A 144,179-nucleotide genomic window follows, 5' to 3' on the forward strand; every position below is an offset into this window, starting at 1 on the left:
GGCTCTGAATTGAATAAGAAATCTTAATTTAGAAAGGTTTGTTTAATTTTACCATGAGACTTAGTACATGTATAGCAATTCACTCACACAGCTACTGTTCCGCAAACCTTTTTTTTTTTTTGATAAAATTTTTCTGTTTGTTATTAATTTTGGTACTTTTAATCATGCATACCATCAACGCATGCGCATATTTTTATTTTTATTGCAACAATTTCTATTGTCCTGACTAAGATCTCTCACATCATACCAATAATCCTATTTGTTTTTGTTTCATTTTGGAGATAATTTCGATTATTGCTTCTACCGTGTGGGCTCTTTTCTCACGATTTTCACACCATTTTTATTGTAGTTAAGGCCTTTTTTGGTGAAGCTCAAAGACGGTCCCTTTCCTCATCTGTTGACGGATACATTTCTTCTTTCACAATTATCAATTGAATATACTCAGATTACCTCATACTAAAAATAAGGCTTGTTAAATGCTTTGGTCCTTACTTCTGCTTCATTTTATTACACGGTCCTCAACTACAATTCAAATTTCCCGCCGATGTTGACAATTGTCAATGTGCATACAGCTCAACTGATCATACTTTTCCTACATTCGACCTTTCATGATTTTTGAGTTGACACATTCATGAAAATAACTATAGATACTTGACAGACCATTAGTAGCCCAGTTCTGAACCTTTACATTGATCATTCATAACAATAGGTATCTGATGGATCAGTGAAGATAAGAAGGGATTATAATATATCCGTAACCTTGATATTATAGTATATCTCGAGGAAAAAGTGCAATGGACATGTTTTCATTTTATGTTTCAAATATCCCGCGCATGAAAATTGAGTATTTAACCCAAAATGGAAAATGGAACAATTTATTGAAAATATAGGTCATCCAAAAAATTGTGATTTTTACACATTTTGGGGCAAAAAAGGAAAAATAAGCAAAAATATCAAAATCTGTTTAACAGCTTCATTCATCAAGTCATAACAAACGGCCTACATGCTTAATTTCTAATAAAATATTGAAATTGTGAAAAATATAGGTATTTATTGACTTTCATGTTTTTTCTTGCAAATATGCTGATAATATGCAAATTATGAAATTGCAAAATAAAGTTTCTACATAGCATACATCTTTCAAGTGTGATGTTCAAAATGACAGACATCAAAAAGAGATTCGATGAAATGTAAAGGTGTAGTAACAATTTTGGCATGGACTGTCTGGTCAGGAAAAGTACGGTAAGTTGAGCTGTATAGCGATGACTTTATGCAAATGAGATTACGTAATTAAAGGTACTCTAATACTAGTTGTTATGTGTTTTGAAAGACAAAGGTACAAACTTTATTGATGGTAAGTAACAGTCATCTAAGTCATGCATGAGCGGAGATAAATAACAGTTGCGGGATATTATTGACCAGCCCTCGTAATAGTACACCTGTCATATTTTCCATGATTGTGACCTAGGGTCTTATCTACCTACAGAAAAATATTTGCTTTAATACCGTTTTCAATTTGTTATAGGCGAAGTAAATATTAAATCAGGATGCAGCATGGAGAGAATACAAAGAATACATAAGTAGACCAAATTGAAGTGACCATAAAAACCACTTCAGTTAACCAAAACTGAAACTGACATAAAGACAAATATTTAAAATTTTGTAAATGACAAAAAAACTGGCTTCCTCCAACAAAATCCGTTGCTTTTTAGCAAAGAAAAGATAAGAGCAGATAAGAGCTGTAATCACATACCACACATACTTACATTCATGCAATACATACAAGAGCTTATGATTCGAAAAGACCGCCACTTGAGATTTATTTATTCCTAGCTACAGGTCTAATGAAAGAGACTACATGCATGGTGCTTTCTTTCTTTCTTTCTTTCTTTGAGTTTAATGGCGCCTTCAGCTACTATGGCTATTTGCGCCAGGACATGCATGGTGCTGATGGTGTATATTCTTTTGCTATGTCAATGTAATGTGTGATTATATGTCTCAAATCATTGAATATATCACATTATTATTGATCTATGTAAAAACCTATTGTTGGACTTGCAGTTGAATATGTGTTGAAAGAATATGGTTTGAACTCCCATTCTGTGTATTGAAAACAAAAACTGGCAAAAAAAAATCGAGTTTTCTTGAGTTATACAGAGGGTTATGAGCATGCGCAGATCGCAAAAATGAATCATTTCAGCTGATGAATGGCAACGATACATTCGTAGTGGGAAAGACAGCTTAATAAATTGGCGGGAAATAATGAGTCAAGAATGGTCGAATGTGAAATATTGTGATTACGCGCGAGATTCGCGTCGAGTGACGCGGCGCAACTCTGCGCTTATGTCCAACGCAGGTAAGGTGCATCATAATACTAATCATGGCGTGTCCGTCTCTCTGTCCGCGCGCTATCGCGTGCACGCGGCTCGCTAACGCGTAGTGCGCGGAGTACCGACCGGCGTAGTGCGAGCATCGGAAATCATTACAGTGTGGCTAATCGTGCAGGTGCATCTCATCGGATTATAGGCCTATTTTCAACACATATTTCAATAGGGCACACGTACAGAGGCCTATTGCAGCAGAACATGACTATTTCCGGGGTGCAACATTTGAATAGGAGAAACTTAGAAACTACCCCTATAGATAGTTCTATCACTAGAACCACCCAACCCGAGAACCGCGAAATCTAGTTTGGTATGTTATTAACACCAACAAATGTGTGTAAACAAAACAAAAAAAATGCAATCAAAATGCCACTTGGATTTTTTAATTATTTTGAATTTTGGCGCACTAAAAGCAGACATTGTAGATTCATTGATGCAAAAAGATGCACAGTTAGATCATGCACCAGATACAACTTTTACCACAGTGAAAGTCTTACCGTTTTAAAATATCAGGACGATTTGTGCATAATCTTGACATTTTTTAAAACTAAAACGACGATTAGACAGAGTTCACTTTCGACAACATTGCACGATTTTTGTGACAAGATGACTAAAAAAATATGCAAGCAAAGGTAAACTTTTTTCACTGTCGTTTAAAGCACATCAAAGTCCAGGGAATTCTCATTAAAAAAAACTATTTGTTTCAAACAAAAATAATACACCACTATGTGCAATTTTTAGCTTAATAGAGGTTATCCGTGTTCTATAAGCTGCATATCCTATCAGCGACTGCTATACCTTATTTAAGACTTTCAGGAGAATTACCTGCATGTGCAACAATAACTGTTTCAAAATAACCCGCCATGCTGGTAACTCCGAGGTCGTGCATTGAATTGGTTTGAATGAGGAATACTACGGGAACCAGCGCCTTTTATTAGAAGTCACACATGAGTAAAGTGGATAACCTCTATAGAGTGACAACATTGCTTTTTAAATATTTTTTCTTCAATATTTTGAAAAAAGAGACGAAATAAAGAAACCTTTCCTTGGTTCATGTCTCTTTTTCATGAAAAGCTAAATGAATTTTTTTTACTTTTTTTTTATGTTGTCACAAACAAATGGGTCAATATTTGTGATTTTTTCCCAAAAATCGAGAGATTTTTGAAAAAATCTGACGTCTCCATGGGATTCCTTAACTCATTTTCTTTCCTAAAATGTATAGTTTTATATACTTTGGACATACAATTCAGAAATAATGATCCTTGAAAAGGTCCATGTTCTCTCCCATTATTCTGGCCTTAAAATTGACACTACATCACAATGTATTACCCGATTTAAATTCTATTGTTTGGTGTTTGTAGCTTTTATAAGGATACTTCATGTAGAAGCATTAAATAACGTGTTTCTGCTGCACTTATGTTTAAGGTGATATACCCACTATTACTACTACTCCTACTACCAATAAGAACAATATACAGAAAAAATTGAAGAATGAGGCCGTGAAGAGTAAAGAACGAGAATAAGATTAAAGATAATTTGTTCAAGGGCATATCTATTGGTTCCCGTAGTATTCCTCATGCAAACCAATTCAATGCACGACCTTGGAGTTACCTGCATGACTTTGGCGGGCTATTTTGAAACAGACATGGTTGCACATGCAGGTACTTCTTTTGAAAGAACAGTCGCTGATAGGATATGCAGCTATAGAACACGGATAACCTCTATTGGTAGTACTGTAATAGACTTTGTGTTGCGATCATTTCGATCGTGATGCAGAGCTCAATTTTAAGCGTAATCCAGTTGACATAGTGATAATCAGATAACACTTTGCTGGCGAATTCACGCATGTCAACATTTTCTGACCAACAAGGTCCTATTATGGCCTACAATTGCATGTTGTCTTTTCAGCGGTAAAGTTCACAATTCACTGATTGGTTTTCCATTTCTTATGACCTTTTTTTTTGTTACAGAAAACATTGAACTTCTAATGTTTTAATATGTAATTAAGTAATCAATGACCACTGATGTGAATAATAGCATTTTTTACATGCTCCAAATTCACGAACCAAGAATAATAATCCAATGAGCGCGAAAAACATTTTCTTCCGTAAATACTAAATACAAGGCGATAGGACTTTGCTGCAAGAAATAATGACCATTATTTAAAGGGCAGTTACTTTTTGGTAGGTGTTTAAGGACGAACATATACAACAACGAAAGTTTTGAATGTTTCTTGGACATGGGCAAACACCGCTAGGTTATTTCCCTCCGATTCGCCTTAGGTGAATCAAAGTCGAAAAGCGTACCAAATATTCTCGCAAATTAACGCTCTAAAGTGAAAAACAAACAGAGCACTTCCGAGGAGCAAGAACCCGATGTTAGCACTGACCGGAACATATTTTCTGCTTCTTGGAGTATTTAGAGTATTTTATAGTGGATGTTGATCTAATAATTAGCACTTTTAGAATCTGATATTATATTAGATTTCAGTTGACGGCAAAAATGATGCTTCGACTCATGTCAAGATAGAAAAACTGTTTGTTTTTTTTGTGGTTTTTTTTGTTTTAAATTTTTCCAAAATGGCGTAGTATTCAAAACATTACATAAAAAAATATTTAGTGCTCATTCAAATGTGGGAACTTCCGGCTATGTACAAAAGTATAGGCGGTGATTAGTTGTTTGGTTATCAAAAACATCCTTCATCCAATGAAATTTGGGGAGCTGCACTGATAAATGGGATATGTTACAATCTAAGTGCGGATAGGTTTGCACTATTCCGACTGCACAATGCCTAGTTGATGCGATCTGATTGTGATGATTCACCATGGCAGCGAAATTATAGCGCTTTGAACACTGCGTGATCTGTGGTAAGGCGCTATTATAAATACCGGAATTTTTTATTTATTTAGGCAAAAATGATTTTGCCTAAAAAATTGTCTCCTCAATATCAAAGTAAATGACTAGGGAGCACGTGTGGCCCAAGTGGATAAGGCGCCCGACTCATAATCCATAGGTTGCGAGTTCGAACCCCGTTCGTGCCAACGTGTTGTGTCCTTGGGCAAGGCACTTTATCCTCATTGCCTACTGGGGAATGGGGTTGGGTTGGATGTTTGTATAGTTGTTTGTTTCAATTTTGCAATATTGGCGCTGATTAAGCTGATGCCTGCAAATTGCATTGTGTGTGTTTAGGTGTGTTTAATGTACAATTTTAGCAATTTGACCTGCGGGTCACCATTAGAGTTTGCTGTAGCTCTTGGAATAATGTTATTATAGTGAAATGAAAATCATGGATTTTACTCACCAACACCCCCACTATGGTCTTCTTTGACGGCCAGTCCTACCCCGGGTAAGGTGCTGGGGTACACATTTTATCACTAATATGAGCGCAAAGGGTGGATCGACGATTAGCTTAGGTCGTTTGGGCGTGCGGTTTTTTGTGACGGATAAGAAATCTTAAGGGGGAGGTACAAGCATATATATGATCAATTCTTAAATACTTGAGAACGTTCCTGCAATCGAAAAGTTCTTACGCGTGTGACATGACACGATTATGAATGGCCAAGTGGACCAAAAAACGTGTAAGATTATACGTGTAACCTTACACGTGTAACATGGCCTCTTACACGTGTAAGATTGCATCTTATACGTGTAAGATCGCATCTTATACGTCTTAGAATCTAGCGGGTTGCTTAAATTGACGAATCATAATAAAGAACCCATATTTAAACCCCAAACAACCAATCATCTTACGCGTATTCATCTTTGACCAATGAAATCTCGACATAGCTTTTCTTACACGCGTAATAATTGCCTATTAGGGATGGACGGTATTCAAGAGTGACTAAAACATACGACGAGCGTCAAATAATCTCAGCCACGATATCGATATGTACCACGGTAGAACGTGATCATTTTACTTTGACCTCTTGAAATTAATTGATATTGAGTACAAATTGACTCCAGATATCTGAGAAAAAGTAACCTGAAAGTGAGATAAATTGGGCTGTGACCGTGACGGTCCAACAATCGGAACAATTCCTGACAGAGTTTCGGCATACAATACAGGACATTGTAGCACTCATACAAATTTAGAAAATGCCTAAATTCAAAATCTTACACGTATAAGAAGTCGTGGGTGTTACAAATCTAAAAACGTCTTTACATAATTATTATTGGTCGATGTTTGCAACGCGTAAGATGATTGGTTGTTTGTGATCTCTTTCTCTGTGATTCGTCAACTTAAAAATCCCGCTTCATTCTTACACGTATAAGATGCAATCTTGCACGTATAAGACGCATTCTTACGCGTATAAGATGCAATCTTACACGTGTAACCTTACACGTTTGTCTTACACGTTTTTTGGACCACTTGGCCATTCATACACGATACATACTTAAGCGTGTGCGTGTACCGTGTCAACGCGATACTCGTACACGCTATTTGAACCAACCGGAGGTGCATAGCAACAACGGGACTGATCGATTTATTAAGCCGTATAAAATTTAGATGTAAAATGTATTTGATTAAAACTGGTAATACTTTTTATTTGAATTGAAGTGTTTAACATGAGAATAAAGGTATTGTATTTAGCCGCTGTTGTCATGGTCGTGCATCTATCGTCTCCTATAACAAGGGCAACATCATTTTTTTGTTTTTGGAGTAAAACAACTCGGCTCGTTGTTTTACTTAAAATAATGATGTCGCCCGTGTTACATAAGACAGACGATAAATCTCCAGCGGCTAAAAACAATACCTTTTTTCTAACTGTCACTCAGCTTCAGCTTTAGCCAGGTATTTTCTCTAGTTTTTACATGATTATGTTAAGTGGTATAAAAGTTCATTTTACGCGGTGCTAACTTGATATATAATGGCAAAATGTGGCCCAACTCTGACGATTAAAACCGGGCAAAGCGTTTGAATTTGAACTAGGAAAACCCCAAGTCAAGTTTTTTTGTTAGCCAAGATACAGTGTGAGTCAAAAAAAGTGCAATAGAGAAAAGAATCCATTTTTATTTAAGAACAAAGTTGAATTTTTTAGATTTTGAAACATTTAGTTTAAGGAGAAGAAACATTATTTATTGTTATTTTCATTTTACCTTTACTTTAAAGATGTTAATCTCTAACAAAAACATACAAATTTGTAGGCGGATGTTTCAAATGTCAAAATGAAATGCGCGCAAATTGAAGTGGAGTGAATTACAAAATATCCAGTAAGTTGGACATATTGGGATTTAAAAAAAAAACTTGAGTTGGAGTCGAGTGAGGTATGAAGGACTTGAAGTAATGGTAGAAAGTTTGTTTGAACAGAAATAAGAAATTAAAATAATGCAAAAATCAACCTTATCTAAGTTAAAGTCAGTTTCAGAGCTGGTGCCTTTACCGTGCACTGTGTGCTCTCTTTCAAAATTCATAGTACCTTGTGGACAAATAACGAAATTGGGTATCGCAGCAAAAGGACTCGTAAAATTAAACGGTTGTCGTGATTCACTTAATATTTTCACAGAAGGTGACTATTGAGTGTGGTATTTATAGAATTTTTCAATAATGGGAAAGTTCGACTTGACTTTTGCATAAATATCGATTCTTTGTTCTATTGCACTTTTTTTGACTCCGCCTTTATTAATGATTCTACTGCATCCATATTTATGCAATCGACCTTTTTTAGTTTTTCTGAAATGCCGAACTGCAATTGCTAATCATGAAAGTCAATTTTACGCGACGCAATCTTGATATGCGCGATTAAGTTAATTGAGCATAGCGTTTGAGCCTAAACTAGTAAATATATCCAAGTAAAATTTTAGCCAAGATGTTACTGATTCCTCTTTTATTTTTTCGAAAAGCGAAATTGCAATTGTATAATTTTTATTGTTACAGTTTGTTGAGCAAAACAAAATATATACATTATTTATATACAAGATATTGCATTAAAGCCATAATGTGTGATTTGCATAAACAAAAGATTCCCATAAAATGTTAGTTTTCACTGATCATCACTCGTTTAATTTCGAGATCGAACCCACTTTCTTCGGTATTGATTATGTAAATACGACTGCATGGCTGTAATAGCCCTAGTCCGACTAATACCCAGCAAACACAAATATTTTACAGAAAATGTTAAATGTCGGGTTAATGTGTATATGAAGGGTGTAAACGTTATAATAATAGAGAGATTGCGAAATTTACGTGAAACGTGACACGGGAACGCCAACGGCAAGCTACATTAGTCGAAAATCGGTTATTATGACCTCTAGAGGGTGAAATCTATTGTGAATTGGTCAATCGTGGAATTACCGTAAGGCGATTACGTTGCGGATGGTAGCAAAAAATGACGTTCCAAAATGACAAAAAAAAGCATTATAAAATGCTGAAAAATGTTATGTTTATCTTGTTATGAAGCGAATCAAAGTATCCTAATAGAACAAGTAAAGTCCGACATGTAATACAATCCATTTTGGGGGTTAAAATTTGATCTCGTATAGACAAGAAGAAGTGAACAAATATCGATTTTTTTTCGACGCGAATTCGAACGGGCAGATTGCCTATTCATTTGTGTGTAGAAAATGCCGTCCAAAAATCAGCTTGCGAAGAGGAGTTTTAGGCAAGATTGTGTCGTGTTACGGCATAAATGCGGTATAATTGTCTGTTTGGGACGGGGAACAGAAGTTCGTGCAACGCTATTTTTCGCCTTGCCTTTTCGTTGTGCATTAAACAACTGTCAAAGTGTTTTGCTTATTGATACTATTCGGCAAACTCAAAAATGTTTTTAAAACATGATAATGCATGTGTTTTTGGTTTTAGTTAAACATTTTGATAACATATCGATATTTTATATAAAAATCATGAAAATTCGTGTTATACTGAAAACATAATACAACAACATTTTAAGCCAAGATTCGAAATGCTATAGTAAAATATCATTTGGCAAACATATTTGTGATGCGATCAAGCAAAATCAGTCGGAACTCGGAAATATTGATTTTGAGATATAGCCAAACAAAGGCAATATTTCCTTATGTTTCCTTTTGTTTTGGAAACTCTTTAATTGCTAATATCTTTGGATCAGGTTGTTCAGTTTCAATGGGGTTTTCTGCAAATTGCAGCTTTGCAAATGCTTATTACTATCTTATAAGAAACTGAACATTTAATATTTCCGAGTTCCGACTGATTTTGCTTGATCGCATCACATTTTTAAGTGTCTATTGTGTTAGAACGTTTATCAGCAAGTTTTGAACAAAAGGTTTTTTGAATGTTATTAAAACGTTTAATGCCCTTGACCCTCACATAACCTTTAACCCGACATTTAACGTTTTCTGTAATATATTTGTGTTTGCTGGGTAGTAATCGAACTAGGCATATTAGATTATCTATTTTCATTTTGCTTTAGAAAGTAAACAGGATATTATTTATAATGGAGTTTGTTTCTTGTTATTCGAATAATATACACCAAGACTTCCTAGACATCCAACACCAAACTCTGTTTAGATTATTTAGACAAGCATACACGTGTGAACATAGGCCTATACTCATTTTCCAATAGCCCTCAAAACTCAAATATCGCTAATCTGGACTGAATGCTTAGAACATTATAGATACAGCCATTCGTATTTGCATATCAATACCGAGGAAAGTAGTTCGATGAAAGAAGATAATCTTCTCTGGTTCGATGCACCCAAGGTGAATCAATGGGTGCTTCCTATTACCTTTAGATTATTTGTCTCAGCATAGCGCCATCATGATTGCAATTGCGTTTACACGTAGTCTTGGTTCAGACTCTATGCGGCTATCACGAACATACTAGGAACGACGAGCGTTAGAACCGACACAAGCTGGCTGTGTAGGAGGCTAGTTTGGATGTGAACGGGACTATGACGTTCTACCGCAAAATGCAGAAATCCGTAACCCGTATGGCGTTTCCAGTAATCGCCTCTCCGCAATCTCTCTAATATGTAAAAAACCACATTTTGTTCAAAACTTTTAAAAACAAAATAGAGGTTTCGATATCAGGAGAAAACTAATTTTTTTGACCAAAAAGAGATCCTCATTCACAAAAGTGGTATACCACACATTCTATGGGCCATTGTGAAACACGTTTCTAGTATCAACACGGCTGGTGCAATTTACCTCAAAACTTAAGAGTTTGATTATTTTGGTACAGGTCTCGATGTGATGTGCAAAACACAATACGAAAAAATCTGACCACTTACCTTTAAGTACAAGTGTTGACAAAATATTTTGCAAAAATGTTTGCCAAATAATAATTTGTTATTTTTTTTTTCATTATAAAATGTTTTAACAAAGCGTTTTCATGACTTTTTTTTTATAAAATGTTAAAATAATAAATGTTGGTATTTATACAGCGCCTTTCACATGTGAACATGTACCAAAGCGCTTTACATTTATTCCGCTGTCATTAGAATATGTCAGCTGCCATACAATGCCCAAGGCATGCTCATACCTTTGGGCGGCGCTCAATGGACAGTATTCATAACAGCTCCCTATTTCACACCTGGGTGGAGAGGAGTAATCGAGATAAAGTGCCTTACTCAAGGGCACAACACGATGGCGTCGCCGGGGCTCGAACCCGCAACCTTCCGATTATGAGTCCTAGCCCGTTCCGCTCGGCCACCGTGCTCCCACGACATTCAAAAGTTATCAAAATGTTTTTAACACATGTTGTTGTTTGCTAGGTATCCATAAGCAAAACAGTTTGACAACTTGATTAAAGAGTTTTTAAAACTTCAACACTACCCTATTTTTCGCTCACCTGGAACGTTTTCACTAGTTCGACTAGCGTCTTCAGCAGATGGTGATGCTGTAGTGTTGAAGTTAAACTCTTTAATCATTTTATCTACCACTACGTATGAATATCCACTCGTATAGTTTGACAACTGTTTAGAGCAACGGAATAGAAATGCTGATAAAACACATTACACTACTACTGTCCAAAACAGACAATTCACTACTGCATTATGCGGAAAGATGACCTGACTCTCCTTGTTCTATTTGTTACTTTGAATCGCTTCTTAACATGACAAAGGGGTGATTTCTGCGTTGTCTAATGTTTTTGTTGTTGTTATTTTAGAACGTCATATTTTGCTACCAACCGCAACGTAATCGCCCAATTTACAATGGATTTCACAATGTAGAGGGCATACCTATTTTGGACTAGTGTAACATGCAGTTGCCGTTCCGGTATCACATTTCCCTTAAAAATCGTAATCTCTCTACTGTTAAAGAATACCGTATGGTGGTGCTACTTTGTGATTTGCTGCTCTGATTTTTATTTTGCAATGGAAAAATATCTGTGAAAAACAGGTCTGTAACTCATTAAGTAGGAAACAATATATCCTAACCAGGGATATTATTTTCTGACTTGCTTGAGGGGTTTTTGAAAGCGAACGCAAACGGTGGAACCAGGTGAACAAGCGTGTATGAGCTTCTTCTTTGACTTTGTTCGAATTAAACGTTTGTTATTATTTAAAAGCTGTGGCGCAGCGCATATATTCTTATCTTTACCATGTTTATGAATATCGTATTTTTTCAAACCTACTTCACTCTTTATATTGTGACAATCAATTCAAAAGCATGAAGTTATATAAAGGTATGCTTAGATAGTACATATGGGTGCAATTTTTTTTCAAAATATGAAAACCAAATTTCACCCATTTATACAATATGTAAACAATATTTAAGGTATGTGAAATTATTTTAAAGGAAAAAAAACCTGTTTATGGGAAAGGTGTTGATATCTCCTCTTTGCCATCTCAACATAGCAATTTTAAATATTAATTTTAGACAAACCACTTATAAATAGCTTTAAAATTAAAACATCTTATAAATATAAAAAAGTAGGTATACAAATGTTTGAAATTATTTTTAGTTAATAAAAAACTCTTTATGGAAAAGGCGTTTGTGTGTCCTGTTTTGCCATCTGATATAAAATAATAATCTTTAAAATGTTAATTGTATGACAAACATCTTGTAAATATCCCGAAGATGCAAAAAGTTATTGCTCTGTTGCTCGGTATCTCAGGCGACATACATTAAAAACAGATTAGTTTTCACACGCACTTGGTCGAGTCAGCCTCCTCTTTAAAATTTGTTCTTATTCATGTGCTTGATGTTACTCTAATTAATTTATTATTGTTATTATTATTATTATTATTATTATTATTATTATTATTATTATTATTATTATTATTATTATTATTATTATTATTATTATTATTATATATTATTATTATTATTATATTAATATAAAACTAATTTCAGAGAAAATGTAAGGAATTTGGTACCAAACTAGCTAATCAAGCCAGATGTAGGCGGCCGGGATTTACATAATGTGGTTCAATGGTGAAATGGGGTCTACATTACACAAAGTGAGTACCTTTCTGGTCAAAGATGTATAATGTGCAATAATATTGATCTTTTGTTAATTAAACCCTACTATTTTTACGTTTTGTGGTTAATGGCCTCAAAATTAGAGTCACGCAGTAGCTGTGACCAACACGTTTAAAGGGGCATTTCGTGATCCACAGCCTCATCCCCCCACTTTTCTATAAAAAGAATTGAGATTTTTATATCACTGGAAACCTCTGGCTACATAATGTTCATGTACAATATATTTCTTGCAGATTAATTCGTTTAGCAAAGATATCGTGAAATTTGAATTTCGTTCTGGTGCACCAGAACGAAATTACAACGCATTGTCTATAGAGCAGTGTAATACACATAATCATGCATAACTCGCAAACGCAAAATCGGAATCAACTGAAATTTTGGGAATAGGCTTTTTCGTGGATATATACTGAAAATGTCATAAAAAGAGGATGCTAGGATCACGAAACACTCCTTTAAAATATAAATAAGTGACTGGTAAAGAGGACCAAGATGTTACAGCCTCCGCAAAACTCTTTTTACACGTAACATCAAAACATCTAAATTCTTTTCTTCCATGATATTTTACGCTACGTTCAAAAGATTTAATACCATGATGAATAGTATTTAGTGTCCCAATATAATATTATAAAGACACTTTTATCACTTAAAGGAGGATTTCGTGATCCTAGCATCCTCTTTTTATGACATTTTCAGTAGATATCCACGAAAAAGCTTATTTCCAAAATTTCAGTTGATTCCGATTTTGCGTTTGCGAGTTATGCATGATTATGTGTATTTTTTTTTTCCATAGACAATGTGTTGTAATTTCGATATTTTGCTAAACGAATTAATCTGCAAGAAATATTTGGTACATAAACATTATGTAGCCAGAGGTATCCAGTGGTGTAAAAATCTCAACTTTTTTGGGAAAAGTGGGGGATGAGGCTGTGGATCACGAAATGCCCCTTTAAATGACACCAATGCTACAGACGATCATTGTTTGACAATAAACAAACAAACTGGTATTTCATAAACAAAATTAGTGACATTTAAATTGTCTGATTGGACCTTTTAGCATGGTAAGTTAGTCCTCACTTTCACATTTGTTTTTCTTCTACAGGACAGATCATATTGAGTATAAAGGTCGAGTGATTGATTTTCCAAATTGTTTGCATTGTACTATAAACCGATCAAAGAAATAATGTCGCCATTTATCAGAACCAAATTCAGTACCGATTAATGGAAGCCTGTTTTGGGGGAACATTTTGGCGAAACTTGCATGACAAAAATATTTTGTTATATTATCGATATCTTGATTGGGGAACATTATTTTGGACATCTAACTACCTACATTTTTGTTGTTCAATTCGTCATCGATACGCCTTCAATGCCAGACCGACAGATTTGTTTATTATAATATTACAATTGAGGACGTGGCTGATGTCACTTTATTACACAAACTATCATCGCTTTGAAACCATGTCATTTCGTAAGATATTCCGTGGCCTAATCGATAGAACGCTGGGCTGTGAATTTTTGCGATTCAAACCTGGTGGGTTCGACTCCCTGTGTGGTTCGTTCGTTCGTTCCTTTTTTATTTCTTACTTTCCCAAATTGGATTTATAAATGTTTGTTGTTATTGTTGTTAGTGTTGGTGTATTTATTACGCTAATATACCTGTTCAAACTGACTCATTCCGATAAAACCCGAAGCATGATAATTTCCCCGATTGCGCGCTCATTAAAACGTACCTCTTGAGCATCATGTACAGTGCGAAGTTCCATTGTGTAACAGGCATTATAACTACGATAAACTTGCGACGGTCCATTATGGACGAGAGAAGTACTTTTGCCAAGGATACTCAATGTGCATGTGGTGATATGTCTTGTGTAAGATACTGACTTGTGGAAGAGGTGATGCATATTATTGTCGTTCTGTAAAACAAATTTAATAGACGAAAAATAACGAACATTGAATCATTTCTTTCCATTAGTATATATGTTATTGTGAAAAACCAAGTAGCTGAGATGTTAGTTCAATATGCCAGGAAAATATATAAACCGATGACCCCATGTTCACATTGGCTTAATAAGCTGTATTTTCGCGCAAAAGGCTACCGTGATTCATCACATTTATTGTCCGCCAATTTGGGTACAATTTGACTCCATATCTTACCGAATCAAATAATAGCGCGGTTTTCTGAACTTTTCCGATCTTAATTAAAAATTGTTTATAGCAGCATTGATTTATTGATTAAAATAAACACATTTTCAAGATCATAGGTTCGTGGTGTGGTGTTTCGATATACGCTTCGAATTCATTCTTTTCTGCATGTTGTTTCTGTTATAAACAATGCCCATCTGGAATCAAACACCCGTAAAAACCCATTCACTAACCTTTAATTAACCATTCTGAAGGGATGCAAGGTGGAATATATCGTAATGATATGTGACCGTACACCACGAATGAGCCGTAAATGTCCTCAATTGTATTCTGAGTTACAGTGTATGGGCATGAAGGTCATATTCATTAATTGAGGTACACGTAGCACCAAATTGAGGTACACATGAATACGACCTTCATGCCCATTTTACACTGTAACTCAGAATATAATTGAGGACATTTACGGCTCATTCGTGGTGTACGGTCACATATGTGAACCTTTGGAGTGTTGACCTACACTATAAGATAATAAATGTAATCGGGTCAAATGCTACGGTTTATTCAAAGGAAATGTTTAAAAAAAGACAAATGGCCAGCTTACCTGCCATATGGGGTAAGTTGTATAAAATGTATAATAGCCTTTCTGATGGTTCCAAGCATACAAATTACAGCCAAATATCGTGAGACAGTAAATTACAACAAATCAAAGAGGTAACGGTAATATTAAAACGAGTGGCAAACAACCCAATAAGATTAAGCTTTTGTCCACAAACTTATCCTCCTCCTCCATTACTACAAACATTATAGAGGTCATGTATTAAAAGAGGAGATATTATTAAGCTATAACATTCCTGGAAATTGTGATTGAATTTCATTAAACATCTGAATGAAAAGGTTTGAAAAGGAGGTGTTTTATTAAAAAAACCAAAAAAAAACCCCAATTTTTCTCTTTCTTTCCGTTGTTTGCAACGTTACCATTTCGGACACATAATTCATCATAAAAAGCATACCGAGAACCCTCTGTACGCGTATGTAAGATTCAAGGACCTGATGTATAGAGATTCATACATGGTACTGAGAAAGGAATGTTCAAACGTTTTAAAGATACCATTACATTCCTATACTTTTAGAATGAGAATAGTTTCCATAAGTTCAATAATTTTAAAGGTTTTACACACACATGAACTTTGTTAATCAAATGCCAAACCTTTTAAAAAGACAATAGCTTCCCGAATTGGCAAATGTTACGCACTATAAATGCGAAATGTCTTTAGTATGTTCAGCGTCTTCAAGTGTCACTGTTCTTTCTTCGAAGAACTGAGAACACGTATTGAACAGCTCAAATTATTTAGCAAAAATGCCACTTAGACCTATCTAGTTTGCAGTGATAAATAGATACGTTGATCGACACGTTGAAATTTATTTGAAATTAACCATGAACAGGAGATTGAATTTTCAAATAAGAACGATGTTCTTTGAACAGAGTTGAATGCCATTATAATCCTTCCTCATTCCCCATATACCTTTACTTTTTTGAATGAATAGTACCCTTTTCATTTAGTAATGTAAAGTATCGTACTACAGGTACTACTTGAAAAACGACAGTCGTGATTCTCCGCTGCTTTTGGGTGTTATAATTTAGATGTAAAGAATTTTATATTTTTGTATCCGTATTTGAGAGAAAGTAGCCAACACATATGTCCAGTTGCTAAATATCATTGATATATTTCTTTATTTTTAAAGCGTCTTTCTGTACTTCAACAATCCTTCAAAAAAGGTATCCATATTTCCAAATTCGCTGAAAATATCATTCTTTCTACTAGGATTGGGAAATTGGGCGAACTGTTGTATTCTGAGGCAACCCAGCAACCATTTGCTTAACCGGATCAATACTGGGCCCCGTGATTGGGCCAATAAATGTTTGCATACCGGCGTCGGACTGGGCCAGTAAAGATCACCGTTCTAAGCTTTGTTTCTTACTCTTTCCCACTCTCTTATCCAACATACTGAGAGAAGAGAAGCGAAGAGGAGAGGGGAGGGGAGGGGAGGAGAGGAGAGGAGAGGAGAGGAGGGGAGAGGAGAGGAGAGGGGAGGGGAGAGGAGAGGAGGGGAGAGGAGAGGGAGGAGGGAGGGGGGGAGGGGAGGGGAGGAGAGGAGAGGAGAGGAGAGGAGAGGAGAGAGGAGAGAGAGAGAGAGGAGAGGAGAGGAGAGGAGAGGAGAGAGGAGGAGAGAGGAGAGGAGAGGAGAGGAGAGGAGGAGAGAGAGGAGAGGAGAGAGAGAGAGGAGAGGAGAGGGAGAGGAGAGAGGGAGGAGGGAGAGAGAGGAGGAGGAGGAGGAGAGGAGGAGGAGGAGGAGAGGAGGGAGGAGGAGAGAGGAGGAGAGGAGAGGAGAGAGAGAGGAGGAGAGAGGAGAGGAGAGGAGGAGAGAGGAAGGAGAAAATTAAATAATATGAAAAGAACACTGCAAAAAAACGTTTTAGCCAATGTTGAACCACTTCTTTGCTTAGTACAGGTTTGCTACAAAAGTTTACTAATGTTGTTCAAAGTGTAGGGTAATATGGTATTACATTATACTTTGCGTAACGTTAATTAAACGTTAATCTGTTGTAGAAACTGTGTATTCTTATTACGTAGATCGTACCAAAGTGGATTAATTAGCATAGAATCAGAATATGATTTTTTTCTTTTAACAACAGCGCCCAACTAATTACTAATAACAGCAAATTACAATATTAGCAACAAAACGCCCCCCACAAAAACAATCAAAATGTTATAAGAACAATGCTTTTAAAATGTATTGCCCCAATTTTACGCACTTTGATATAGTGAAATAAAACAAACGCTGACTTCCTTCATACGTATTTAGTTTATATTCAGAATGAGTACTAGTTGAAAATCACAGGATTTGTTAAGTCAGTTTCTTCAGAGAGAATTGCATCCGCACTCGAACATGTTTTAATAACCCGAAAATAGAGAATATATACGTCATCTCTTCTAATCACTTAATCACTTCAGTCGGTAGAACTATAATAAATCTTACCGTCTAATCATACATATTGAAAACATAAAATAAACAGTATTGGGCGTGCAAAAAATACTTAAATGTGCCTTTATGAAAACAAACGAAGATTCTTTTATCAACAATTCCTTGGTATGGTGTCGCCACGTTTTTCAAGATTTTAAGGCCAAAGTAAAATTGAGCCCGATATTATATCAATAAAAGCGATTATTCTAGAAAAGGATGCTTATATATTATGTCATGCATTTTTAAGGAACTTGAGTTGATAAGCCATCTGCTTCTGGCACTCCTAAGATGAAATTATGTTTTGGTTAATTTTTTCAATGGCACCATATCGGGAAACTATTTTCAAAGAGGCGTTTTAAATATCAAAGAATGTAAACATGCCGGATTGTCCAGTAGTCTGCTCACGTACTTATCGACGCAACATGAGATTAAAATTCCAAAAGTGTTTTTCAAGTTTATTTATTTGAAGGATATTAATAGTGTGTGTTTAACAGTTGTCGTTTGTGATCGTCTACATATGCATGTCCTCACACACGTATATGAAGTGCTAACACAAATTAATCATATTAAATATTAAACTATTGATATTATATTGCTCACTTTCCCCTCTGACATAAATCAACATGAGGTGCATATTAATGATCATAATAATAATCAGTAGGTGTTGTGGTCCGGGAGTATACTCAGGCCAAGTGAGGAAAAACAAACTTATTGTATCCATAGTTTTTCTGATTACCAGCACATGACAAGCAATTGTAGTTTTTTGTACAAAATAAAGCATCAAACTAAATAACGGAAATTAAAGCGTGCATAAAAAGATTTTTTCATCATTTCCATTGTTTAAGTTTAAGAAAGAAGGAAAAGAAAAAAGAAAGAAAGAAATCATCGATTTTGATATATAACAGTGTACTTCGGTTATAAATGCGCTTTTATAAATGCGCACGTGACCACCTCCGCGCTGCCATAACAGCTTATAGAAAGTAAGTCTCGAAGTGACCTTCTACATAGCGAGTGGTCTTTCTATACATTTGAATGCAAAGGGGGAACATCATGAGACCGATGTGCAGCAAATTTGTCTATTTTGTTCAACTTTGTAATTATATTGTTAACGTTTCCGTCGTTTCAAAATGTTGTTTTTGATAACATATTACAAATTTGAAATTGCAAAATGTGTAATAATTTTGCAATTCAATTAATACTTTAATTTGATGATATTTACTACAGAGTTCCTACCCCTTTCTGTATACATTAGGATTAGTCACGCATGTTGGTCTTGGTATGTTGTGCCCATGGGTCACGTGCGCATTTATAAAAGCGCATTTATAGATATAGGGTCCACAACTTATAAGTTCGCCCTAATGGCTTTTGAACGAAATCGAAAATTGTTTAAAGAATTTTGAAATTGTAAACAATTATGAGTAACCATATTTGTTTTACAAATCTGGACCAATTTGTAGTGTCATACATCATTGCGTTCGGTCACAATGGTGCATTATGTAAATAGGCAGGCAGTTTTAAAAGTTGCACCTGAGTCCATAGGAGTCGAATTTCAAAGAATACAATATTTCAGGCCTGTTCATGTGTTTGCAATGGAAATTAAAATTAGCGTCTAAGATGATCAGTAGGGAATGTGTCCTTAAACTTGTTCTACTACCGTCATACCTTTGTCATCTGAGCATGCTAAGTGAAAATAGCGTACTGTCCGTCCATAAGCTTTCATAATAATGATTTAAGTAAAATACCTGCAAGTATGACAAAAGATCGTTCAGGTCTTCAAATCCGCTTTGCCCCCGATTTGTTTTGGACTCGGTACGGGCTGGGACTGAAAAGGGCTCGGCTTGGCTAGGACTCCGGACATAAAAGAAATGGTAATCATGGTAATAAGAACAAAATAATACTACGGTAATTTGATATGCGGATCGAGATATGATGGGCAAAAAAAGATGAACGATATTATACGCACGGCGTCAAAATGACGTGTCTGCTTCCTAGTGCATCCTTTCATGTATCCATGCCCTCGTAACACAACATGAAAAGCTTGTTTGCGGCTCGCGGGCATAATATGGAGTTATTGTATGCATGTTGTTTTTCACATTCCCGATTGCCGTTATCGTTCACACTGAATTACGTCACAGTGTTTTTTATCATTTTAAGGCACATTTAAATCGCATTTAGTGACCCGTATTACAAGAAACCCTTTGGCAATCAAACCGTATTATTAATTTGTTAATTATCACGTTGATATAGCTGCTTTGAATTAGCCATGTAAGTACGTTCTTAGCCTTTCGTTTTTATGCATTAAAATATCTATTTTTGCTTCTTACAACACTGAAGTATCGCGTGATCATCATTTTCTTTTAGCTACTGCATTGAAAGAAAATAATGGCTTTTATTTAAGAAATAAAGAGTAATGCAGTAAGTATCCTTTACACCCAAATAATGTGTCCTCGGCAGTAAAAACGTAAATAATGGGTGAGGCGCAGCCGAACCCATTATTTAAACGATTTTACTGCCGAGGACACATTATTTGGGTGTAAAGGATACTTACTGCATTACCCTTTATTTCTATTCTATTGCCAGAAAATAGTGGGATTTAAAAAGAAAATATCATATTTTGGCACAAATATTTTAAGTTGTTTACTTCAAGGTGAAGCGCGTACGCGTAAGTGACAGCGCATATCGCGGAAATATTGCAAGCGTAACCAAGCGTAATGCTGTGCGTAGAATGTGTTACGGCGCTTGACCCATTATTGCAGAATAATGGGCTCTCACGTGACGTGTTTTAACAAATCACAAAACTTCACTATATGTGATGTGATCAAGCAAAATCAGTTGGAACTCGGAAATATTTTATTTTCAGTTTTTTAGTAAAAAGCATTTACAAAGCTGGATTTTGCGAAAATCCCCATTGAAATTGAACAATCAGTTCCAAAGATATGGGCAATTAAAGAGTTTCCAAAACAAAAGGAAACAAAAGGAAAAATTCCTTTGTTTGGCTATATCTCAAAATCAATATTTCCAAGTTCCGACTGATTTTGCTCGAATGCACCACATATGCTACTAAACACATTCAATGTGTTTAGTAGCCGCCATTTTGAATTTTGAGCATATAGCATCCAAAGTGTCAACAATGTTTTGTTATTGTTCTGATGAGACTCCATTATTATATTATCGAGACAATTTGTGTGCTTTCATCACAAAAATATCGTTCAATCATGTTGTTTTTGGTATTTTGATATGTTTGGAGGCCCTTTTGAAAAAAGAGCGCTAAAATACCCCCCGACAAGATTTTGGCACATGTTTTTTCCTGTTCTTTGTGACCCTCTAAAGGTATCTATATAGGTGGCTTACTTTCAGCAGGGCGATATATTCAAAATTTGTATTCATCTATTGCTATGGCAGTTAATCCTGTTACTTCATCACTTCTACGGCGAATCACAGTCATGTGATTGCCATACGACCTGACAACTCCCTTTTAAAGGGATTGTTATTTCGAACCCGACTGCGATTATACCTAATGATATGGCGCTATGTAATGAACTTGAGACTCACAGCACCAGCTTAATTAATATAACATGGTGAAGTTGGCTCGATATCAGAGATTTAGAGATTAGACATTCGTAATTACGTTGATTATCATCTTTTAAATATTTTTCTGCATCGATCACATCATATAGAGTATTTGAAACCGTTTTTGGATATTCAGAAATGGAACATCGTTATTTTAACGAATTTCGATATAAATTTCACTTTTATACACCGATCAAGTGTCCTGGAGTATTTTGACACCATTTTTATGGGATTAAAAAAGAAAAACTAATTTCGAAACCGACCGCAATATTATACCTACTGATATTGCGCTATGTGTTTGAGACTCACAGCTTCGAAGGACAGGCATAGCACCAGCAAAATTAATGTATCATGGTGGCTCCATATGTGATGCGATGAAGCACGGAACTATTGATTTTGAGATAACGGCATACAAAGGAAACATTTCCTTTTGTTTTGTGTTGTTTTGGAAACTCGTTAATTGCTTACATCTTTGGAACTGGTTGTTCAATTTGAATGGTGTTTTCCGAGATCCGACTTATTTTGCTTGATCGCATCACATAATAGAGATCTATAGAGATTAGACATTCGTCATCACGTTGATTATCATCTTTTAAATGTTTTTCTGCATCGATCACATCACATGGAGTAATGGAAACCTTTGGACATTCAAAAATGGAACTTCGTTTTTGAGCCGAATTTCGACCTAAAAGTATTTTTTGCACCATATTTGGATATTCAAATAATATCCAAATATGGCAACTTCGTTATTTGGCTGAATTTCAATCTAAAACCACTTCTATTTTGGAAAATCACGTTCCTAGCGGCAAGTTTGCTTAAAAGTTGACAACCTGCTTATTTTTTTTAATTAGGGTAGGCTGAACTCGAATCTGTTGTCTGCCAAGCAATATTTTGAGACCGTAACTCCCAAAAAGACCTCAAAATGACCCCATAGGATTTTTTATTCAAATAACACTTTCAAACATGTCACATTATGCGTCTAGTTCCACGGATCCCAGAAATGCAATATTTGTACGTGCACGACCTATCGTTAAAAAGCTCACATGTCGATTTGCTTGTTGTGCATGGGTCAAAAGTCAAAGTTGCTCTAATTTTCGTAAAAGTTGAGGCAAATTGTTCGCCTAGCTTAGAGGTTTAAGAAAAAGAATAGTTTGCACGATCGGCGATGTCTAGTTAGCATGTTACACAGATATGTAGGATTCCATAGGACTCAATGGAATTTGTATTTATCTATCATCTATCTTCTGAACTTGACATCGCAGATAGTAAAAACTATTCCATTCCTGAATCCCTTGAACTTGAGGAACAGTTTGCATCAATTTTTTACGAAAATCAGAGCAACTGTAATTTTTCACATCTGTATAACATGCAAATTGACCTTGGACTTGTTGAGCCTCATTAATTTTTAACTATTATGTCATACCCGCAAATATGTTCCATTTTTGTGATCGTTAGACCCAGACGAATAATTTGACATCTGGGTTTCGCGTCTTTGTCCAGATGAGCAAATCACTGAATGGGCCTTTAAAAGCGTTGATATGATTGACAATACCAATAACGCGTTGTGAACCTCGTAATGAAAAAAAAAAAAACGCGTTGCTTTGTTTTTGAAGGCCACGCGTTCCCAAAAGCTCTCTTCCTTGGTTGGCTTAACAACGCGTTGCTTATTGAAAGCAATGTGTTGCTTTCAAAAGCAACGCGTTGCCGCAATACGTAATTTAATGGGCCAATGGCTTGCTATAAGCACATAATTATTTAACGTTTTACATTGCGCAATATCAAAATGTGTTTCTCAAATTGTGTGCCAAAATTGATTCACCCCCTGCTCATTTAGATTTTCAAAAGCGCTTGCACCCACCCTGTTAGCTTGGCAAAATGTTTGCACTTGCTATAGGACACCTATGCACTAATTGTTTGTCATTTTCATGTAACATAGCTGTCATTTGAAAGTAAAAAAACAATGTAGTAGTTGTCATATTCAAACCAGCTTTCAACCCCAGGCTTACGATAAATAGAGTGCCTCATGTTCAAATAAAATCCGAATCTTCAGTGGCACCACAACACCAGTCAAATTCATAAAGATGAAAATGTCGAAAGAGACTGCTGCTTAAATCAGTTCGTGTTTAGTATGCCATACATACGTGTTAGTTATCAACATGTCTTCATCAATTCATTAATAATAAAATACAAAAGGAGAATGCAAATGATGGTTTATCAAAGAAATATGTTATACAGGTGTTTATAATTATCATTAATGTTGTTTATGATTTAAGTTTAAATAAACAGTCACGGTAAATGTCATCCATGTACTCTATCAATTAATACGGTACACCCACATGCTGCTGAGCAAGAAACAATGACCATCGCCGTCCAAGTGTTTAGTGTTTAATATGACGTCACGCCTAAGCAAAAACAACCACAACAGCAACAAAAATATGGAAACACACAGATCAACTATCAATACAACTTATATTTGTGAGGTTAGCGTCAAAATGTATGTCTGAATACCAAAAGAATGTCAAAGGCGATAAATATGTATCAATAGTGATACGTCATATCAGAGTGGATACGTCTGCAAATGTCAGTGAACTTAAGGCGTGTGAAGGAAATTCATCCCATCTTTGCATGGAATGATCCCATCCCAATCCCATGCTAAATATGGGGTATGTCAGTAGCCGATGTTTCACTCAATCTTTTACTATTATAATTATATGCTATATGTATCCCATGTCTGTAAAGATGGAGTAAGGATCGGGGCTGGCCCATCAAGGTTGTGGTTTTACTCTCTATTGTACTATGCTATTGTGCCAAAATCTCGTAAATATCTACATTAGCGAGGATACCCCAAGCATGGTAAATATCTATATTAGCGAGGATACGCCGAGCATGGTAAATATCTTCATTAGCGAGGATACGCCGAGCGTAGTAAATATCTACATTAGCGAGGATACCCCAAGCATGGTAAATATCTATATTAGCGAGGATACGCCGAGCATGGTAAATATCTACATTAGCGAGGATACGCCGAGCATGGTAAATATCTACATTAGCGAGGATACGCCGAGCATGGTCAATTTTATTTTATCGAACATACACCGAACTCGATCAATCTCCAATTATGAGAATTCGCTGAGAATAAGTTGGTAGTTTAATCCTATACTTTATCAACATTACCGTCCATTCACCGTCATCGTTACCATCGTTAATGTTTTGAAGATAATCTCCAGAATTCTCAATGAAAATAAAAATGTGACAACATACTTCAAAAGACTTTCTTCTAACATGATAAACGTCATGAACGTGTTAGGTTAAAGGTGGTTTTACGAAACACGAGAATGAATGAAGAGGGGAAATAATGACATTTGTGACGAAATTTGAAACGTAACTTTATGACGACTAAATTACGTTGTAAGTATCAAACTCATAGCAACATTATTCATCATTACACTTGATGTTTTAAAAGAGTAGGCAGGACAGAACAAAGTATTCCATCGTTTTTGCAGGGTAACCTACCTAATGGCCATTCAACCATCGATTCCTATAAGATTCTTGGAGTTGGCTTCATACAAAATAATAAGCGTTATACGAAGAGAAGGTCCCAACGATGTGGTCTCAAGAATTTGACTTTATCACTTTAAATATTTTAAGTTAAGAAAAAAGTGCTATGCAATATTTAAAAAAATAAATGCGGACTTATATGCGGTGGGTAAGAACCTTAACTCTTTTTGTTGTTTGTAAGCTGTATTATAATATGTTCTTGTGTTATTCTTTTTATGCATGATGCAGTCATGTCTACAGTAGAATTCATCTCGACCTTTGCAGGACTTAACCCCATTAAAAGCTATTAAACCAAGATAACACTCATTGAAACAGCTCAACTGATTAAATCGGATCTTCTCTGGTTGTGCACAAGTGACTGTTTTCATGTGCGATATCGCAATAAAGCTGGTATTCATAGCTTCAGTTGGGTAACCGATTATAAAGGAAACGAAAGGAAACAATGTTATGTGTGGCTTTGTTCACGAAATCAGACAATGTCGTGCTTTTTAAAAACCAGCATTCTTGAAAATGAGCAACATAATGATTTTTGACTTAACACGGTTTAGAAATAATTTCTTCATATTTTTGGTGTTATCTGTCGTTTACATATCCTTCCTAAAACACCAAAGTACGAGTATTTCCAAACATCTAAATTTGCTAAAAATTTAGGACATGTTACAAAACTATATTGTCTAGAATTTTAGAAGAGTACTTTTAATATTGGCCGGTTATTTTTCACACAGCGACGTTAACTAGGCAATGTACTATTACCTATAACATTAACTAAAACACCAAAGTACGAATATTTCCAAACATCTAAATTAGCTAAAAATTTAGGACATGTTAAAAACTATATTTTCTAGAACTTTAGAAGAGTACTTTTAATATTGGCCGGTTATTTTTCACACAGCGACGTTAACTAGTCATATCCCCATACTGTTAACGTAGGGCTATTTGTAAAGGTCACGCGTCAATGGGAAAGAGCACTGTGTATTGTGTATAGGAAAACAGACAGTAACTGCAGTATGGTATGCGTAGTCCATTTCACTAAACTTTACAAAGCTTCGTAAGTCTTGAAATCGTTCGTAACTTACGACGAATCGTGAGTACCATTTCACTAAACTTACTTTCGAACGGCACCCTTCATAAGTAATAGAGATTTACAGTACTGCAGGAACCATTCGTAAAGTTACGTCTAGTATTGGGTATTTGTAACTTTAAGAACCGTTTCTTGAGTTACGATGGGTCAAAGTTTAGTGAAATGGACCCCATGTATGAGGGACATTCAAACAGTTCTAACTTCACTCTTATAACTTTGGTTCTGTAAATGGTAGCTTCTTCAAACTTGACATAACTATACATTGATTGTAAATGTAAATTGATAAATTTTCCAGATTCTTGTAGGCGACCTTGAACCAAAATAAGATTTGATATACCGGAAACGGTAAAAAGTCGTAAAACATTTGAATGAAACTATGTGCGTATCCCTTTTAAGAGATTAGCTCGATATGCAAGTGTTATGTTTATGCTAGCAGATTATAACTGAAACAACATCAAATGTGTAACCAAACACCAATATAAGGATAAACATGCATTTCATTTTTAAAAACTTATCTTAGCATCCAATTTATTTTGTTATATCTAATGGTCTTTCAGAGCATGCGAATCTGCTTGGCAACCTTCTGTATGAAATGACTTTTAAGTTCCGTCTAAGAGCTGAAAGTTAAAAATAAAAACACCCAACCACTTTTTGTCACTTGCTATTTTCAAATTAGTTTCCTTGGTGTTTAATTTTGGGTACTTCTTCCACATGTTACCCTGGTTACAGTGTTCATTTTCTAGTTCTCGTTGATTGCTTAGCGAGTGTACAGATGTGTACCCATACAAACTTTAACTCGTTATGTTGTGATTTTTGCTATAAACAGGGCTATTATACCGCTTAAAATTAAGTGTATTTCAATACTTTCCGAATGTCAAATATTTCCAATAACCACTATAAACATATATCGTGACTTTTTTTCAAAATGATACTTTTTCGTGGGTAAAATTGGTCGCATTGCATGAACCGTTTTTTGTACGTCTGATCTCACACGCATTTCAATGGATAATCATCACGTATGAACCGCACATATGAACGAAGCCAAATTTTCACAAAAGTTAAGTTAAGCCAAGTTAACACTTTTGCCTTAGCAGGTTGTTATCTTAGGATACTGTGATGATAATTTCATCTAGAGGTTTTATTTAATTCGGTTTTGCGTAAATCGTGAAGTTAAGTTAAGTTAAGCTAAGCTAAGCTAAACTAAAGTATGCTAGGCTAAAATAAGAAGAGATAAGCAAAGATCAAATCAGATAAGACAATATAATATAAAATGGATATTTTATACACAACAGAGATGTATCTTTGTTGTCCGAATTTACTTTTGTTTTCATTATCTCAAGGTAAATGAACTTTACATAATTATATTGTGTATTACCGCGTTGCATCATTTCGTATTCACAGTGAACCTAACACTAATTACAATCATGCAACCCACTAGAATTTCAGGGTTGAACGACTAATAACAAAACGGAAACACCACACGTTTCAGTCAAATATGAAATTAGTTTTGAAACATGAGCCCAATTAAGTGTTTTAATGAATTGTGCAATGAAATCTGGCAATAACACATTTTCTATTAGGTTTGTAAAATATTGTTGAACATACTGTCTGCTAATGTTATTATAGATTATATGTTTTCATTTAAAAAATGTATAATTACAATTTAAGCATATTTTCCAAACTATAAAAATGATATTAGTGTGTGATCTAAAACTGCTTTGATACGTACTAGATGATATGAATGACGGCTTGACAACTTTTATTTTTACCACACCATTTGAAATTAATATCGTTCATCTGTAACGTTTTACTGACTAAATAAATCCTGTAGCCCTATTATATTATAATAAATTAATTACTTGGATAAATCTAGATTTAAAAAGGCTTAACTTTCTGCGACCTTTGAGCGGAATATTTACTTACTACAGACTTTTTACTATTCAGTAAAACAGAGCATAAATAATGTACATCATTTTGAGAACATACTCTCCCGACGAAATGTCTTTCCGCAGTAACAATTGTTGAATTTTTAGTAAATAATACTAACTTGAAACCTGTTTATTTACTTCAATATCATCTATAATACCTTTAATCAGTTTTAATCAACTTTGCAACATCAAAACATTACTGGAAAATAACGAAACACACTTTCTTATGATCTCATGAAAAACGTGTACAAAATCCCCATAGGAAAAGTGGCGGCGCTGTGCTTAATTAGCTAATTATGACGTCAGTCCTTGACGACCACCATAACAACAGATGACGCCCGGGGTATTTGAACTCTTTTTAAAAACATGTGATGCATAACAAATGATCAAGGTTATGAATTGTGATACTAGAGGAATTAGTAATTGTTATGCGATTATGTTATTTGCCACGATCCAAAAGAGATAACTTCCATTCAGTTAATATCATGCAGCCTCAGTACAGGCATTTCCTATGTAGCAGCGCATTATAGTTTAATTTCAACTTCCAAAATTGGTCAGTTTAACATCAGATCAGCTCAAAATGCCAAAATTACCGATCACCAGAAGGGAATGATAGAAGCATATCATAGTGAAGGAAAATCTAACCGTGAAATTGTAAGATTATTGAATATTGACGAGGGATCTGTTTGATATAATTTGAGAAAAAGGAGATTCATGGTTTAATGGACAATCGCCCGAAATCTGGACGGCCGACCAAGATAATAATAACAACCGAACCCAAATAGCGTTTGTATCAAACATTGTTGATGATGACCAGCAGTGCAGTCAGGATAACTGTAAGTCGATCATGATAACTTTTTGATAGCAAGAGGGTATTGACGTCATAATGAGCCTCATTAAACAGCGCCACCCCTTTTTCAATGGAATTTTATTGTGTAATTTACCGCAAAATAAGGATATTTTTTCTTTCTTTATTTTGTAATAAATGAGGGTTCCAGGTTCCTGCAAATATGACTATTATTGATTAAAGGGTTTATATTTTAGTGACAGTTAGGTTTGATACGTTTTCCATTTGTAGTATCATTACAATTTAATATTTTCTGAGGTTATAGGGGTGCAGAAAGACATTTCGTCGGGGGAGTAGATATCAACTCCCGATTTCAGAATTAGAATTTTAAAATATCATACATTTTCCATATTGAATCAATTTTGGAAAAAAAGACCAAAACCCTTATTATCCATGTTTTATGACAACAACTCTCACTAAAGTATCAGACTTGACATAAAATTATACATATGCTCAATATCTTTCTTAATTTTTACATTTTTGTATTTATTATAGTAATTGATTATAAGGGAGAATATGAAGCACCGTTACCTTTAAGAAATCAGAATTCATATACTTAAATGAGTCTAGTCTTCAACGTTAATTGTCACAGCATACAAAACACCCTAAAACACATGTTGTGGCCTTTATTTCCAAAAACTTTATAAAGTTAACCCTTTTTGCCAGTTATGTCTAACTTTTGTTTTATAAAACAGAGTAATATTTGTTACTCCCACAATTGTACTTATGATGATGATTTAAAGGAAGTGTTGTGAACAATAAGTAGAGCAAGTTTAATCGGTAAGTAGTCTACTACATCATTTTTTGTGATAGCAGGAAACAAGAATACAGTCCACAAAATAGACCCATGAGGAATTCCCTAAGTGCTTTATCCAATTGTGCGTGAAACATGAACATGGTGAAAGGCTTATCTCATCATTTATTTGTTGAGGACTCGTGCAATAACAATAGTTCTTTCTGTCTTTTTATCTTTCTGTCTTTTTATCTTTCTGGTTTTTCTTTCTTTCTTTCTTTCTTTCTTTCTTTCTTTCTTTCTTTCGTCCTTTCATTCTTTCATAAATATGTACGATCTTCTTAAATAAACTATTTCAGCTTAAAATGACCAGACCCCCCCCCCCTTATAAAATTAGATTGTGTATTATGGCTTTAAAGGACAGGTGACTATGACGGCTAAATAGAATTTTTGATGAAATACAATTTAATAATATTTTTTATTATTTAAAGATATTTAATGCGCAGGTATTCCCAAAACAATTTTGTAAGTAGAATTCGAAGTCAAGAAAAGATCACCTTGACTTATTTCGTGATCGACGTCTTTTCTCGTCGCCACACAGGTATTCCCAAAACAATTGTTTTTGTTAATAGAATTCAAGCCAAGAATTAAGAGACCAGCCTGACAAAGAATGCGGTTGATAGATCGAGTGAATTTTGGACGTTTTCCTTTGTCGACTTATACAGCAACCACGCTTTGCGCATGACACCTATTATGTTCCTACGTCCACCTCCAGAATAAAGTGTCAATCAGACTCAGAAACGCTTTGTTTACGATTTGTAGTGTTTGTTGTGATGATTGAAATTTTCTGAACGTAGCGGTAAAACAGCGTGCCATATGGTTAATTTTTCACCTTCAAACATACAAAACCGTTTCAAAAGTTAACTCTTAGTAATAGGAAACATTCTTTCCCATATTTTCCGAAGGCACCATGTCAACGATGCCTAGAAAAGTTGCCATTTTTCCCTTGTAAAAGAACCGAGATTTTTCACTTTTTTCTGCGATTAAGTTTCTCCAATGAAGTCACCATACAGATGAATCAACCTTCCTTTTACGCGCTACTATCCTGATTATGGGCTGTGGGGAGTTGATTGTCAGACGAGAGTTACTATATATTTCTGACTCCGATTATAAAGGGGTGTGTTGGTTCGAGTGTTGCGGTGAGTGTGTTGGGTCTGAGTTGGGTGGGTACTCCAATGAGGAGAGGGTGAGTATGTTAGAATATGAGTGTATGGTGTGTGTTGGGTGCCTTGGGTGGGTGTGTATGAGAGTTATGGGCTATTTGTAGGTGTGCTTATGTTTCAATCTCCTTCTTCTTCGGCCGCCGTCACTACCGATGATTGGGTATCATCTTGCTGCATCTCCTTATCTTCTTCTCCCAAGCTGTTCTGTTCTGAGCTAGACGCTTGGCTTGCACTAGGTTCATTCCTGTCCGTTCTTTGATGTTGCCAAACCATCGCTTCTTCTGTCGTCATTGAACTATTATCTGGAATGTTAATGCACTGCCACTTCCTCTGAGCATGTAACCAAGATAGGCTAACTTTCTTGTCACCAACTCTCCAAGCTACTGTCAAATCACACCAAATTCCTCAAGGATGCCCCTGTTTGTTCTTTTCTCCTTCCAACTGATGTTTAGCATTTTTTACAGAACCACATAATTCTGTTTCAATACCCACTGTCATTTATTGGTTTCAAAACAATAGCCATCAAGGTTGCCCACAGACTACAAAGAAACAATAGCCATCAATATTGCCCTGCAAAGGGCCTGATGAATGAGGGTATTTTAAAGTAAGAAACTTGTACACTTGTGCTCTCAGATTTTTCGAAGTCTTTCGATTTGATTGACTATAAGGTCACAGTCACAAAGTTTCTCAAACTTGGTGTTTCTCCTTTCCTTCTCTTGTGCAGTGGGTGGTGGACTTCCTTTCTGGGAGGAAACAAAACGTAATTACAAAAATATTTACTCTGAGTGGGTAGAATTACATGGTGGTGTACCTCAGGGCACTACGGTATTATTGAACCTATTGCCTTTTTAGGCATGATCAATGATGTGCTCACTGGGTTCGATGACAACAGAATGAAGGTTTGAAAGTATCTACGACCTTACAATTGGTGAAAATAGATCCATTGATGATGTCACTCAGGTACAGCAGTGTTGGGAATCTACATAACTGGTTTGTCAATAACAAACATAAGTTGAATCCAAGCATATGCCAAGCCATGAGTGTATACTTTGGTAAAAACAATTCCCCGGATGTTGATCTGTGCATCTCTGAGCACTCTCTGGCAATACTCCAGAAAGTCAAGTTGCTGGGAGTTATCATCCAAAATGATCTGATATGGCAAGACCAGGTAGACAATATGCATTACAAAGCTAATGGAAAAATGTTCATGTTACGTAAACTTTAAAAAGCAGGTCTCAACGCAGGTGAAACCCTCATTGTCTACAAAGGTTATATGAGAGTACGCAGCCCCTTTATGGCATGCAGGTCTCGCTCAGAGCCAGGAGGAAGTTTGGAGAGAACTCCTGGGAAAGGAGTATAGATCTTACTCCAACTCCAACTCTGGATCTCGAGCCTCTACACACCCGTAGACAAATCACATGCATATGAAAAATTTTCCAGATGGTTCCCTGCCACTGACTATAAATCCTCAATGAGCCTAAAAAAAGCCCCCTAGAGTCAAGAGTTACAGATGGAAAACCAAAATATTCAAGGAAAGCCCACTTCCATACATGGCTGAACTCCTGAAACTCCTAAAAGTGGATTGGTTTCTGGGAATGGTCCCTTAAATCTAGTTGCAGGTATGTGCACTGGAGCTGGCAATAGGTGTGGTGTGTGTTTGTATAATAGTGGCCTGAACACTAGGTCAGTCCCTATTTGTGGTCAGATTTTGTGTGTCATGTAAATTAAACCCTGGCTTGGTGGGTGCATGTTCACAAGAAATCTTGGCATTCAATTGTAAGATCTCGGTGAGGTAACATCTTTGCTGCCCATTTCACTGATAAGAGTGAAGTGCTATTTATTCAGCATGATTAGTAATTCTCTTCATTGACATCTTAAAGCTAAAAAGGCTTTACCAGTTTGCGATACAGAAAGATATGTACCAGGTCATTATGGAAGCTAGAATCAGCATAAAAGCTCATTTGCGCCTTGTAGTTGCCTTTGGTTTGGAAGTTAAAATGGTCGCCGCGTTTGAAGCTGACGCTCCAACTTTGTGAGAACCATGCTGGATTAAGACACTGTTCCCGTAAGTATAATAATATTGTGTTTAAATTATAAAGTGGAACTAATGATGAATTAAAGAAAGCATTGCTTGTGATAATTTAAATAATTATTGTTTTGGTGGGAAAATCAAATCTTGATTTTCATAGTGTGATAAATTTTGTGTTTAGCATAAAAAGTTCCAAATTGAACATAATGAAATTGGTGCTGAACGTATCAAATATTTTGTGTCAAGATCGACAATTTAAATCATCCTGCTGTAGAGACATGAACTTCAGGAATTTAAACTATTTTATGGAACTAGCCATGTGTGAATGTTGTAAAGAAGTTCCATATCTTTCATTAATCAATTAAAGAATGCAGTGGTAAATTCTTAAGTATTTTGGAAATATGAAATAATCTTCCAGATAGAATATTGTGTGAAGTTAATCATATGAACTTGAAAACAAATCCTAGTCACAGATTCATTAATTGTATTTATACAGCCGTACATGTGTGTATACTCTACTCTAAGTCTTGGACTTGGAAGTGGGAACTGTTGTTTTCATCTAGACATTCTTCATTCCATGTAACCGTTGGTTGTACTAGGCGTGATTACGTGTCGTAGCATTGTGAATGGAACGCATTATAAAACTGCCAACGCTCCTTGTGATGAAACTCTAGTCCTCATGTAACGACGATTTAACGTATCCTTTCCAAGCGCACTTGGTATATTTTTTTTGTATCGCGAGTGTTTTAAATATTGAGTATACTCATTATTTAGGTTCATCTGACTAGTCGTTATAATTTATATATTTAATCGTTATTGTCATTTGTGATATTTATTGATTTTTTCATGCGTATAATAGAACTGTTTCTTGAAGTATTTATTACAATCCTTTTGTTGCGTGACATTATTTTGTTTCTTTGTTGTTTGTTCACATTATTTGTTGCGTGGCTTTTGCTTAGCGTCGGTTGGAATTTTTAGTCCAATCCTGACAGGATGGATGGGAGAGGGCTGGTGTGATTTGGTAGTTCAACTCCTCTAGTGCAATTCCCTCTCCTGTCATATTGTCATATCTTTTTATTATGTTATCACATTGAACTTCCGTATTGCTACAACGAGTTCCTTTCGAAAGTAATGCGTTAAGTTAAGGGTGGACGAGGTATTATTGGTCGAAGCAGCCAAAAAAGCGATTATCAATATCTAAATCAATATATTATTGAAAAATAGCACTTTGATGTTTTGCAAGAGTGCATTCTACAAATCATATACTTTAAAAACTTAATTTATTGTTGCGTTATGTATGTTTTACAAAAGTGTTGTTGTTTCAGCCCTTTTTACAACATAATTCAAGAACCACAAGATCTATAAAAGTATATATCTGTGATATTTGGATTCTTCTACACGCTCCCTTTGAATTGAGCAATGCAATTTATGCCAAACCTCACTACCATTCGCAAGATGCTGTGAACTACCAAATCGCAACAATTTAAAATAGTTGATAACCTTAAGGAAGGGGTATGAACGTTTGGACAGTATTTATTGTGGGACATTAGAGCACATCAGACATATCGAATTGCATTCTGAATACGAAGAATGTCATTCTGATATCAAATAATTTTGATTTTTTTTAAATTCGCAATGTAATACACATTTTATGGCAAGTCATTAAAAATTGATATTTTTGATATTTAACAGTACTAGAAGTAAACTTTATAAATCTGATGATTTATACTTAACGTGTATGTAGGTGGGATGAAAAGCCGACGATCAATTGAAAATTTTGACCTTTCGTTATTGAAGATATGGATTTTTTCCCAAAACACAAAAAAAAATTAGGTCTTTTTCCAAAAATTTTTCAATTGATCGTCGGCTTTTCCTCCCAGCTATATACACTTTAAGAATATATCATTAGATTTATAAAATTTACTTCGAGGACTGTTATATATCAAAAATTTGAAAAATATCAAATTTTTATAATTTGTCATAAAATTTGTATTATATCGTGATTTTCAAAAATGAAAAATATTTGATATCAGAAAGACATGCTTCGTATTAAGAATGCAATTCGATACGTCTGAGGTGCTCTCATGTTCCATAAAAAAATACTGTCGAAACGCTCAAAACGCTCATTCCAGATCCCTTAGACGTTGTTTTCATATCATTACTTAGCAGACCAGATGCAACGCGTTATTTTCGTCATATAGGGTCATTGCCATTTGCTCTGGGCCTCCTAAATTGAGAAACAAAAACAACGTTTTTTTGGCTATCTTTAATAATTTGATTGTAATTCACCATGTAATTCAGCCTTTTTGGCTGACATTTGAGTGTCGTAATAAACATACCTGAAATGAAATGGTTGACGAAAACTCCGTTATCGACAGCCCGCCACCCATTTCATGATACTTCAGAGTTACTCATTCACCTTGCTTTCATGCACTGCGGGGCCATTATGAATTGGAACTCCGTAAGTCCTCCTTATTGGAATCTCCGGCCTCAGTGCTACCAGGCTTGCGGCCGTAATGCCTTTCTATGAGCTGGGCTGACATGCTGAGGCCCAGTCCGTCGGCAGAGTGCAATACTATCGTAAGTGCAGTAGAATGCAATAGCTGCCATTTATAACATTTCAATAAATGTACATACTTTTAACCAATAACACCAGAAAAAAACCCACCCAACTACATGTAAAGGTGATATATTGGGGTTAGCTTTGTGTCCATCAGGAAAGTATACAGATCGTCAACACTTTACAATGAGCAATATGTGTTTTACAAAAGGCAGCTATTTCATTCTACTGCACTTACGATAGTGTTGCACTCTGCTGACGCAATACCAACAAAGAACATGGAGGCCGCAAGCCCGTTAGGGATGAGACCGGAAACCCCATAGTGAGGACTTGAAACTCATGGAGTTATATATGTACTAATCATGCTAATAGCACCGCTCGGCAATAAAGCAAAACCATGCGTAACGTTGACCAATAGAGGGCATAGGCGTAGATCCTGGGGATGGGGGGATTTATCCCCCCCCCCCCAATATTTTGCCGGGGGGATGGTCCATACAATCATCCCCCCAATGTTGACGCCTGATAATGGGTTTCTGACCAAATTAACCTCATATTTGCACATTTTAGCCCCAAAAGTGCAAATTTTCGTGCGCTTCGCGCGCATTTAATCTACTTTTACACCATATTTCATCAGTTTAGCTTCAAAATAGCAAAAATTTTCGCGCACTTCGCGCGCATTTATATCATGAACTAATTTTGTCGCCAAAGGCTGCTGGATTGACTATACTTCAAGATTTTTTTCCAACTTCACCCCCCAATGTCAAAAAGAAATCTACGCCACTGATAGAGGGCGTCATTATAGTCATCCTAAACTGCTCTATATAGTCGTATGTAAACTTACTATATACGCCAATTTTAGTTAGGAGACCAGGTTACGCAGACGCAATCAAGGCTTATCATGAGTTGTCGATGTCATTGGCAAGTGGCATGAAAGTCTGACAAGGGCATTAATTTGTTTTCGTTTGTCGAGGCAAATTCTTTCTTTTGGATCAAGCTCTCGTGAGTTACCCAATATTACTTTATACTTTGATCAGCTCGTAATCGGCGGACCTTATGACATTTACTTTCTTTCATACCCAAAATATAGACCAGACAGGTCAACTAATAGCACTCTTAAGGGATGTGTAATGAGCGTTTCGACAGTATTTTTTGTGGGAAATGAGAGCACATCAGACATATCGAACTGCATTCTGAATACGAAGAAAGTGCTTCTGATATCAACTAATTTTCATTTTTTGAAATTCGCGATACAACACAAATTTTATGACAAATTATTAAAATTTGATATTTTCAAAATTTTTGATATATAACAGTCTTCGAAATAAACTTTTAAAATATTTAATATGTACTTAAAGCGTATGTAGCTGGGAGGGAAAGCCGGCAATCAATTGAAAATTTTGACCTTTCATATTGAAGATATACATTTTTTCCCCAAAAGACCTAATTTTTTTGGTGTTTTTTGGAAAAAAATCCATATCTTCAACACGAAAGGTCAAAATTGATCGTCGGCTTTTCATCCCAGCTACATACACTTTAAGTACATATCATTATATTTATAAAATTTACGTTACCATAAAATGTTTATTACATTGCAAATTTCAAAGGACATTCTTCGTATTCAGAATGCAATTCGATATCTCTGGTGTGCTCTCATTGCCCACAAAAAATACTGTCCAAATGTTCATACCCCATCCCTTAACGTGGGTCTACTTTTAATTTCAGAGTAGTGATATAAACCTAACATTTCCCGCCTATTACGAGCTGATCAAACCTTAGTTTATGCCATATATCCACCAGAGCAAGAAGAAATCCTGTTGAACAATTCATTGTTTTATTTTAGAAAGTAAAGTTTGATATTTATACATCGAAGGTTGAGAACCAAAAAGCCTTAACTGTTAATGCTTTCTGCTTCTAATTCTCAACCCTCGATATATCGACTGACAATGATGAACCATACACAACATATATGAAAAAGAAACAATATAATATCTAGTGAAGGGTGTGCTTTTTATTCAGGAAATTCATACAAGGTTCTTTAGGTACAGGAACTGAAATAAATGGTGATTTTTATTGGTCCTTCTCATACTTAAATAAAAATATCAGTCTACTACATTGTTTACGGAGCTTTTTAATTATTGCTAAACATCATACTGACAAATAATAAAAGCAACATTTGGAAGGTTATTTTTAGTTTGTTTACACATAGGGGAAATTAATTTCCTTTAGTGTCCTTTAAAGGATTTAAAAGCATACTTTAGGCCGTAATAAAAAACATCATGCTCATTCAATAATGTTCAAAACATATTATCGGTAACATGCAAGAAAGATGTAAGTGTATTTGTATTTCATCTTCAATTACGCCTTTCGTACCTTAAACTAAAACTTTGCAAATGACTACGCCCCTGAGGATTCCATTGAAATCATCAGAATTTCATGATTATATTTTATTGAAATAAACTGAAAAAGGCCTTACTATTCTGTAATTTACTCGCTTTTAATTAAGTTTAGTTTCATTTGAGCGTTTACATTCATCAATATTTGTTATTAACACACAATGCAGTGTCTCTCATAAGATCCAATGTAGCGTTAATCCAAATAACAAGTAATAACTATATGGAAGATAAAAATATATATATATTTTTCATAATTGATTTATGACCAAAAATAATGCAATATCATACATGTACTATGTCTTTCCTACGCATAACTGACTTATATCCTTTAGAAACTGAAATAAGCATTGTTCACAAAAGACAATTACATTAAATGCAAGGAAAAATAACGATGGACTGTGAATACCAGTGGCAAGACACGAGAGAATACAAAAATAACACTGCCAGTGGCATGTCTGATTTTCCATGCTTTTTTGCAATTCAAGTAAAATTATTATGACGATTGTAAGCTCTAATGTAGTTTTTCAGAAAAGGCATACAGCCATTTGCCGTACAAATCGAACAAGAGTATTATCAATACAATACAATATACATTCAACTATTAGCGTTAACTTTAAGTATTCTGTACCCGCAAGAGAGTAAAGACTTCAATTGAACTGGGCCAATATTCAAACACCGGATCGTTAATGTTCGATTTCAAACACTTTGTGAGTTTGCACAATCTTTTTGATGTGCCATCTTAAATTAAATTAAACGACTGAAATCGAAGAAAAATGACGACAGACGATAGACCACAAAACGTTTGCGCATGCCAGTCACGTGTTAGTTAACCCATTTTGTGTTTTAACGCTAACGTTTCAAAAACGTACATTATTTGTTATCTCATGTCAATAAGCATTTCACTTGTGCATTAGGTTTATTCTGTTCTGATTCCAAACGATTTGGTATTTAAACGCTATTGAAGCTAAATCCTCATCACGAACTAAAACTGAATTATTTAAACACAAATAATTATTCAATTCGTAGTTTTTTGGTCTAAATCAATTACTGTGATTTTGTAATTACTTATTTCAGCAATCTTACTGTGACACAATATATTTTTGTGAATGTCTTATTTATAACTTATTTACAATCACATTCACAATAATGTATCAGCTTATACGAACTGAATAGTGGCAACAACGGGGCTTACTCATCAAATGATAAACAATTTAACAATATTTAGGCCAACTGATAACAGTAAATAACCATCTATTACGTAATTGTACCAATTGACATCATATTGTTTCCCACTTGTAGCAGCGCGAAACCATAAATTTCGGCTAGTACTAGATCACTATACTAAAGAAGCAGCCAGCAGGTCTGTAACGGTATATTGGATACTGCTAGTAGCGTGAGAATAGCGTGTAGCAATAGCTGGTAATCAGCATTTGCCCGCTATATAGTAGTAGCGGATATGTACCTGTTACCAACGGATGGTTAACTGATATGTTGATATTTGCCAGTTGATTTTTTGTTGCTGGGGTTCAACTTCAACCATTGCATTACCACAAGGATCAAATATGCAGGTTTAACACTCTCTGTAAAATCAGCTCGCGTTGGTGTCTTTGTAGGTAGTATGCGCTGCAAAATGTTGCCACCAATAAGTGCATCAAAAATGAGGAATGAATATGCGTTGCCAGCTTTTCTAGCAGTGTATATAATATTCCATAGTTTAACATATTTAATTTGTGCAACTATGTTCTTTCGAGTTTCTTAAATCCTGTAAAATAATATTGATATTTAACTAACAGCAGGTTGAACTGAAACTGTCAATTAAACTAGCTGGTTTCAATGTTGTAATTTTGTAAGGGGTATCTACATCATTAAATGAAACTTCTAAGTTTGTATAACAAATAGTAATCTAAATGTCTGTCTAATGTCAAGCAGTCAGGTACTTCATTTTGTAAGGTATCTGAGGCAGTTGCTGTCGCCTTTAGAAGAACTACGACATCCTGTTAAACATGTGAGGAATTTGTAGCCTTTAATTTCTTTGTTACAGCTGACACAGTTCATGGTACACTTTTCAAATTTGGCGCGTTTAGCTCTTTCGGAAAAATCATATCCTGAGGCTCGTCTGGCCATGCTGAACAAATCTGCCATTTCGTCATTTAGTGCTGTGTCTTGATCTACTTGTTCGTCACCAAGTAAAGGTGGAATTGCTCCTACTATTGCGAGGATCAGTACTAATCCTGAAAGAACAAGTATCACCGATGTCTTATCCATTTTGTGTGTTTCTCTGAAAGAAAAAGATTGAAATATAGAAATCAAAGATTAAAATATAAAAATACGAAAAGAAATATTACAATAGTGCTTGCTGTGTATTGGTGTTTAGTGCATTGATGATTTAAACTATATACTTATCATTGATATGGATACTGGTATTCATATATTTAGTTTGATAGTGCTTTTTTTTCTTCAAAAGAATACAATAATGATGCAACGATTTATTAGTTTGTTTACCCAGATCAAAAGTTGTCAACAAAACAAAATTAAATCAATATTCTATTGTTATCATATTATAATCACTATTAATATTTTGTTTACAATATATTCTAGTGTTGACAGTTTTAAGCACGTATAATTAAATGCATCAAATTATCAATATTTAATGTTGCTTTAAAGATATTTACGTACCACAAGAGTAAACGATAACAACGACGGCACAGATGGAGGAGAGAAAGACTGACAAACAAAACTGGAAATACATAATTGTTACATGACATAGACATTAAATCGACAGTGTAATTGACACAGGTTGTCAATATCTATTAACGAGGTAAATAGTGCGCTTCTAATAAAAGATTATTTTAGCTCGAAGCAGGATTTATTATTGTGAATGTCGGGCTTGCCTGTCAATGAATAAACCGTGCGCCTCGAGGAAGGTTGAGTGCGCTAAAAGTTAAGCGGGTTCATCTTAAAAGGAGGTCGTTTTGGGGCGCTGACGCCATGACGCAATTGTTTGAAAAACTATGTCCAAAATATATAGACTGTAAAATAAAATGCATTAGTATTTTTTAATGATGATATATGATGTTTTATTATACTCTGCTACTCGCTTAATTACATAAATCGATTGCACGACATGGTTGATATGTTATTCGTTGTTCTAATGTTTTCGTGTAATAATAACCTACAATTGCAAAGGTGAGAGAAACTGACACTGTTTTGCCTTTCTTTATATTTATAATTATTGTCTCAGATTATTAGTTAAATCTTGCATTATCCAGAACGTTGTTTGTCTCCTGAAAGCATTAAATTGACCATTTTTGAAAACGTAGACATAAAACTGCTTTCTCATGAATTCCAACGTTTTGAATGTAAATTGAATAAAATATTCAGATATAAGTGGTTTGACACCTTCGACAACGTGATACTCGCGTTCCTTAATCATTTTTTCTTAGACGTTGTCATTCATGCTATAATTCATAATTAATAAAAGTACGTAATTGTTTGCATCCATGTAAATGATCAAAAATTGATCATTTTTGATACTTTATACATTCAAGGACGTTTATCAAGGTTATTTCAAATATCACCACTGAATATTTAGGACATTTATCATTATCATAAAGTGTTTTCAGATGCGAAAACCAAATGTGTTAAGGCGTGTCGGAAGGGAGCATGACTTGGCAAATATCGAGACAAATAGAGCTGATACACAATACCGTATCATTTTTCTTGCTTTCGTTTGGAAATATAAATGCGATTATTGGCTTTATTGACTCATTTCCTATATATTAATATTAAAACGTACACCGCATTGTTTTGGTAACATGGCTAAAACTGGAAAAATATGGCTGCTGTCATCCCTCTCGCCTTTAAGGATTACTATACATGTAAGAAGAACACAGGCACAGTCGTTTCCGATTGCCAGCACGTGTCTGGATCAATCGATATTTGTCTTGGTCAATAACACTTTGGTATGTGTTCATTCAAAGGTGTTCATTTAGCTCATAAGCATAAGAATAATGACTTTCTCTATTAATATTCTCTTACCGATTTTGGTTTTGCCTTTTTCGAAGACATACGACCAAAGTTTTGTTCAGTCACGTGGCACGAATAGTGCACCAACGTGAGCGATACGCGTAAAAGCGCTGTATAATACTGCGAATAGCGACCAGTTATAATTTGCGCCAACAAGCATGAATATAGTGAAATCGAAATACAACGAGTATAGAAAACATATATTATACTCAAATGCAATAAACCTTTGACGAGCGCGTATTGTAAGTATACATCGCGTATTTACTGCGTTGGACGCACTTGTCTCTGATTGGCTGCTGAGGCGATCTGCTGTTGCCGAGTGGAAATTTATGAATGAACTGTGCGCGTTGTTAGCGCCGATTTTGCAACATCACGGTAGTCGCGCTCTTCAAAGGTTTGCTGCATTTGACTATAGTGGTACGAGATGACCGTTTTAAGCGCACTCACATTGAATCCAAACTTTTCATGACTATGTCTAAACAATTCCACTTTTGTAAAGTGTCTTTTATTTGTTCAAAACAGAAAATTGCATTTAGTAATTTTTTCAAAACAGATTGGTTTTCACAAAATAAATCACCTTTGATTAATTAAGGACACATAACTTGAAATCAAAACAATGCAATTTTCTTTCTCGTAGCCTCTCTTCAAACAAAATGCTGTCGTTGTTTTTAAATCGCCATTGAATGTCTGAAACTTCGCGCCATTTTCAATCGGTGACATTTGGGAGGTTGTTGTTAGAAATAACAACCATATAATAGAACATATTGAAATAAAAAACGTGGTATCGAGGATAAAATTACGTAAAATAAACTGAAAGGGTGGGAGAGAATACCATAAGATGTGATAGACGGTAGACCAGATAAACAATAATATATGATAAAGTCAATCAATACATCGTGGTTTTACTCGCTGTTCTTATAGTCCATTGTGTTTTTCTTAATTTCATTTTTCTATTTGCGTAGCAATATAAATCAAATTTCGATGTTTGGGCAAAAAGACAAAGATACAATCCATACGTAATCTTTTGTTTAAGGCGAGTGGGGTAGCATGAGCCATATTTAGCCACGTATTTATTTATTTCTTAAAACTAACATGAGTCAAGGAAGCCAATGATGTCATCTAGGTTTTGCGCTTCTTGTGTTAAGACCAATAACATATCAAACGCCTTCAGAGAAAAGTCATGCACATGGAGCAAAATTACATCCCTTTATTTATGTCTATTTTTGAGTTTAAACAGTATTGAGTCATACTCAGATCCGATTCCCCTTAAGTCAGAACGTCATAAAAATAATTCCCGAATGTTATTGTTATGGTTACGATGTTATCATATCTGTGCGATCACTGAAAATACCATAATGATGAAAATTGGTAGCTTCTGAATGGTCATCGCAAATCATGGATCTTATCTCCATTTTTCAGGATGTAATTACAATCGTATATTACACTATGCCATCAGATAAATCTATTCAAACAGTGATATCCGCCCAACGTATGTACACTGTTTTCAAATGTTTTGTTTAGAAGTACACACCGTACAGTTGATTCACTTTTAAATGCTGAATTTCATCCTGTTTTAGTTAAAATTGTGTGGACACAAAATTAAACAGACGTGACAAGACAACTATTCGTTGAATAATAAAGCTTACGTAAATGTACACACTTTTCTTCTAAATTTTGGATTGTGTGTCAAAACAACTACGTTCATTACTTCAGGCATGTGGTAATTATTGTGTCATCTACGTACAGTGTTAATCATTCTCATGATGGAAAGGCATATTGTTGTAATTTGACAGGGTTCTTAACTAAACTCAAATAAGTAATATTTTCGTAATCACCTGTCATTTTTTGATAATGAAATAAAAAAAAACCCACATTTGTACTTGTGAATGAGGGCTGACATTTTACACCTTGGCTTAAGCAAAAACACAAACCAACTTCTAATAAACAAAAGACACGAGTTTCTTTCCTGCAAGTAACCCAATAATGCAAAATGTGGCTTTTAATTTAGTATTTTGATTTTTAAGGTAAGGATTTATTTAAGGTACACATAAAGTTCAATTATTAACTAAATACATAAAACGATTGATTTTTATTGATTGTGTATGTGTGTTATTAATATTTTTGAAATAATTTCTGGTTTTTTTGTTTGTTTTTGTTTGTTTTGTTTTTTTGTGGAAGGAGAATATCAATATTTACTGGATTTAAAAAACAATACAATACAAATGCTCCACACAACGAAATGCTGGTAACATTAGTAAACTTGTTGCTGTTGTTTCTTTTATCTTTTTAGACGGAATTATGAAAAGACTGCATTGCATCGTACGGGCAGAGAAGATGTAATATGGAGACCAGTAATCAAGGCCTTGTGAGGGACTTTGTGATCAGAGGTGGCATCAACCCCGTCAATGACCCTACATACCTTTCAGTGAATGTAGAATATTTGATGTAACATATCTACGTTATTTAATTTATTCCCATTCTATTTCCAGTAATGTTTAAGTTCTAACGAATGTTTGATGACCTAAAATCGATTATATATTATCGATTTTATGTCATCAAGAACTTAAACATTGCTGGAAATAGAATTGATTATCCCTGGAACTACGCAGGGGCCCTACGGTTTTTATCCGTCATAAAAAAAACGCGCGCGTTTACGCCCAAACGACCTAAGCTAATCGCAGATCCACCCGTTGCGCTTATTTTGTTGATTTTTTTTACTCTAGCATTGTATGACGTTTATTACTGAATATTAGAGGGTAGGGTTGCAACTCCCCCACACTTCGTAGTCCATGTTACAAATATGGCTCAGTAGTTAAAATAGCGTATATATTTTACATCAAATACTCTACGTCGGAGTCTGTAGCGACATTCACGGTTAGTCAATGAATTGGTGCATACAAGTTAGGAGTAGAGTTAAGAGTTAGGATAATGATTTGAAATGGGATGATGCGATAAGCAGCAGAATTAGGATCAAGAGTGTGATTGGCTTTTATTGTGTGTGTGTATGTGTGGTGGGGTGACGGTCCACACCAACTTTTCTTGATTGGATTGGGTTCATGGATTCTTTGGGGCTTATGTATTTCTTAGACCATTGCGCCATTTTTCAATGCCTTTATTCAGTACGGCAGACAAGGCAGAGATCAATATACTCAGGGAAGGAAACAGGAGGACACCAGAGGACCCCAGATTCATGTAATGGCATCTGGGAACGGTCGAGTCTCGAATCCGGGCCTTTGGTTTTAGAACACGAGGACAGAACTGCTATGCTAACCCGCCCACCTAAAACCTAGGGACATGTGACAAATATCGTAGATGCTTCCAAGAATCGATACAAATGTCCTCTATGGCGCATAGCATTATGGTTTATTCGCGACCGTTCTGCGCAAGGTATTATGGGGAGGCTTTGATACGTCCTCTGCTTCAAAATTAGTTTTTCGTACGTGGACGTGGTATGTAAACACGTGATATCACGCCATGCCGTTTGTAACCAATAGGCATTATATACACGGTGAGATGTTGAATTACATTTAATAATAAAATTGAATGTGAATCAGTGTAGTTTTTGAATCAACTGAATTGCAAGTCCGTCATTTCTCGCTATTGTTGTGGTTTGGCATATACTTAGGGTGAATCTTACTCAACGGTTCGTTGCACTTGGACCTAAACGTGACGCAGTCCAGGCCTTAAGCAAAATATTTTCATAACTTACACATTTCACAGATTAAACAACACACAATAAATAATAAATCATTAGCCCTTTGTACATTTAAATAATTCATATTGTTTAACATTCAAATTCTTTATACATTATTTACAGATAACACAAAAATGACCCATTTGAAGATGTGTCTCCCAACAAATTTTAGTACTTTGTGAATAATCTCGAAACTATTTGAATAGGGAGGCCATCTAATTTGCTTAAATTATCATTCAATCCTTAGTATCCTTACATAAGATATCATTTACTAAAACACACTTACAAACTTATTTTTCTTATCTTTCTTATAACTACCGCATACCTACTCACATTATTAATTTAGAAACAAAAAGTGCTTTTAGCTGTTCATTTTTGTAGCAAGTATGAAAAGAAGCCAATTAAGTTGAACGAATTTTAAAATAAAGAAATATTAAGGATTTTTTTATTTAAAATATATTTTTTAAACATGTTGAATAAAGGAATTGTTGCTTGTAATTTAGTCTTATTTCTATTTTTTACAGAGATGGTCTTGATGTCAAGACCTCTCCTCGAAAATTCATTGTAAAAATGTATTTGATAGCCTCTTAGCTATTATTAGTAGTTAGTCAAGCTAAAAATTATTTATTGAGCATCTTTTAAAAGAGTTTATGATTTTAAGTTTAAAACAAAACTCAGCAGCAAGAACCACTCACAATTTGATTTTCTGAAAAAGCAATGCGCTCTTTGTAAAAAATTATTAAAATAGTAAATTTAGAAAGTTTGGTATCGAACAAAAAGTGTGCCAAAAAGTTCAATTGTCTGATTTGATATCGCTGTGTACACAGTGCAATCATCTAAGTAGTAGCGCTGACAACTAAGCCCTTGGACTCACGATTGGCTTCCTAAGTCTATTTACCCAGTTATTTATGACATATTTAGACTGAAGATAAGAAAATGCAAGCTAATTTGACAGACATAAAATCAGTTTCCAACAATTAGCTGACGATTTACTGCATGCGACATAAAGAGGTTTTCGGAAAAAATCAACTACATGTCTAACACACAAAATTACATGTTTCTGAGCGGTTCACCTTTGATTAGAAAATACATTATTAGAAAAAACCTTTGAGTATTATCTATTTTATTTTCTTGGTAAAAATAACTGATTTCTTTAACTGGAGGTTCCAGGATTTGATTTCGAGTTAATTGACCATTTCAAAGTTCGATCGAGAGGTAAGTAACAGGTCACTCGCGTCGACTGCATGTAGTGTTTATCAATTAGATGCGTCTGACTCAAGGTCATTGCCAGGACTGGTCAATACAACAGTCAACAGCAATGTGCAGAACGTGTTTCCAGTATTTCAATTAACTGGTCAGCGACTTGTTCCGATGGACAATCGTCTGTCGGTCATTGTAATCGATACATCAGTTTAGTCACTGATTACATAACTTGCAACAAATAACTTTCTTGCGATGGTGGTTTTCGAGCTGGTCATAGAAAATTCCTTTTATTCTTGTGCAGGTTGGTTTTTTTTGCTCTCTTTTGATTTAAATGATAGAAGAAAAGGCTAGTAATGGAATATTCTAGATAAATAAACTTCAAAGCTCAATTTGAAGACAAATTCACAATTTATACAATTCTTCATTGGTCATTTTACATAATCTATTGCTCATTATGTACACATAGAACATTTAATTTTTAACAATATACTCTACTTTGGCCTTTAAGGATACCTTTTGAAATCAATAAGTGAAATTAACTTCTTGTAGTACGTGGTTTATTTAATTTAGATTTTCATTATTTCTTTGACGTAGTGTAAAACTTGTAGCTGAAAAGGAGAAATTTGTGCCTTGACTGTTGAAAGAGTAATTATCTATTCAGAGTCACCATCGATTATCAGTTGGCAAGGATATAGATTGCACTACCTTGGAACTTGAGATTGGCAACCAACTATGACTTGGCTAACAGATCGTAAACGTCATCCAAAGGATTAATCGATGTTACCAATAATGAATATCCGTGGCTGGTTGACTGGTTGATGAAAGCTGGTGGGCTGGCGTTGCAACTCCAAAGCACATTAGATACCGAAATATTAAAATGTATGAATTTATTCTCACCATTTGACGCTTGATACAAAATGGTAGCTTCGATGATAAGTACTGTAAGAACTATGCAATAATTCAAATGTTTATTGCCATCATCAATTGGTAATTGACTGTGCTGCACAAAATGTTCAAAATATAACGTTTACATTCACTCCAAAAATGAAATAAAAACACAGGTTTAGTATTTTGTCACACAATGTAATTTAGGTAGTGTCTGAAACATAACACTGCCAAAACTAAGAACACATCTAACTAAACGTTTAAACACTAGTCCTCATTTTGTTAGGTATCTAAGGCATGAATTATCATTCATTCTTCCGAGTCGACATCCGCCTAAACAGTGGTCAAATTGGTAGCCCTTGATCTCCATATTACAGCTGACACACTTCAATGTGCAGATTTTAAGTTGCATGTGCTTAGCTCGTTGTTGCCGTTCAAAATCTTCACTGCCAGGTAATTCTAATGGTGATGTCCTTCTTGCCAGATTGAAATAATGTGCTCTATCGTCATTATATACACCTTCGTCTGTCTCGGCGGCGTTATTTTCGGCGGCAAGCAAAGGAATAGCAGATACCAGACTAAGAAGCATCACCAACCCCGAAAGAACTAATATCACTACCGTTGGTTTATCCATTTTCCTGTTGATAGATAAAACAAGAGTACAAAATCCTGGATTATTTTAGTAGGTAAATGTTGAAAAGGTGCTACATTCCTTAAATTAACATATTAAAACAGATTTGTAGTTGAATCTCCTACTTAAATTAAACTAAAAACACAGAATCCCGACTAGTTTCATGTTAAATCCTTCCTTTTTATGTAATCATCAGGTCTTCTGTTGGTCTAAAGCATTAACCACCACCAAATCTAACTTCACAGAATGATCTGGCCAAATTACCTGGGGTGTTCTTCAAGGATACATCTGCTGTCCGTTGTTATTCCTTCTTTTAGTAAACGATACAGCCTGCACCACAAGCTCATCCTAATACAAAACCGTCCAGCTAGCTAGCAACCTTTTTCTTGACCACCATCCTGTATATTACACTCAGACACATGTATTCCAATATACGACGATGCAGAAAAAGGGGAAACTGAAAAACATTTCTCAACTAGAAATGTCAAGACATTTTTTGCCAGTCAAGCCGACATGCCCTTGAGACCAGCGCTAACAATCTACGGGTTTGCTAAAAAACTTACGATGACTGACAGTTTAGACAACAAAGGTAGAACCATGGATAGGACAGTGGACAGAGGCAGTTTAAAGCGAAGGGGCCACAAACTATGTATAACAGAGATTTAATGGGACATCACCCCAGAAAAAAGCACATGCTCATTCCATTAATACCTTTGGTACATTCTCAACTAAAGGAATAGTTTGCCAACACAGATTTCTTGACAAAGAACGAGGCAAGGATTGTCATGCAAAGTTCCAACTTAGACATCACCCTGGAAACATTAACGATACAAACACACGTACCACAGACAATGTGGTCTTCCACGATGGTTTTTACCACAAACAAGAAAAGCAGAATTTAACAAACAGATATCATGTAAAGTCAGCAAGGAACAGGTAGAATACATTACGTGGGTTAGATTAAGTTTATTAATATGATCACAAAGTATATTAAACATTATTTGATTGACACAAACAAAGTAAAATGTGTCAAAATCTTACGATAAACATGCAATACAAAGCTAAGGCGTCTATATTGAAAACCTTCGTGATTTATGACATCAGAATACAAGAAAATGATAAACTGAGATGTAAAAAAAATTATGACACTGTTATTTTTGTTCATTCATTCACGAGTATGATTTATTATTCGTTTCTTTTATGTTACTCGTTTAATATAAATATATATATATATATATATATATATATATATATATTGCAATATGACTTTACATTTAGGAGAGTAAAAAACCTCACTTGATATATTTTAATATTGTTTCACATTATGAGCACAGAGATTGGTATTGAACACGTGGCTAACGCTGAGTTATTCTTAAAATAAAAAACGCTAAACTTCAATTGAGCCTTCGATGAAGCGATAGAAAGGCCATATCGAAATTGATTGTTAGTGAAATATCCTTGGGTGGAACGATATTTCCAATAGAAAATTGCTGGTGCGCATTTAGCTGCATGAAATAAAGACTGAACTTTTTCTTTTCTGAAGAAGCACTTACCGGTATTGTCTTAAGGGTACGCGTGTGTTGGATATCTGGGCCTCCAATTAGTCTGACTATTTGGGCAATTGTAATCATTGGAAGGCAGTTTCAATTACCGCCCATTACTAACCAGTATATGTTTTATCTTATACGTCTTTGTCGGTTGTAGAAATATTTCAACCCGCTCTACATTTTTTGATTTGTAGTAGTGGATGCTTAAATGCCTGACAAGTCGTGATTACGGACATGAAATGCCTATAAATCACTTCCAACTGGGGGCTTGGTTTTTACCAAAGTTACACAAAATGATATTCCTGATGGGCAGTTCTGTACGTAGAACATGTAGAAAGAAAAAAAGGTGTTGTTTTTTTGTTTTCAAATGAATTAGGACAAAAACCTGAAAAAACTACTTCAGTGTAAATATTGCTCCATGCCATTAACATTTTTAAGGTTTTATTTCACTTGGAATTTCAAGATTTTTTCCTTATTGAAATTGCACACATATTATAATTGCGTTTTCTTCTTCACTTACTCAAACAAAAAGTAAATTCCAGCAACGAGTTATTCCATTTAAAACAAAATAAAAAGAACTTTGGGAGTGGGCATATCTTGGTTTGCAAATAAGCTCGTCAATTATCCATGTTTTGATCATTTGTGTAGCGTAAATGGGTCGTTACCGCCTGCAGTTATCTGTAAGGTTTAATATTAACTGACCGGTATTAAATGCGCAGACTTGAATGTCAACTAGTCTAAACCTCATGAGAGAAATTTATTACGAATATTTACAAATATTTCATCGTCAATGATGTTTCAAACATTCAGAATAAAAAGTGAGGTAGAGATAAAATTGTCAACACATAGCAAATATAAATCGAAGTAAATACTGTGATAGAAGATGCAAAAGCTGATCAATATTTAGGGAAAATACACCCAACTATTCACCCAACTATTCACCGCAGAAGTAATTTAATAATTATTATTATAGAAACTAAACACATGACATCACCAGGCAGCCATTCAATGATGCCAAAGCCTTTATGAGTTACGTAATTAAAACACTCAGTCAGATGTATTTCACACCTGCCAAACACACCACACCCAAGTTCGAAATCTGGACGTTGAATGTACACTCTCATGGATATTGATTGGCAACATTTTCCAATATGTCAACGCTCTAATCGGAAACAGTAGTTGAATAGATACTGCAGTCCATTGGGTGATGAGTGCAGCCTACTTATAGTGCAGGGCAATACATTCAAACTTTGTTTTCACCTATTGCTATGGTAATTAATGCTGTTACATCACTACTTCTACGGCGTTATATTTACCAATAATATATACATGTACTTGAATTTCAGTCAGTATCAATTATGATCACCCACAACTTATTGTTGAAAGTACCAAAATAAGTACCTTTTTGTTTTTACATGGTATTTTATTTTCGCGTGTGCTATTCCGTTAATCGATATGAAGGCTTGCTAAGTAATATCTGCTGTACTTTTATCAAGCGTAACCTAGCACTTTCCACATACCAGTAAAAAAGGTGTAAATTCCCTTGAGCGTAATTTTGCACCTTTTATGCTGGTATAAGAGAGGTGGTTTAAGATAATATTAGATTTGATATGAACCTTTAGCAATTACTCATCAATCGTGTATTGAATGTAGGAGAGCACAAAATTCTTTCATTTCACATGTGTTCTTAGTGAAGACAGATCAGTAATCCGAAAATAAGTTCGCTAGTCCGAAAGATGAATTAGGGTTAGGTTTAGGGCTAGGGTTAGAGTATCATGAGTACGGGTTAGGATATTAGCAAACTTTTGGACTAGCAACATTTATGACTAGGGAAACCAGGGTCTAGTGGATGTAGACCTATTATGATGTAATGTTTACTTTCAAAAATAGGCATAGCCGTGGAAAGGGTCAGAGGACTTTGGCATTAGTTCTGAATATTCGTTTTCAGATTCTGTCTCGCAAGCGACTTCAAAAACACCTCTGCGTAATATGTAGCGAAAATTGATCTTTATAATATAGGGAGGTATAGAATTGGTGGATGGCAAACTCGGTATAGTTATATGAAAATTTACTCCAGGAGCTGCTGTCTAAGATTCGAAAAATCATATTCAATGATGACTGTCGCTAGTCAAAGGCGACTGATGTATAAATTAAGCTTCAATAGGGGGAGCAGAAACGCGTTTTATTAAAAATATACACCTTCCATTATGTACTTATAAAAGTTCAAGTGGCTCAGTAATTGATTACTTAAACAATATCTCGTCTATTTACACATTGTGGGTTTCTTTTTCACACATACACATTGAGAGGGTTCTATTGTTTTATTAGATAAAAACTAAGTGTTAAGTAAACTGGCATTTAAAACAAATATTTTCTTATGTTATTACAATATTATACCCAGCAAACACAAAACGACATCATTCACAAAAGGTTAGAAAAGGTTGCCAAGAAACGTTTACATGTCGGGTTATACAAAGGGTATATAAAGGGTACAAAACGTTTTCATAACATTTTTGATAACTTAAAATAGTTTGCAGAAAATGTTTTTCAATAACATTTTGAAAATATTTAACAAATATTTTTGTAGTGTGTTTTCATACAAAATGTTTTTAAATGTTTTCAAGACATTTATATAACCCGACATTTGATATTATTAAAACGGTTTGACCAAAACCAAAAACTAAAAAATATAACCTGTTTAAAACGTTTTAAAAATGTTTTGTGTTTGCTGGGTACCTGGGTATCATACGTATTAGTAACGAACAAAAGATTTGTATTATGTTGACTGTACTTTAATGAGAAACATGTTATGTTTGATGTTTTTAATCAACATGCTTACTCATAAACACATTTTCTAATGTTATTTTATTGGCACTCTTCCTTGCTTCTGTCAAAACAAAAGTTAATGCGAAAACCATAAAATAAGATACTAATCGAGAAAAAATATTGTCGTACAAACCAACAGAATTCTAGTCATCATACATCTCTGATATATTGTAGCTGCGATCTTTATAACACAACCAAGCCCTCACCAACAAACCATCCAACCAACCACCATCCACTCCATATGTTGCTTACCCCACTCAAATGAGAGGAGTTAAGGGATGAAATCAAAGCTCAACCGGCAGTTGACCGGCGGTTGAACTGCGCTCCATTGTTTAGAACAATAGAAACCGGTTCCATAAGGGCGGAAGCGCCCGGAACCGGCGCTTGACCGGCAGTCGAGTTTTGATTTCATCCCTAAAGCTATTGTCTTTACGCCTCCATTTATCCGGAACCGCAGAACCAACGGTAAGCAAATTACGGATACAATAATAATTCGCCGCTGGCGTCGGAAAGTTAGGCAATTTTATATGTCGACGTTTACTTTACGGGCGAACTTGTACTTAACGCAAAAATGAAAAAGGCGTATGAGAAACGTCATAAATTTGCACCTATACGAGCAAAAATATATATTGTGTAACCAATGTCAATATGGTGGCGTCGCGAGAAATATTTTCCTAACAAATTCAACAACCGTAACACCTCGGCTGTTTATTACTTCACAATAAGGATAGTAATTGAAAGAATATCCCAATTTTTCAGCATTAAAGCGCAAACAAATTATTCCTAAAACAACAATATCGTAACTAATCAATGAACCAGGCGATAAGACAAAGCAGTAGGAATATGGAATTAGAAGAAACGACTTGATTGCAATTGGCAGGCAAAAAAAGTCCCGGCAAACAAATCAAATGAGCCATTTTGACAGAAGTTTCTTACCAATGCCACGTTGGTTCCCACTGTATTATGCAAGCGGTAACAATGTTTAAACATTTATACACTCATTCGTTCACGGTCGGTTTAACGGTATTAGATATAATTATACTTCAATAATGACAATCAAGATGCAATTAGCACGGTATACAGTTACGTTTCCTATTTGTAATATCGTCTGGATTCACAGAACTTTTGTTAGTGGAATAGTTCGCTACGATCATATTTATTATATTAATTTGATATAATAATTTAGTTAATGTTGGAAAGCAGTTTGGCAATTACCTTGTATTCAGATCTCAGTGATGTGATTAAAACAAAATATGTTTTTCCAATAAACTGTTAATACTGAAACTGGATGGTTTGTTATTTACTTTAGCTATCATTATTCAGTTTGTCAGCTTGTTAGTACATTTAAAGCATCTAAAGTCTCTCCAATATTTCGAAATCAACAATCTCCTTTATTGTATAGGCATGGGTCTGTAAAAACATCGTAGCTATAAATCCAGTTTTAAAAGTGTTATCCAGTTGCAAAAATCCGATCGTAAAGATAACACTCAACGGTTCCATGAAGATGGATAAGGATTCCTCTGCCAACGACACATGTTATTTTTGAAACTTATATGAAAACAGGAACGAGTTAATCTATATGTCAGGAAGATTTTACTCCTAACACACATACCATATATTACCAACGTTATGACGGTTCGTTTCTCCCTTGAGTTTACCTCTACAAGTTGTGTTATAAGCTCTATAAGCCTTACGTGGAAAGAAGCAACACATTGTCAACCCAACAAATGATAAAAAGAAGGATAAATTAGGGTGAACAACAGCAGAAAGGATGAGGTTTATGAAGAATAGGTGAGATGGAGGAAGATGTAATGGACATGTCAAAGATAAATGTCTGCACGTCTTTTAACGTCAGGGAGGATGTATTGTCTTCATTATTATTCTTGATCATTTATATATACACTAGTTTGTCTCTAGTTTCTTATAATTTGCCTAATGAGTCTTATCGCTACTGGGGAACTGTTTTTTAACGAATTATGGACCAACATTAAGGACACATATACGACATATAAGCTCCTCACGTAATTGATACCCATTACGGTTGGGCAGGTATACCTTGGTGGCTCGAATTTCATATAAGATATTATTTTAACTATGTGCATTTTAAATTTCAAGTTCTAATATAAATTACATTAATTTTAATCTTTGTGGGTCTTGATAGCACATCAGACATATTTTAAACAATTACCTATTTACTCTCAAGCAATGACCCGATTTCTTACTTTATCTATTATCTGTTGGTTTTTGTCGACTATTTATTCAAGAATGATGGCATGAAATTCTCAACGGTGTATGTATATTTATCTTATAACCAAACTTGTTATTGAAAAGGTCCGCCGCTTCAATGTTAAGCCTCATTTAAATGCATGCTAACTACAAAATGATTGCTCGCTGCGGGAGTACAAATGTTTGTCTTAAATAAAATAAGTCATGCAACAAGTTACAGATATTAGAGAGCTAATAACAACAATACAATGCAAAAGGTCAACATGATATAAAGTATAATTACAGGCAAGGCACCATGGTTATTCCATGATTATTGAATCACAAAGGTAAAGACCCAATACAACATACATTAACTTTTTCAAGTGCAGCTATTTTTACGTAACTGTCCACAAGTGGCTGCGTAGGTTGTATATGATAAATGATTTGATGCACAATAATTGGCAGTGATCTGTGTCGTGATTTTTTGACGGAAATCCAAGCTAAAACCTTGAAGAACTAATTTCTCGACATTATTAAACCTTGTAAATAGGTAAAACTTTATAACCACTGAGTTTGTAAAATTTGATATAATTGTGATAGATTTGGTTGACAAGTACATAATACATGTATAAAGGCAAAAACTATAAAAATGTTAATCGGTGGGATTGACCATAACTCTGATTTCCCTGATGGAATATGCTGTATACAACAGGGAGTGAGCATGTATACGTTCTAGACCACGGTGGAGAGAGGTGTCTAGAATGTGCTAAGACGCGGGTTCAAAACTACTAACCCTTTTCAATACATCGAGGGTTCAGATTCAGAAATCCTTGACTATTAAAAGATGAACATAATGAACATAAAGTTAGAAAAATAACTTTCTGAGATATTCCAGACTTTAAATCCTTATTTTATACACTTTAACTTCATACCAAACATGTTTGGATGGCTCCTTGCTTTTTTTTCAAAAATCAATATTTGTTCAGAATTTCGTTTGTTTTCTATTATTTGTTTTCATTTGCGGAGTCCTGACGACTAATATGTTCATTTTGTGGGTGTAGGTGATTGTTATTAAGGCTTTTCTGGCTCTCAACCCGCAACATAATTAAAGCGCTGATACGGGATTATTCCATCGGCCCTACTCTTATGTCCAATGTCGCATTTATATTACATGACACGCATCAAATTGATGAGCGTAAATGAGAGTATGTACCCATGGCACATCGCGCTGATTACCATGGTTACTGCATGCAACATATGGACAGATCTTTAAATTTGAGTTTATTCATCTACTTAAAAATAACAACAATGTCTCCCATTTTCAAGCCTTTATAATTGATTCTTATTGCACTATTAATATCAAACCCCATTTTATAATCCAAGGGTAATTAACAGTACAAGGTCATGTACAATGATAATGAGGGTTAAAATGCTAAAAGCTGAAAGACACCTTAATTGCATCTATTCACACAGTTTCCACAATACTAAGCCAACCATGCAGGTCAATGATCCCAGGGACAGGACGGATTGCTGGCACTAGTTGTCACCTGATTGGCTATTTCAGTTGAAATACATACACCTCATGTAGAACACATGCCCTTAATCTTCCATTCAGGGAATATGAATTTTAAATGGGGTTACCTGCATTAATCATATGAATTATGATTCGAAATCAGCCAAATATAAACTAATCTATAGAATATTTCCAACGACGATGTCTATCTTACAGTGTTTGGAACAACAGTGGGCTCGATTAAACGCATTACTTTACCGAGGATTCCAGGCGTTATTGCCCTAAGGGGAATCCAATTGCAAGAGGAAATACTGGTAACCACTTTTCTCTCATGACTCTAACCTAGGCAAATACCCAATATTTTTGATATTTTTTTCAGAAAATGTTCCTAAAGAGAACTTGGGGACCAAATTAATTAGTTATTTATTTGCAACCTGTTGTTACGTGTTCTTGTGATACAGTATATACGCTACTATTATAGACATCCAAAAAATGTGGAAGTAATTAAATTACTAGTACCCTTCTCTTAACAGAAACCAGGGCCTGGGAAATATCAGGTACTAATAAACTAATACACGTAGAGAAATATTATACGAGCAACAACAAAATTTGCAGTCTGTTATTATCTTTAACATGACAACGCCATATATATTTAGCCTGAAATATATATAATATTGGTAGAGTATAAATATTGCTAAATTACACTTGTAGTGGATCTTGGAGTTAACATTGCTGATTAGAATATCACCTACTTTTATTTACATTTCATTTTCATAAAATATTTGTTAAAACTTCCTGCGAATGAAGATCGAAGATTCGCACACCGTGACGTGAATTTAATGCATTCAACACTGTGTTTGCTGATCCAAAATCATTAATTTTATTGTGGCTTTAACTTGACCAAGAAAGGTCTGTACTTTCCAATGAAATCGACTTATAATCGCTTGTAAAAACATAGCCTTTTTCAACAAAAGTCACGAACACATTTTTACTCGCGCTTGAACTGGCAACGAGGGATAACCGTAGCAGACATCTATGATTTCTTGGTAATCAATGAAACCCTTACTGATATTAGCGTTCTTTAGATAATTTCAACCCCCATTTAGGATGCAATTCAAAATAATAAGACACGGGTAAGTATCTCGGGAGTGATTTTTACAGAAAGAAATGAAAGAATATTAAACACATTAAGAGACAAGGAACATTTACTCAAGGACAATGAACCAGTGAACAGTTTTAGGTAACATACTCGAATCTCTCACTTAATTTAAGTAAAACATTTCATTTCGGAACCTGATATTTAATCCGTTGTCTTCCAAATTTATCCTTCAAATTTCATCTTTTGTGATAACCATAGCGAATGCTACGAAACACATTTCAAAGCAACGCAAATTCCATTCATAAATGATTTTATTTTATTAGATCATTGAGCATTGTATTAGGTTACAGTATATACCGTATTTATATTCTAATTTCGGTTAGTTTCTCACCCTTTCTGCTTTTCTATTGTTTCAAAATAGCAAAACTAAACATTTGCAATTGCTGGTACTGGCCATAACTCTATCAACAATGTTCATAGTTGCAATATGCTGTATTCGACAGGGAGTGAGCATATATACGTTCTAGACTTTGGTGGGGGGGGGGGGGGGCAATCTAAAGCGATTAACCTTTTCCAATACATAAGGAAAGCGCGATTTAAGGGATTATTCCATCGGCCCTACTTTTTATGTCCAATGTCGCATTTACATTACATGACACGCGTTCAAATTGATGAGCGGTAAATGAGAGTACGTAACCCTGACATAGCGCGCTGGTTACCTGCATGCAACATATTATGTCTTTAACTTTGAGTTCATACATTACTTACCAATAACAACAATGTCTCCCAATTTTAAACCCTCATAGTTGATTCTTATTGCATTAGTAAAATTAAATCCCATAAATCCAATTATAATTAATAGTGCAAGGTTATCAAAGTAATTACATGTACAATCATAATCCGATTACGCTTCGTTATTCCGAAGGGTCATTACACCGAATTTACGGTAAGGTTCGTTATTCCAAAGGACCGTTATTCCGAAGGACATTACTCCGAATTTACAACAAGGTTCGTTATTCCGGAGGATCATTACTCGAATTTACAACAAGGTTCGTTATTCCGAAGGATCTTTACTCCGAAGGTGCATTATTCTGAAGGTTCGTTATTTCCAGGGTCATTTTTCCGAAGGCTCGTTATTTTGAAGGGTCATTACTCCGAATTTAAAACTAGGCTCGTTATTCCGAATTTAAAATAAGGCTCATTATTCCGAAGGATCATTACTCCGAATTTACATTAAGGTTCGTTATTCCGAATTTCGGAATAACAGTCCTTCGGAATAACGACCCTTAACGTAAATTCGGAGTAACGACCGGAGTAATGACCCTGGGGCCTTCGGAATAACGAGCCTTCGGAATATTGACCATTCGGAGTAATGACCCTTCGGAATAATGAACATTTGGAGTAATGACCCTTCGGAATAATGAGCCTTCGGAGTAATGCCCCTTCGGAATAACGAGCCTTGCTGTAATTCGGAGTAATGATTTTTCGGAATAACGGTCCATCGGAATAACGACACGCAGTTAAAATGCTGAAAGCTGAAAGACACCTAAATTGCATCTACACACGAAGCACTAAGCCAACCATGCAGGTCAATGATCCCAGGGACAGGACGGATTGCTGGTACTAGTTGTCACCTGATTGGTTATCATTAGCTATTCCATTACACGCCCTTAATCTTCCATTCAGGGAAGGTAAATTTCAAGTGGGGTTACCTGCATCTGCATCAATCATATCAATGTTGTATATGATTCGGAAACAGCCAAACTATAGAACATTTTCAATTGCGATGTCTATCTTATAGTGTTTGCAGCAACAGTGGGCTCAGTTGGTATGTAAAGCATTGAACCTTGTAATGTGCAGTCAGCACCTTGGAGCGTGGACAGAATTAATAAGTTGACCAATGAACGAACATCTCAGTATCCAAAGCGTGGAATCCAATTGCCCGTTGAAATAGTCTTAATGTAAAAATTGAGATTTTACTCCTTCAATTAGCCATATGTGATGTGATCAACCAAAATTAGTCGGAACTCGGAAATATTGATTTTGAGATATAGCCAAACAAAGGTAATATTTCCTTTTGTTTCCTCTTGTTTTGGAAACTCATTAATTGCTCATATCTTTGGAACTGGTTGCCATATTTCAATGATGTTTTCTGCACAATGCAGCTTTGTAAATGCTTTTTACTATCATATAAGAAACTGAAAATTTAATATTTCCGAGTTCCGACTGATTTTGCTTGATCGGATCACATATAAAGGATCACTCCAAAAAGAGTTGTCCCTTACATGGCTCCTTACAAAAAGTGGCCATTTTGTTCTTTTGGCATGTTTGGAGGGAAATTCTTTACTTTTTTTGAGTATGAATTTCACCCTTTTTGGTGTGCATAAATACCCATTCTGTTGGTTTACTCTCTTGCATTAAACCATTATCAAAATTAGAAATAGTATATATTATGCATCGTCTTCATCATTCGTGTGTTCAATTGCTTAAAGAAACGGTTATCGCGGGTATCCGAATCCTGTTAATCATTCACTGTTATCGCCAAACACATTTTGTCACGAGGATCCGAATCCAGGTAACCATTTGCTACTTCTGTAGCCATACTTGTCAATGTGATCCAGGAAACGGAAATATAATTGAATATATGAATACAAATCCCACCCAAGTCCATACGTTGGCCAAATTGAGTTAAGCATGGGAAATTGTTGCTATACATAGGCCTGTCATATGTTTGAAAGAACAACTCAAATTCATCATCTGTGTCTATTGAGCATGTGAGAAATAGCATGTATGAAAGAATCACCCAATTCCGTGATTTGAGTCTTGTAACACATTGATTGAAATCCAGTATGTATAAAAGTCCACTTGTAACACATTCAGTGACTTTTGATTTAAAAAAATGGGTTTAATAAAGGAACGTTTATATTACATGGCAGAATGCTTATCAACATTATACATACCTGTGTGCTTTATTTTGTATTATCTTACTATTGGTAATCGCATTGCAACGTTGTTGTCTTTGTATATATATGATTCAAAAAACCACCCAAGTCCAAAATTTCAAATGAACCCTACAAAGTCCCTGAAATGCTAATCGTCATACTTTATACAGTTTAATCCATTCATTTGCACGTAAAACTTACCATATTGACCAGGTAAATCTAACTTAAGGAATTAAAATGATACACAGGTTTTTCTCTCAAAATCACTTCCCATGGACTTGGGTGGGTTTTGTATTCATGTATTCAATTGGTAACAGCATTTTCATGTGGAATACTAAACCTTCAGCATCATTGGTAACCACATTTGTAACAGTGCTCCGAGCTTCGGTAAGGATCCGAGCCAATTGCTCGGTAAGCATTCACTATTATATGTAGCCACATTTGTTACGGAAACCGGTCCCCGGTCAGTCATCACTGTTACTGGTAACCACACATGACTCGCATGACTCTGTGGTTAGGTAAATACTCACTATTACTTATAGTATGTGATCTTTTTTCCAGAAATATTTCCTAAAGGGAACTTGGGGACCAAATAATAGAGTTATTTATTGGCAACCTGTTTAATTAAATTACTAGTACCCTTCTACGTGTTCTCTTAACAGAAACCAGGGCCTGGAAAATATTAGGTACTGATAAACTAATACACGTAGAGAAATATTTTCAACTAGTGTACGTGTACAACAAATATTCTATTCTCTATTCTATTCTATTCTATTCTATTCTATTCTATTCTATTCTATTCTATTCTATTCTATTCTATTCTATTCTATTCTATATATTCTATTTTATATAATATTAGCAGAGTGTAAATATTACTGAAGTACACTTGTAGTGGATCTGGGAGGTAACATTGTTAATTCGAATATCATCTGAATTCTATTTACATTGCATTTTCATATAGCTTGACATATATCTGCAATTCATCAAGTATTTGTCAAGACTTCCTTCAAATGAAAATCGGAGATTCGCACACCGTGACATGAATTTAATGCATGCAACACTTTGTTTGCAGATCTAAAATCATTAATCTTATTATGGTATTTACTTGACCAAGAAAGGTTCGTACTTTCCAATGAAATCGACTTATAATCGCTTGCAAAAACATGGCCTTTTTCAACAAAAGTCACGAACAAATTTTTACTCGCGCTTTAACTGGCAACGAGGGATCACCGTAGCAGACATCTATGATTTCTTGGTAATCAATGAAGCCTTTACTGATATTAGCGTTCTTTAGATAATTTTAACCACCATTTATCATACAATTCAAAATAATAAAACACGAGTAAGTAATGTGCAAGGTATAGATTTTAAATAAATAAGTTGATTCCTCTCTTATCTCGGGAGCGATTTTTACAGAAAGAAATAAAAGAATATTAGACATATTATGAGACAAGGGACATTAACTCACGGACATTGAACCAGAGTTTAACAGTTTTAGGTAACACACTCGAGTCCTATACTTAATTCAAGTAACATATTTCATTTGAGAGCCTGATATTTAATACGTTGTCTTCCAAATTTATCCTTCAAATTTCATCTTTTCTGATAACCACTGCATATGAAATACATTTCTAAACAACGCGAATTCCATTCATAAAAGATTTTATTTTATTAGATCATTGAACATTGTCTCAGGTTACAATATATATTTTTATTCTACTTTCGTTTATTTTCTCCCTTTTCTGCTTTTCTATTGTTTTAAAATAGCCTGTTTTGTCATTATGGTATTTTTTCTAAAGGTAAAACTTGTTTGCGATTATCACGATTTAATCACGTTTCTGCATGAATCGTTCATTTGAAAAATTAATAAAATGGTTCCGGTTCAAACGTGATAGTCATATTGAAGTATTAAAGTTGCTGATTAAAGCATAGCCCAACAAGTGGTCGATCTATTGAATTCAATATCGGAGGGGATATTCAAATACATTTAACAATAGTTAAAGGTTAACATTTTTATACGTCTTTATTAACCATTCAATAAAATATCAACCTACTCCAGCAGTCGTGTCACGGAGATGCTAAAAACTATTTGAAATACCTCCGTGGTCTCCCGAGGCGATGTCCATAGTCGCAATGTGAAGTAAAGAATGTATTTGCTCAAATTAAGTACAGAAAGTGTCAGGTGGAATAATCCACAATTTGAAGATTTTTGCTTTAGTGATAAGTGACACTAGAACGTGAGATAAATTCTACTGATGTGCGATTCATGGTAGTTTACCGGGCGTACAAAAGGCACACATTTTGGTTGACAGCTATAGCAGCTAGTACACAAAAGCAATTCTACAAAATACCACACGTGCAATACTTGCATTCGAACACATTTATTTTTCTTGAGATATATATCTAATATTAACAGAACACCCATTATTGTTTATAAAAGCATATTCTTGACTATAGTGATAGTATTGAATTACCGAAGCTATCTGGTTTAAACATTCACGACCATCGTCTAAATAAGCAAAGCACTTCTCATCAAAACTCTTTCTATATTTTCGAGAGTTTCTTGAAATGGAATAATCTGGCAAAATAAAGAATGTTCCACGAATAATGAAACCAAACTAGGCGTGGGGGTTTTAAGTATGGAAAGTACTTAAGAGTTTTGTTTAGTGTTCCAGTGAAACTTGAGATTGTACGCTGATGCCGTACAGTAATTTTTGAAAGATTTCCTAAGAGCATGTGAAGAGGCAGATAAAGAACATTTTGCAAACAAACTCGAATGGTATATGTGAAGGCATCCCGGTGTTTATTCAGTTACGTTTAAAGAAACACACTAGTACGTGCTCAATGATATTTATTTGTGAGGCATAAATAACATCTGATATAGCGGAGTATTATTACTCTCTGTAAACATGGAACAAAATTTGTAAGGTTAATTCATAATTACAGTTTCGCTCTACTTATTCGTCTACTACGACTATAGATCCATTAATGGTAACCATACATGTGACATCCATACATATGACATTAAAGAGGACACTCTTTATTAAAAATTGCAGTTACCATCAAGGAAAAGGCCATGTTTAGAGTATAATTATGTAGAAATGAACTCATTAACGTAAAAAATGTCATTTGAGTCCTGTAGCATCTATTATAAACCCACACACCGTGGATGTGCATTACAATAAAATGAGCAGTTTGGATAATATTCATATCTTTGTACAGGCAAATCAATATGATGATTTCAGTGCCTCTTTTTAACACAGACAATCACTTTATGTTAATTAAAGACGTAAGTAACAATGACCCCATAATTTTGAAGTGTGTAGAAGGTGACTGTTAATGAATGATTTAACGTTTACAGGTGACAAGGTTGTTGTCGGCTATTCTACTGTGGCTTGAAAATAGAAAAGGGCGGCTAACTGGATAACCACGGGGACAATCCCCAGCAAACACAAAACCTTTCTAAAACGTTTTAAATAGGTAATATTTTGTGTTTTAGTTTAGGTAAAAACGTTTTAATAACATTAAAACACTCAACAAAAATCTTTTTTAACCTTTTTCAAAACGTTATTGTAAAATATTTTGTGCAAACACTTTGTGACAAATATTTTGGACAAAAAAATGTTTTTTAATGTTATGAAAACGTTTTATACCCTTGATATACATTTAAACCTTTTCTGGTAACCTTTTTTAACCATTTGCGAATGATGTCAAAAACGTTTTGTGTTTGCTGGACCATGCGCCGTATTACAACTAGTAAAATATTCCGAGAGTTTTTATTTGTCCGGGAATTCTTAAATACAAATTGCTCCCCAATAAAGCTTTCACTGGTTTGAAACAATAAAGAGAAACAAGAGTAATCAATTGTTATCACTAAAAATTATGAAACATCTATATTTTGATAAAATATATATATTGTTATCCGTACTGTCGCAGCATCATATTGCGCGATAGCTAAGCCGCAAGCTTGAGAATATGATGTAAATCTGGAGACCAAAGCCTAACTTTCTTGCTTTTGCAAAAGTAGTGCTTACTGTAATCCGTGGAGTGCTCCCACATGGTAGTGCATTATGCATGAACATGTGCCAATTTGGTAATTGAAAGTTTTGAATAAACTTACATTTTTCATTATCAAAAGAGGATGTCAGAGCGTTTCGATTAATTCCTTATGCCCACTCCCAGATTTTCAAAAATCCTATGACGTAATAAAAGTTCTCATGTTGGATTTGGAACCTTACAATTCGTTTTGAGATGTGGTGGTTCAAGTATTCATGTATTTCCCAGCATTTCTCAAAGTAAATATACATATTCTTACTACAAATTTGTCAATAGTTTACCTTTGTAAATATCAACGGTTGTCAATGCCAGGTGTGTTAGAACACAGTCGGAAGTTGAATTTGTTTTTTCTTTGAGACATACTGTTAAGTGTAAAGTCTGTCAGCTACATAAAAGTGGGCTTGAGAGCTAGACATTCAGATAATGCCAGTCCAGTATCAGGTGTCCCCACAGACAGCCGTTCTTTTCACATTACGTTTACTTAGTTTCCTTTACTAAGGACAAGCCAATACTATTGGGTCAACAAAATCACGTTCATCCCTCTGGACTTGAGAGATTTCCAGCGCGCGCATAAAACAATTTCATGTATTTCTCACGATAGCGGTTTTCATGCAAGAATTTATTACAGTGACTTTGGGATTGGAACTACATGTCTCAGAATAAAATATGTGACCAGCTGCAACAAAACCCGGAACAAGTCGCCAGGCATGTTTTTGTATTAATTTCATGGCATTTGACCTTGGGACTGAGAGGACTTTCATATCCTTGAAAGTACTTATCAAAAAGAGGTTTATTTAATCAATAATTGACAGTTGAACTATGATATTCCCTATTAATTCCTGTGTAACGCAGGAAACTAATCAGCACATTACTTAGACTAGCAATTTGGCAAAAACATCAAGGTATCATTTACAAAATTATCCATATCTTGAAAAATATTGATACTATGTATATAATGTTGGTATCATTTTAATATATATTTTGGTATGTAAAGAAACCTTTAATCGTTAGCTTGAATAAACCAAAACAATTATTTCAATCGACTCACAACTTTTGATGATATGCCCTTTTGAATAAAAGTACCCGTTTTTCACTCTGTCCACGGATAGCAAACAGAGTGGTTGGGATGGCTCATGCTGTGGATTGGCCTGTACGATCACCAGACCTCACACCACTTGATTCTTTCCTTTGTGGCAAAATCCAAGATCTTCGCAAACGTATTACTGAATGCATTTGCAAGTATCCGGCGCACAAGGATGGTACGCAACGCAATTGATGCAATGAGGACCAGGGCTGAAGCCTGTATTCGCCAAGGAGGCAACCAGGTAGAGGGCAGAGCAGCACAGTAAACTCACTTGAAAAGAACCAAAGAAAAACCAAACAGCCTTGTAGGGCTACCTTTTATCCTAAAAAGAGAAACGACTTATGTTGTAAATAAAAAAAGCACGAAACAACAAAGTAAGAAAGTAAGAAACATAATAAAACAAAAAGGCATAAATAACCTAGAAAAAATAAGTAATTGCAAGTAAAGCAAAGTAAAGTAAACCATTCGGCATCCATTTTACCCACAAATTAATGACACTTTTAACCAAATCCATTGCCCATAAACCCACCGGTAAAGCCCATTCCATAAATAAAGTTATTTTATAAAGTTATCATTGAGGAATGTTTGGTATTCATGCATGGTATGTGTACTCCTTTTCAATCTTTGAAGTAGCCAAACCTCCTCCGTGGACAGAGTGAAAAACGGGTACATTTCTTTAAAAGAGCATATCTTCAAAAGTTGTGAGCCGATTGATATAATTGTTTTGGTTTATTACAGCTAACGACTCGAGGTTTCTTTACATACCAAAATATATTTGATAAACTTTTTAGAAATAGGAGAAAAAGAGGGCGCAACGAGGGGCCTCTTTTTTGGGACACCCTGTAGGTAGGAAAGAGTTTGCGAAATGAAGTTTGTGGCGTCTTTTTACCCAAACCAAAAGTGATTTCCAATAATTGTTTTTTAACTAGATGATACATAACTTGTAATTTTGTACTGCATGAGGAAATTTTCAAACTATTGTTCTTAAACTGTCGTATTTTCGTGCTTAATTTACTGCACACTATAGATTTTCGCGTTCACTTCGACTTCTAGATGCTTTCATGACATAGTGGTTTTGAATAGACAATCCTCTATAATCTCCTAGACTTTGAAGTTTACGATTTTGGACCGCATTTCGCCAACTCTCTAATGTTGGCATTTAACAACACAGTGACATATGTTCCTGTGCTGTATTCGTATTACGCGGACTCTGAATGTTGATATTTGTCCATAATGCACTGCGTATTTTGTGCTCTCCTCAGCAACCGCGCATCGTATTGTGAATCGACCGAATTTTATATAAGCCAATGTGATAATAATATCTAGTGTCTATTAAATACAATATGTAAGGTTAAACTACCAGTGTATCATGGATTCCGAATTCGCCGGGCTTATTCGTGTGTAAATAGTCTAGTTGCATTTTTTTGTCAATTTTTTGCTTTTATTCTATTTCTGTAAATATTTTTACAATTTGGGGAAATTAAAAAATATGATCCTGATATTTTCAAAATTTGGGTGGTCATTCATTGATCACGATAAAATTATGCTGCATGAATATGTTTATTATTTCTCTTGATTTGCATCTTTCATTTAATATAGTCATAGCTAACCATAGTTTGACGAACATCTTAAAGTAACCGTAAAGCCATTTAAAAAGTTTATTCCGATTTATCAATTATAACCAAAAAAAAATTACTTTCTAAATTATTCGTGATATGCGCAAACTCCTTATAATTCAACCTGACCTGCTGAGAATAAGTTCATTTCTTCACACGTAATTATGAGAGAACAACAAAATCAGATCGAAACTATGCAAAGAATCTGATAGAGAAACATATAGGGAAGGGTATGGCATCTGCTTTATTCAGCAAGTTATTGTCGAATCAATTCCCATTAGAGCTAATGTTACCCCATATTTATTACTTTTAAAGAACTTATTGCACGCAACGGTTTAGTTTTGTGAAATAAAAAGGAATAGGTATTGATTCAGAAAATTGTCCTTCCCCATCTCTCTCAATCTTGTACGCTTTCAACAAAATTGTGAAAATCAGCTTTTGTTCTAGCACTTGCCATTTAAAAATGAATTTGTCATAATGTCAATACTTACTTAGCAATTGCTGGTGACATTTTGTATGAGGCAAACTTGTCGCTCTTTATTAAAAGTTAATGCCAAACAAGAAAACTGTCATCAAAACACGTGAATACACACGAAAATACCAAATAGAATTTATTATCCCTTAAAAACAAATATATCATGAATATCTATACACGAAAAAAGTTATCACATTTGCTTATGAATTCATAAGCTTTGGATATCGCTAGAATGTGAATTCCAATGATGTACGGTCTAGCAAATAAACCCATAAATATTTTTTATATCTTTTAAGTCTCTACGATGTCTATGCATAACTTAACAAACGAATCTCGAGTTTGGTGCAAGCTGATTGACTCAAATCTACCTATTTGAATGAAGTTTCAAGATGCATACGCAGCACGACCAGCATACACGTGTGTCCGCCATTTGCAATAAGAGTGAACGGGGTAGGGGTGGTGTTGGTTTGGCACAACTTGTAAATGTACCAATGGAAACATTTTTTGCCGACGGAAGTTAGGAATTGTTGGCCCAATTTCTTTTTGTCCAGTGCGGCGCTAAAAAATGAGCAAAATTTTCAATAATTTTTCCTACACGCTTTTAAGCACTCAATTTTGCAACGCCAGTAGGTAAAAAGGGATAGTCACATCCAATCGAAGTATGTGGGCTACGTGTACATACTTTGTCTTTACTCTACTCACACAAAATTGTCTACTGTTGACCCCATTTTTTAACGAACACCCTTCGTGTACATGTACCGGTGGCCTTTGATTAACCGACGACAATAATGAGCGGGGGCTACGCCAACTGCTACTGTACCTTCCCTGAACAAAAACAAAGCTTACCGTGGTAGCAGTACTTGCATAGTTAGCGGCAGCACTATCTATGTGTAGGCTTTTGGTATTATGGATAGTCCAAACTATTTTTTTCTGAACGTCTGTAACCAGGCCAGCTCAAATATAAATTATTTATAAACCAAAAGAATGTTCGCATCACGTACGTGGAAGTTCACTTTTCAATGTGCGAACTGTAGTTCAAACACGACTGGTAAGCAAATCTACTAAATGATCTCAAAAGGTCAAGTCATCTGAGGAAATATTGTGGACAAGAACCGGACCCTTTCCAACAAAATACAGCCTATTTAGCCAATGTGAACATGGCTAATGTGAACATCGTCAGAAATATTTTCCTATCATATTGGACTACACGTCAGCTATATGTTATTTCACAATATAATAGTAATGGAAAGAAAAATGTAAATGTTCGTCATGTTTCGTACAGACGAAGTGACCAGCTCTAATGACGTCACTATGTAAACGCTTATGTCAATGGAAATGACATTGGTACACAAACATTTAAGAATATTAGGACATTTTCAATGTTTCCATGTGAGATTTGAGCATAGATCATCTATGATTTGAGTATCAGTTGCTTTGATGTGTTTACAAGAAGTAGGTCTAGTACTGGGTCAAAGTATGGACTTGAAAAGTCTTTTACCGGGGCTTTTATAACAGAATCTATGATTGGTCAGTGAAGGAGAATGGTTTTATATCGTGACCATTTCGACTAGTTTATTGTACTACTGAACTGTTGAAGTGGGTCGAAGTTTTATAGCATTTTCCCAAAAATGTCAAAATCTTGCATGCATAGCCAAAAAATTGTAATATACTATACTGTGATTCAATACCGGCTAGTATCCTGCTGCAAATCAAGCAGCACAGTTTTGGTATTTCATCAGCACTTTTTTGGGCGAGATATCCCCTCTCATATTTTTGTAACAGACCCAGCTGTACACATAAATTGACAGTGTTTTTGTCCAATACACCTCTGGGTGCATTTGGAATTATTAATTCAATGCAAGTTGTTTTATGTGCGTTAATGATTAAAGTTTCTTTGTCTCTGCATTCAAATAGATTGCCGTCTTTCCGCCATTGTAAGCACTGGAATAATGCATTATGTCACCACAAGTGACGCCTTTCATCCTATTTGTTAGCCATGTCCATGCAGTACGCCATGTGAAATCAACAGGATATAGGATCAATGTTTGCGGAATTCAGCAACGTTGCAATACGAATTTGATCGCGAAAAGCACATTGGAGATTAAAGAATAAATGTATCGTAAATTTCGCATTTAGAATACGCCAACTACTACCAATATTTCTCCTATGATCCATGATCCATGCTTCGAAGAGTTTTTGGGCGAAAAAAAAGACCGTCACAAACTGTCGCAACAATCAGATAATGATTATAAGCATTGTTCTCTTAATTAGCCATTGCAATGGACGTGGGGTTCAGAAACCTTGATCAAATCTCAAAACCATGACATTTCTGATAAGTGTAAATGTATAATTCAATGGATCGTGATAGATACAGACAAAGTGGCCTGATATTATCTTACACGTCAATCTCAAGAACAGATGGTTACCGGGATGGTTACAGGTGAAATATGAAGTATGGACGCGATAGCAACAAAGCCCCTGTATCATCAAAAGCGTGTTAAATATCACTTGGGAATAATCCAGCAGGACTTTCAACTTTCTACATGTATTATCATTTGCTTCAAACAAAGCAACGACTTGATCATATTTCGCACTTACTTTGTATAAAGGTACAGACCATCGGAAGTCAAGTTATCTATAGTAGAAATTCCATCACATTATAATGGGATAGAAGATGACTGGTGTTATACAACAGAGTGATATATTTTTGAAAAATGGAAATGATTAATATTTTGAGTACTAAATGTAGGCCAGGCAATTTGTATATTACAATATAATAAAATGCTGCAAAATAACCACAAACAAAACATCCTTCTTTGTTCCGTATACTGCAAAATTTACTAAATATTTTAGCTGTTTACAGTAAAATGAAAACATGGAATTTGTTCCAAAAGTCTTTTAGGTGTTGTTAGTATGAGTATTTTGATATTTCTTTTTTTACAGTTGCATGGTAATTTTTATGGAAATTGTAATTAAAGGGTTCTTACAACGATTGACCTATGTACATGGAGCATTAGAGACATGCATATTTTTAGATACTGTTTTAATTGAAAAAACTGACAACAATCATTTACACAAAACTATTATTGGAAACAAAATACAAAGAATAACATTAACAACTGAACAAAACACTATGCACATTTCTAGTCAGCCCGGAAATGTTTAAATGAGAATCAAAGAAGAAAAAATATACACAACATTACTTGAGTGCTCAATAATAACACTTACCGGTCACGTAACAGCAAACATTGACAATACAGTTAGAAACCTACTATACGTCAAAATACGCTTTAATGTCATTTATTAATGTTGTCGGTATTTTTTCTTTAATAAAAAACCCTTGTCATAATATTGACAGGTTTATAGGCACATTATTTCACGGTAGTCGACTTCACAGGAAACATTCCGTGTAGAACATTATTGAGATATCACCGGAGTGGAAGAAATCTGCTTTGAGTAAAAATCTTGACAAATTATCACACATCGGTGAATGTTTCCTTTTTAACAGCTGCGCAGTGAGCCGCAAGCTGGGCGCGATATCACAAAGTTGGATTGTAATATGTAGTTTTTTTTTTATATCACTGACGTCATTTTCCGGACGTTTTAATTTTTTTTATCCATTTTTAGAATTTAATTTATATTTTCCTTTTCTGTTTAATTACCTTTAACGTAATTAATAAATTGTTACATACGTACTGTTCATAACATCACCAATTGATATGTGTAAGAAATGTACTCGCCCACACTCGCGCGTTTCGACAATTGACCACAATATCTGAATAGCATTGAATGGCTTTATCATGTTGTATAATCGTTGCCATTTCTATATTAAACTAGCAAATTGGCCACTCTCTATCGTCCACTTATAGTTGTAGATTGCTTAGTTGATTAATTGTATGTTATGAAACACTTTATGTTTTGCACGAAAGTAATTGCATGGTTATATATGTTTTAGTTGCAGGCGGGATTCTGAAAAGCGCGCGAAGCATCCATTTCATCATGAACAAAGAAATCCCTTTTATACCAGTATACCAATAACATACTTTACCAGATATAGTATTGCTCTCTTATACATTTGGTGTACTGACCCACTTCCACATTAAGGTCTATTTAACCTACTTATGCATCCAACTTTATGTATGGAAATGAAATGGAATAGGGACTTCTATCACAAAACTCATACATAATACAAATCTGCCAATTGTCATACAAGTGCGTGGGTATACTGTAAACATGATGTAATCAATGTCATTTCCGCAAACGTCTTTACGTCATTAAATTCAAAATTGACCTAACTTGCATTTCAAAGGGTATATGATTCTGTTATTTATCATACATACGGAATGAATTTACTTGCTCTTTTATTCAAAGTGGGCTCAGGAATTGATTTCATGTCAATACTCATGAGAATAACATGTTCTTGTTCGATTTTTTTCTTTTTATGAACGTGATGAATAATTCCGCATAAGCGCAAAATGAACACTCAGTCAGCACAGGAGAGCCGATCTGCATTATTTCGCATCAATGCGGTGTGTCCGTCAAAACGGGCGTCTCTCTCGCATAATTCTAATGTGTGTATGCGTAAATACCAGAGATGAGACAATGTACAGACTAACCACAACCAGGTAAAGTCCCAGCATCACCCATTACCAACAGATACACGGAGAGCGAGAGATGAAACTGCTACGCACATACGGTTCTTCGCGTTTTTACGGTTTTTCGCGTAATCACGAAGACACACAACTTTCTATCGCGTAAACGCGAAGGCACGCAACGCGTACATGATTTGTTATACAAGACCGATCGAACGATCGGCCCTCATGAATATGCGAATATTCACAGCATACAGAGCACGAGGATTGTGCCTGTTGGAGGATGATCTATATATATACTCGCCTGTGGTATAGGCACTCTTTTTTAAATCGAAAATGAATGCTTTAGGATAGACATGGTACTGTTGGTCGAAGCAGCCAAAAAATATCGATTTTCATTATATTAATCAATACATTATTGAAAGTATATGGTTTGTCATTATACAAACCATATACTTTCAAACCTTGCTTGATTTATCGTTGTTAATGAGTTATGTACGTTTATGTAAGTGTTGCAGATGTTTCAACCCTCCTACAACATGACTCAAGAACCACAGGACCTACAAAAGTATATCTGTGATATTTGAATTCTTCTACACACTCGCTATGAAATGAGCAATGCGATTTTTGCCAAAGCTGACTACCATTTGCAAGATGATGTGAACTACCAAAGCGCAACACTTTAAAATAGTGTCAAACCTCAACGCCGCGGTTTCTTTCCAGGATCTGTGATATACCAACACAAACATCAATGTTGTCAAGCGTATAGGTACCACGTTAACGTACGAAAGACTTTTTGCAAAATTGAAAACATTTTTCAAAGTCTGTATTTATCTGATTTCCGAAAGTATTCCGCACAGATTGGCAAAGTATTTATAGTACTTTATGTTGCTCAATACAATCATAGTCATAACCAAAGTCCATGCCTAAGTTCACAAGAATGTTATATCTATTTTGAACATTTTGAATAAGGGCATCTTCCACTATGTCTTTTGAAATTATTAGTTCCATCTCTAAAGAGCTGACCAGAATAAAATCATTATTCAATACGTTCTATCAGAGGTCATTCAAGATGGTAGAAATCATCTAAAATATCCATTAATAATTTACAATTTAAGGCATGTGGTACTAAATCCTCAGCGGAAATACCCACTTATCCTTTAGAGGGTAGCGAGCAATTTGGGAGGCATTTGCTGATTGGCGCTCCTTATTGCCAACACGATACGTTGAGTTTGCGATTGCTACGTAACTACAACCAAGGGACCTGGATAAAAGATAACCATTTGAGAGCGCAAATGTTGCCCACAGCATAACAGCATTGTAAATTTCGTCGTCAAATTCCAAATGTTCAGAAATGCCAGTTTTCAGACACTATAATGAAATCTATCTGAATTGTAGTCAAGTGGGTACAAACGTGGGTAACTATTTTTTTAATTCATTAATTTAAAAATATTGAATTCCATTTAAGCATTGCGTACCTCGTAGTTTATACGCATAGCAATAAGTAAAAGAGGAGTAAGGAGCTTATAATCTCTGTCTAGTCCGAGGGTAGTTTAAACTATATAAATTGAAAGCGAGCGAAAGAGCACTTTTCTCCAATCACCAGACAAGGATTCTTGTCAATTAAAGGATAGATTGCCCAACAATGGCCCCTATTGAATGTTGATGACCTATTCAAGTGTCAATGCTTTTGTGTATCAATTGTGTCTTTTGTCAACTTGTTTTGACGTGTTGTCAGAGGAAATACAATATGTTATCTTTCAAATATGACGCTTTTGTTGATCTACAGTATAACAATTTAACTACATATTGATTTAACTTTAAGCCATGAAAGATTAAAGGCTTACGGCAAATGTTACTGTAATCGGCCTTTTCTTTTCTGTTTGAAATACCCGCTAAAATCACAAAAGATGTATCTTTAGAAAGTTCACATCTATCATAATTATGTTACATTGTCCTACCTCTAGTTGTGAACTTGTGGCATATTATAATGCATGACTGCCAGATACACTATAGAATCTATCCCTAGAAGCTCTTCTGTCAGGACAAAGGTCTTTAACTCCATAAATTATGTTTGTACAATGAAAACAAAACAGATCTTTATGATTTTGGGTGGAACAATCTAAACACGGTATAAGGTCATCGCTTTTTAAATGGGGTTTATTGAAAGAACAGTAAAGCAAGGTATATTTTTTGCTCATAGTAATAATAAAGGTAATAAGGTTCCCATAGATAATGTCGTTTAAGCCATTCGACACATCTATAATAATAATTAATGCTGAAAACAATTGAAAAGGTAAATTGTTTGTTAAACTACTGCAATAAAAATGCAACGTTAAATTATTATGACCTGTCGAAAAGTACTCAGGTAAATAAAACGTTAACAGCATCCATTTAGATAATTACTTAATATTTGAAGCTATTCCTTTAGACAATCTTCACTATTAACTAAACGAAATATGACCTATCGGTGCTTTACAACCCTGACCTGTCATAATAGTGTAATGCCATAATGAGTTTCCATTAATGTCAAGCTATCCGTGTGATTATATTGACAAGTTATTTATTTTTTCTTTCAAAATAAGCAAATTAAGTTGACGACAATTAGAGATCCCGTATCAACATCTTTCTTTTTTTTGTTTTTGAGATGCTCACACAAGACTGTCGGGTTTATATATTAACCAGTACTTGCATGATAACATGATTTACGGGGTGTCTACCAAGTTTAAAAAACCTAAATAGTCTGAGTATTTTGAATGGAATACGACAGTAAATGGTACACATTGGTATCACCAGCCATTTATAGCAAAGCCTTCTCTGCTTCAATTGTGTAGAAGTGGCTGCAATTTGGCTTACAAGATATTAAACCCTTCGGCAAGAATTGCTTGGATTGAAAATTACTTTCAATCCAATGCAAAAACTTGTAATAACGTCATCTTACGAAATCTTTGACAAGTAGATAATTAAATATGAAAATTTTCTGTCTTCTTTAGGGACACTGGGAATTCCAAATTTTTTATCATTCTATTGTCAAAATGGGAATTCCCATTTTTTGTTGATAAAGTTTTATCTATGGTACAAATTTACATGTCTCCTTTAGGGCGGTGCCATTAATTTCTGGAATAGCCCATTTTATCGATAAATCTCCCACATTGATCAAAATTTGTCACCTTCATAATAGGATTATAGGAAAACCTAACAACAAATCTACCCTAAAAGATGCAGCATTGGCAACATAACAAGACTGTGTGGTTTATAAAGTAACCTGTACTTGCATGATTACGTGTAGAAGTGGCTGCAATTTGGCTTACAAGATATTAAACCCTTCGGCAAGAATTGCTTGGATTGAAAATTACTTTCAATCCAATGCAAAACCTGTAATAACGTCATCTTACGAAATCTTTGACAAGTAGATAATTAAATATGAAAATTTTCTGTCTTCTTTAGGGACACTGGGAATTCCAAATTTTTATCATTCTATTGTCAAAATGGGAATTCCATTTTTTGTTGATAAAGTTTTATCTATGGTACAAATTTACATGTCTCCTTTAGGGCGGTGCCATTAATTTCTGGAATAGCCCATTTTATCGATCTCCCACATTGATCAAAATTTGTCACCTTCATAATAGGATTATAGGAAAACCTAACAACAAATCTACCCTAAAAGATGCAGCATTGGCAACATAACAAGACTGTGTGGTTTATAAAGTAACCTGTACTTGCATGATTACGTGATTATAACCATGGAGTTTCTACAAAAAACACCCTAATAATAGTCTAAGCATTTTGATCCGGGATTTTGATTGGATTATAACAGCGAATGGTACACATGTGGTGTTACCAGCCATTTCTACACCAGTGAATCCCTTTCTGCTTCAACTGTGTAGATGTGGCTATAATTTGACTTACAAGCTATTAAACCCTTGGGCAAGAATTGCTTGGATTGAAAGTTACTTTCAATCAAATGCAAACCCTTGCAATAAGTTCAACTAACGAAATCTTTGACAAGCTTCGATCTTAGATAATTCAAAATGAAATTATTATATTACAGCTAAATTTGAATCTTTAAGGTAAGCAACTATTTTAAACTGTTGAGATTTGGTAATTCACAACATCTTGTGAATGGTAGTGAGCTTTGGCAAAAATTGCATTGTTCATTTCATAGCGAGCGGGTAGAAGAATTCAAATATCACAGATATACTTTTGTAGGTCCTGTGGTTCTTAAGTTATGTTGTAAAGAGGACTGAAACAATTTTTCAATAATAAAAAAAGCGCGCAGTATTGATTTACATAATGAAAATCGATTTATGGCTACTTCGACCAACAATACCTAGTCTACCCTTAAATATGTGTATCGATAATTCTCCCACAATGATCACAATGCCACCTCCGTAATTGGAAAACATAACAACCATTAAAACTACCTTTAAACTCTGAAAGCTACATAAAAAGGAATCAATAATAATGGGAAATAATCATCGATAGATTACAGTCACGTTTCGTCAATTATGTAGTATTTACCAACCTGGCACTTAAGTGTAAGTTGTTCTTTTTAAGTGTAAATTATTTCTAATGCACTATTCCAAAAGAGTTAGGGACAAAGCTATAGAGAATCATCTGGAGTATTATTTTCCGGATATGACTACAATTAATAGGGTATTGTACTTAGGCAATTTATTCAGTGTTTGAACGTAAAATTTATTTCGGTGTAGTTATTGTATGTTAATCTGGTCTCTTGCTTCGATACGTTTAGTGCCTCATTTCTATGTCATTTTCAGCTAATTGTATTCGTTATAGAGTCAATCCAGTTGTAAACACGTGAACTTAATTTATATTATTACCTGGCAGCTTTTTCGACTCGTGTTGTTTTAATAATATTGTTTTATAGGCCCACTCATATCGATATTTGCTAACGTTCCATTTCGATCGCGATTATACTCAACACTTTATTAATGTATATACAGTGCATTGAATATACACCACGTAAAGTGGCCAACAATAGGTGTGATCGATATGAAAATCAAAATATTCCTAATTGGTTTCGAAATGCAAAGGACTCGGAAACTGCATTCAAGGTAATTCAAAAGCACGTACCGCGTATCAAAGCGTTAAATTGAATGTCAGGAATTATTTTCTTTACATTTTTTGTGAAAAGTGTATTGTAACTTTGTTTAATAATAATGCCTTGATTGTATTGATATTTGAAGGTATGTAGAGCAGTAGTGTAAATTAGTAGTATCATTCAGGCTTCAGGTTCACATTCATTTTTATTGTATTAATATTTGTTAAAATAATATGCCAATAGAGATGGTTTCAAAACTTAACCGCTGGTCGATCGCCGACACCAAGGTAGACCAAAATAGAGGACACCAAGGTAGAACCGGTGGTTTAACCCTGATCTATTGATCGATTTGATTTAAGATTAGAACATGCACTTGCCGGTATACCAGGGGTCGACCAGTGGTTGGATTGAGATTCGTGAGATTATGAAGCCATCTCAATACGTAAACAATATTTTGGAATCGAATCGTGATCTATGTACAACCATCGAAATATAGTAATATATTATGAGAACAATTTGCTTGAAATAAATATCGACCGTTCCATTTCATTTTCTGTTTCTTTCACTCTAGTCTGCTATTTAAAATGGGCTTTATTAAGTCTGATAGAGGTGGGAGTATTTTGAAAGTTTCAACGATGATTTGTTCTTGACACTGATATACAGCTCAAAGTAACTGTAAATGTTTTGCATTGTCCATTGACATAATTAATTTATTTATTCAAAGAAAAATATTCCCTTGGTTATTGGTGTAATAATAAAAAGACTAAAAGAATAGTAAAAAAATGTTGCTACAAACAAGAATTTAACTGCTTCTTTTAACAAACTATGTCGTTGTTTGCCTTCTACTATCTACCGTTCACATGTTTCTAAAATGAGCCCATCGACTAAAAAGAATACGCTTTCCATATGTCTCAACAATGTGCTATTCTAGTTGAAATCCATACACCCACTATGGAATATATGATCTTAATTAGATTTCACATTCTTCCAATTCAGGTAATCTCATTTGATATTCACACAAACTGTGTGGAAGATTAAAGTCATGTCTTCTATTAGAGGGTGTATGGATCTCAACAGGAATGGGCCAATATTTAAATGTGGGATGTTAGGCTCAGCTAACCATATAGTTGCCAGTGGCCTTCCACGTGATTCATAACTATTTAACCTAGGGATTCGGTCCTGTAAAACCGACGTTATTACCACTAGAGGCCTTCCACGTGTCTCCAGAGTACTATACTACTTTCTTTATGACTGCTTTGTCATAAAAACTAACATAATACTATAATAGCTGTCTACTTTCACATGTCGTGGACATTTTTAGTACAATTGTGTTCTGGAAAGCTTATGAACAGATAAACTTGCTGCATCTTTTGCAGTGGAATCCGTGCAAAAGAAATATACAGGCACTAAACCGAAAAGAACGATTTGGCAAGTTGAACTTTCTGCTATAGATAATTGACTGGCTTGTCTGGTGAATATAAAGAGAGTATAATAATACAGTCCATCCACCATTGACAGCAGTGAAAGTTAGAAGCCGTAACTCAGAGATGTTAGATTTCAGATCGCCAGAAAAACGTAACTCAGAATTGAAAGGAAAACTAAAGAATATCTTAAATTCCATTATTTTAATAATTATTTACATTTGCTATAATAAAGAGAATACAACTTTTGGTTCCAGGGCCAAATTTGAGTAAAATCAAGCACTTCAACTTAAGTTGTAAATCAATTTAGTTGAGGTATGCCTTCTGGCTCTCACCCCTCGATATATTATTTATATACATTTTAACATACCAAAAAGCTCATCACTGTGCTGGTTTCTTTATCACCAGGTTCTGGTTACGATAAGTAACTCAAATTAACACTCTTGTGTTGATCACTGACTGACTGATCAAAATGTCTTTTCAGAAAAAATTAAACGAAAATCAAAACCTTTGGCATAAGGAAAGACTCGGTGGCGTAGCGCCGAAATACTGCTTGTTTCCCCAACAGACCCTGTGTCCCCATTGGTGACTCCCCTCCCCACACACATATGATGACTCCCGCTGCGACACCGAGGAATGGTAACTATATTTCATAGTTTATAACTATAAAAAAAAATCTAGCCGCTCCGGTAAAAAAAACTAGCTGCCGCTTCTTTTGCAACGGAAAATCGGCCACAAAATTTTGCACTATATCCTAGATGTTAGCAATAGAACGTTGACACCAAAGTGTGGTAAATAAATAAGACACTACCAAATTCAGTTTGTGTATGTTGTGAATTTGTAAATAAAGTTGGTTTAATTTGATTGATTGTATGTGAATTTGTTTGAAATAATTACTAAAAACATTATTATGTCCAACAGATGAATATCTTGCATTCAATATGCTAATCAATTAACACAATTATTACCTTTTGCGATATAAAACTTCAATACTCAAAAGAAGCATTTGTTCATTATCTATCGAATAAAATTGTATATTGGAATTTCAGATTGTAGGTTTCAAATACCAGAATTTGCTTATTAGATTCTTGCCACGAATTGTACATTATTCATTACCCAGATTGATGTAATGCTCAGCTGTCAAAGAGGGTCATCTATGAAAGAAGTTGAACCGAGTTCAGTGTCTCTGTTGATTGTCAATAATGTTACTTTTGAGTTTTACTGTAGAGGAGTTTTAGAAATTACTTCTTTTAAAGTAATCATTGGAAAGAACTTCATTTCTAATAACACTATAAATGCTTTGTATGTCGTGTGCGATGGGCATGCTATCGACATTCTTGTCTATATGTCGAACCTTTCTTTAAGGAATCGAACAGCACATCAGACATATCGAATTGCATACGAGGAATGTCCATCTGATATCAAATAATTTCAATTTAAATTCAAATTAATACAAACTTTATGCAAACATTTTAAAATTTGGTATTTTTTTGTATTTTTGATATTTAACAGTCCTCGAAGTAAACTTGTTAAATCTAATGATATGAATCACGAATTCCCCCCAAAAAAAATTAGTGTGACAAAATCAACACAACTTATTTTCAATTATTTTCATGTTGTCCTTTTCTATCAATCTGTACCCCAAGCCATTCCTAAATTTCTTTCTCATTTATTTTTGTTTCCCTTTATATTTTGTAACCTTTCTTTATTATTTTCTCAAACTTAACCTTTCAACATATATCCATTATGACCAATTCAAACAACGCTGTGGACACTCAGTGCAGTTCCTTTAATGGATTACACTATCACCTTATATTCTTAAGACACCTGATATCATCAGGGTTTATATATTATGCATTTTGATCCAGATCAATCTAGACCCACATAAACCTACACTGGAAGTCAAAAATTCATCTTAATCCAGATGTTAGGGACGGATACAGAAACGTCTTTAAATGAGACAAATGTTTTATCATAGTAGAATGAGCCTAGAGAGGATAGGAAAACCGACAGCTTTCGAAAAAAAAAGCAATCTAAGCAGTGGACATTTACCTCCAAATCCATTTATGCCTTTATCCAAAGGCAATATAAAGGTATGTTATGCCCGTGTCACACATCGCCCGATCGGCCCTACGTACATGAAACGGATGGTATAGTATATCCGTTGTTGTTCATCAATGTTCTTCTTATGTCCTGCAATTATCCGCCAAATGCGTTTCGTGTTAAGTGATGTTCGCTAAAAGCAAATCAATCCAAGTAGAAAAATGAATACTTTGGCTGGAATATAACATCACAAAAAACAGTCGATGCTATTCATCTAACGCAATATATACTACCGACCACCCCCCCACACACACACGCGGCCGTCTGAATATAGTATTTTTAACGATGCATAGGTAATACCGTTTCATAATTTGTTATAAAACGTAACTACCTGATAATTCCTAGACTGATGCCCATATCTAGTCGCGTGTAATTATAGATTGCAGTTTCAGATGGTAGGTTTCAAATATCAGGATTCACTTGTTTGATTCTTGCCCCGAGTTGTTCATTATTCATTACACAGATTGATACAATGCTCAACTGTCAAAGAGGGTCATCTATGTAAGAAGTTGAACCGATTTCGTTGATTTTCAATAGCGTAACTTTCGAGTTTATTTAGCTTTTTAAAGGTAATCATTTCTAAAAACTTCTGAGCACAATAAATTTTAAATATTCAGTTGGTTGCGTTTACTGTGTCATATAAACATAAATTTCACGAGCGAAACGGTAGTCTAGAAATAATACTGACATTCTTGTGCTAGTATCATTTAATCATTTCAATATTACAGCCTAACAAAACTATTTGTGTTCAGATATTTTTTCTTTCTTTCCTTCTTTCTTTCTGGCTTTGGTACTAGGCGTTTGATGGTCGATCCTACCACCGGGTAAGGTGCAACAGTTAAAATGTTATCACTCAAACAAGCCCATAGGATGGATCTACGATTAGCTTAAGTCGTTTGGGGTTTTATGACGGATGAAAAACTTTAGGGTTTGGTAGTTCTACAGTATACCCAACTGTAATCAAGTACTCCTAATTCTCAAAACTGTTATGTACTTTTATCTGTATTAATAAGTTGTGCTTTGGCATGTTTTATTTAAGACAGCAAACACGGTTCTTTGATGGGATAATGTATTAGTTTTTCAAACAAAACATCATGTACAACCAAATTTTAGGCCTGAACAGCTAAATGTGATATCATGCTAATGTATACAGATGCTTTTGAGTCATTCTCAACTTTAATTTTCCCTCTTTTACAAAGTTATTCACTTTTATAGCTTTTTCGGATATAAAATGCATCTATTAATGACAAAATTGGTGGCGCTATTTAGTTACTGGAAATTACTCTTTCAAGCGTTTAACAGAAACAACTCCTTTTAATGTTTGTTAAATTATCTTTAGAAAATGTCCTTGTTGCTTGTTTCATCTATTCCAGCTGTTGTAATGGCAGCATTAATCACCTATCCCTTGCAAATAAAGAAATATGATTTAGGATAAATAGCACCATCTATAGTTTGCATTTAGTTAATAATGAAGCCAATTCTATATACATCAAACAACCGTGCAAACAAGCAAATTAATGCAAAAGAGTTTAAACCACAGTAAATGTACTTACATAGGAAGATATTAAAAGTAATTGTTTTGGCAATTTTAAGGAACAGAATACCGTATTTCACCAAGTAGTCGGCTCAAATCCACTTGTGCAAAAATACTGACAAACAATACATTAGTACGGTATGCAACTTCAGGTCATTTTCATCGACTATTTATATCAAATTATTTTTATCTTCTACAAATGACAGAAATCATTATTATAAATTTGATGTTGAATGTCTGGTGGAAATGCATTATTGATTTTACGTCGACAAACATTCAGTAGAATTTGAATATGATAGACTGGTTGTAATTTTGAAGAAAAAATCGTAAAAGGAGGCAACAATTAACTTTATTCTAATAACACTTTCAAACATATATGTTTTTTCTTTTGGTCCCATGAATTAGAAATATAAGTTTTTTGCAGGTACGACCTATATTTAAGACATAATGGGGCACAAAAGGTCTACAGGGGTCAAAGTCAAACAATTTTGCTGGCAATTTTCTCCCTTTTGATGTATAGATTAGACAGGTTGGATTAATAACTACACGTGATCTTAGTACATTAGCAATGTCCACAATAGACCTCTTTGGCAATTCCCGAAAACTGTTACGACTTAACCCTGATTACGTCATTTCATGCGAACATGGCTGCTGCGCAGTTTAACGTGACCAGTGGCGAAGACGTATTGAAGTTTAATTGCAAAGGCTTTCGGGAAAAATGGTCAATTGAAGCTTTGATAATGTTGTAAATACAGTATGAAATAAAAGCGTCAAGGCCAAGCTGCTATTTAAATGGCTTTTTATGACGATGTACTATTATTAGATAACAGATCGTTATAAGAACTATTCTAAAACAGAATAATATTGTCATAATGCTGCGCACTTTGCCAAGTAGGTTGACTAACATCATCATAAAGAGCCATAGCACTTGTCTTATTATACTAACTAGACGCGTAATTTGTTTAAAGTGTTATGTCAATAGGTAATGGCAATTACTCATATTAAAGTATAAGCTAACGTCAAACACGAGAGATTTATTCAATCAGGAAATCGAAGAAAACAAGGTAATGAATTGTCCTCATAAAATAATCCAATTGTAGACTTTCCTAGGGCCATTGGATACTGGAAGTATGTTAAATTGCTCGAAACAATCTCTGCTTAAAAGCTAAATCGAAAGAAGTACACCGTAAATGTTTATCTTCCATCACCTTGTATCGCTTGCAACTTGGGTGAATTACAGCATCAAATACACCTCGTGGTTATGATGGAACATCGATACCGTGATGCATACCTTATCATGCATATATGCTTCATGCCTGGTGGGTTCACTTTACAAAGCTAACGCTATAAATACATTGTTTCTAAATCTATCATGAATATCACCACAGAACCGTTTTATTAATACTGGACATGTTTGTGGTTAGTAGTAAGTCTACATCGTGTTAGTTGTAAATGCAAAGCATTGAAATTGAAGATTTGTATCACTTAAGCAAAACAATACACTTTCACTTTTTGTTTTACGTCGTCTGTCGGCCAATTTAGCGGTAAAAAGGATAATGCTGTTGCTTTTGATGTTGATCATTTGTATTTCAAAATCGAATCTTGTGTTCACTACATCCTATTATGATTAGACAAAGAGAAAATATTAAGTGAACGACAAACCACTGTTGATGGTATCAATAATAAATGATCTGTGGTTGATTAGCCTTTTCTTGATAGTGTGCTGTTAATTTATAAGACATCGCGTGACGATTCCTTGCCCTTTGCGCTACTTTGCAGGTGTCTTAAACGAATAGGTTCAGGCACATTTAGAAAAACAAAACATCAACGATGTTTGGTTTCACTGATCAGTTAACAGAGTCAATTGCCTGGTGTTTTCTTAATGATTTGAATTAAGTCATAGACTTAATCTCAATACCAACCACATTGTCTTTACCATTCCTCCTACGTCAACCCAATTTTATGACCAACGCGATCAACGCGTAACGTAAACTGCTTTGAAGAATATTTTTATTTACATTTGAATGTTACATGATTGGTTATTGGTCTGTAACTAATCATACATCTACGCAATTAATTGCAGTGTATTAAAGACCAAACAGGAGTAATAATAAATATACGTTTCCCGCGTATTGGGATTCAAGGACGATCACCAAATATATTTTAATGAATGTTAAAACAATACAAGATATTCCAGACCAATTACACATAAGCTGTGTGGTCAAATTTGTTTTGCTAATGCGTTTGGAACAAACACGTTATGGTGTAATCTGTGTTAAGATGAAATCGCTTTACCCACCAATAAAGATCTGTTACACACGTTTTCCCCATCCAATCAGTATGTTCAGAGTGACTTACCATGCTTACGCCTCATTGATAGGGAGCTGATCCTTGACTGCTGAAGCAGATAATAACCTTTAAATTGCACCTCCCTCGGCGCATAAAACGACTAATATTTTTACCTTGCTTGATTGACTTACCCTGCTTGTACTATCACCCTTCCCCTCTGATAATTCCTGAATACGCAATTTCATCGTATAATATGCAACACATCACGAACAGTTTTGTTTGGAACTAGGTCAAATACTACAAACATTGTCGCCTTTTCAATGACGACAAAAATGAAATACCAGAAAAACTTGAGATTTTAACCTCTATATTGGCATTCGGTCGAAAGGCCAAGGCAAATTAGGCAATATAGTGTGATCTGTAATTAATGCTTTTATTAGGGATGCATTTTTGTGTTTTAGTGTTTGTCAATTTGGAAGAGTGTTTCTAGCATGTCTGGTAGATTTTTGAAATAAGTACCTATTAATATTTGAAATTGTTGCTGCGAATGCGATAATCGACAAGCTTGAACGAATGTCGTAAATTGTATTATAAATAGGTTTTTAGCTACCATCACCTTGTTGCAAAATAGTGAGCTCTTGAGTGTTTAGGAAAATTGAGTAATATTGATTGCATTTTCATTTTATTTGGGTTTATTAAACTGAATCTTTCATTTATTTTCAAAAAAGTGCAAAACTCGTAAATGATATTCTAATTTATTCCTACATTCTAATCTGATCTAGTTATTTCTACCATTAAATTTGATATCGTTTTATTTGATATGGTATTTAATATGTTCTATATGTTTGTGTGAAAACAGATACAGCGTGTGTTATCTCTCCTTGTTTACATGCAAATGCGTTTCTGCATGTCCTTGAACATGTTGAAATGTCGGTTATGATAAATAGCCGCTATTATTAGTAGGACTTTCCTTTTTTTTTCATTTTTCTTCCGCAAAATAATTCTTCCAATTTCCTGTATTTCTTTGGAGAAAATACAAAAATCTTACGGCGTTTCACAGCTTCAAATTTTCTTCTGTAACACAAATTGACAATGAAGAAGGCAATGTATCTATAAGGAAGATTATATCAATGGGTAAAAGACAATAAAATGAGGATAGCGGTGTTACTTTGTTATTTGAGCATATAGGATATGAATGAAAATCGCTAAAAGATAAGTAAATGTATAACGATTGATTGGGGCACTAAAGTAAAATCCTTGAGAGCATCTTGTACTGTGTGTATTTGTGTGTGTACCAACAAACATGATAAACCACTTCCCTCAAGGGGGTTGTCATTCTAATTCAGACTATTTTGCCGTGAATATCAGTGAGAGATATATCAGCTACAATAGGAACTGCTTTAAAAGGGTTTCAGTCTCCAAGATGAAAAGACATAATATCCCAATAGAGCGATGGTCGACAGATATGTGAGAAAGACGAGTGTAAAAATGAGCTTCGCATCAATTAAAAGTTGACAGATTGACAAAATAGCCTAATATACGGGGAAAATGTGTGAATAAAGTAAGGATAATAACTACTAGTATATATATATATATAGAAGTGTATTGTAGATATGAATGATTCGGAGAGGTATCACCACAAACAGGTGCGAATGCAGTACCTTTGTTTAAACCTCTTTTGACCAAAGGTTCATCAAACATCAAATAAGTCATTTAATAACCAGATATCGTTTGAATTAATTCCTTATTAATGGACACTGGGAATAGTTAAATCCCAAGAGGTACAAAGTGTAGACTAGAAAGGTTGCAACCTTCGATACTGACGCTTAACGTCAGTTCATACTCCCGTTCATACGTGCGTACGTAGGCTGAACATATTCAACCAATTATTTGACATATGTCCATTTTACATCTAAAAAGTCTGTAGTGCTCCCAAATGCTGTGACCTTTTTTGGTCACAAATAACATTTATTTGTCTGTCTCTATATAACACTTTTAATTTAGCCTGATTGCCGCTTAAAATTAATTGTTTTAGTGCATTGATTATTACGGTTCAAAAATAGCGGTGTGCTGTGAATATTAAGGTTGCAAAAAACAAATATTCAGTAGATTAAGGCCCATTACATGCATAATCTGACTAGTCACGTTGTCAAGATACAAATCGCAATCTCCTTTTTTATACAACAAATCTCACGCACATTCCAATGGACCATCTGTACGCATAAGCCGCACGTGGAGTCACCTCATAGTTACTTTATTAGAATTATTTCTTACCAACAAAATGGTTTATATTAATAGTTAGACTCCTTCGTATGTTCTTCAGTATTGACTGTCTATAATACGAGGGTCATTCAAAAAGTTCTACCATATCAATATGTAAGCGCTCTTTAGCAAAGTCATGGTTCATTGAATTTCCAACCGTATGACAAAACAGGCGAAAATAGTAACTTTTTGTACATGATTTGCAATTTAAAGAGAATTGGTCATTGATAATTGAAATGAAGCTAGTTAGGTTTTGACTTTTAAAACCTACATTTTGGTCATAAATTGTGCTTGTATTATGTTTTTTCTGATTTTCTGACCGCAGAAACAGAGAAAATCTGTACATATCCACACAAAACACGTAAGTAAATTAGAAATACCATAAAATTTAGTCCCTTCAGGTGGCTTAAATTGAAGCTGACATAAGGAAACATAATGATTAAAAAATTACCAAAAATCTGCCCTCTTCATCAAAAACCGTTGCTTTTTAGCAAAGAACTAGATACGAGCAGATAAGAACTGTAACCAAATAAATTCAAATGTAATGTTTTTCTTAACATAGACATGTATGCAGAAATTGTCTGTATTAGAAAAAGGGCTAACTGAAAGCATATTATTAAACCTGCTGTGGAAAATTAGACCCCAAGAAAACTAATTTGAAAACAGCAAGTGACAAAAATGGTTGGATGTTTTTGTTTTAAACTTTCAGCTCTCAGAAGTCATTTCATACAGATGGTCCCATGCAGATTTTCATGCATTACTATTAGATATAACCGTATAAATTTAATGCTGGGATAAGTTTCTTAAGATATAATGCATTTTTATAACTTCTTATCTTGATGTTCGGTTACTTATTTGATGTTTTTCAGTTATAATATGTTAGTATAATCACAACACTTGCATATCGAGCTGATCTCGGACACACACATGTTTTCATTTAAATGTTTTTGCCGTTTCCGGTTTATGAAATCTTATTTTGGTTCTGAGATCATATACAAAACCAAAGTTATAATAGTGAAAGCAGAACATTTTGAATGACCCTTGTATATTTTAAAACAGATAAATTTTGTGCATTTTCTATATGGTGCACGCTTTAGTTTCATACGTGGAGAATCTTCAATACTGCCTTGATAAGCAACCTCGCTCTGTCACAGGAGAGTGATTTTGAATAAACAGGTGTATGATTACGGCGTTTTGGAGTCGCAACCTCTCTATCAAAGATTCCTTAAGTACCATACTGAACTTTTTGCAGCAATGTAGCCTACATGATGTTGATTTATTTATGATATGAATTAAATGAAATAGAATACAGGATTATTATGATCGTGTATATAAAACATGTCATGCGTACTACATGATTATGTGATTATGAAACAATTTATATTCATGTGCCTACCTGATCTTTATTCATCTTTTCATTATTTTTTTCAATCGTTGAATACGTATTCATTGTTGCGTGTGGAGCATTATTTTTAGTCATTAAACATAATATTTAAAAAAAAATTTTTACTGATATAGTTTACTTCATATCCGTTTGCCCTTCATATTTTTTCATTTTTGTGCCTTCCGTCCGATGAATATCATTTTATGAGACTAAGATAATAACAAGCATTATTTGCTTCTGAACACATAATCTTCTTTAAAATGTCTTCGTAGTGCGTATAATTTCAGTTTAAGAGGATTTGATATAAATTGTCATCCTAATATTTTATTCCTGTTTTTACGTGATCATGATGATTGTGCATTCCCTGGAATGTTCATCCATTCATGATGACGATCATTCTTTGATCTCCCCTGTCCATAATTTCGCTATAGAGTATATCCTTTACTTAATTTACAAACCTCAGTTGAGAGGTTGTTCAAAGCAAAATAGATCTTAACCAATCACGAAAGTGCAGTCAAGTCAGTGTATACAAACGTTCTGCACAATATTTCTTGAACAGTCGCTGTTTCCAGTTCGTAGTTCAAGAAATATTTATATTAGTACCATTCTAACAGACAAATTGTTTTGCAAAGTTGATTCAAATTGTATTTTTTGGTGTGTCTTTTCTGATCAAACGATATGCTATCTTAGGCTAGTCAAATTAAGAAAATTAAGGGGTTAACCCACCACTAATTGCAACAAAATCCACCATCCCCCAAAATCCAAGTTGTGCAACAGTGCCTAATTTACATAAATCCAAAATGGCCGCTTATGCAAGGGTGAACTTAAAAAGTTAGTCAAGTCTTGTTAATAACCATATCAATGTATTGTTATAATCATAGGGATTCAGAAAATGTATAGTTTGACCAATATCCGACATATAGTTCGTGAGTTATAGCCAAAAAGGTCAACGGTCAAATTTTGGGCCCACGGGCGTTTACAATTGAAATATGGCCCAGTTTTTAATCCAGCTGGTCTCAAATTGTTCCTTTGGCAAAAATAAATCAAAATGATAAAAGTTGCATTGTTTCGAATGTTTTGTTACAAAGGTAACACCACAAAATAGGTTAAGGTTAACACAGTTCAATGGGATTTGATCTTCTTTGCCCTGTTACTAAACACCTGAGATGTGGCAAACTATTCTTTTTATTAAATGATTTTACAAGCGCAACAATATGAGACCATTTTTAATAAAATCAGAGAATTTTTCATTTTTTTTTTTTTTTTGAGTCCAAATTTTTGACATTTGACCTTTCCCACTAGCAAGATCTGACAAATTTGAAATTTCCCCTGCATAGGTGGCCATTTTGGATTTATGCAAATTAGGTACTTTTCCACTACTTGAAATTTTGGAGATTTTTGATACGTTTTTGTGCGAATTTTTGGGAGAGGGACGCATGCAAAATGGATTTTGTTGCAAAGTGGTGGATAATTCTTTATTTTGACTAGCATATCTGTACAGACTTGTGATAAAATATTCGGCCCGCATAATATGCCACTCCTTTCGTTCTAATGGTTTGAAAGAAGGACTATTCCTATTATGACAGGTCACCAGACTGCAATTAAAGTAAAAGTACTCTGTTGTTTCTAACACCTGACACCGCTACATACTTTTCAACTTCACACATACATTGATTCAAATCGATCAAACATATTATTATATTACCAACGACGCCAATATAATGTAAAAAGAGGTGCCCGTACAGGTATCAAAAGAAAATGATAAATATGGCAACCTTGCTAGTGCACATATCATTGAGCTTTTAGCAATCTTGGCAAGCTCTAAAGTCGGTGATATTGTTTTGCAATTTTGGACAGCTAAAGAGGGTTGTCTTTTTATTAACACGTGGTTTACCTGTGCTTCCTGCTTGTATGTAATGCAGTGGCTTTTTTTTTTATATATGCTGTTTTCGTATGTTGTGGAAAAGCTAACAGTTAAACAACTGTCTTTAATACCTTTCTTCCTATCATTTGTCAATAACAAAAAAACATGATGAAAATATATTTCTAATTTATTTCGGTATGTTACGTTATCATCTGACAACAAATCTTAACGGTTGGAACGTTCCAGTTCAAGCTATGTCTTGCATTCTTATATCTCCCAATATCGTGTACTACGCATGACGACTACGCGCAAGAATAAACGCGTCGGATATCAACGATCATACGGTCGTTGAGTTCGTTCGGGTGAATTAGGACCCAGTGGATTCATGCGCAAAAGTGAACTTGATACAAATGGTCACAATAGAGGACGTAAATTTCATCAAAATATAATTATCGCCTGATATAGTGCGGTAGATACCATTATTTTTACATGTTCGTGAAGCAACGAGGCGAAAACTTCGTTTACACTAATGGTAATTACCCTGTTATATCAGAGAATAGATGTTCTTTAGAGATCACGAATATATCACGAATTTTGGTGGTTTGCGAGTGAAGATTGGCCGCACTATCGACTGATTACGAAATATTTTTTTAGTTTTTCAATGGAATCACCTCGATCCATTAGTGCATAATATTAAAGTAATTCGCCGTAGAATTGACGTAATAATCGGATTAACTACCATAGCAATTATAGATAAATACAATTTTTGAATATATTGCCCTGCACTACAAGCAGATTGCACTCATTACCTATGTATGTCTGCAATAAATTGAATACAATACCAATACAGTATCTTTTCAAAGATACTAATTATCTTAACCATGCTTACAGGTGCCAGTGATCAGCATGATATGAATATTCTATAGGATTACGATGAAGATCTTTATCCCTGTTCTTTGACATCTGGTTCAATGTATAGGTACCGCGTGAACGTTGTAGTGCAGGCCGATATATTCAAAAGTGTATTCATCTATTGCAATGGTAGTTAATCCGATGAATTTCGTCACTTCTACGGCGAATTGCAATAGCAGTCCGTTCAATGAACTACGCCCTGAAAGCAATGTCCGTATGGTTACATTTTGTTCAATGAATAAAAATGTTTAAACACCTCCGTCGGTAAACCGTGTGGTAAACTTTGATAAGACCAGGGTTATGACGCGTTCCGGTTTCATTGTTTCAATTTAATTGAAAAACACCCAAACTATACTTAGTCTCCTCCGCAGCCAGTTTGGTTACGCTCCCTCCACACAAACAGTCTGCCAATGGTCACGAACTGGTCCTTTTTGATTCGCTAACGGTTTTCTGCCGACGTCATCCAGCTTGACGTCAAACAAAGCTTTCAATTGGTCGATCGGCTACACGGCTACTTTATTATTCATGAGCAAGTTTGACCCGCCATCTCGCCAGCTAGACTGAGGTCAATCAAGTTCCCATGCACAGCTCTACGGCTATATACGTGTAGCCAATCAGAAACGGCGTTATAAGTGGCCATTGGCAGACTGTTTGTGTGGAGGGAGCGGAACCAAACTGGCTGCTGTGGAGACTAAACTATACTATGCATAAGTCTTAACATAGGACTCATTATTTAGCAGCTTGCGAACACACCGACAAAGTAACAGCATAAAGAAAAGTAAAGGTAAAACTAGTTTATTTCAATGATAACATATCGTACTATTTTTACAAAAAAAGAATGAGACGAATATTTTAAAGAGTATACCGTGTTCCAATTTGCTTGTAACACACTCAAGGGAAATAATCACTTTTGATCACTTCGACTATGCATCGATGCGATTTCTATCGAAGTAAAAAAATTATATTCCACTTGCTTGCGTAAACAACCATAAATCTCTTGGCAAACAGTAAAAAGATTCAAGAGATGTGTATAAATATTTACATTCAAAGACACACTGCGGGTATCTCGTGGCATTTGGTGTTTATGTTTTTAATATTATAATTAAATTTACCTTATGTTTTGTTGAAATAGGATCTAGTGGCTCGAAGTTTCAACAATGAAACCAACACCTTCCTCGCTGACTTCGCATATGTCTACATTTAGCAACAGTCCTACATATTTCTCTGCAATAATTTACACTTAAAAAGATCATTTTTCGGAGAGGCCTGTCAAAAATCAGTGTTATTTGAGATTGGGGAAGTAATAGAATACAGTTTTAGCCCGATGGCTCTGTGCCCACTGAGTATTATGTACTGCCCTGATTTCTAAGCATGTATCAGTCGAACAAATCTCTTGATACATTTCCTTCAATCCCATCTTCTGTCTAATTGGTATTCTTAATTTTGGTATGAAATTTCACCTAGCAGTTTCATATAGACATCGGTGAATTTATCACTAATTTCAACGTCCCTTTGCGCCAGCATGCAAGTCAAATTTCTTTGCAATTTCGCTTTTGTCTGAGGAGTAGTTTTTCAAAAGTGGTTTTGATTTTGTGTGAGGTACAAATAAGCCGAATGTGTAGGGTTCTAATCAGTTTTATATATCAACCCGAGATGTGCTGATGCTGTTAATATGATTTCTTAAATATAACAGAGACTAATAGATCTTATCAATAGTTGTAAAATTAGTATTAACTATTATAGATATTTCTTTTGGGATCTAACACATGAGTTTGAATTGGAAGCTTTAAATGTGATGCTACTCTAATTTTCTACTTCTCCAGACAGTTTCACAATTATCATCACACTCTGCTCTATAGAACAGTGGTCAGTCATCGTGGACATCAGACCATAATCCATATCATTCACATGAGCGCGCTGGATTGACATGTTTGTGATTGCTTACTTTTTAACGAATTGAAACTGGGTAATCAGTAGATCTCTGTGAGACTTGACCCATTTCTGCGTTTTAATGATATTGGACATTTGTTTCTCTGACAGTGTTGTTGCTCATGACTTGTCCATAGAGAACTACATTATAATTATATATAGGAAATATAGGAATTTCCTATGTAGTTCCTTTCTACTACATGTGTTTCTCAACGGACAGGGCATGAGCAGCAAAGAAGAGGAGCAAATATTTTTACTGTCATTACACAATACCGGGTCAATTATAGTATCAATTGCAAGGCGATTTTTAGGTGTTTTAAAATTTGTTGTGTGTAATATGTATTTCGTTCACGCCATGCCACAGTTGTCTGGGATGTTTGTTGGTTTCTTTATTCCTTTAAATTTGTATGTTTAAATTGCTTGAATAAAGATGATGGAAAAAAAAGATGCAGGCAATAGGCTAGAGATACAATTATAAAAATAAATCATTTGAAGCAAAACGTGAAATTATTTCAAGATTCTTTAAGCCGACTAACTACACTACACATATAATTGCAGTGAAGAAAATAATAGAAATATTAAAGCTGAAATATATAGATACTAGAAACCTCAATGACAGACAGTGGATTAGGATGCATGTACCAATAATATATGTGGTAATTTCAGTTTATACAAAGAGAAGAAATGACTCTAAATTTGCCTTGACAGGGTGACACCCCTTTCTCAAATACTTCCTGGCCCGGAGCACTTCTTCGCAGCATGTACATCCCCGAACGACTTGTCTTCGTATTATTTGGCCTCAAGCAAAATTAATTTAGAATCCCTACTCAAAATAGTAATCTTGATTAACAAAAGTCACATGTTACTTTACATACTGTAACATATACTGTATTCATATACGAATATATTTTCTAACTTAATGATTAATTGTTACGTTATCATCATAATGTGGTATCAATGAAAAGAGGTTACAATTGTTTTAATCAATTTCGTATGCACAACAGATTGCCGTGGTGCAAGATCAAGCAATTAAGCAATATATAATTAATTTTGAGTTTTCCAGCAACAGCCTCGATCTTTGTTCGCGTCAAACATTAACAAAACGCCTTAATCTTAAGTTAAAGGGTGCTCTCTGATTACCATTAAAAATGCATCCACTTTGACTGTAATGGATTCTAAGACGATCAGTTGCAAGAGGTTGTCAAGTTTAATTATTCATTCAAGGATAGGTAAGTAATCTGAGTAGTGTTACAGTGGACCTAACATAACCCTATTTAAAAGTATTATAAAAGAAGCCTTATAAGTAATAAGATTTCAAATAAAATTGAAAGTTTAAAACAATACATAACAAAAACAATCCCGGGGAGTTTTTTGTTCTTTTCAGCCACTTTTTGACAATTTCGCCGATTCTCTCTCCCCCCAAGATTGATCAAAACCAATGATTTAAGCTATGTTCTGATTTAGAGGGTAGTCGGGTGTCAATTTGTGCAACCCTACCCTAACCCTAACTCTTATTCCTAACTCTAACTGTTTATACGTTATTTGGTTTCAACTTGTTAAAGCACTTTATACAGTGCAATATGAAATATGATAAAGTGGGTTTACCCACCGATAACGATCTGTTACATATTTTTCTTCCTCAGTACATACCTTGTAGAACTTTACTCCTGTAGTGCCATGGTGGCCGATCTTTGATCACTGAGGTGGATAATAAACCCTTAAATGGCACCTCCCCCGGCGCATAAGTCATCTAATAATATTTTACCCTCTATATGCTATTTTAATTCTTTTCCTCTAATAATTCATGGATACAGCATTTCAGGTAGTATATGCAAACTATCACGAATAGTTGTGCGTAAATCAAATACTAAAAAACATACCCATATCAACCCTTTCAATAACGATAAGACACCTGGTTAGCGTCATGAAAAACGTTTTGAGTTTACTTAATCTATTGTCATTCGATCGGAAGTCTGAGGCAAGAGGGTGTGATCTCTAATTTCCGTTGTTATTTGGAATGCCATTGTTAACTTTGAGGGTTTCAAAACTATTTCTCTGCCAAATTGGAATGTCGTAGGGTATGTTTGGTAGGTTCTGGAAATAAGACAGTAGTACCCATTAATGAAAGATGTGCAAAACGTTTATAGCATTTGTAACTGTTCCTGCGATATAAATCGGCACACTACAACGGATCTCGCTATGAATTGTAATTGGCAAGGAGTGAACCTTTTCAACCTTTCTAACTCTTGAGCGTTTAAGAAAATTGAATACTATTTATTACATTTTCATTTCAATTGAATTTATACAATGATTCTTCAATTTATTTGCAAAAAGAAGTGCAAAACTCGCGAACGACATGCTAATTTATCCCTATATTCCATTCTGGTTGAGACCCTGATCTAATAGCTCTGCTGATTAATTTGATATAAAATGGAACAGGTTTTATTTGAATAAGAATGAGTATTCAATAGGGTGTTTTACTCGAAAAACAGATATCGAAAACAGATATTCACGCTGCAACGTATAATGTCTCTTGCTACTACTTCAAGCAATGAGTTTATGTCCTTGAATTTTTGTTTATGCACAAATCGTCGGCTTGTTTAATAATCGGGACTTTATTCATATTTTCTTTTCTTCTTCGGCAAAATACTACTTCCAATTTCCCACATTTCTTTGGAGAAATAGATATCTTACGGCAATTCAATTCCTTCATATTATCTTCTGTACTATAAATTGATAATGAACAATACATTAAGCTATGTATTTATGGCAAAGATTATATCAATGGGTATAAAGACAATAAATTAAGGATTGTGGTGTTACTTTGTTAAGCATTTAGGATTGTCAGTGAACATCACTAACATGGCTAAAAGATAAGTAAATGTATACTGATTGATTGGGGCACGGATCTCAAATCCTTGAGAGCATTCTTGTACTCTGTGTGTTTGTGTGTGAACCCACAAACATGATAAACCACTTCCCTCCAGGGGTTTTCCATTCTAATTCATACCCTTTTCGTCATGAATACCAGCAAGGGATATATCAGCTACAATAGGCAGATGCTTAATAAAGGGTTTCAGTCTCTTGGATGAAAAGACATATATCCCAATAGAGCGACAGTCGATAGATATGTGAGAAGACGAGAGTAAAAATGAGCTTGACATCTATTGAAAGTTGACAGATTGTCAAATATAAGGGGAAAATGTTTGAAAAAGGTAAAGATATTAACTATACAGAGTTGTATTGAAGATATGTAGAGACTACAGAGAGGTACCAAAACAGGTGGAAATAAAGCGCCTTTGTCCATATTTTTCCAGGCTTATAGGTCTTTTGACCGAAGCTTAATCAAACAAACTTCATAGTGGGTATATAACCCGATATCACTATTGAATGAAATTCACTACATACCATGGATTATTTAGATCACAATAAGGTCCGCATTAATTCCATTCTATCATAATTCAGATACCATAAGAAATGTTTCTAGATTCATGAAATGTTAATTTATAATGTGCATTATATCAAATAGAATACATAATTATAATCATACTAAAGTTAATGATAATCATACCATGGATTATGTGATCAGCGTCAGGTACAAAACACAATATGTAAAAATCTAACCACCCACCTTTAAAATTGACAGTTTATGTAGTAAGAGTAAATTTCCCACAATAATAAGCAACATCATTATTTTATTTTTGCGCAATATGAATCTATGTGCACAATAGCTATGGAACATTTTTATTGTCCGCTGAAGTTAACTCACGTAATATTTCAATGTTGTGCATATTTTAATATGAGTTTACAGATAACAATCACAGCTACATACTGTACTAGACAGGCTTGGTATACAGAACATTTATTTGGGAAGTTTTGAAGGTGGCAGTACCATTACCAGCCGTTGGTAAACTGCAATTCGTCTCTGAACCGATGGTTAAGAGGTGCATCGATTTCACCATCACTTGAAAAATATATACCATGCTTACCTAAGGGCTATTTAAGTAGGTCTGGTTATTTTGCTTATCAGACCGACAGAATAACAAATAAAGAAACACGTAACGCATTAAGATCGCAAGGTAATTAAAACTAGTTTATTACCATGTTTAAAAGTTACATCACGTTCTATTCATGCAAAAACAAAACCATAATGCGACAAATTTACAAACAGTATAGCGCATTACAGGTGGCTTGTAAAACACCAAGGGGAAATCTATTATCACTTTTCTATCATTCAAATTCAATTATGAATCAACGCGATTTCTATATAAGTACAAAAATGACACTCTACTTCCTTGCGTAAACAGCCGTTCGTATCTTACAAAACAGAAAAGATGAACGTGTAAATATTTGTATCAACGAGTAAGTTATTCTGCTACTATCCCTTGGCATTTGGTATTGATACTTTATTTGAATATACCTTGTGTTCTACCCAAAAAGGGACATTTGGATGATCAGCAATAAGACCCACATGGTCTTCACAAACTCGTCATCTGTCTGCGTTTAGTAAGATTCGTACATATTTTGAAAGAGATCATTTTTTCTGAGAGGCCTGCCAAAAATCAGTGTTATTTGAGATTGGGGAAGTAATAAAATGCAGTCTTAGCCCGTCGGCTCTGTACCCACTGAGTATTTGTAAATATAGCTTGATTTCTAAACATGTGTCAGTCGTAGAAATCTCCCGATACATTTTGCTTCAATCTTATCTCCCGTCTAATTGGTATTCTTAATTTCGGAATGAAATTTCACATAGTATTTTCATATAGATATCTGTATATTTTTTTAAACTAATTTCAACGTCCCTTTGGGCCCGTACACTAGTCAAATTTCTTTACAAGTCGCTTTTGTGTGAAGAGTACTTTTTTCAGAAGCGTTTTTTGATTTTGTGGGAGATACGAATACCCCGATTCGCAGAAAATTAAATGTGTACGCTTCTAATCAGTTTTATATATCAACCCGAGATGTACTGACGCTGTTAATATGATTTCTTAAACATAAAAGGCGCTAATAAATCTATGAATATTATTTTCTTTAATATGTATAAATTGCTATTATATATATACATTTCTTTTGAGATCGAAAATACGAAATTAAATTTTTGCTTGACAAGACACGATTGTGCTTCTTCTCCAGATAATATGACACTCTGATATATATTGCAATCTGATGACGGTGACCAGTCCTCGTGGACGTCACACCATATCATTCATATAAATGCGTCGGACCGATTGAAATTTGTGTGATTCGAAATTGAAAGAACTGAAACTGGGAATCAGTCGCGGAATCAGTGACTCTCCGCAGAGATATAACTATACCTACAGGAAAAGAGGGGGAAGTAATAAATATTTACTGTCAAACGGTTATGGCCTCAAAATCTGGTCAAATGTAGTGCCAATTGAAAATAATTCCATGTAGGCGGACACACGTAGGCGATATATGAAATTTAAAAACATATATCATTAGCCAGAAGCAAAACGTTAAAGCGTTTCGTGTCCAATCTGACACACTCAAAGGACACATTCACTGCACAAATGATACACGATGCTTATAATTTGATCCTCCCATTCATACATAGGAAGTACAACTCAAAGATTCACGGGTTCTCAATTGGCCGCCCGTAAGCCAGATCTGACCCCAAGGACATTAATTGTTTGCGGCCTGCGAACCATAAGGCCTGAAAAATATCACACCGGATATCAGTTATATAGTGTGAAAGCACATAATATATTAATGACACTCTGAATGCTAAACTTAAGTTTCCCGTTTCACTGTTGCTTTTGCATTCAATATAAATAACAAACTATAATGCAGGTATTTGTATTTGTATTTTCGCAAGTAAAAGTAATATTGAACTGTTTTGAACAAGTAAAATAATGGACTGGTTTTTTCGAGGTACATTCAGTGCTAAAAAGCAATTCAATACATATGTTTAAAAGGTTAATGGTTTCAAAGTGTTTGAGTGCTTCCACCCCCCAACCGTATACCCACAACCGCATTGTCCTCTATCGCAGCTAGAACAAACTAATTGAGATCCCCTTCCCATCTTTATTAGCAAAAGTTACGATTTACTATCTCTGTAACTAATGGCCATTATCATCATAAGGTAATGGAGGTTAGGATTTTTTTAACAACATCGTACATAAGCCAGATTGCGGCGTTGCAATCTAGTAGTTAAGCGATACAGGTAAAATTTGTTCATTATTTTTTCCAACACTGTTCGCGTCAAACATGTCAAAACGCATTTAAGTATAAATATAGTCAATTAGTACTTTGGATAATATAGCATGCACTTATAGTAATTAAAATACATTCACTTGTGTTTCAAGGCCAATATAGGTAAACCAAGTAACACATGCAGATACTTGAGTTTCAAAAAAAAAAAGTAATTTGATTATGAAGCCGTGAAATTAAGGCTTCAGAATAATGTTTATGATCAAAATTAAACTGGAAGAGTTCAGGGTTTTAATAAGTAAATGTTGATTTCACATTCTACATAAACAATCTTGGTAATGATGGTAAAAGATGATAAAATATCCAGAAAACGCTTCTGAGTATGAGAAAGACAGGTTTGCATATAATACCAGACAAACTTGTAATTAGACGACGAGAAAAGACAGAAACGATGAATACGGAGAATAAGACGACGATGGAAAACAAACTATCCGACACCGACAATGACCGACAACAAAGAGAACGTTGACTACGGTTACACCGACACCAACAAAGAGCAAAAACAACAGGTATTAGTACTCACTGAAGTACTGAAGTTAAATACTGTTTCATCAACTATAATGACAGTGGTATTTTACATTGTGCAACAAAACAGTATTTATTATTGAAATATATATTGAATATAATTAGAAACAACAGGTCAGTGATTAATGAAATTATTCGCCTTAATATGTAATTAATCTCTACATTACATTAAATATATGTTTTAATTAATAAACTAATTGACTTTCAGATAAAAATCAAAGGCCGTGAATCTCCTTTTAAAACAAAATAATTTACCAGGTGCAATACTCTCTGCATCGTACGTGGTTCAAAAATGTTTATCAATAATATTAAAAATGTTTATCAATTATTGCCAAAAAATCGGTTTAGGTACAATACTAAAAAAGCTTGAAAAAAGTTCCAAATAAAAAGTTGTGTTTCTCTGACATTTTGTTGAAAGAAACATCAACATCTGATATTTAAATTGTTAAAATGAAATACAATAAATGGCGTATAACAATGATAAAGTTTATCGACTTACATAAAATATATTGCAGCAAATTCTAAAGATGTTAACTGACTCTCCCCAAGTTTGTAGTGTCGTGAATGTGAATTCCGGTAAAGTAAATCGTGAATGAAATGTCCTTACTACTATTCTCACATGCAAAGTATATACACACACCAGTACTGGCTCTATCTCCGGCGCGGTTTATTGGTCTTATGCTCACGCGGGCGCCTTTCCGCTTTATGTCACACACACCGAATGAACGACTCAATTTATATGCCGAATAGTAACGGACCAATAGTAAAGCGAGACAAAGTAGCCATGTAAATGACGATGGCGTAGGTTGAGCATCAGAAATAAGCCTTAGTAAGCAACTACCAATGGTTAATAATGAGACAATAGGGGGAAGCATGTGCTGATTGAAGGTAACACTGCAGTAATAATATCCCGTATGCCATTTCACGAATGAAGGCGGATTGTATTCCATTACATTTAGGTATTACCTATTTCACAATATTAAAGACGTTTAAAGATTGAAATTCAAAAGTTTAATTTGTATGTAATTTGTATATTCAATGCAAACAGGTATGTGATGAAAACATGGAAACTTGCATAATGTGGGTTAATAACATACGACCATTTTTAATCTTTTGTCTATGTTCAAGAAAATAAATCGTGTAAGGCGGGCCGGATGACAGAAACCCGTTTTTACCATTTACCTATAAAACTTGCAGTGTATTTCTTAATAGGCCGAAAATGTACCAAGACTAAAGTTTGGGGATTTTGTCTCTTCAAACAAAAATCATAGACATGGGGCAGAAATGACATCCTTTGTGTAAACCTAGTGATCTCATTTTCTCATTTATTTCTATCCCATACCATACCGTTCCTCTTGATTGTCATCTTTGCTTTTATTCAAGAGGTTACGCTCCCCTCTGACTAGCCTTGCCCTGCTAGTGATGTTTATGAAAATATAATACATTTAGTTATCATGTATAACTATCTGACTAAAACGCTAAATTTATATGGAATTAGTACTATTTTGTTCAAAATACCTAACACTAATTATCATGCACTATCATAAATGAACTCCTTCATGGACAAAAAGTGTAGTTTTTCCAGATATTGCAACAACTTTTATGATAAATCATTTGGTACACGTCATGGTCCAAGACAGTCATTATGACGTCAATTTTCTCTGTGATGTCATTTGCGACTGTGCAACCAACAGTTAATAAATGCTACCACAACCAAACCAAACTAAACAAAAGTCATTACAATATGTTTTACAGTCAGTTGCAGAATAGTGATAAATTTTAATGGGACTATTATTTGTTAAATGCGTAAACGTTTTGGCTACATTGTGCTGTTACGTGTTTCTGTAATTATTATTCCATATTAAATCAATTTATAATTTATTCCTTTCTTTGTTTTCCTTTCTCAACCATATATTATTCCGAACTGTTTTGTGTGCTTGCTCAAGAGAATGTAGCCAATATAGTAAAGCATCGAGGTCCGCATTTGAGCTACTATAAATATTAATAACTTCAAACGTACACATAAGATGGTTTCTCGAGGTGACTTTTATTTGACAAGGTTTGTCATGTAACATTGCAAAGATGAAAACTAAATAGTCCAGGATGTGGGCTACACCTAAATTATATTTCAAGAACTGTGATACCAGAATCCCATCGGGCAAGTGCAATTATTATGAGTACCCAGGGGAAGGTGAAATTAACGGCTAAAGTACATGTGCGAAAAGCATACGAACCATACGAAACGGTTAAACATTTTCAGGCAAGGATTTTTAGCAAGTTGAATCAGGGCATTGCGTTGCTAAAATTTACCATCCTCGGGGTTGTACTGCATGCCCCTTTATCATTAAACGGACCAACCTGACCTACTTATACAAAGAAACAATATTATAATCACTGACCTTTGGATGGAGGAAAAAAGATGCCTCGATCGATGACCTGTTTTGTAGATGTGTATCTTATTACTGACCTAATGTAAAATGTATTGCGCAATAATTGAATTGGTTCAAATAATTTGGTGACGAAACTGTTCTTTTCAATCAGTCATTGTCTTTTCAGTTTATATGTCCGAGCGCCCGGGGTTCTTTTCTTATATTTTTAAGTTTATATTCTTAATATTTACTTATTTTCAGCATTTTCTCTAGAACATTGATTATAGTAGATTATAAATAAAGGTTAAGTCTATATATTTACTTTAACATACTAACATACTTTTTGGAACCATAAAAGCATTAAATACATGCAGTACGCAAAATGAAGTATATCTAAGCAAAGTTTTCGAGTTTTCCTGTAATTACAATAATTACAATATTAAAAAAACAATCAAATATTAAAAGATACAGTATCAATATTAACAAGAAAAAATACAGCAACTGCTGTTGAGAGAGAGATAGCATTGTTTAAATAAAATTAAATAACCAATCTCCTTGGTCAGAAGACTAGAAACCCTTTTTGTGGATGTGTAAAGCAAAGGATTGCGTTTGAAATAAAATTAATCAAGGCTATTTAATATTACACAGGCACCCTTCGTCGTGAGTTTTGTGTTTATCATCGTCATCGGTGGTGGGAGTGATTTTGTGATTTTGTCTGTTCTGCACCGGATGTGAAGTTGCACCGCTGGGCGTGATACCATGTATGGTCTACCCAGAATTCACGTAGAAGTAGAAGTAGAAGAAAGTTTAAAACTGTTTATAGTCCTTTTGTTAACATGGTAAAAATACATCAGTTAGCTTGTACAATCTTTGAAGTGCATGTCATTTACCTTTTTCGAGCAATGCTTTTGAATTCTCGCTATTCACAATAAGGCCGCCGCCAGCGGTTTGCGATGTAATCGTGATGTATCATGGGAAAAGGTCGACATCCAAGTCCGCGCAATACGAATATTACCATGCTATTACATAGGAACACGTGACAATATTTTTTAGTTTGACAATATAACGGTATTACACGCAAATCGATAGAGAAAAAATGACTTGTGCACATTTCAAATCACATTACCGTATTCACTCGATAGTTAGCACATGTGCCTACTATCGAGGGCTTTTGAAAACGTGCAAAACGAAAAAAATGAACAGCGCCATCCACAAAAGTGACAAAAGTGTAAAGGGTTTTGAGCAAATCGTCGATACACATAGCTATATACGAACAATTAAACTTACAAATTTGTGTGTTAACTACATTAGCTCAGTTGGTAAAGCGACAGAATTTGAATCATCTTAACAAGAACGAACTGAGCAGGAGTTCGAGGCTCGTTATAAACTTTTCCGTTGTTTAATTTTTATTTTGGGGTTTGAGCTTTTCTTGATAAATTTAATCTTTTTTTGCTTTGTTTTTCATTTTTTTCTTTATTGTTTCTTATTTGCTTTATTTTGTTTTGTTTTTTCTTTTCTTTTCTTTTTCTTCTTTCTTTCTTTTTTGTTCTATTCATACTGGGGTCATACGCTATTTATTCAACAATGTAGTTGGGTATGCCCTCAATGAGCGTGTTTATAGTGAGCCAGATTATGCGGTATTTAGCTGGACTGCCACGCAGTCTATATTTGTTTATGTTTTACTAACCATTGCAAATCTAGACTACGCGGTAGTTTAGCTAAATAACGGAAAGATTGTCTCACTATAAACACACTCAATGTTAATGAGGTGGTCATGGTCCTCTTTGCCATAACACGCTACAGAAATTCCATATTTTTCAAAGGCTCTGATGATGGTTCGCTTCTATCAAATGACTATCATTGAAGACTGAGTTTTGCAGTCTATACTGACTTCGTTTTACAGCAAGAAGGACACACACAATAACTGCGACTTAAACGTGATATGGACATGCTTTTTAACCGCAAAGAAATCTTTTGCATTTTATAATTTTAACCTTATCCATTATACTTTTATGATTTTGTGCAATACGAAAAATAAAAAAACAAAGAGCGTGTTTATAGTGAGCCAGATTATGCGTTATTTAGCTGGACTGCCACGCAGTCTATATTTGTTTATGTTTTACTAACCATTGCAAATCTAGACTACGCGGTAGTTTAGATAAATAACGGAAAGATTGTCTCACTATAAACACGCTCATTGTGTAACATGTAAAATCCCGCTCCGATTCAATTGTGCCTGTTACATTGTGTGCTTTATTGAATCAGGGACCTTGTATAGAGGCCCTGCATGAAATTATCGATTGGCTCCAGACAAAGGATTTGAACCGGTGTCCTTTACCGTAGTTATAGCGGAGTGCAGTCCATTCAATCGCGTGGCTTGTCTTGTACATTGCGAAATGAGCCTACATGTTTGTCTATAATGACAGACTCTAGAAATGCCAACATAAATCTTCAAAGAACATCATCTTAAGAATTATTTCAGTATCGAAATCAGTAGGAATGCCAAGCGTATGGTGTACACTTTCCAGAAAAAATATAATTTTGTTTGTTCTAGCATTCTGTATCTCCACAAAATTATCACATTTTGTCTTCAAAATCCTATGTAAATGATTTTCCATGCTACACAGAAATTGTGTTCGACAATGGATAGACATTTTACCCATTTTTACATAACTTAATAAAGATATTGGAATATTTTGATTTAGTAGGGCAACATGAGTAAATAATAAAAATCAAACATAGCGCCCTCGGCGCAACTTGCATACAATCGAAGGTCGAAAAGATAATCTGATAACAATAGCTTGACAATAGCTATCAATAATCTGTTTCCAGTCCCTGATTGAATGGCCAAAAATACGCCAACAATGACATAACAGCAAGCCAAAGACGAATTCTGATCACCAAGTGGGTTGGAGAAGTATGGAAGGACATTACAATGAAGGGAACCAGACATAGACCTACTGTACATATTTCGAGGAGCATAACAAACACCAATTGGTGTCATATGACCTTTGACATGCATGCATTCTTTTGTCGAGAGTGACATGGTCTTTCAATTCGTGCCGAGTGTCCTTGTCAGACTTGACTATGCATCAGTGGTCATGAAAGGATTCAATTAACCTCTGCCCCAGTAATCCCAAGCAATTGTCTGAAATTGCTCCTCGGAAGATGTATCATACTCCTCAAATGATAGTCATCATACAGCTCAACTGATCATACTTTTCCTACATTCGACCTTGCATGACTTTTGAGTTGACACAGTCATGAAAATAACTATAGATACTTGACAAGACCATTAGTAGCCCAGTTCTAAACCTTTTCATTGATCATTCATAACAATAGGTATCTGATGGATCAGTGAAGATAAGAAGGGATTATAATATATCCGTAACCTTGATATTATAGTACATCTCGAGGAAAAAGTGCAATGGACATGTTTTCATTTTATGTTTCAAATATCCCGCGCATGAAAATTGGAGTATTTAACCCAAAAATGAAAATGGAACAATTTATTGGAAATCTGTTTTAACAGATTTTTTTGACATCTTTTTCTGCACTGTATTATACCTAAATTAAGAAATTTGATAAATATTCAAAGAAAATATAGGTCATCCAAATATTTGTGATTTTTACACATTTTGGGGCAAAAAAGGAAAAATAAGCAAAAATATCAAAATCTGTCTAACAGTTTCATTCATCAAGTCATAACAAACGGCCTACATGCTTAATTTCTAATAAAATATTGAAATTGTGAAAAATATAGGTATTTATTGATTTTCATGTTTTTTCTTGCAAATATGCTAATAATATGCAAATTATGAAATTGCAAAATAAAGTTTCTACATAGCATACATCTTTCAAGTATGATGTTCAAAATGACAGACATGAAAAAGAGATTCGATGAAATGTAAAGGTGTAGTAACAATTTTGGCATGGACTGTCTGGTTAGGCAAAGTACGGTAAGTTGAGCTGTATAACGACCAAAAGATAAATGACTGACTATCATTGAGGACTAAGTTCCGCAGTCTAGGTGAAGCTGAGTCCTATCAAAATCAAACAGGAAACAATTTCGTGCCTAATTTTAACACCGGGATTTTTTTCAAATGTATATCCAAGAACTATGTTTTTATTCAACATTTTTTATTCAACATTACTGAAAAAAAGTTTTTTATTTGACCGAGAATTTTCAAAGCAAAAGGTGTATTTCTGAATTGTGCTGAGTTCAACATGTATCGACCGACCTTAAGCACGACTATGCGTAACAATTCGCAAGGGAAATGTTACGTGTAATCCGATTATCACTGTCAGCTGGATCACGCTTTTGAGTTCTGCACCACGATCGATATGATCGCAACACAAAGTCTATGGCATTCAACGCCATTTATTGTTCTATTGTGTCCCAGCAGCTATGTCTGCCATTGAGGTGTAGCATGTGTGTAGGAATGCATGAAATTGGATGTAGGGGTGACATTTTAAAGTTGATCCAATTATTCGCCAGCGAAGTGTTACGTGTAATCCGATTATCACTTTGTCTAATGGAGCGTGTTTATAGTGAGCCAGATTATGCGGTATTTAGCTGGACTGCCACGCAGTCTATATTTGTTTATGTTTTACTAACCATTGCAAATCTAGACTACGCGGTAGTTTAGCTAAATAACGGAAAGATTGTCTCACTATAAACACGCTCTTAGACACGAAATGAGCGTATTTATTTGCCTTCAAAAAGGTGCGTGATCCAGTTACCAAGGAGTTATGTAACCACTCCACTTTTAATCCAACTGATCTCTAATTGTTCTTTTGGTAAAAATAAATAAATAAATAAATAAATAAAAAGCCCACAAAAAAACCTTAAAGAATTGTCAAATGTAGGCCTATATTCGTAGTTTAAAAAAAAGACCTGTAAAACAAACATGGCAGAGAAAAAAAATCTAAATAGTGAAATACTGAACAGATTTGAACTTCATCGAGTCTCGAAATCCGGCGTTTTCCAAACTGAGCTAATGGGGTTCAGACATACATTTGCAGGTTGAATTGTTCGTATATAGGTATGTTTTGAATAAATAACCCATGACCCCAGTATGAATAGAACAAAAAAGAAAGAAGAAAAAGAAAAACAAAACAAAATAAAGCAAATAAGAAACAATAAAGAAACAAAATGAAAAACAAAGATTAAATTTATCAAGAAAAGCTCAAACCCCAAAATAAAAATAAAGCAACGGAAAAGTTTATAACGAGCCTCGAACTCCTGCTCAGTTCGCTCTTCTTAAGATGATTCAAAGTCTGTCGCTTTACCAACTGAGCTAATGTAGTTAACACACAAATTTGTAGGTTTATTTGTTCGTATATAGCTATGTATATCGATGATTTGCTCAAAACCCTTTACACTTTTGTCACTTTTGTGGATGGCGCTGTTCATTTTTTTTTCGTTTTTGCACGTTTTCAAAAGCCTTCGATAGTAGGCACATGTGCTAACTATCGAGTGAATACGGTATTTAGTATTATTGCATATCGATTCGCGTGTAACACCTTTATTTTGACAAACTAACAAATATTGTCACGTGTTCCTATGTAATAGCATGGTAATATTCGTATTGCGCGGACTTGGATGTCGACCTTTTCCCATGATACATCACGATTACATCGCAAAATCCGCTGGCGGCGCCCTTATTGTGAATAGCGAGAATTGTATACCAGAAGGAAAATGAAATCAATTGGATTAAGGTTAAGTATATTCCAAGGGATTACAAATCGAAGATTCTATATATTACATTACGTGGTAGGTGTAATGACTCTTCCCATGAAACAGTAAATAGCGTAGTCACTTGGCGAAATGTTGTTCAAGTCGGATTTCTCGAAAACAGAAGTCTAGGATGCATTTGTGGGTTCTTTCACTTCTGCCATTTGCAGTTCTCGTAAACTGTTAATAAATAGATAAATAATAAAAAAATAATAATAATAATAAATAAATAAATAAATAAATAAATAAATAAATAAATAAATAAATAAATAAATAAATAAATAAATAAATAAATAAATAAATAAATAAATAAATAAATAAATAAATAAATAAATAAATAAATAAATAATAAATAAATAAATAAATAGAATAATAAAACACATAAATAAATTAACAATTAATTAATTAGGCAACAGCGATGCATGAAAATTAAATTGTATGACATTACTTGTGGAAATATTTCCAAAATTCATCTACATGATATCCGTTTTAAGTAAACATTAGGCCTACCTAATTGTAACATTCAGGGTACACTGCCATTTAATGTATTTACGGTTCAGTGCAATGAAACAAGGAAAATTCCAGGTCAACCTTAATTGGCCAGGATGGGTTCACGACCACCCCAACTAAATTATAACATACTCACAACTTTGAAATTAAGCCCTGAAAGGAAAAAGAAGGTAATAATTTTTTATTTATTTATTTATTACACTTTATCACTGGCACAAAATTACAAAAATATAATATTGCACATAATTTACATCAAAAATTACACAATATCATAAAAGGAACAAAACTTTTTTAAATCCAGTGAATGGCTGGAGCGAACAGGTGCAATCACCTCTACAGGGTGTATCAAAATGATTGGTACCGAAGACTTCTCGTTTTTGCCGATTTTTTTTACTATTTTTTGTGCCAGTTTGGGGTTAATTGTTTAAATATTTGTAATTATAGTAGTTTTATCTTCTCTAAGAATTTTAGATCATAAAGATAGCACATTCTATTCAGAAGTTATATGACTATAAAGAAAAGTAGGTGTTTTTACACTTTTCATCGTAACGCGCGCTGGATCAGTAGCGCACCATTTTCAAAGCTATATTTTAGTGCAAATACCTTGTGAGGATGATATGTTGAAAATCATGGAAATGTTTAATATTTTCCTTCATTCATAATATATATGGATGTAATAATCAATATTTATTGCTTGAGAATAATATTATTGACTTGAATAATTTAGGTGGGGTGAAAGAAGTTTGTGTATCAACACCATCCAGTGCGGTAATTTAAATTGTATTTTTGAGATTATTAAGTAGATGGTGACGCAGAATGGCTATAGACTGTAGACAGTGTAGGTTAGTTTAGACCTGGTAAAAGTTGTTGGAATGGCTCCACAGTATTCCACACTTCAGTGTGCATTCATAGTTAAGAATCACTGGTCGACACGAAGCTATGGAGAAGTGCAGAGAAGATTTAGGAGACAGTTTCTCAGAGCAAGGCGTATCCCATGCAAACATGCTATAACTTGCCATGCTTCAACATTTGTGACCGTACAGCACGAATGAGCCGTAAATGTCCTCAATTAGTATTCTGAGTTACAGTGTAAAATGGGCATGAAGGTCATATTCATAGGTATTTCAATTTGGTGCTACGTGTATCTCATTAAATGAGGTACACGTAGCACCAAATTGAGGTACCTATGAATAAGACCTTCATGTCCATTTTACACTGTAACTCAGAATACAATTGAGGACATTTACGGCTCATTCGTGCTGTACGGTCACATTTGATATGAGCAGTTACAGAATGGACCCATCCCAGTTGTTAAGTTCTTTCAAGATAGGGCCTCACCTCACACTGCCAGAGTCGTAAGGCAGGGACTTCAGAAATTATCTTTCTAAAAGCATGTGTAAAGCAATTTTATGTTATGTATACTGAGGTGAGATATTGAAGAGTATGTATGCAATAAATGGTTCAAGCAGTGAACCTATTCATCTTGTGTTGTGTAAGTAAAACCATGATTACGTCGATCTTCGTTTAAATGACAATAGCTCCCAGATGATTCAACCTATCAACTTCAGATTAATAGATTAATAAGTTAATATATGCCCCTTTCTATTTATATTACAAAAACTATATTAATTAGCAATTTTATATTTTTGATATATTTTTGAAAATGTCACATAGCCCGGTACCAATCATTTTGATACACCCTGTAAGACCGCCTCACCTAATCCAAAAAAAGAAGGGAAGGGAAAAATAAATTAGAGGAGGAAAATGCAGGTTAAATTACGTTTGCTGCAATTTGGGTAATAGTGAATCCAAAGGACAGTGGTCACATAATTATGGAAGGGTGGACTTAAAAGTACATCATCATTATCAGTCGGCTACGGTGCAGGCGACTACAAGCTTTCTTTAACTATTGCGATCTTGGGCAAGCGAAACAATTTTGTTTGGCTGCGTCATCCTTTCAGTATCTCCCAGGAGGTGCTGGACATACTGTAAGTACAGTGTGCCGAAAATTTGAGTTAATGAATCTTGACTCTGGCAACCAGTGGAGTGGTGTTGGTCAAATTGTAGATGGTTTCATTTGGAATTCAATCCACACGCTTGATGTTTAACATGGCTCTGTAGCAAGATGCAAAGATGTTACAAAGGCCTTGATCTTGTTTTCCATGTCCTTGGTGATTACCCATGACTCGCACCCGTACAGAAAGACAGTAACACAAGTTGTCTCAATCAGTTTGATTTTTGTTTCGGTTGGCAGGGATGGGCTTCTCCAAAGGCATTCTAGTTTCCAGAAAGCTGCCCAGGCTCCAGGTCTCCAGCACTGGAGCCCATCTTGAAACCCAAGTACTTGAAGTATGTGACCTGGTACTACCATAGACTTCAAGTGACGGTTGGCCTTTACAGATTGCATCATATATTCTGTCTTAAGTGCGCTGATGACAAGGCCTAGATCTGCTGCTGCAATTGCAGTCCTAGTAAGCTGCGACTGAGTCCGGGCTATGGAAGATTCCAACAGGGCAATATCGTCAGCAAAATCCAGGTCATTCAGCATCCTAGCAGAATACCTGCTTGACCGACGTGGGTAGGTTACAATTTCAGCGTCAATTCCAGAAGTTAATTTCTACAGAAGGTAGTCTACCAGGATAATGAACAGGAATGGTGCCAACACATCACCCCGAAGCACTCCATATGTTACTTGGAAAGACTCTAAGATACTTCCATCTAACATAACAGCACTATTGGAGTCCTTGTAGAGCACCTGGATGGCATTTACCACAACCTTAGGTATTCTATAATGCCGCAGCACTGAAAACATGACGGATATGTCGAAGGCTTTTTTGAAGTCCACTAAAGTGACTGTCAAGGGAAGTTGGTACTTCTTGAAGCTTCCATGATCCTCCTCAAAATATGTATTTGTTGAGCACAGCTGCGGCTTGATCTAAAGCCAGCCTGGTTATTTCTCAGTAAAGGATCAATGTGAGGTCGAATCCTGTTCAAAAGGATCTCGTTATACACTTTTGCGGCAATGGACATAAGCAAAATGCCACGGTAGTTTGTGATGAGAGAGAGGTCGCCTTTCTTTGGTAGAGGAATGATTACATTTGTGACCCATTGACGTGACGGTGTCAGCGTTGAGAATACATCCATACAGAATTCGAGAATGATATCAATCATGCTCCCTCCTCCTCCCTGAAGTGCTTCAGCAGTTATAGCACAGTCCAATGCTCGGGCCTTGTTGGTCTTCATGGCTGCTATTGCTTTGACTACTTCTTCACGAGTCGGGGGCTCAATGATGATAGGAAGATTTTCAACAGCTGGTGCAGGAAGTTCTGAAGCTGCTGTGCCACTGTCGTTATTAAGGAGGGAGGTAAAATATTCCTTCCATTCCTCAAGTAGTTCATGGTCACTGGTTGAGGCTGTTCCATCCCTCTTTTTGACTTTCACCCCTTTCCTTGAATTCTTCCCAGAAAGCGAGTGTATGATTTGCCAGGTGGTGGTGTAATTCCCCATCTCGTCGGCTAGCTTCAGGTCTTCCATCGTTGATTCAAAGGTCTCATACTTATCAGAGATGGGTGTGGTGTCATCAATGATCAAGACCTGGAATCTGTTTGATAAATTAACTCCAGCTGAAATTCCTCCTTTGTATCAGGATCTTGCAACTTCTTCCAGTTGAATTTTGGTCTCTTATAAGGTTTTCCTTTGGCTGTTTCCAGACTGGTAGCTAGACGGATGCTTACAATACGATGATCGGAGTCCACTTCTACTGAGTTGTATGCTCGACAGTTGCGGAGAGAATTTGCCCACTTGCTGTTTATTAGAATGTGATCTAACTGTGCATGGGTTGATCCAGCTGGATGGGTCCAGGGTTGAGGAATCTCATCTGGGCCGGTCTGAGATTGTGCTCCTGGCAAGTGTTGACCAGTCCCTCACCATTGTCATTGGTTGAATCATGGTAGCAGTATGGCCCAATGACCCAAAGATGGGAAAGATGACTATTTGTTCCTATTTCCAGGTGGTCAGATAGAGATGAATATAATTCCTCCTTCTCAGAAGATGTTGAGCACTCAGTGGGTGCATATACAACAATGATGCTAAGCTGAGGGTTACCATGGAATGTTACAAATATTATCCTCTCGGAAACAGCTTCAACACTCTTAAGACATCTGCGAATATGCTTGGACAAGACCAGACACACTCCTCCGTGCCTTTGTTTGGTAGCAGAACTGAATATTAAAACCCAGTTCCTATCGTCTGACCAAAGACTTGGTGTAATGAGACGATGTTCTTGAATTCCGGCAGTGGCAATACCTGCATCAGCACAGCCCATGAATAGCTGATGGATTTTCCCTTGTTGATTAACAGTACAGACATTATAAACATAGATAACAAGAGGTTTGGAGGTATAGACAAGCGACAATAATCAGGGCCAACAGTTCGTGATGGTGTCCCGAGTTCCCACCGGTCCGTCATGGAGTCAACAGTATAGACTGCCGCTCATCTACCCGCGGTATTTTTGAAGATTTGCTTCTAGTTTTCGTAATCGTAGAGTTCGATGGGAATTACTTATTTACGGGTGATCAGCCCTGTTTCTGCTTTTTTCTGGACACACAGCAGCCGAGACCTACCAATATGCAGTAGTTCGCCCCTGATCTGGAACATGTTGGCCAGTGTTGGAAGGTTGACCAATGATGACATGTTCAACACCAGCCTAATGACCGTTGAGAAGTAAATCTTTCGCTTCCGCTCTTTTGTCCCATAATGAAAATTCGGAGCCATTGAGATAGGCTATTACAATATGAAGAGAATCACTACCGTCCTTGACCCCTTAGAATACTCATCAATAAAATGAAGATGTAGCTTGATGTTCATGGCAAGAGACCTTGGAACTAAACTAGCCCTACCTTAACGCACTGTTCTCCGGCAGTTTAAAGACAATTTCCGGCCGGAACATACCTCACAAGTACTCTTGAAAGACCTGGTATTAAACTTAACCTAACAAATGCCATGAACACCATGATATGAGTAACTAGCAGGAGTAAGAACGGAGCAATATCTCATCATGATTGTGTCGCTGGCTGTACTGTCTACATCGTTACAATAGCAAAAACAAATGGCCAAGACATTTGAATATACTGGCCGTTCAGCAACTGAGCTAGGGAGGCAGAGGGCGCTCATTCCCTCACTCTGGTAAAATACCAGCCCGCACCCTTGAGACCCCAATGGTAAATCCAACACCAGGAACAGCATGTTAAACACTGATTCTTTGCAACCGGGGTTGCAGATAAATTTCAGCTCCTCGACACTGCAGCAGTGCACAGTGTCAACACCCTGTATTTATAATACAGGCTGTATTATAAATATTTTTTCCATACTCCGTTGGTGAGTGACGGGCGATTGGTATTTCACCGAACGCAAGAAAAGGAGTCCTATCTGATTGGCTAGAAATCGATCGCTAGATCGCTCAGTGGTAAAGTACAAACTCAAAATGTATCATTTCTATTGAAATCAATATTCTATTATTGACACAGATAAAGAAAGTTTACATATGCATTGTGTTATAGACTTGTGATTTAATATTCTATACAAGCACCTGGATCTTAGCTGAATGGGCTAAACGTGTTCCTTTATATAATTATTGTAATTCTCAAACAGTTAAATATATCACAATTTTGATGAACGATTTAAATATCGTTACGGATAAAATGCAGTAAAATATATCCACAGCAAACAGCAATCGCCGCTAATTAGTGTATTGCATTTCAAGTTAGTGTATTGGAAACAAAACCTGGGTTTTACCTGACAACAAATCGAATTTTCGTAATAATGTGTAGAATAGAAACTCTGTGGTATCTCATATGATAGCTTGAGTCGCTCGGCCTATCTCGAACAAAATCTCCATGCGTAGCTGTTGAAAAACGAGAGGATTCGCCGTACCATCGCGGCAATTTTTAACACGAAGATAGGGAAGATAGGGATGATGACGCTGGGCAGTGTCTCCATTACCAAAAGTATCGTAAAAGTACCATATCTTAAAAGTACCATATTCCTGAAAAATTAAATTTAAAAAACAATGTTATATAAAACAATATATATCTCATCTCCCTGCAAAAGAGGGTTTGGAGTCTACAAAAGAATATGTACGATTTTTTATGGTCGGCATTTTGGTAGTACTGCAGCTAAAGCTAATTATGGACATTTATATACGGAGTTCAATGTAAAATCTTTGCCAAATAACTATCCTGACAAATTGATGAATCATTATTAATGTTAAATATATATTTTTAATTGATGGTTTCCGAAATTTAGCAATATACAAAAAAAAACCGGATTTCGAGTCGGAGAAGTGGCATCTATGGAGCGGTGATGAATACACGTTGACATTCCAAAATCGTTATTTACGACAAGAAATCTTTCATAACTTTCAAAAATTAAATAATGAGAATGTTTCAAAATATGTAATATTGATGTGGTTAGGAAATCCTGACGCAGACGGGAAACGGGAACCAATGAATCGATTTTCATTTGCCTTTTTAGTTAATTGGGGCAATGTGTACGATATATAAACTACTAATGAAATCTGGTGAACAGAACAAAATATAGGCCGATAAAACAGAATATGTAAGAACACATCAAGAAGAGAGAAGAAAAGCTTGGCGGTCTTTTCATATTTTCACCTGTATGCGTTAATATTGTATTGATTTTTGTACACTTGAGACCAAGGTAAATTTGCAAAGATACTCGAGAGAATCATTAGTGCGTTGCACTCTAAACGGATCTATTTCTAAACACAGTGTTGGAAAAACTCAATGTCAGCCATTATTATTGGTAACGATCAACATGGGTATAGGCTTACATTTTATCATAGTTGTGCTGCACCTTTTATAGTTTTCACTTACGCGAAACGATGAATTCTGAAAACCCTAATATGACCTTTTGTTATATATGTCTTATAAAAATAGGTTATGTGAGTACATACCAAAGGAATCGAATGAATTGCAGAAATGAAAATGTGTTATTTGTTAATGTCATGTGGATAGAATGGTATAAGTTTTTCTAGCATCATTTGCCATATATAACGTCTGTACTATGGTATGTTAAGTTTATATAATTTCACTCGGACCTTATTATAATATTCTTACATTTACAGTATAAATTGAGTGTGCGAATTGGTTAAACAAATAAAAAAGTAAAAACAGTGTTTAGACTTCTAAACACTAAATTGAACGACGTCTAAACACATAAAGTCTTTTTTTGACATCGGTGTTTAGAAACGTATTTAAAGTCTTTACAAAAGTATATTATAATGAGAAAAAATCTACTATCGTTATTAGCATTAAGATAATGAATCTGGCTTGATGTATCAAATTTCTCGAGCAACAAGTAATACGCATTTATTAACCTATTTCATAGACGAGAAAAAAATACGTGATTTTGTCTGTTTTCATTACACAATTATCCCTAAAAATGTTGGAAAACAGAACCATAATAATGCATCAACCCACCCGAGAAATGAATCAATCCTACGCGACGCGAACGCGTGCGCAAGCACTGCGCGTAGTACACGGAATGCACACAAATCAAAGCACCCCGCGTACTTGTCTAACTCGCTTTTTCTGATTGCCTGCTTTATTATAGGAGTGTATGAATTAAGCTGAATTATTTTTGGAAAAAAAATGTTCTTGAAGGTGACAACAGATTATGACGAAACCTTTAGTATTCTTTTAAGGATACTAAAGGTATTTAAATATGCGAGAATTTTTCATCCAAACGTTCATCCAAACTAATGATTTATTATATTCTATTAGTCTGAAGACTCTTGTTGTTCCCTAATGATTTATGTTCTATTAGTCTGAAGACTCTTGTTGTTCACAAATTCTTGCGTCGACTCTAAACATGTCAAACTCGAACACGAAAACGCTTTGTATCGCACTATTCAAAAACATTATTCTTCTGCAACAATAAATTCTGTGTCAACAATACATTTCACTTTTAAGGCACAATTTGGCATTTTACTCCGGTTACAAATTTTATTAAGTATTTTGTCAAACATGTCATAACTGTACATCATTCAATTTAGGATATATCTTTTCAATTGTGTTTTTATTGCTTACTTGAACATTTCAATGAAGCATGATGTGAGTATTTAATAATTACAAATGCTTCAAAATGTGACAAAAGAGGCAACGGCTGACATTTTGAATAAAACAAAATTGAAAACAGTCTATTGATGATGTACATTTTATTGTTAAATGTGTTTTGATTCTACAACAACAGATAGTGGTTATTGTATGAGAGTCTGTCGCAATAATGATTTCGTCAGACTTGTTAGCACAAAAATATTCAGGAACTGTCTTTCACAAAATAAAATAAATTCTATATGAAAAAGGGGGTTGTTTTCTTCTAGATCGTAGCATTAATAGAATACATACGGGACGGAGATGGTATATTATTACCACTATCTGGTCAGATGCAGTTGATAAGCAAAGCGAACCCTGTGACTTTGTCATATTTGTAAGAATAGCGTATCCGTCGGGAAATCACTCAGAGATACACTGAAAAGCTTTTAGATGAAAATGAAACTTAACTTGACGAAGTAAAAAAAACTGTGATATGACTTTGGTATATTGATACAAGTTATGACAATAATGTATGAGTGATCGAATCAACCGTTGATATTTTTTTCATTTTTTCTCATGCCAACGTCATGTGAGGAAGAGTAGTTTCTTCTTTTGCAATTGCTGTGTGTAGAGTATCTGATCACAATATACCGGGTTAACGGCCTAGATATAGAAGAAAACTACAGCGACGGTATATATGTGGTACAAAACTGTTCAAACTACGTGTATGTGAATTAGTTTCGATACATGTTTTGTTTCATATCTTTATTTAAACTCTAAAAATATGACTTTGTTCTCTTTTCTTTCTTTTCTTCTCTTCTTTTCTCTTCCCTTCCTGTATCTGGATTTCAAGCTCCTTTCAACCTTTGTCTCTTTATTTCCCTCGTCTCATTCATAAAGATATCAAGGTCTGTCTATTTGCAATTTCGCCATTTCAAATCTTTAAAGTAGCTTTTGTTTCAAGTAGCTTTTCTTTCAATCCCATTGGCCATTCAAAATGATGCTTGCAATTAAAACAAAACAATGATAAAAGCATTTTCCCCGACGTTTTAATTAAAATCCTCGTTTTAACATAAGTACCGCCATAAAATGCCAAGGTCGAAACTTTCTATTATTTTGGTATATGGAATATAATCTTAGTCTCCCACACAGGGGTTGTAGATTTCAAGCAGATACACCCATTCAGGTAACCCCATTTGAAATTCACACTCCCTGTGTAGAAGATTAAGGTCATGCCTTCTGTAGCGGATGTATGGATTTCAACTGAAATAGCCCAATGTTGCTCGTAAATTTTAATAAATTTTGAAAAAATTCAAATTGCTGGCTAGGTAATCTTTGTGGTAAGTTTGGGTTTCGAATTTAAGATGGTCATAATCAATCATATACTAACGAACGTAGATTAGGCGATACTCTGCTGACGTAAAAGACAACAATTCAGATCTCACACCACCAAATCAGAGTCCCATAGAGATATGTGCTAAATTTGCCTTAAGAAAACGTCATTTTTTCTTCACAGGAGCGACTCAGTTTTAAGCGACAGCTATGATGGTTGAGATCAGCGATTGCTTGATCCCTCTGGCTGGGAAAGAATATAGGTTGACCGTCATTATTTTTTGCGACTGGCCCTCAAAGTCTACAATGTCTGGGAATTTCCTATTTTTCAGGCAAAACCATGCCGGTGTTTCTGTAAAGAAAAGGCTGCTTAAAATCATTAAAAGTTATTCGATCTCTCCCATCTGTGGTACACTTGCAGGAATTAATATTACTAATCATGACCAATCTAAATTTGGCTAAAATTATGCAAATTTCTGCTCATTTTAATGCTTAAATTCAGAATCAATGGGTTTTTCTGAGAAGTGAAATTCAAGGGCGCACAACCATATAGGGCCTATACTATTTGGTGGTGTGAAATCTGAATGCTTCATGTGTTTATTTAATCTAGAACAGTCGTTTGCAATGGAAATATGCTCCAATTTTATTCCAACTGGTCTCAAATTATTCCTTTTGCAAAAATAAATGAAACTGAGAAAATTTGCAATGTTTTGGATGTTTTGTTACATAGGTAACAACTAACATCACAAAATAGGTCAAGGTCAACATAGCTCAATGAAATAATATCTTCTTTGCCATAGTAACAAATCACCTGAGATATGGCAAACTATTATTTTTTCTGCAGCAAGCGGGGCAATATGAAACCATTTTCATCAAAATTAGAGCATTTTTCAATTTGGAATCCAAATGTTGACATTGCCTTTCCCCCATAACTCAAGAAATGTATATTGGAATTAGGTCAAACTATACTTTTTTCTGAATCCTTATGACGAAATGAATACATTGGTGGTATGGTTTTCAACAATAATTGACCAAATTGAAATTTTCCCCCTGTATTATCTGCATAAGCGGCCATTTTGGATTTATGCAAATTAGGTACTGTTCTACTATTTGGACTTTTAGGGACTTTTAATACGTTCTTTTACTTCTTTAATATACTTTTCTGAAATGAATGCTTATTAAATGAATTCTGTTGAAATTAGTGGCGATTGATTTGATTGGCCTATTATATATTACCAATTATAAGCACAATGTGTTCCATTATTTTACAACAAAGGGAAGTGAGTGAAATGGGTCTGCAATTTGCAGGGTCAAATGTGAGACCTTTCTTGTGTATACCGGTAACCAGACTGTAGGATTGTTGAAAAAGAAAAATGAGTGTAGGTGCTAATTCATGCGCGACTATCTTCAGGAGCGTGGTAGGCCACTCGATACACACATATGTACACGTAATACATTGTGTCAATACGGCCGTATTGTCAAGGTAGATGCCGTGCTGGGATGGATATTCTGTATTACAGCATACGTATGGTCACGGTGTATCCCGTGGTCAAAATACCACGTACTTTAGTACAGTAATAGCGCCTTCTGTTGGTCATAATTCACTTTACGTATTTTCAACGTAGTAAAGAAGTATTTGAGGTAATATGCGACCCCATAGAATATAAAAAGCAGAATATTGGTATGTTAAAAATTAAAATGAGGTATGGGGCTGGCTGGGGGTGGCTACGAGGCGTTATCTCAAAAGACAATATTGCTCAAAGACAATATTGTTCACGGTTGCGCCGCAGGCTTATAAAGAAACAATGTTGCTCCAAAAACAATAGCAAACAAGCTTAAACTATTAATTAGCCTCCGATAGAGGTCAGGGCTTGAAGAATGAGGGAAATTATGGGGTAAAGAGTAAAAAAATGTAAAAGTAGGCCTATGAAATGGGTGACGAGCTGTCCGTAAATATAACAGAATTTTCGTTATCAGCTCGTCATCCTTAAGGGTGGTCTTAACCCTGGAATTATGGAAACTTTCGGGCTTCATAACTGCTAAATTATTAGTCTAAAGAATATAAAAGTATACATTTTAGACTGGAAATGACTTGCTGAATTCATCTGTGAGGTCCAATTTGGGCCAAAATACTCATTTTTTGAGAAAATCCCAAAAAACCGGGAAATTTTTGGCCCAAATTGGACCTCACAGATGAATTCAGCAAGTCATTTCCATTCTAAAATGTATACTTTTATATTGTTTAGACTAATAATTTAGCAGTTATGAGGCCCGAAAGTTTTCATAATTCCAGGGTTCAGACCAACCTTAAGGTAACTCTTGCTTTCTTGCCCTGCGGGGCCCTTATATTGGGGTCCCACTTGCAGTGTTTAGTCGTCGTATGGGAGTCGCTGGCCTCGGGCCTGCCGGCCCTGCGGCCTTGATGTTTTTTGTTGATACTGGGCCCCAGCATCAACAAACAACAATGAGTAACCTTAAGGGTGACGGGCTGTCTCTAAAAATATTTTTTAAATTAACCTTAATGTTAAAACCTTGAGTAACCTTAATGTAACGACCTTGAAATGTAACTTCTAAAAATACTAGTTTTTATATCCTATAGTGTTATATTACCTCAAATATTTCTTCACTACGTTGAAAATACGTATTTAAGTGAATTATGACCAACAGAGGGCGCTATTACTGTACTAAAGTACGTGGTATTTCGACAACGGGATACTTCGTGACCATACGTATGCTGTAATACAGAATATTCATCCCAGCACGGCATCTACCGTGACAATACGACCAATATGTTACGTGTACAATATGTGTGTATGCAACTCATCTGGGCTGCAAGACTTGGTTGGATTCAGAGATGAAAGTTATCCATGTACAACAAGCAAATCGACCTTAGAACTTCTGTGTCACATAACCTGATAACTATAGGTCGTGTGAGCACAAACCTTACATTTCTGGGATCCGTAGGACCAGACATGTTTGAAAGTGTTATTGAAATAAAGATCCTTTTTTATCCTCTGGTTCATTTTGGGGGTATTTTGGGGTCGCGGTTTCAAAATACTACTTGGCAAATAACGGATTTGAGGTCAGCGTACCCGATGTAACAAAAATAAAAACCAGCCAGCTTTTACGCAAACTTGCTGATGTGAGCACGATAAGCAGGACAAAGTTTGTATTACACAATTTTTAATATAGCTAACCTGTTTTCTGTTTCCCACAACTATGCACGAAATGCTGTCCTCGAGCAAGTATCGCATAGATATTAATAGCAATCAACCAAAGTATCTTTTGCTACTTTCATGTGCTATTATAACTTTGACTTTGCAAGGATAGCTTCGTTTTTGTCATACCGCCCCTCGGCCTGTTGTAGGTCAAAGTGTTTGGAGTGATACATTAAGTACTATAGATTTAACATCACCACAGATATTTAATTTCGGAAGTAGACATTGATACATAATTCAATATTCTAATTTGTTGTTATACATTTCAAATTGATATGTCAGGATTCATTATCTAAATTCAACCTTGAATTAGCTTAATGGAACCAGGATTTTTGATGAAAAATCATGCCATGGTAACAGGCGACAAAAATACTCAGGTCACTAACCTCAACTCAAATCAGCTTATATTGGATATTCCTCATTTATTTGCCCATTGCACATAATGCATCTTAACCTCTGAATACGTCACAAATAATTAAAAAATGGCGGACAAGAAATGTCACTAACACAGAGGTATAGGTGATCCACCATAGTGCAGTTTTGTCCACGGCAAATTCACCGTGACCTTTCCAGCCACAAACTAGTAGAAAACCAGCCTGTAGAGTCCGTGACTAAATCATAGAACAAAAGTTTGAGAGTCATTTTGGAGTCTTTGATTGAGTCTGAATAAATTTAGCTTGGGCTCACCTCCTGAAACTTCCGGGCATTCCGGGGAGAGGTAAATCAAGGTCACAATATGGATGCTTTTGGCAGCCATGTTGCAAAAGAGCATCATCGGTTCCTTGTATAGTTTTTTGATTTGCTTAGTTGTATTTCTCATGCTAGAAAACATATAATTAGACACCAAAATTACCAAAATCAGACGTTATTAACTATGGTCAGAATTCAACAAGGTTGTTGACTTTTGAACATTTTTCGTCATAGCGCCCTCTTGAAAGGTCTGACACATAACAAACTATTCATGACCAGCATGACCATACGAGTAATTTGATATATTACTTGACATAATTGGAGCATTCTGAAAATTTGACCCCTATGTGACCTTGATTTACCCCTCCCCGAAATGCCCGGAAGTTTCAGGAGGTGAGCCCAAGCTAAATTTATTCAGAATCAATCAAAGATCCCAAAATAACTCTCAAACTTTTGTTCTATGATTTAGTCACGGACTCTACAGGCTGGTCTTCTACTAAACCCGCGAGATATGCAGTACTAAACCGTTATAGTAATCGATTGTCCAATGCAAATTTATTACCACGTGATAATATTAATCCAATGAGCGATTGAATTGTCCGCTACGGTCGACTAATCCAATCGATAATGACGCTATTGACATGTACGGGCGGAGCTCCACTGACCGAGTTTTCGGGTATTTTTCAATGGTTTGCTGTCATTTACTCATCAAGGCGGTCCCCCGTTATTATAAGGACTATGCTAATGATTGACTTGATTGACAGAAAGTACTACATTTGTATTACAGTTTTGTGACACCGCTCTTCCAAATGCGACCAAGCCAGGGCGGCATGGTGAAGCAAAATGTGCATTGGAATAACACGGGAGTTTGTATATAACGGTAGGATTTCTTTCTCATACAAATGTATGGTCCCCCGTTATTAAAGCTTGTACCGGGTTGAAAATTCAGATATTTTGGAAAAAAAAGTAATTGAAACATAGAGCAATATACTAAAATCATAGCTTTTATACTTTTTGATATATGACGCTAACTAGTTCATCTCCTATATCTACAACACAGCGCCACCAGTAGGGGTCAATTGCCTATTGTGAGTGCCCCTGTGTTGTGTGCATACATGTAGGCAACAATAACTGCATGATGCTGTGCACGTTCACGTTACCTCTTTGAACTCCTTTGCATACTTTTGGATACCAGGATCGTATTCTTATTCGTCGAACCTTCTAATTAGCATACTTTTTGATACCTCCATACCTAATTAATTATTAATACATCTACGTTGTTTACATAGTGACATCATTAGAGCTGGACACTTCGTCAGTACGAAACATAACAAACATTTGCACCTTTCTTTCCATTACTGTTATATTGTGAAATACCATATAGCTGACGTGTTTAATAGTCCAATTTTATAGGATAGGGAAATATTTCTGCCGATGACCCCATTTTCGCATTGGCTAAATAAGCTGTATTTTCGCTGGAAAGGGGCCCGTTCTTGTCCGCCATTTGTTTCCTCATATGACTTGACCATTTGAAGTCACTTAGTGGACTTGCTTACCAGTCGTTTTTGTTATTCTAACTACAGTTCGCACATTGAAAAGTGAACTTCGACGTACGTGGTGCGAAATTTCTTGCCGTAGATTAATATTCATATTTCAGCCGGGCTAGTTTCTTTAAAAAAGATCTTTGGTCACTAATGACTGTACCCTTACATGAAAATATACAGATTATTTAGTCAATATCATCATGGGTATATCAGCGGAATTGTTGTTCTAACATACCGTAATGAACAAACACCTGAACTATTTGGTAAAAAAGTGTTAGTAATAATTCGGTCCAGAGATTTTGACAAATTGACAAAGTAAACATCAATTTCTTACACATGAGACATACCAACGTTTGTGTGCGCAGTGAGTGTGTGTGACATATGCAATGTTAAAATCAAATTGAATTCTGGGATATAGGCTAATTGAGAATGAGATCAACAGAAACCAGGTCCCATGGCACCTTCTATCAGGACGCCGGCAGTTGCCCGGTAGTTGGCTTTTAAAACCATTTCTTACTCGATGTAAAATTCTATTGCATTATAAAGCATTCGTGTAACTTTCCTCGTGATAAATAAATAGGAGTCATTAAGTGAACCATTTGAAGCAGTAAATGGTATTTTATTAACTAATGAAGTTCAACGACTCTTCAACGTAATTTCCATTATATTGAAATTTGTGTCGAAATCAATGAACTACTTCTTAGGGCACCAGAAAATTTTCCCATCTCAATTTGAATGAATTTCTAATAAACTCTGGTGTCTCTGCAGAATTGAATCTGTGTAAATTCTCTATATTCTTATCGTTTATTGTCTTTCATTTTAAGAAAACCATGAATGACTGAAAATTTTCATTAGATTTCCCACGAGAAAAAAAACTGTTTTCAAACATTCGCTCCCACATATTGAGGAAATTCATAGACAAATAAATACACGGCATTCTAATTACTGTACTAGACAGACATAATGTAAGCCATATAGCTGTAAAGTTATCGAAGCTTCCTGACTGGAAAGATTTTTTCGTCAGACATATTCTGAAATCATCACCCAAGTATAACATTCAAATAAAACAACAAGTTGGAGCATTTAAATCATTTTGATATCCACGCACAATGACGTTGGATGCATAATCAATAAACATGATAAAGATATGTTTACTTTATCTTATATCTCCTTGGTGCACATTCAATCGATCGAATATGCTAGGAATGAAAAATAATAATTTTTCTTCTTTGTTCGACTTTTTCGTTTCTACCATCACCGTGATTATTTTCATATCCCATTTCGTATATAAAACTGTCTCGAATTGAAAGAATAAGAATAGCTTGTGCAATTGAAGTTGGATAAATAATCCTTTTCAGAAATGGTATTTTTATTTCCTGGGATATTAAATTGGTGCAAAAAACACATGTTTACGTCCATTTATCATTTTCTCTGACAATAAAGGTTATCCGTGTTCTATAAGTTGCATATCCTATCAGCGACTGCTATACCTTGTTTAGGACTTTCAAAATAAGTACCTGCATGTACAACCATGACTGCTTCAAAATAGCCTGCCAAAGTCATGCCGGTAATTCCGAGGTCGTGCATTGAATTGGTTTGAATGAGGAATACTACGGGAATCAGCGCCTTTTGTTAGATTTCTAGGATAATGACAGTTTAAATTCATGCCAGTTTGAGTGGCAAATACGTATATCAAGGGCTCAGATAGAGATGTTTTCACGTAATTTTTGTGGGACCTGAGAGCACATCATACATATTGAATTGCATTTTGAATACGAGGAATGTCCTACTGATATCAAATAATTTTTAATTTTTTGAAATTCGTGATATGATACACATTTTGTTTCGATTATTTGCTTTTGCCAGAATTTTATCTTGTTCTACAAGCTTTAATTCTATTCAATGGTTCCGACTTTACTTTGTCCTGTTCATATTATTGTTTCTCTCGCTATTAATGGAGTGTCATATGTGCATTGCTTGAAGCATTTTGTTATATCAAAGATTCGTACTCTGTTTTTGTGTCGCTAAATCAACTGAGTGACTTTGCCTCAAACCTGTTGCGGACATTTTGACTGCCCATTCTGGCTGACATGACTTGCCTACTTCAACCTTGTACATATTGTATAACCAAGTTATTGTTCTTCTTTTTTTGTCATTTATCCACAGGGCAAAATAATGTCATTTAAATTATTATGTGCTTTTAACTGACTCGGTCTTGTGATATATTTCTGTACATGATTACTTTATATCTGATGGAGTTAACATGTTTAAATTTAAAGTTTATTGAACGCGCAGTGCAGTTATCATTCTAATACGGATCATAATAATTGAAGTACAAATAAAATTGCACTTACGCGAAATCTTGGTCCGCCTGGGGATATTTTACTTAAGTTCATGAGAATGTTGTTGTAATCCACAAGGCGTTACTCGTCACTTGTGTGATCATGACACTCAATGTTCCATGAATGCATTACTAAATATGAAATGTGAACATAGGACATGATAAGGACTGAATGCACTTCATGTTCTAGTATGTTGGGTCTATTTTGTTTGCGTACCGTGAATCATACTTTCGCTGACACACTAAACCAAGTTAATGCTCTACATGAATGGCTCTTGAATATCTCTAGATTGGTTTCCATTAATTCAACATGTTCTTCTTGTGTATTTTTCTTCTTGTGCTAGACAATTATGAATTTTAATATTGATTGAAAATTATACATTTTTAACAAAATGATATAACCCTTTACCTTCTTACGTTATTGAAGGCTATGTCCTTTACCTTCTTAACCCACATGTAGCATTTCTATTTTTTAAGACGAAGAAGATATTCGGCTTTTTGCATTTCATTATTTGCCCCTTCTTTTGAATTTATTAATACTTATCAGTTTATCAGTTTGAGAATAGGCTGGATTTTATTATGATTTTTTTTAACATATGATTTTATCGCATTCATGGAGTGCCTACAAATCAAATACAATATTGTTCAATAAATCTACAGGGGCGTCTAGAGATGGAAGCATTTCTGAGATATTTACGAGCAGTTACTTTGCTCATACTTATATTGTAGCTTATTAGGTAATTATACTATTTCTGTTTTCATGATCAGTGTCATAGGATGAACTTCTTTGTTTCAACATACCATTATGTCGTTCCGAGTTCCATTCTGTTTTCAAGGTCAGAGGTTAATTCTTATAATATATTGCTTTGTACATTTTCTCAAAAGTTGTGCCCAAATTCTGCTGCATTTGGTTTTGGAAATTATTGGCAGCATATTGTTGAGTATGTACTTTGTGGTGCAACAAAATAAATCGGTTAATTATCCTTCCGCTGAATGCACCAAATTCCAGTAAGTTGGCGAGTATCTCCCATTTTGTGACTTCTAAATCGGCGTAAATTACTATACTAGTAAGTACTTTTGTTATATACTCTGCAATTTACTTTTCATCTTTTGCGGAGCAAGTTGGCGCGTATCTCGGAATTTCGTAACTTCCAAATGTGCATAAGTAACTAGACACTAGTAAGGTTACGCCGCAGCTATTGTTATTTACTCGGCAACTTACTCTTCATAATTATATTGAGGAGTAAGTTAGCGAGTAAGCTAATCGATTCATAGCTAGAGGACAAAATCATTGATATTGATGAGACTTTGAAAGTAAATAATAAGATATTTCGCACGCAATATAGAGCGTATATATTTATGACAATTGCATTCTGCTATACAATATAAAGTAATAATTCGAATCTATACTAATATTCTCATGTCTGGGGAAACATGTTTTCAAAACTCAATATCTCTATTATAGGCTTAAATACTTAGCTATATAAAGTATCTTATTTCAGGATCTCCCCATGATTCAAGAATTAGGAATAATTGCAAGATTTGTGCCAAATCACAGAAATAAATTCTTTCCTCATAATAATAATCTTTTATTTTAACCTGATAACGGCAGATCTATGCTATCCCAATCTGGCACTGGATGGGGATTTTATTTTTATTTTCCGACCCTTGAGGAATAACATGCCCCACTATCCTGTTGTTTCTTCCATTCCCGATTCGCCTGGTTGCATGGCCGGAAAATTACACACTATCACAAAACGCTATATAACCTGGGGCACAGCATTCGCTTAATGCTTAAAGTTTGAATAGTATACTATGCTCACGATGGTAAGATATTTTGGCCAAATTGAAAACAAATTCGCGACATTATTACCAAATATCCTTAAAAAACCCTTAAATTTCATTTAGGTGAAATTTGTGATATTTTCGAAAAATACACACTTTAAAATTAAAATTGTGTATAAATGGGGAGCCATTGTTATACAAGATGTCTCAAAGTGATCCCCATATTTGCGGCTTATTATGACGTATGGACATTTGAACTGAGTACCACTGTGGTCTTTGCGTGGAGTAAACCCCTTTAAATGAGTTTGTTTGCTAACTCAACCCCCAAAAGAACATTCCAACCCTTAAAACCAACCCTACAAAAAATATCAACACCCTAAAGCCAACCCCCTAAAAATTTCAACCCCTGACCCCCAGTGTAAAATTGAAAAAAAATATCACAATGTATTGTGGAATCGACATTTCCTGATCAGGTAATGTATTACCAGATGTGTTACAGTTTCTAATGTGAACATTTGCCCGGACTGGTTGAGAAGCTCTTCGGGTAAGTTTGTTCTCTTATAAAAGTTTAAATTTAAATTTATTTAAGAGAAAACTTATTTTCTGTATTTTCTTAATTTCTCATGTTGTTATAATAATTATTTGGCATTTTCCAGCTTTGTTGTAAATATTGTGCTTTAAACCTCTGAACTTTCTAAATGTGAATTAGTTCTTTTATAATTCCTGTGGTTCTAAAAACATGATGCTTTATTGGAATACTCAAGGACAGCAACGTGATGTCTGTTTACTGAAGTGGCAAAAATAAAATCCGAACTATCTACTTGTATGTAAATCGATAATAGCAACAGAAAAAAGAAATGTCAAGAATTACTAGGATATGCATTTCCTGTTTTGAGTGGGACTCAAAGTTTTTGAATAAACCGATCCATGGAAAAATACAGGATAATCGTGTTTAAAAAAATATTTATCCTTTAAGAAATATCCGCAAGCATGTGAAACAATCTTATAATAACCATATTTATAGCTATTTGTCATGGGATTATCTTCGGTATTATCTTCTTGGTTTATTTTCTCTGTCAACATAGACATTTCCAGGATACATAATGACAATTAAGTTCATTAATGTTTGCGAGGTACATATGTGTATTGAAAGAGGTAAACAAAATATTAAAACATCAATTCAATTGTTTTTCTAATTGAATCATCTACATCAAGTTTGGCAGTTTGCCAATCAACGTTCAATAAAATGGAAATGTGAGATTGCTATTTTTGTTTGGGTGCAGTATATTATAAATCACAATGTTTACCCTAATGTTTTAGCTGAACACTGTTATGATGGTTTCAATCACCCGTCAGAAATCCTACGTTTCTTTGTTTCATTTAATATTGTCATATTTTGGGGGCGAACTTGGTAGAATGGGCCATTTGTTTTTTTAAACACTGTTCTTCTTTATCCTCCAATTAGTTCGTTCCTTAAGCTTCCATCACTTTGATCATTTTCATAAGTCATTTCGTGATTTCTGCAGGCGCTTTGACTTTTCTTCGTTCGATTGTGTGTTATAACCTGTCTTTACCAGCTTTATTGCGTTTTGATACTTTGTCCGAATTATCCCTCTCTATTGTGAGTGTCATAGGTGTATCACTTACAGGTGCGAGTGCTATGTTTTCAAAGTCACTCACATTTCTTTCTACATTTCTAGTCTTCTCAGGAAATATTTCAAAATATATGTTTATCACATTTTAAGCACGAATATCCTTTACTCTGCTTTCTTCAAAAACCATATAACCGATATCATAACTTTGGGCAAGATGATTAACAGCTTCCTAATGCCTCTAATTATAAGTCGATTTGCATTCTGGTATATCAAAGATTCGTCTGTATTTTTGTCACTAATCATCTGAGTGACATTGCCTCAAACTTGTTGCGGGCATTTTCACTGGCCATTCTGGCTGACACGACTTGCCTACTTCCACATTGCATGTCCACGTTATTGTTCCTCTATTCTTGTCATTCATCCACAGGGCCAAATCATTTATTCTAAAACTATGCTGTGTTATTAACTGATTCCATCTTGCGAACTACTTGTATAGGCCTACACGATTGCTTTCTATCTATAGTATTATACGTTCCACAGCTGATTGGAGTAACCTTTATTTTAGCACAGGTATTATTATCATTTGACGTGCTAACTGACTGCATACTAGTTAATTCCGTTACCTATTTCTGTCAATAGTCGAGGTCCAATACCCTTTAACCTTTTCTCCAATGCTCCAATGTGTCATGGAATCTATTATAATGGAAATATGGTGTTTAGGATGTAATGGTCATTGTAATACTGATCACTAAAGTACAATCAAAATTGCACTTATACGCAATGTCTTGGTCCACCTGAGTACTTCTTTAGTCCAAGCACTTCTCATCTTGTTGTTTTATCATTTAATTTGTATATAATATAATCATGATAATTCAGAGATTTTTTCTGATAACAAAAACAGTATACGTTATGCACATTGAGAATATTGACAGTCCATTCTCTCTTGGGTTTTGCGGAATATCAATTTTAAACGACTTACTTTCTCAAAAAGGATATATTTTCATTGTCCTCATTATATGAGCTTGCAAATGATATGATGTTGTCTGAGCAATAGCGCCAATGATTTGCAATGTAGTTTGTTCTTTATGTATTTGGTTTTTCCCTGCCATGTATTTTGTTTGCGCATCAAACAAAATCTTATTTTCGTTGACACTCTAAACCACTTTTATGCTCTACGTGAATAGCTTTTAAATTACTCTCAGCGGTTTTCCCTGAATTTAACCACAGTTGACTTAACATGTTCTTCTCGTGTATTTTCTACTCAGTTATGTGTTAGATAAATAAATATTATGAATGTTAAATGTTAATTGAAAAGCATCTATTTAAAAAAATCATCCTTAACTTTCTTACGTTATTCGAAGCTTTCCAAAAAGTGTTATTTCCTACTCTTAACCCACATTTAGAGTTTTTTCAAGATGAAGAAAATATTCAGCTTTTTGCATTTCATTATTTACCCCTTCTTATGACATACATAAGTACTTATTAGTATAAGAATACGCTGAAATTAATATAATGCTTAGGCTAATTGTTTAGGATTTTGTATTATGTTTAAGCAACATCGAGTGCTTATAGTCAATAAATCTACAGGGAGATGTAAGCACTTTTTTAGATATTTGTGACCGTACACCACGAATGAGCCGTAAATGTCCTCAATTGTATTCTGAGTTACAGTGTAAAATGGGCATGAAGGTCGTATTCATAGGTACCTCAATTTGGTGCTACGTGTACCTCATTTAATGAGATACACGTAGCACCAAATTGAAATACCTATGAATATGACCTTCATGCCCATTTTACACTGTAACTCAGAATACAATTGAGGACATTTACGGCTCATTCGTGGTGTACGGTCACATTTAGCAATAACTTTGCTCCCAATATTCTGGTATAGGTGTTAAGGTGATATTCCATTGTCATAGGATGAACCAAACTGAACGTTCGACATAATTATGTAGTTCCAACCTTTTCAGTCTATTTTCAAGGTCAGAGGTTATACTTATAATATTAATAAATTGCTTTGTACATTTTACCCAGGGTTTTGGTATCTCGTTTCGTAAAATGCAACATATTCATATTTACCACGAGGAGGCACTTACATCATGTCAACTGTTATTATAATCATGATTAAAGTACATAGGAAAATCTAAATATATTTAAAAAGAAGACACCAGGTTATCAGTAATTTGAAAATACCTTTTATAATAATTGAAACCTTATGAAATCAAAATAAAAAATACTGCTTTATTCTAGCGTATGTTCTCTTTGGCATAAACATGATAAAGGACAGTAATCAAATTTGACGTTTTAGTGAGAAAAGGATTTGGAAGAGATTTATGATAAAATTACTTAATAGAGGTATTCTTAACAGTTGATGACAGTTTGTAATTGACTACCCGGGAAATTACCTAAAAGTAAGTTAAGGATCTTGACGAATGTTTTTCTTCTCTAAACTCAGACTGACAAGACTTTGAAATTATTTCAGAGAGAAATGATTTCTGTATCAAGCTGATTTGTTTTTAAAAGTATCTAAAGATTGTTAATACTGTGCTTCAAATCTGTTTTAGCATTCCGTAATTCTAAGAAGGTGTTTTGTGTAAGGGACCGTTCACAAACACTTGTAAGGGGGGGGGGCCTGATGCAAAAAAGAGGGGCCCTGATAAATTTTGACCCTCCCAAGGGGGGCCCTGAAAAAAATAACCACAAATTTTCCTGGAAAAATTAAGTTTAGATGCTTTTCTATGGGGTTGACCCATAATTTTCATGTCAAAAGGGGGGGGGCTGAAAATTTTGAGGTCTGAAAAGGGGGGGGGGGAATTTTCGAGATGAAATTGTTTGTCATCAGCCCCCCCTTATAAGTGTTTGTGAACGGTCCCCAAATGTTTACAATTAGCGACACTTTGAGTAATCTGAATTTGCCTTTTCTACTACCCATTTATGTAAATGGTAAAAAGAAGACCTTGCTTTCTTTCTACCTGCTTGTTTGTAAGTCGTTAACAACAGCATAAAAGTAAAAATGTAAAGATTAACTGACATATGTAACCAGAATTTGCTGGTTTGAGTCAGTCCCAGTAAAAACGCAAAACATTTTACAAATACATTTAAATGTCGAGTTATATAAAGGGTATAAAACGTTTTAATAACATTCAAAAGCATTTTTGAAAACTTAAAGGTCCGTAACCCGATCGACAGCATCATCCCCCCGATTTTTTTCATTGTTGAAGAGGTTTTGGTACATAATAGATACTATTTTTCTCATTACTATCCTGAAATTTGACGCTCAAAGTCGATGTATTTCCGGAGAAATCATGAAACACAGCGGTTTTTACAGGTTACCAGTTATTCGCATTTTACACGACACGGGCGTTTTGGGTAGTCATAGAATGAAATCGGAATAGATTCGGAAGACTTCACCCCAGTACCAAAACTATACATCAAATATGCCCCCTAATGTCAAACTATAGATGGCGCTATAATGATATAAAACAAAAAACAAAAATAAAGAAATACATAAGAGGCGAAATAAATAAGGAATCATGACCTATATTGTCAAGCATGATACGAGGAATATGAAAATCAAAAAAAAATTATGAGAGCACCTCCCCCCATTAAAAAATTAGTTAAAAATAAAACAAAGAAAAATCATAAATATGTGAAAATGTGCATCATATAGCTAAAAATAACGAAATAATTAAGCGAAGTAAATACAGCATGGGCTATCTTGTCAAGAATGATAATGAGCGCAGTGATATGTAATGTTTTTTAAGATTAATCAGTATGAATAGAGGGTATAAAAGTGTACAGGGGCGAGCTGGTTTTCAGTGCCAAGGCGAACACTTCCTGTTTCCACCGGGACATGCGCTCGGCCGTTGTTTCGGGATGCCTGACCAGAATGCAATTCACGCGTACCAGTGTATTGACTCGCTAATATGCTAATTATTCACATTTATGCTGAAATTGTTCCCGTTTTCTCACATAGATTGATAAATGGGACAATATTTGTCATTGTATGTAAGTTTGAAGAGAATTCATATCCTAAACCGATAGGGTTACCCCCCTTTAATACAAAGCATTCTAAGATAATGCTATTTTGGTGTTGACAAAATAGTTTACAAAAATGTTTGCCCAAAGATCTAACAACACTTTAAAGACGTTTTGCAGTGCTTTCTATGAAAAACGTTTTAAATACTTTTTCATGACTTTTAATGTTATCATTTTGAATAACCAAAACGCACTTATAAAACGTTTATAACGTATTGAGAACATTAAGTTGTACCACAAAGCTTTTGAATAAATCGATCAATGAATAGATGAAGTATCGTCGTGTTAAAAGAAATAATTTTATTTATCCAGTGGCAAAACAAAATGCGAGTATGGGAAAAATAATCAAATGTTTCGGTTTTATTGGATGTTACAAAGACACTTTATTATTCACTGTCTATGAGTGTGATGATTGAAATATATATAATATAAATAGATTGTTCAATTCCACAAGCCAGAACGGCAAAAGTTTTAATAACATGTCGGGTTAAAATGTTTTGTCAACAGTTACATGCATCAGGTTTTACAAAAATGTTTTATGAATGTTATCAAAACGTTTTTATACCCTTCATATAACCCGACATTTAAACTTTTTTTGTAAAACGCTGTGTGTTTGCTGGGCATACATGAATTCGATCACTTATAAATTCTACAGGTAATAGTAATACACTATTTATCATCATAGTCCAAATGCAGGCAGCAGCTAGGACAAAAGATGGTGTTTTAAAAACAGCCCCTGCGGAGGTAATTGGGAGGAACATTTCAGGAAGCATCTAAACACCCAGTTCCTGCGAGATGAAAATATTTTTCACACCATTCAGGACCCAGCAGTTACTAACATCCCAAGTGTGCCTTTCACAATAGACAAGGTGGAAAAGGCTATCAAGTCCTTGAAAAGCATGTGGTTGGGACAAACTGGCTGCTGAAACCTTGAAAGTAGGCGGGTTTTCAATGAGACAATGCAGCCTGGTCAGAAGGAAAAACGCCTTAATAGCATTGGAGTAAAAGCCCCATCACACAAGCATTTTTAAAAGATTCTGGCTCACCTCATCAATAGCATATACAAGGAAGCCAAATGCTTGGTTATTAATGGCAATATCACCGAATGGTTTGAAGTGGTATAGTTGGTGTGAGACAAAGTTGCTTCATCTCTCCAAGCCTATTCAACATATTCCTGGAATTTGTTAAGAAATATGTCTAGAACCTAGGTAACGCAATACCGATGGTGACTGGCGACATGCACATAAACAACATCTGCTCTGCTGATAATACACTACTGTAGATACAACCCTTATGGACCTTGCATTCGAAAAGCTCCAAATGTCCACCAATGAATTGACGAAACTTGCATTAAATGGGGGCCCCGAGAAATGCAAGACACACGATACATCATAATTGACAGCACATTAATTGAATAAAAATGGAAGACTTCGTATTTCAGGTTGGTAATGAGCCCACAGTAGATGTGGATGCCATATAGCGTACCAGATCAGCAGCCTGAGCATTTGGGAGACAAAAAAACACTATTTGGTCAAAACAAGATATTTCAAAGTCAGAAAGTGAGGAGCTACAGAGCCCGTTATATTCTCTCTGTTGCCACACACGCAGCCGAATCTGGGCGTAAAATTAGACTATAGCAAGCTTGGAGTACTGAAAATGAGATGTCTTTGGTCTAGCCTTGGTGTTCGGCTATGGACAAGATAAGGAAGTCGATCAGGAGCAGACGCATGCCCAACCACCATTGCCCTTTTTAAGGCGAGATTTTTACAACGACTTCACTGTCCCTATGTTACCAGGTCGCCCGCCTAACAACTGTAAAGACCAACTACAACATGAAATACCCAGCTAACAATTTTTCGTTGTTACAACGTCGTCTAAAAGATATATAAAGTCGTATAAACGTAATATATGGACGTTGTAAGTACGTAAATCTGTAAATCGTTACATCAACGTCCGAAAATTAAAATTAATGTAATTACGACGTCCGTAGATTACGTTGTATCGGGGTAAGACCATGCCATTTATACGGCGTTGTAATAACGTGCTTTATACGTCAAAACAACGTCATAAATTTGCACACTAACGACGTCCGTGATGTTGTATCTGGGTCAGTTCATGACTTCTAAACGACGTTTTAACCACGTGCTTTATACGTCGAGACAATGTGATTATGACATTATATTAACTTTCGGCAACAATGATGCTCAATCCCAAAAAGGGAGAGCGTATAAAAATTAAAAGTTTCGAAGTTCAGGAATATAAGTCGTTACTTTGAGTCAGACGACACGATGGAGAAATTTTGGGTGGACAACCATCTCCTTGAAATGGAAGAATTTACATTCCATGGTGTCAACATCCAAACTATTTTTCAGGTTCGTATTTGTGTAACGTATTATTCAAACGTTCTCACCAGGTCTGGTCAAACATTGCATCAACGTCGAAACAACGTCATTATATCGTCATAATGACGTTATATCAACGTTCAAAAATCAACGTCGAAAATAACGTTGTCACTACATGAATACGAGTTCACAGATTTACGTGTTTACAACGTAAATGACAACATAAGTCCAACGTCAGTGAACGTCGTGAAAACGTAGTGTGTTAGCTGGTAAGGATACGGATAAAGACTCGTTTATGGTCAAAGGGCTTCATCGGCCTGAGGACGTAAATCAAAAGTCAAATAAGTCAAGTCAACATTTTGTTAAACGTTACTTTATGTTTTCGTTAAAGAGATCTGTTCAATGTGTTATCTTACTACTATTACGTTAACCTTTAATAAGAAGACTTTTACAACACAATTTGGTGCACAATATTATTGTTTTATTATTACACTTTGTCCCTGAAGACACCATCAGATTACAGGTCACAAATCTATAACAATAAAAGGCAAAAGCACCATCTGTCCGAGCACACACAAATTCCCATTATCTACATGTATTTTGTCTGTGTCATTATCGTGTGACACAATTCGTAGAAATAATCTTTTCCAAAAGCCTTATTTTTAGCCTTATTTTAGCCATACTTTGCCCAGAGGCGTAAGAATTATTATTTGTTTCCCTGCTACTTGTATTATATGAATGGAGTTGAGAAAAAAATGAACCTGCTCTTGGATAATATCGCCTTGTACATATGTTTACATCCCTTATTGGTTAGTAGATCAAGCCTCTACCACTAATACTATGAGTGGATAATATATGCACTGTGGTCCTTACTGACTTCTCCGAGGCCTTTAACCTTGTTAATCATAATATTGCGATTGACACAGTGACCGTCGTCAAATATAATAAAACATTGTCCGATTATGCTCAGTTACATGCAGGTGTTCCTCAGGGCACCAAAATTGGTCTTTTCACCTTCCAGGCGGTCATCATCCTCTTCTTTCTCCTCAGACTCAATCCAAAGTTTTTTGTTTTTGTTTTTGTTTTTGTTTTTGTTTTTGTTTTTGTTTTTGTTTTGATTGCTCACATTTTGATATGTCTCATCTAATTGGTCTGTTTTTGTATAATCTTGTATTTATGTATCTATATTTATAATTATTGTATTTTTGTAAAACGGTACTCAATTCAGCCTTTGGCTGCGATGTACTCGATTCTTCATATCAACGCTCGCATTTGTATCAGGATTTAACTGATAAGTCTTCCGTCCTAGGCAAAACTGTCAATCCTACATGTCATGTCTTATGGGTACTCGGTGTTTGCTGCAAAGATTCGTAAATTGTTTTAAGGGCCACGTCTCTCCCCTGTAAATGTGGATGTGGATGGTCTCTTCCTGATGTAGTTGACATCTATATTTGAATTTCTCCCCATCGCAGAACCGTTGCATACTATTGCCGAATTCCAAAGAAGTGTATTTTATTACGAGCCGAAATGATTCAAAAACAAAATCACCGTTTCCCAGTTTTCACACGAATGCACAACAATAACACTGTGTTTGATTAAGTTAACAAAAACAAAACAATCTTAATGAAAAGTATAATATGATTTAATTTAGTGGTTTAAACCTTTGATCACAACACCTGGAATTTTCAGTCGACACTTCGAATTTCATCAGCAGACTGGCAACCCAATTTAGAGGTCAGCGACCTTTCGGACACTTGACCCCAAAATCGGGTTGTACACTCTAGGTCAACCTAAAACCTCTAAATTGGGTTGCCAGTCTGCTGATGAAAGTCGAAGTGTCGACTGAAAATTCCAGGTACGCAAAACTTTTGTGTTGTGATCAAAGGTTTAAACCACTAAATTATGTTTATTACCAACACAGATGAACTTTTATTCTAATATAATATGATTGATAATGATTTTCACATGAACAATATAATGAATGCATAATCACACTGATATAACTACTGCTTACCGGCAATCTTCTTCTTGTTGATTACTAAGTCATGTACTTTATGTTCCTGACGACCGGTGTATAATCCTGTTACAAACCTGTCCTGCGAGAATCACTGTCCAGCAAAGTACACTGTACACTTAAATTTATATATCCTTTGCGTGTATAATCCTCGCACAGATGGCAATTTCCTAAAATGGTGCTGCTTGCTCTTTCTCCAGGAAAAAATGTCCGCACTGATACACTTTATTGACAGATGTGTTCAAGTGTTTTGTATACCAGACTCCAGCAAGTCGACTGGAAAATATTAATCCCTTGGGGAGGAGCACTTTTGTGTACTCAAAATCTCCTTAGTTATTGTGGTATTAATAGCTGCATATTATTGGATATGCAAACTGACTGGCTCACAGATATCTTTCTTTGAAGACTTCCAACACATTAGAACGTCTACAATAACTCTATTCTAATACCCGTACCCTCCTCTAATATAATACTTGAAGAAACAAATTGCCATTAGTATGCGTTACATTGGTTCTTTGATGATAGCTTAGATTATATTGATTATTACACATCCAACGTCATAAAATATCGTCAAAACCAAAATGATTAAAACACTCAAAATAATCACTTTATTATCAATATTATATATTGGGGAAAGAGTTCATAAAAGATCCAACAAATACAATATATCCAAAAAAGATATGTTCGACTACATTCCAACCCTGTCTGATAAAGCAACAGTTACAATAATGTGGATTGCTTTGCTGTAAACGTTTTTCGATACGTGGTATTTTTGAAATATAGTGACATTTTCTAGTAATTCATTGTTTTCTAAAATGGAACAAAGAGGACCGATAAGAATTTATAGAATTTACAAGGAGGAGCCACCACAGCTCACAGTTGATTAGAAAGCCATTCAAATAGCAATGAAAAGATATTTTGAGTCCATGGTAGCAGTTCATTGATTTTGACACGAATTTCAATAAAACGGAAATTATGCTAAAGGGCCAATGAACTTCATTACTTCATTAGTGAACAAAATAAATGCACTTTGGTGTTTTAAATGTTATCAATCAATTGCTCCTATTCATTTATCACGAGCTTCGTCACATGAATACTGCGCGCTATATACAGTTACGATAAATGACTTTTGTGGCTTTAGAGCAAACATATTTAATTTCGCACCGAGAAATGTAAACTAAGGACCCATTCTATAAAGTTCCACCCTAAAAATATGGCAATGTTAAATGAAAAAGGAACGTAGGATTTCTGACGGGTAATTTGAATAAACCAACCGCATAACAGTGGGTTTCCTAAGCTCAAACTTTAGAGTATGGAAATTGGGATTTATAATTATTATAGTACATGTACAACCAACCAAAAACCATCAACTTTAAGAATAGGATAGCGAAGTTTGCACAGTATTTTTTGTGGGACGGACATGAGAGCACACCAAACACATCAAATTGCATTCTGAATACGTGGACAGTCCTTCGGATATCACATAATTTGTATTTTTTGAAATTCGCGATAAAATATTAAAATTTTTTGCATCCTAAACCTGAAAGGATAAAATGATGAGTGGTTCCATTTTTACTATGCCCCCTGTGGTTCCCACGGGGAGTCAAAGATCACAGTGGGGCCAAAACTTATAATTAGTCCAACTATATTGTAATGTAGCTCAAATTGTTACTCTCATCACAGGAAAAAAGCCAATTGAGATATTTTTCTGATTAGTTAAGGAGTTATAAGGTCGAAGTTCAAATATCAAAACCAGTGGCGTAGCGTCATAGGGGCACGGTGGGGGGGGGGGAGAACACGTTCCCCCAATCGATTGCAAAATCTAGAAAATCCCATTACCAGGAATATTACCAAAAAAACCTCTATGCATGAGATATTTGCCATTTTACCTAATTTACTCTATAACTCCCGAACTAAACATTCTAGTGCAATATGACAAAAATGACTTTTATATTCCTAGCATCAAGAGGAACAATTTGAGGTATATTATATCACTTAAACTTCTACGCTACTTAAATTTGGTACTCTCAGGGCGCCTCCACCGGGTCAACCGGCTTCATCAGCGGATGTTATCGCTCTGAAGATTTGTTATTGCTAGTGATGTTGTAAACGTAAAAGTGTTAGAGAGGGAATCTAAGGACTTCCTTCGAAGGGTCTTGGAAGCAATCCATATCAGAACTTAAAGACCTAGACTGAACCATTAAAAAAAGGTTCAGACATCGACTCTGTCTGGGTCAACCTTTTGATGTCCTCCCTAATCCCCCCCCCCCGAAACAAGGAGCGCCACAACATCTTCTTGTTTGACGTCATCTACATCTGTGACGTCATTGGAGGTGTCTCAACAACACCACAACATCACTAGCAACAACACATTTTCAGAGCAATAACATCCGGTCCGCTGAAGGCGCCGGCTGATCTGATGAAGGCGCCCCGGTGAGTATACCAAATCTGAGTAGCGTAGAGGTTTAATTTTGCTTTCTAACTGTCCTTGTTGTTTTGACATTAATTTCAATCGATCGAAATCTATATATAAACCCGGTGTATTCAAGCCATTGTTCTTCTTTATGTTCACCTTGTTTGCTTTTTCCATCATTTAATTCTTGCCATTGTTTGCTTTAGCCTTCGTTCTGTTCTAACGCTTTTGATACTTCCTTACTGATACTGACCTGGTTAGGTGTATATTTTTGTTTCTTCCTTACTACTGGAATGTCAAAGGTGCATTGCTTATTACAAATTCGCTATTTTGTTATAATTCCTTATTTTGTAGAATTCCAAGGAATTATTGCAGAATGTACTAGTATAGCTATGCCACGTATTTCCATTACTTAATTTTTCTTTTAAAATCCGAATGAACATTATTATAAACCTTTCATTCGCGTTATTTGTCAATCACAGGCGCATCATGAAACTGGACAATTTTATTAACATTTCTTTTTAGTGCCTCTATAAGTCGATTGGATTCTAGTGTATCAAAAATAGTAAGCCTATGTGGGTTTTTTTCGCCAATTAGAAGTGGCGTTCGTAGGTTTTCAGAAGTGATGTGCCTCTGGTCTCGATTCACTTGAATGTTAAAAAGCTAATAAGCCAATTTTCCCTGATTGTGTGCATGCCCCTCGAATGACTGACAAAAGTGTGGGATACGTGTCCCCACCCCCTCCCCACTGCTAGTCAGTGACATTGTCGCAAACTTGTTGCAGACATTTTTTCTGGCTGACACGAATTCTACTTCTACATTGTATAACCATGTTATTGTTCTTGTATTCTTGTCTTTCAACCGCAGGGCAAAATAATTTAATCTAAAATTATGCTGTGCTATTAAAGCCATATTATAACATTTGCTGAGGAGGACGCCCTCACTGAATTTTTTTAATTCATTTTTTTACACGATTAAATTGTACTTTATTAAACCAATATAGCCTGCAAAAATCAAGACTCTAGGTGCTGTAGTTTTGTCAAAATCAGAGATTTTGAATAAAAGGCTGATTCAGCCCTTTATTATTACGATGGAATTGTTAGTCGAACGCATACACGATGTTCATAACACACAGTACTACGCGGCGTGCGCGACGGTGATATACACAACAAAGGGTCGTACCACAACATGACCGAAGGAGTGGTACGTATTGGCGACATGTGCGCTGGTAGTAAATTCCTATTTTCTTTGCTTTGAAGTAGTTGTTCGGCTTAAAAATAAAAGGGGATATATCTGACAGTAAAAGCTAACATTTTATGGCAAAGAAATGCTAATCTATTTTGTTTGAAAATGTTATAATATTGCTTTAACTGACCGTCTTGTGAACTGCTTGTGTACACGCTTTGCTTTCTATCTAATGGAGATAGCGTGTTTATATCTAAGTTATTTCCGAAATTTAAGTTTATTCAGCGCGCAGTGCAATAATCATGCTAATGTTGATCACTAAAGTACAATCTAAATTGCACTTACGCAATATCTTGGTCCGCCTGGGGATATTTTACTTGAACTTCATGAGAATGTTGTTGTAATCCACAAGGCGTTACTTGTCACTTATGTGATCATGACACTCAATGTTCCCTGAGTGCATTACTAGACATGAAATATAAACATAGGACATATTAATATTATGGTAATGGATGAACGTACTTCACATGCTTCATGCTCGTCTATGCTGCGTACCATGAATCATACTTTTCGGTTTCACTCTAAACCACTTGAATGGCTCTCATTTATATTATTTTTAAGTAGTTTCCATGAATTCAACATGTACTTCTTGTATTGTTCTCCTTATGTGCTAGACAATCAGTGTGTATTGGAATGATTATCGAAACGCATTAATATTTAACAAAATCATTTCATCTTTTACCTTCTAACGTTTAACAAAGCTTAAACACTCAAAAAATGCTATTTCCTAATCTTCGCCCACATTCAAATTATATATCTTTAATATGAAGAAGACACTCGACTTTTATCATTGCGTTATTTATATACCGTTTCTTTTGACATTCATAGTTACTTTTTGCCATAAGAACAGGCCGTGAACTGTATAAAAATTATGCGTCTGATGTTTTTTTTTTCTATGATTTATTTCTAAACACTCCCTAACGCTTCCAAATATCACCGAATGCGCTTGTTCTGCAGTACGAGCACGAACATTTGAAGGATTATATAATCCCATTCAAAGGGTATAACTCATTCCAATCAAAATACCGTAAAACCTCGTCTACAAGCATATAAGGTGTTTTTGATGAACGCTAAATTAATATGAAGCTGCCGTAAATATGCCTATACAGTAGATTTGTCCTATAATAGTACTTGTTTGTATATACTTGTAGTGGTAATTTATTTGCCCAAACTACACAATTTTATAATTTTGTCGATGGATGGCGTCTGGATTAATTTAGCTTTCATCAAAAGCACTCTATATGCTTGTAGACGAGGTTTTACGGTATTGTCCAATAAATCTAAATTGTAAGATGGATGTCCATGGTTGTGTATATAAACAGCAATAGCATTCGACTTCAAATTCTATGCGTCTATTCAATATTAATGTTAGAGGCTAATAAGTTGCCGTGTACAATATATCAAAGGTTCTGCCTCAAATCAACCCCCCCTCCCTCCGTCTCCAGTTTCGTAACTTGTATATATTTAAGTAATGCAATATAACAATAAATGTAAGAAGTTATTGGTGGTATTTTTTAATACCATTTAAAAGCCATTCCCCGGTGATGACAGTTTGTAATTGATTACTCAGGAAACAAATGTAAAGGAACTAGTTAAGAAATTTGTGGGACATCTTCTTTTACTTACTACGAGCTGTTCCCACGAGCTGTTCTCACTATTTAAGAAAGAATTGAAGAAACACTATCCTCCATGAATTCAAACTTTCGGTTATTTCTTTACTTGCTTGACGACTTTTTTTCATTTGTTTACATTTTTAATCAATTCTTTAATTTATATGATGTGATATACATATTCCTTCTAAGGTAACAAAACTTGGTTGATCACAACGTAAATGTCTAACATGTTCAGTCTAAGCTTGCGCGGTTGGTTTATTTAAGTGACAAAATAAATGTTTGTTGGTAAGCCGTAAACAACAGAAGAAGCAAGGAAATGTACAGAATTACTAGCATTATGCAATCTTAATTTCCTGTTTTGAGTGAGCCACAAAGCTTTCTTATAAACTGCCGTGCTAATGTCCTTTATCATTTATTCGCGACTATATATGAAACATTCTTAAAATACAATGTTTCGCTTTCATCAGCTTATCAAAGACAATAAATACGATGGTATAAACTACTTCGTAGCACATTACCCATCGAACTTAAGCGTTCAAAGAATTCCTCATTTCTGTTAATAAGTTTGCCATTGAAATCAAACTTCAATGAATAAATTATATCAGCTGTTCAACCCTAGCAAAAAGGTTTAAATAAAACCAACAACATCCTTATTAAACAAGGACTCGATTATGGATGTAGTTTCTGCCTGGTTGCTCAGCTGGATAATTGAGTAGTACTTTAGTAAAGATGGATTGATGACAGGTAAAGATAACTAGGTTTGTTTGATATGGGGATAGTATTAAAAAGGGATAATGTGGAATTTGATTTTGGGTTCTTAGAATATGGAATTGTTGACAGAAACTGATACTGTTACACACAAAACGATTGAGTTATCTTTGGTAGAAAGTGTTAAGCCGAAGGTCCTTAAAATTAATACATGTACTATGTCAAAAGTATTATCCTAAGCAAATTAATCTTTATTAAGAAGACCTTCATATTTTATATTAACAAGTTATCCGCGAAAATATTATTTCTTGAAGGTGCCATACATTGTTTTAGGATACAGTGTTTTCAATGCACATGTTTTATCAATGTTGAGTTACTGAGCGCGATTCTTGATCTCAACATTCGGGTTTATGTGGCAATTTCAATCTTACATAAAGGCTTACAAGAATCTCAACCGGGAATCTCAATAGAAACGGAATCATTAGAGCTCGGTGGAATAGTCAGGTCGGGAGTCAGGTGAAGTGCATTATATACAGTTTCATAAAACGTTCGGAACGTTATATCATTTGTGCAATTACCTGGTGTAAAATAATATACCACGTAGAATACATAAACGCCTTACAATTTGACGGATTTATACCTATTTGTCTTGGGATGATATTTTCCTTCCTAGGTTTATTTTCTCATACAACATGCATGTGTATTATTCTTCATACAAGATACGGGTTGAGTTATAATTCGCGTGTATTGAAAGATGTACAAATTATTTTATTAAGACATCAATTTC

The 144,179-nt window shown here is 35.0% G+C and overlaps 1 long non-coding RNA gene across 1 annotated transcript; it reads right to left on the reverse strand.

Annotated features, from left to right (window-relative positions):
* Positions 1–37,469: 37,469 nt before the first annotated feature.
* Positions 37,470–100,702, reverse strand: LOC140152790 (uncharacterized). Its single transcript, XR_011859049.1, has 2 exons — positions 100,284–100,702; positions 37,470–40,152 (listed from the first exon to the last, which is right to left on the reverse strand). It is a non-coding gene; the product is annotated as an uncharacterized lncRNA (long non-coding RNA).
* Positions 100,703–144,179: the final 43,477 nt, after the last annotated feature.

This window comes from Amphiura filiformis, chromosome 5 (genome assembly GCF_039555335.1).
Source record: "Amphiura filiformis chromosome 5, Afil_fr2py, whole genome shotgun sequence".
In the NCBI taxonomy this organism is placed as follows: Eukaryota; Metazoa; Echinodermata; class Ophiuroidea; order Amphilepidida; family Amphiuridae; genus Amphiura; species Amphiura filiformis.